General features: G+C 39.4%; 2 protein-coding genes and 2 long non-coding RNA genes across 5 annotated transcripts; 2 read left to right on the top strand and 2 right to left on the bottom strand.

Moving 5' to 3' along the window:
• Nucleotides 1-8,655: 8,655 nt before the first annotated feature.
• On the bottom strand, nucleotides 8,656-16,359 carry C13H9orf40 (chromosome 13 C9orf40 homolog). The gene is made up of 2 exons (XM_002819871.5): nucleotides 13,885-16,359; nucleotides 8,656-9,909 (listed from the first exon to the last, which is right to left on the bottom strand). The coding sequence occupies exons 1-2, from the start codon at nucleotides 14,308-14,310 to the stop codon at nucleotides 9,751-9,753; spliced, it is 585 nt and encodes a 194-aa protein (XP_002819917.1). The 5' UTR covers nucleotides 14,311-16,359; the 3' UTR covers nucleotides 8,656-9,750.
• LOC103891476 (uncharacterized) lies at nucleotides 14,699-75,880 on the top strand. Its single transcript, XR_008509728.2, has 4 exons — nucleotides 14,699-14,815; nucleotides 41,208-41,303; nucleotides 72,480-72,555; nucleotides 75,680-75,880. It is a non-coding gene; the product is annotated as an uncharacterized LOC103891476 (long non-coding RNA).
• CARNMT1 (carnosine N-methyltransferase 1) lies at nucleotides 46,649-94,050 on the bottom strand. 2 transcript variants are annotated; one of them, XM_054520052.2, is made up of 9 exons: nucleotides 93,069-93,467; nucleotides 92,586-92,684; nucleotides 82,879-83,074; nucleotides 81,894-82,057; nucleotides 65,536-65,676; nucleotides 64,406-64,584; nucleotides 62,254-62,367; nucleotides 50,529-50,632; nucleotides 46,649-49,485 (listed from the first exon to the last, which is right to left on the bottom strand). In XM_054520052.2, the coding sequence occupies exons 3-9, from the start codon at nucleotides 83,065-83,067 to the stop codon at nucleotides 49,384-49,386; spliced, it is 993 nt and encodes a 330-aa protein (XP_054376027.1). In that variant the 5' UTR covers nucleotides 83,068-83,074; nucleotides 92,586-92,684; nucleotides 93,069-93,467; the 3' UTR covers nucleotides 46,649-49,383. The 2 variants fall into 2 exon arrangements, with proteins under 2 accessions (XP_054376027.1, XP_002819918.1); XM_002819872.6 differs by lacking the exons at nucleotides 92,586-92,684; nucleotides 93,069-93,467 and adding an exon at nucleotides 93,544-94,050.
• Nucleotides 51,134-60,392, top strand: LOC134759780 (uncharacterized). The gene is made up of 2 exons (XR_010136523.1): nucleotides 51,134-56,941; nucleotides 57,278-60,392. It is a non-coding gene; the product is annotated as an uncharacterized LOC134759780 (long non-coding RNA).
• Nucleotides 94,051-120,480: the final 26,430 nt, after the last annotated feature.

Genomic DNA, 120,480 nt, shown 5'->3' on the forward strand with positions numbered 1-120,480 from the left:
CTACATAGCAAGACTCCCATTTCTAAAAGACTTTTTTAAAAAAAATTAGCTGGGTGTGGTGGTGTGCACCTATAGTCCTAGCTACTCAAGAGGCTGAGGTGGGAGGATCGCTTGAACCCAGGGGTTCCAAGCTGCAGTGAGCCATGACTGTACCTAACTCCATCCAGCCTGGGCAACAGAGTGAGAGTTTGTCACTAAACAAACAAACAAAAAAACAATAATAGCAGTGCTTCTTGTTAATGTCTAGTCTTTGAAGAGAACAGCAGAGGATGGGAAAGGCAGGTCTGAGTGGCATGGAGCCTGACACCAGGGAGAGAGTTTCTAGGCTAATGGCACAGGGTGTTACAAAATCACTAGTGAATTGTTAACCATTTTTTTGAAAAATGAAATAGAATAGAAAATAACAGAATACACTGCTCATGATAAAGGTAAATATTGGTTTGTGAAGCTTTTGTGGCAATTATTCGTGTGTAAGCATATATGTGTATATGTACTGTATATAATTATTTCTTATCATAGGTTGTAGTAAAAAAAACTTACAAGGTAAAGCATAATACTGGTAACGTGAAAATATAAAAAATAAAAATATTGTCTTCAATTTTTAATAAGCATTACAGAATTTTATATTAATGCTCTCTGTAATTCTGATAGTTATCATCTTTCATTTAAAGAGCAAGCCAACATATTTTAATCAGTTGATTAAAAATATGAACTACTAGATGGAATAAGCTATGAATTCAATTGTTAAAATAAACATAGGACTGTTCAGGTTATCATTTGTTTCTTTAATAAGTCTTGGCAGTTTCCACCTTTAAAAAAATTTGTCCACTTGATCTAAGTACTCAAATACTATTTTTAAAATTCTAAATGTTAAAAGCAATACTATTTTAAAAATTCTAAGTGTTCAGAAGACTCATTAAGCCTTAGAAATATTCTAATAAAATGTCCAGGAATAATAAAATTTTGGACTAAAAACCAAAATGAGCAGGCAAACAAAAAACAGAATTAGCTTATTATAAGGACAAAATAATAATGTTTATATGTATTACACTTATTCTAGTAGTCCAGAGAAGGATACATATATTTTTATATACTGTCCTTTTTATATATTGTTAGATTTGTCAATATTTTATAGAGGATTTGTGTGTTTATGTTCATGAGGGATATTGTATTGATCTGTAGTCTTCTTCTTCTTCTTCTCCTCCTTTTTTTGAGACAGAGTCTCACTCTGTCGCCCAAGCTGGAGTGCAATGGCACAATCTTGACTCAACCTCTGCCTCCCAGGTTCAAGCGAGTCTCCTGCCTCAGCCTCCTGAGTAGCTGGGATTACAGGCACACGCCACCACGCCCAGCTAATTTTTGTATTTTTAGTTAGAGACACGGTTTCACCATTTTGATTAGGCTGGTCTCAAACTTCTGACCTCATGATCTGCCCGCCTCGGCCTCCCAAAGTGCTGGGATTACAGGAGTGAGCCACCGCGCCCGGCCGCTTTCTTCTTCTTGTAATATGTTTGTCTGGATTTGGTATCAAAGTAATGCTGGTTTCCCAAAGTGAACTAGAAAGTAATTCCTACTATTTTTCTGAGAAATAGTACATTTCTTCCTCAAATGTTTGGTGGAATTTTCCAGTGAAATTATATGAGTCTGGAGTTTTATTGTTACAAGATTTTAAGCTACGAATTCAATTTTTAAAATAAACATAGGACTGTTCAAGTTCTCTATTTGTTTCTTTAATAAGTCTTGGCAGTTTACACCTTTAAAGAAGTTTGTCTACTCAAATTTATAGGAATAAAGTTGTTTGTAATATCTGGGACACCAATGACATGAATATTGTACATTTTGATATTGTCTTAAAGGTTGATGAGGGTCTGTTCATTTTTAAATCTTTTTTCTTCCTGTTTTTCAAATGGTTTTCAAATAATTTCTATTGGCCTATTTTCAAGTTCACCGATTTTTCCTGTCTTCCTAATTCTGCTGCTTAGCACATGTACTGCATGTACTGAATCTTTTACCTATTGTAATTTTTTCTTCTCAAATTTCCATTTGATTTTTCTTATAGTTGATTTTTCTGAAAAATCATATCTTTTCATTAGGTTTATTTTCTTTATGGATTATAAATAGCTTTAAAATCTTTGATAATTCTAACATTTGTGTCATCTTGGGTTTGGCATCTATTGTCTTTTCCCTTGAAAACTAGTCACATTCTCCTAATTCTTTGTGTGTCAAGTATTTTGGATTGTGTCCTGAACATTTTGAATATTATGTTGCGAGAATCTGGGTCTTTTTAAAATCCTCTGGAGAATATCGATTTTTAAATGAGTAATCAACCCAGTTAGGTTCAGGCTTTAAGTTCTGTCTGTTCTTCTGTGAACACAGTTCTAACGTCACTTAAGTTTTCAAAGCCTTGGCTATGCTGCCTTGGGACTGTCCTATGCATGTATCACACTCTGGCGTTAGTATGGAGCTTGGGCAGAAGTTTATATTGCAGTTTAGTTCTCAAAGGCTTCACTAGGTGGCTTTCAATCTGTCTCCTGTATCTGTACCTCAGGGATGAGGCTGGGACCATTGCCAGTTTATACACAGAATCATGGGACCTGTAATCCAGTCCTCTCTGCTCCAGAATTCCTCCTACTCTCTCTTGCTCAAAGTAGTTCCCCCTTTCTTGGTCTCCTGGCCAAAAAAGATAGGTTTTTATCAATTTCTGCTGTTCATACTGCCCACTGCAGTTCTGCTAGATATTCACTCTTGCTTCAGAGCTGGGAGAGACCGGAAGAAAATGAAACCAGAAAACTGAACTCTACATGAGTTTCTTTGCCCAGTTCGACTTCCATTCCCAATTCAATAATGCTTTCATTTACTTTTCAGAGACTACAGGTGTACTCTAGCCAGAGCTTTTACTTGTTGTTGTTGTTGTTGTTGTTTGTTTGTTTGTATTGAGACAGAGTCTTGCTCTGTTGCCCTGGCTAGAGTGCAGTGGTGCAGTCTTGGCTCACTGCAACCACTGCCTCCTGGGTTCAAGTGATTCTCGTGTCTCAGCCTCCCAAGTAGCTGGGATTACAAGCTGCGCTACCACACCCGGCTAATTTTTGTTAAGTTTAGTAGAGACAGAGTTTCACCATGTTAGCCAGGCTGGTCTTGAACTCCTGACCTCAAGTGATCTACCTACCCTGGCCTCCCAAAGTGCTGGGATTACAGGTTTGAGCCACTGTGCCCGGCCGCTTTTACTTGTAAGTGGAGAGACACATGGGGTATAGTAACTTACTTGATCAACACTGAAAGTCCTTTTTTCACACTTATTTTTAAGCATTTTTCTATACCATCAAAATTTTTAAAAATACCATCTTATCATTTCATTATATTTCACTATATGTATTTTAATTATGCATCCATTCTCTTAAACCATTTTTGTTGTTGTTGTTTGTTTGTTTTTGTTTTTTTGAGACACAGTCTCACACTGTCACCCAGGCTGGAGTGCTATGGCACAATCACAACTCACTGCATCCCTGACCTTCTAGGCCCAAGTGATCCTCCCACCTCAGCCTGCCCAGTAGCTGGGACCACAGGCATGTGCCACCATGCCCAGCTAATTTATTATTATTATTATTTTGTAGAGACGAGATTTCCCTATGTTGCTCAGGCTGGTTTCAAATTCCTGGGTTCAAGCAGTTGTCCCACCTCAGCCTTCCAAAGTGCTGGGATTACAGGAGGGAGCCACCATGCCCAGCCCAAAAGCTATTTTTGTTTACTTCTAATATATTACTATTACATATAACACTGTGACATAAATTTGCATCTTGTTTTCTGATTATTTAACATATATTTTTAGATACAGAATTACTAGTTCAAAGATCACAAAGATGGGCTGGGTTCAGTGGTTTATGCCTGTAATCTCAGTGTTTGGGGAGGCTGAGGCAGGAGGATTACCTGAGGTCAGGAGTTTGAGACCAACCTGGGCCTATCTACAGAAAAAAAAAAACATAGCCGGGCATGGTGGTGCATACCTGTGGTCCTATGGCTACTCAGGAGGCTTAGGTAGGAGGATGGCTTTAGCCCAGGAGTTCCAGACTGCAGTGAGTTATGATGGGACCACTGCACTCAAGCTTAGGTGGCAGAGTGAAATTCTTTTTGTTTTTGATTTCCCTTGAGTTGGCCAGACTCCGTCTCTTAAGGAAAAAAAAAGTCACAAAGCTGAAATTAAAGCACCAGCTAGTTTGTGTTCTTTTCTGGAGCCTCTTGAGAAGAATACACTTTCAAGTTCATTTAGTTTATTGGCTGAATCTAGATCTTTGAAATTGTAGGGCTGAAGTCCCTGTTTCTTTGCTGACTGGCCGCTAGGAATCTCTCAGCTCCTAGAAACCACTCTCAGGTTTTTGTCCCCTGGCTCCTTCCATCTTCAAAGCCAGCAGGGGAATTACTTCCACATCAAATCCCTTGCACATTGTGCCTCTCCCTGTCTTCTTGTCTCTGACCACTCCATCCTTATAGAAAAGGCTCATGTGATTAGATTAGATCCACCTGGATAATCTCCCTATCTGAAGGTTAACTGGTTTGGGACAGTAGTTAGTCCATTCTTGCACTGCTATAAAGAAATACCTGAGACTGGGTAATTTATAAGGAAAAGAGGTTTAATTGGCTCACAGTTCCACAGGATATATAGGAAGCATAGCAGCTTCTGCTACTGGGGAGGCCTCAGGAAACTTATAGTCATGGCGGAAGGCAAAGGGGGAGTGAGTCATTTCACATGACAGGAGCAGAAGGAAGTGGGGTGGGAGGTGACACACACTTTTAAACAACCAGATCTCATGAGAACTCACTATCATGACATCTCCAAGGGGGATGGTGTTAAACCATGAAACCACCCCCATGATTTAATTACCTCCCACCAGGCCCCACCTCCAGCACTGGAGATTATATTTCAACATGAGATTTGGGTGGGGACACAGATCCAAACAGTATCAGGGACTTTAATTACATCTGCAAAATTCTTCACAGTAATGCCTCAACTAGCATTTGATTAAATAAGCGGATGTTACACCAGGGAATGGGAATCATCCCTTAGGGACAATCTTAGGATTCTGCCACTACAGGGTCACATCAGAAAGACACAAGATACAACCATCAATACATATAAATTGCTAGAGTATTATTGTTTAGGTCTGTGGACTCAAGAGACTCCAATAGCTAAACTTCTTTAAAAGTGACCTTAATCAGAATGTTTGCCTCAGTTCACGTCAGGTATTGCCAGACATCACTAATAGTTATCTGTCAGTCATATATCTATCAGAGATATAGCACATACATACATTCCAAGTACTACAGAGAAGGAAGAGGGGCCTGAAATGTTATTTAGTGTCCACTGAGTTCCCTACAGCCATCATGTCATTGCATCCCCATTCTGCTTCTGAGATGGATATCAGTGTCCTCATTTTCTGAGAATTCCGAGGCTCAAATTGTTTAGTGAATGACAGTGTTGCACAGCCAATACTGATTTCCAGCCATGAAGCATGAAAACATTAAAGTCCACTGTCAACGTTAACCAGTATTCACACAATAAATAATAAAATATATTGAAAAGTGGGGCAAGAGGAACAAGAGTCAACTCAAAGGGCCTCCAATAGCTAAATCTGGGATCTGTGCCACAAAATGATAGCAATGGATAACTCAGAATAAATTATTGCCCATTAGTCTATATTGGTATCATAAATACCTGAATAAAGAAATGGGTGAAAGGAAAGCTCTTCCTTTATACCAGGGGTCCCCAACCCCTGGGCCGCAGGCCACTACAAGTCCATGGCCTGTTAGAACCCAGGTTGCACAGCAGGAGGTCAGTGGTGGGCAAGTGATCAAAGCTTCATCTGTATTTACAGCCGCTCTCCATCGCTTGCATTACTGCCTGAGCTCCGCTTCCTGTCAGATTAGCAGCAGCATTACATTCTCATAGGATTGCTAATCCTATTGTCAACTGTGCATGCAAGGGATCTAGGTTGCAGGCTCCTTATGAGAATCCAATGCCTGTTTATCTGTCACTCTCTCCCATCACCCCTAGATGGGACCATCTAGTTGCAGGAAAACAAGCTCAGGGCTTCCACTGATTCTACATTATAGTGAGTTGTATAATTTTTTCATTATATATTACAATGTAATAATAATAAAGTGCAAAATAAATATAATGCACTTGAATCATCCCAAAACCATCCCCCACCCCCAGGCCTGTGGAAAAATTGTCTTCCATGAAACTGGTCTCTGGTGCCAGAAAGGTTGTGGACCACTGCTTTACAGAATTCCAATTAATGTAGAAGTCATAAAATAAAAAATTTTCCCTGATTTCCTCCCTCCTCCCACCCTCCACCTTCCGATACATCTCTGTGCATCATTCCCCTCTGTGTCCATGTATTCTCATCATTTAGCTCCCACTTATAAGAACATGTGGTGTTTGGTTTTCTGTTCCTGCATTAGTTTGCTAAGGATAATAGCCTCCAGCTCCTGGATACTAGGCTTAATACCTGGGTGAAACGAAGTAATTCTGTACAACAAACCCCTATGACATGTGTTTACCTATGTAACAAACCTGCATATCCTGCACATGTACCCCTGAAATTAAAAGTTAAAAAAACAAATTTTTTTATCAGCATGCAAGAAGAATAGAGTATCTTTCTTTTCTCTCTTTTTTTTTTTTTTTTTGAGATGGACTGTCGCTCTGTTGCCCATGTTGAGGTGCAGTGGCACAATCTCAGCTCACTGCAACCTCCACCTCCCGGGTTCAAGCAATTCTCCTGCCTCAGCCTCCCAAGTAGCTGGGACTACAGGCACACACCACCACATCCGGCTGATTTTTGAGTTTTTAGTAGAAACGGGGTTTCACCATATTAGTCAGGCTGGTCTCAAACTCCTGACCTCAGGCGATCCACCCGCCTCAGCCTCCCAAAGTGCTGGGATTACAGGCATGAGCCACCACACCCGGCCAGAATAGAGTATCTTTCTATACTCCTATAGACGAGGATATTACAAAATTATCATCCTATGAAAAGATAATTAGAGAGTAATCAGCCAAAATAGGTAAGGAGAGAAAGCATTATAGAGATCTGTCAGGCAGTTAAATAATTTTTAAGTAAGCTATTTTTCTAAATTAAAAAAAAAATAGAAAATTACCATTTGACATATACCAGAGCAGTAAGGCAGTTAAGGCAAGACTCATCAATCCTAAAATTTGTGGACAGAGTATAAGAAATGGAGTATTTACTGTCTCAAAATATTTTCCCAGAAGGTAATAATTAATTACAAAAGGGAAAACAGTAACCTTACAAAAGAGAAACCTGGCAGACACCATCTTAACCAAGTTATCAATGTTATGATTACTGATCAGACAAGCTGAGATTCTTGTGCCTGTTGACATGATGCACTGATACATCAACATCACTTCCATGGAGTTCTTACCAAAAGGCATATTTTTAAGAAACATCAGACAAACCAAAATCGAGGGCTATCCTATGAAATACCTGAGCAGTGCTCTTCAAAAGGTACCTAGGTCATGAAAAGCAAAGAAATTCTGAGTTTTTTTAGATTAAAGACGACTAAGGAGATATTATAACTAAATATAACATGTGAACCTGAATTTGACACAGGGCTAGAAAAAGAATAGGACAATGGTGAAAGTCGAATAGTCTATAAATTTTATAATTGTTTTAGGTTTTTGACATATATCCTCTAAGAGTTGTCTGAAGTCATTCTTTCCATGTCCTCAAAATCGCACAAGAGAATTTTATCAATGTTAATTTCCTGATTTTCATAAGTGTACCGTGGTAATTTAAGATGTTACATCAGGGAATTGGGGTGAAGGGTTATAAAACTTTTAAAAACCCACATTTTACCTCAATTTATCCACAATGAAATTTTGCTGTTACCTCAAGTTTACTTAGTAAACAACTTTTTTAAAGGATGGAATTATTTTAACTCTTTCTGTTTTCTATATATAGACTGTCCCTGACTTGATGGTTTGACAGGATTTTTCAGCTTTACCACAGTGTGAAAATGATATAAATTCAGTGCATTTGACTAACCATGGGGTTATGTCCTGATAAACCCATCATAAGTTGAAAATATCATAAGCTGAAAGTTTCAATTCCAATTTCTATCCTGAAACTTCTAGAGGCAGTTAAAACTTTAACTATAGGCAGCATGTTTATTCTAATGATTTTTTTTAACCTACCTTAAGGTTATTATGAGAACTAAACAAGATGATGCAAGTAAAGTACTTATAACATTGCTTAACAATAAACAGTCTCTCTGAGGTAGATACTATTTATTATTTCTCATTTTACAGGTGAGAAATTTGAGGCTTGGAGATGAAAAATAACTGGCTTAAAGATACATAGGTATGAAGTGGCAGTACAAGACTTTGAACCATGTCTGACCACAATGCTATACAGTTTCTCTTCTGTTCTAAAGCATTCTTATTAATGTCAACCCATTCTTAAATCCTTCATTACACAAAATAATCAAGTTTTTCTCTTTCCCTCTCAATGGCATTTACCATTTGTCTTGAATTTTGGGTCTAATGTCATCAACAACAAAAAATGCAAGCAAGAACCAGTTATTCAATTACAAAACCAACATTCTGGATGCAGTACAAAAGTTAGTTAACTTAATCACTGATACTCACATCACAAATTGCTTACTTTATTTCTTTAACAATGGAATAGTAACAACACAATAATTCAGTTGTAACAAAGCCACCAACAGAGCAAAACAAAAACAAAGCTAAGTAAGAAGCATTGCTTCAGCTCAAATTAGTTATCTCCTTTAAACAGGAAAAACGACCATTAGTCTAGTGGTTCTCAACCCTGTCTGCACATGAGAGGAATGGAGGGAAATAGGACGGGTGTTTAAAAAAATAGTTATATCCAAGACCCACCTCAGAACTATTAAATGAGAATCTCTCAAGAGTGAGGCCCAGGCAAAGATTTTTAAAGTGCTGTCAGTGTTGAAAACTACAGGTCTAAAGTAATAAGGAATAAAACCATGCCTCGAAGCAATTCAAAACCAAGAAGCTGATCATATAATAAATTTTTTCCTCTAATCCTGGGAAAACAGGAGGAAGCAGGCACCGACTCAGTTTTCATTGTTCTTTATCCATCTTCAGTTGCCCATAGTAGAGCTTAACAAACATCAAATATTGGAAGTTATGCAAACACGCTACCCAAATTGAAATTCTCACTACTTTACATTTAGAAAGCTCTTTTAAAACAATAGCTTTTACAACAATCCCGCCCATCTTAAGTTTGCATAGATGTTCAAGTCAGCTATTTGTTCAACTAACAGAGTCAATAGAACGTATTAGAAAGTACTTTATTAACAACAGTTATTATAAAACAATATTCATTTTATGTACTACAAATAAACTTTTTGGTGCAGATAGGAGGAATATTTGAGTTTTTCCCACCTATTTCTAAAACTGCTAGAATTTCTTTTTATAAGATCAGTACCTTCAATTCTAGAATTTAAACAAAACTTTTTGCTCTAAGAATGCATACATAAAATACTTCCCCTACAACTGTACTCTATCCTTGACAAATCCTTATTAAGAGGTTCAGTAGTAACTGTAGGTATTTAATGTCAGAACAATCTTTCTTCATTTCTCAGGTTTGGAAATATAACTTCAAGTATGGAAAATAACTTTTCCCTTAAGAATACGAGAATTCACTTAGAGACATCTCCTCAAATCAGCCAATCCCACTGCTTCGGCTCCTTACATCAGGACTCCATGTCAACCTCTGCCCCTTCATTCCTGCCCTGAAGTGTTGCTTCTGTCAGGGTGTCTTCACTTAAATCTTCAATGTCTGCCAGATCAATAGGAGGCAAAGGATTCCTCCAGTACTGGAAGGTATTATACTGCCAAAATTCTTCATTGTGCTTTAGAGAAAAAAGAGAGATGAAAGTACATCAGTAGCTTAGAAAAAATTAAGTTTTTTTCAGAAAACAAATTTGTTTTAAAGGCAAACTCATATAAGATTTTGTAGTCTTCTATTTTGTATTTTTAACAAATATACATTTTAAATTTTGTCTCATCTAAGTACTTCATGTACTCAGTGAAATCTGTGCATTTTAATATTTAAAATTTGTGAAAGTATTTGTTAAATTTAAAGGAATTTCCTCCAAGAGCATCTCTTTCCACAGGTTTTCTCCCATTTTTCACCTAAAGAAAATTAAAAAATCTTAAAATTTTTTATCTTTCAATAAGGAAAATAAGAATTTATTTTAAAAATACAGACACACTCCTTATAACTTACTTTTGGTCTTGTTCTTAAGGTCTGGTATTTTAGGAGATTTACTTTACATAGGCCAAAATATTTTGAAATCTTCCAAAAAGTATTAGGTTATAAACATGATGAATAGCAAGAAAATGTTAAACTGATCATGTTATTAAAGATAAAAAAAAAATCAACGTTCAGTAGCCACATGACCTAGTGGCTACGGTGCTGGACAGCACAGGTCTGTAAGAAAGTCTCATTAGGAAGTTCACTGTCTTCTATGCTGAGCCTTAAAGAATTAAGTTTTGGGGGAATTTCTTAATATTGGGATAAACACACAATAAGTCAAAAGATATTAAGAAAAATTTCACTTTAATATTTTGGAAAATCTACTGTACAAATTATCTACTTATAAACATGGACCAAAAAAAGGTCTTTTAATTATGTTAGTAAAACACAGTGACTAAGGGCACACAAACTTTGCCACCAGACAGACCTGGGTTTGCAAGATAACTCTACCGCCCACTAACTCTGATCTTGACCTTATTGATAAAATGGAGGACTGTTGTAAAAATTCAGGCTTGGCATAGTAATTGCTCAATATTGCTAGGTATTATATCCCAATAAGCCTATGAATCATTAATCGCTGTCTCCTTAGAGCATCTCTGCTTACTTTCTGTTAAGAATATCTAACAGTTGGCTGGGCATGATTACAGCTGTAATCCCAGCACTTTGGGAGGCAGAAGGATCGCTTGAGCCCCAGAGTTTGAGACCACCCTGGCAACAAAGCAAGACTCCATCTCAATTTATTAAAAACAAATAAACAAAAAACTAACAGTTGAGTCAACACTAACAGAGCAGTGAATCTACATAGTGACACTAACATGAAAAAATACACGAATATTTAATGAATACCTGATTTTATTTCTCTAGTCAAAAAACATCTGAAACAGGAAATATCCTGAAGTTCCAGGACAGAAATGACATAACATTATCCTGCCTAGATTGCATTCTCAATGTAGAAAAAAGGTATTTGAGGTAGTATTTCCTAAATGAAGTCCCAAGGGTGAGGGCTGGGACTTAAGCCCTATTCTGAGCACAAAAGAAACCAGGCATTTACTGTATTGAACTGTTTACTTCTTTTTGTTATATTCAATTTTCCCTTGGTAATCAGGTATAAAATCCTTAAAACAAAAAGCCTGTGTCTTTGGAGGCAGGAAGGGAAAACAGAAGCTGGAGAGAGCATGTTTGTAAAAGAGAAGCGGCTCCAGAACAAATCTAACAAAAAGAAGGAATAGGAGTGTTACTGGGCTTTCCTCAAAAGAGGGCCTGACAGTGGCTCACGCCTGTAATCCCAGCAATTTGGTAGGCAGAGGCGGGAGGATTGCTTGAGCCCAGCCTGGGTAACATGGCAAAACCCCATCTCTACAAAAAAAAAAAAAAAAAAATTAGTCCAGCGTGGTGGTGTGCACCTGCAGTCCCAACGATTCAGGAAGCTAAGGTTGCAGTGAGCTGGGATGGTGCCACTGCACTCCAGCCTGGGCATGGGAGCGAGAACCCAAGGCCCTTTTTTTAAAAACAACACAGAGAACAAGGGGACTAGCTTTGGTGAAGAAAGAACCCCTGGAGCCAACCTTTTTCCCTGTCATGTGCTTGCAGAGACTATAGGAAGTAGAGAGCTGCCAGATCTAGTCACTGCTGTGGGGGAAAAGACAGTTGAGTCTACGACTCTAAGCAAGCATCATCGTTTCAGGCTACTAGAGAACTCTTACTCTTTGCCTACTGTCATTTCCATATTTCCCTCTTATCACTGTGTGGCATACTATAGACAGTGTATTCTGGTAGGAGACAAGCCTATGCATGAGTGGAGTATTAAAATGGTCTGAAGAGCTTTCAAAAAGTTTTCAAACTACACAGTCCCTAATCTCCATATCCATTATGGATGGATGGTTTAGAAGACTATCCATCTGTTTTCAGTTGATTTTGAATATCTGAGAGCAATCTGAAGAAAAAGTTTAAATAAAGCTCATGTTTCAACCATAGGCAAAAAAAAAAAAAAAAAAAGTCTTTCCCAACTATAAAACTCTCGTTATTTTATTGGATTTTTCACATGAACAAGTCATGCCTAAGAAATTTCATTTATTTTTTTGGAAAGGTATTTGAAAACCCTGACATAAGATACTTAAGAAAATAGAAAAACGTTGGGTGGATGCTATCAGACAGCTGAAGAGAATTTGGTGAATTCTGAGAAACCTGTACTTGGTTCTTCATCTCCCAAGTCCCCTGTCATTCAGGATTGTGAAAAAGTAGTATGAATTCCTAAGTCTAGACCAAAGCTGTCCAATAAATATATAATGCTCCAAAAACATAATTTAAAATTTTCTAGTAGCTGTATTTAAAAAGTAAAAGAAACTTCTGGTATTAATTTTAATATATTTTCTTCAATATAGCCAAGTTATTTCATGTGTAATCAATATAAAATTGAGCTATTTTATCTTCATTTCTTATTAAATCCACGAAATTTCGTGTATATTTTAAACTTAGAGCACATTTCCATTTGGACTAATCACGTTTCAAGTGTTCTTACCGGCTAGCGGCTGGGCAGCAGAGATCTAGGCAAACTGAGGCATGCCTAGATCTTCTCAGGATTCTTAGATGCAGAGATGAGGCAGGCTCATGTCTTGAATAGAAATCCCCCAGTGATTCTCATATACGCCTTAAGGCCCAAATTAATTTTCTTTTTTTCTTTTCTTTTTTTTTGAGACAGCGTCTCACTCTGTTGCCCAGGCTGGAGTGCAGTGGCCCAATCTCAGCTCACTGCAACCTCCATCTCCCAGGTTAAAGTGATTCTTGTGCCTCAGCCTCCCGAGTAGCTGCGAATACAGGCATGCACCACCACACCCAGCTAATTTTTGTATTTTAATAGAGACACAGTTTCACCCTATTGGCCAGGCTGGTCTCGAACTCCCGACCTCAGGTGATCCACCAGCCGTGGCCTCCCAAAGTCCTGGGATTACAGGCGTGAGACACCACGACCCGCCCCCAAATTAATTTTCAACGATACTTTTGCCTAGGATCAGATTTAACACTATGAGTTAAAACAAAGCTTTGCCCAAGGTACGTTGGTCCATCCTTTTCTCCAGAAGCTGTACCAGCCTGTAGGACGTTCAATTAATCGATGGCTACCACACTGGTCTCCCTCTAGAAAAAGAACTCTATCCCGAATTCTAGACTAATCATCGTTAAACCCAGGAAGGCCCTCTACATCTTTGTCTGTCGTTTGTCTTTGGGCTGAACCTATGCCCTCACGGTCCGCGTCCTCGCCATGCTCACAGCCCGCCACGACCCACGGTCCTGTTTCCCTTTTACGGAGCGCGGCGCTGACGCCGAAAGGCCACTTCTACCGCTCCCGACCACAGTCTGTTTCCCCCTCGCCCAGCCCAGTGCTTTCTGCCCATCGGACTCTCGGGGTGTGTCTTCTGGCTATCGGCGTCCTCTCCCGGAGCGGGAACCCCTTCTTTCACCCCCCTCAGGCGTCTTAACCTACACAAGCCATGAGTGGGAACCGTGGCGTTTTGTGTGTGGGGGAAAAGGCAAGCCCCTTCGCCCCTCAGCCCACCCGCCCCCAAGCCCCTACCTGGCGCGATGCGACCCCCCAGTCTCCCCGCGGGGGTCCTGCGCGCCCCGCCCCGTCGTCGCCACCGCCCCCCGGGGGCCGGGCGCCCGGGAGCTCCTCCCCCGACTCCGGCAGTACGGGCGGCGGCGGCAGCGGCGGATCGCCTGTCTCCAGGCCGTGGTCCTCACGCTCCTGGCCGCTCGGGGCGCTGTTGTCCCCGCTGTCACGGCGCTTGCTGGGCGAAGCCGAGGGCTCTGCCATGGTCCCTGCGTCGATTTTGCGCTTTCGGTGCTGCTCTGGGACGCCGAGGGGCTGCCCAGCATGCGCGACCCCGGGCGGCCGGATCCAGAGAGGCGGTGGCGGCGGCTGCTCAGCGAAGTCGCAGAGCAGGAGCCGCTTCCAAGGCACGTGGAACGTCACCGGCTCGGCCGCACGCCGCTTGGCCATGGGCCCAGAGGCTCGGGCGGAGCCCGCCAGGCGCGGGAGACCGAGTGCCGATAGCTGCGGGGGCGAAGAGCGAGGACTGAGCGCGTGAGAGAGGGACAGGCCGAAGTCGGGCGAGGAGGCGACAGGAAGCTGGAGGGGGTAGGGCGGGGCGGCTCGCGCAGGAGCTAGGGCTGGGGCTCCGGCTCGGAGGCAGCTCCAGCGCTCAGCCCTCGCCGCCGCCGAGATGCGGCCCGGACGTTGAGAAGCAACCGCGAAGCGGCGGAGATTCGAACCTGCGCACAACGTGCGCGCGCGCACTCTGTCTGGCCAGGCGGAGCCGCTGGTTGGTGGAGACTCGCGGGGCGCGCTCCCGAGCGCCCTCGCGACCGGAAGTGCGCGCTCGGGGGTAGGCGGAAAGGCGGCGGCGGGATTAATTAAAGACCCGATCAAGCAGCCCGCAGAGGGGCGTGACCTTGTTTCCTCAGGAGCGTAGCGGTCGTGTTACTACTATGTTCGGTATAGTGCGGTACGTTCTAGACCCTTCTATAGGAAATTTAAGGCCTTTAAAATGTATATTTCCTTCCTCCAGTCAGTGACCACAGGGGCGTCTCCATGAAATTAAGACAAAGATTATAATAGAGTTCCAGACTATCCTGGGCAACATAGCAAGACCTCGTCTCTACAAAAAATACAAAAATAGGCCAGGCTTGTTGGCCAGCCCCTGTGGTCCCAGCTACTCGGGAGGCTGAGGAGGAAGATTCACTTGAGCCCGGGAGGTGGAGGCTGTAGTGAGCCAGAGATCGCACCACTACACTGCAGCCTGGGCAACAGAGCGAGACTCCGTCTCACAAAAGAAAAAGGAAAAGGATAATACAAGGTTTAAATAAAACTGGTGTTTAAGAAGCTTCACAGTAGGTTGTTATTCAAAACAAATGACTGAAGGGGAGTCCGGGCTGAGGGAAGTAGCTAAAGCTAACAGAAAACACACAAATCGAAGTGTATGTTTTGCATGTTTTGCGCAGCTGCTGTGGAAGGTGAAGCAGGCACTACATTCGTGGAAGATCTCTTGATTAAAAACTTAGGAAGTTACAGACAGAATGTGCAGCTCATCCAAAATAGCTGAGTAGTTGGCAAGAACCAAGCCTGAAGCACAGCTGTCCTTTTCAACTGAAACCTAGAATTGTTGGGCTCTTAAATTAATGTTGGAAGGCTGAGTTCCCTGCTTACTATGGGCGGTGGTCAGATCAAGATTCTAAGGCCATTACAGCAAAATAGTGTTGTCAGGTGAAGTGAGGTGGAGACAATTGCAGTATATTTACTATTTTATTATTTTTATTTTTTATTTTGTTTGAGACAGGGTCTCTCTCGGCCGCCTAGGCGGGAGTGCAGTGGTGCCATCACGGCTCACTGCAGCCGGGCCCCACTGAGCTCAAGTGATCCTCCTGTCTGGGCCTCCCAAAGTGCTTGATTTATAGGTGTGAGCCACCGCATCTGGTCGTATTTACTATTTTAATAGTTTGATAAAGATAGTAACCAAGTAAGCAGAAATGGAAGGAAGAAAATAAGACTATTACCAGTGCTTTGAAGGGAAAAACTATCATCCTCTGTAGAAAAAGTGTGCAAGGAAGATAATATTTTAGTGCTAGGTACTATCTCAGTACTAATTACCCTGTACCCCTGCATCTCAAGGTGGTTGTGAGAGGACAAGTTAATTATTAGTTATTATAAGCACAGAAATGTACCAAGTTAGGGTAGTAAGCAATAGCTTTTCTGTTTGGTTTTTACTTTTCTTGTTTGAAATTGGTAATCGGCCGGGTGCGATGGCTCACTTCTTTAATCCCAGCACTTTTGGGAAGATGAGGTGCACAGATCACCTGAGCCCAGGAGTTCCATACCAGCCTGACCAACATGGTGAAACCCCATCTCTACAGAAAATACAAAAATTAGCCAGAGGTGGTGCCTTGCACCTGTAGTCCCAGGGAGGCTGAGGTGGGAGGATCGCTTGAACCCTGGAGTCAGAGGCCAAGATTGCACCACTGCACTTCCAGTCCGGGTGACAGTGTGAGACCCTGTCTCCAAAAAAAAAATAAATTGAAAACCCGTCTGTCTCAAACAGAGGAAGAGTTTTGCCGTTTTTAAATCAGCAGGAAAGATCTTAATCGTAGCCATCAGGTGCTGTTTGAAAGGTTTTGAGTGCCCCCAAAATAATGAGTATAGTTTAGCTAAAGGTTGGTTCTTTTGTATTCCTCTTTACAAACGCTCGTTTTTTCAAAATTGTGAAATTTATCATATATGCAAAAGGTTGTATAAAATACACATGTAGTTAAAATAATGATAGTAAGACATACAGCATTCTGTTTCAGAAATAGAATACTACCTGTACTAGAACATGACAAGCTCCCTATGTGCCCCTTCCCCACTGGCACATACCCTTCCCTTTCCCTCACTCCCAGTAATTACTGTTTAAATGTTGAGTTAATCATTCCTTTGCTTTTTAACTTCTCCATCTGTATGTCTGTATGTATATTGCTAAATAACTTTTTTTTTTTTTTTTTTTTTTTGAGACGGGGCTTGCTCTGTTGCCCCAGCCGGAGAGCAGTGATATGATTACAGCTCACTGCAGCCCTGACCTCTCAGGAGCAAGCAGTCCTCCCACCTCAGCCTCCTGAGTAGCTGAGACTACAGGTGTACATCACCACACCCAGCTAATTTTTAAAATTTTTTTGTAGAGCCAGGGTTTTGCCATGTTGCCCAGACTAGTCTCAAAGTCCTGAACTCAAGCAGTCTGCCTGCCCTGGCCTCCCAAAGTGTTGGGATTACAGGCATGAGCCACCACACCCAGCTTAATATATTTTTTGAGACCAGGTCTTGCTCTGTTGCCCAGGCTGGAACGTAGTGGCGTGATCACTGCTTGCTGCAGCTTCAACTTCCTGGCCTCAAGCAATCCTCCTGCCTCAGCCTTCCAAGTAGCTGGGCCCATGGCTTGTGCCACCATACCCAGCTAATTTTTTATTTTTAGTAGCGACAAGGTCTCACTATGTTGCCCAGGCTTGTTTTGCTGGGCTTTTTTTGTTTTTGTTTTTGTTTTTTTTTAAACAGCTTTACCTAGGTCTAAATGACATACAATAATGTGCATATAAAGTGTACAATTTGACATTCATATACCTGTGAAACCATAACCATAATCAAGATGATCAAAGTTTTGAGAGCAATCTTTGGCATCTTGTTCTTTAGGAGTGTGTCAACTATACTTGGCCCTTTGTTATTCCATAATAGCATCCTCTGTAACATTTAGTTACCCTTTTGGAATTTTGTTTATAATTGCATTGAGATTATAGATCAATTTGGGAAGAATTATTATCTTTACAATACCAGCTCATTTCCTGTTCAAGAATATAACTATTTAAGTTTTAAAAAATCTCTCAATAAAGTTTTATATTTCTCACCATAAAGAGCTTATATCTTTGTTAAGTTTATCCCTAGGCACTTTATAATTTTTGTAGACAATATTCTTTTTCTTTTTAAATAACATTTTCTGAGTTTTTGTTGCTGCTCTGGGTTCTTTTTTTTAAGGCCCCAGAAGTAGAATTTGAAATTAGTTTACCCTAAGTTGTAAATAGTACCAGAGCCACTTGTTCAAGGAATTTGTCCATTTCATTCATCAAATTTGTTGGAATATTTTCTTAGTTTCTCTTTTTCCCATTTCATTGGCTTCTACTAAATTTGGATTTACTTTGCTCTTCTTTCTGTAGCTTCTTCTAATAGAACCTAGGTCACTGATTTTAGTCTTTGTTAGTTTCTTTTTGGAGACAGAGTCGCTCTGGCTGGAGTGAAGTGGCACAGTCTTGGCTCACTGCAGCCTCTGCCTCCCAGGTTCAAGCGATTCTCCTGCCTCAGCCTCCCGAGTAGCTGGGACTACAGGTGCATGCCACCGCACCCGGCTAATTTTTGCATTTTTAGTAGAGACGGGGTTTCACCATGCTAGCCAGGTTGGTCTCAAACTCCTGACTTCAGGTGATCCACCCACCTCGGCCTCCCAAAGTGCTGGGATTACAGGCGTGAGCCACCGTGCCCAGCCGTCTTTGTTAGTTTCTAAAATAAACATTTAAAGCTGTAACTTTCCCTGTAGCACTGCTTTGGCTACATCCTACAAATTTTGGTATGTTGTATTTTTATTATCTTTCAGTTTGAAATACTTTCAAAATTTCCTTTCTTGTTACTCTGCCTCCTTCCTATCATTATGAATTTCATTTTAAGTTAACCTACTGGTATTTACTTAACTATACCTCTTTGAATTAATAATGTGGTTGCCGTAAGGACTGTTCATATACATCTTTATTTTTTCACAGTCTACTTCGAGCTAACATTGTACCACTTTATGTAAAACAAATACCTTGCACCCCTCCCCCTGCCCTATCCAAATGCATTTTTTATTGACCTAATAGGATCTTCTACCTATTCTACATATCCCATAATTTTGTGGATAATAACTCAGAAGTCATTAGTTACAACAAAACACAAAGAAGGGAAACTTTTTTTCTTCTTACTGAAAAATGAATACACACAAACTTATTCTGCTTATCTTTAAACTTGTGTGTTTCAGACTAACTGAAGCCTCACAGCAGTGTATGGTAGGGAAGTAGTTTAAAATTTTTTAATTGCCACACCTTTTACATATCTCATTTGATCCCAAAAACTTTGGGGCAGATTATTGCCAGTTTAACAGATAAACCTCTCCTCTGAGCATCAGATCCATGTGACTTCTCATGAGTCTACCTTAACCACCTTATTTAAAATTGCAACTCACTCTACATTTCTCCTGACTTTTGATTCCCCTCTTTTCCCCATAGCATGATTACTTTCTAATCTATTATATATTTCACTTACTTATTACTCTTATTGTCTCCCTTTCTAGAAAGTAAGCTTGTTGAAGGTAGGGTTCCAGTTTGTTTTTTGGGTTTTGTCCCCAGTCATATATTCAAAGTGACTAGCATGTTAGGTGCTCCGTAAATATTTGTTGCCTGAATGAGTGTCCATTATTTCCATTTGGGTGTTCTGTAGGCATCTCATATTCCATCCTCCAGTGTCATCAGTCATCTATACAGGTACCCATACCAGAAATATAATTGTATTCTTTCATAATCACATTCACTCAATTTATTCTTTCAATACATATTTTAAGCATCTGCTACTGACCAGGCACTGGGGTTACAACAGTAAAACAAAAATCCCTACCCCATGACTGTCCAAGGAATCTTGGGGGAGACAGACAATAAATAAGCACATCTATCAGTTGGTGCTGAGGAAAAATAAAAATAAAGCAGGGTAAGAGGTCAAGATGGGCATCTCTGACAAGACTTTTGGGCCAACACCTGAGGAAAGTGAGGGGGGGCAAATCATGTGATCCTAGTCAGATGTAATAGCAAGTATGAATGTCCAAAAGTGTAAAATAGCAAAAGCATGAGCAAAGGACAGCAAAAAAACAAAAACAAAACAAAAAAACCCAGTGCTGCCTTTTCCTCAATGTTTTGTTTAGGGTAGTGTCTGTTTCTTCAAGTTCACTAGTTCGTTCTCTTGTACCTTATCTGCTGTTAACTCCACACACTATTTTTTCATCCTACACGATGTACTTTTCATCTCTAGTTCCATTTGGGTCTTTTTTTCTATCTTCCAAATCTAGGTAACTTTTTGAACATATGGAATACAGTTATTCTGTTTTAATGCTCTCTGCTAATTCTAACATCTGTGTCGGGTCTGGTTTGGGTTCACCTGATCTTTCTCCTCTCTATGGGTCGTGTTATCCAGCATATGTGGTATCATGTTTGTCAGCATACCTGGTAGTTTCTGATCAGACACCAGATATTTTTTTACTTTGTTGGGTGCTAAGTATTTTTGTATTTCAATAAGTATTCTTGAGATTTATTCTAGGATGCTGTTAAGTACATAGACATAGTTTGACCCATTTGGATCTTGCTTACAAGATTTGTCAAGTGGGACCTGAGCTTTTTTAGTCTAGGGCTAATGATTCCACATTACCAAGGCAAGACTTCTCTGTACCACACCTAGTGCCCTACACATTTTGAAGTTTTATAGTCTGGGTGTGAGAACAAACACTCTTTATGGCCCTGTGTGGGCCCTGGCTACTGTTCTGATATTTCAGGTGCTTTTTTTCTCTGGCCATGGTTTTTTTTCTCACACATGCACTGATCAGTAGTACTCTGAAGATTACTCAAGGGGGACTATCCTCATATCTCCAGTGTTCTATGTGCAGCTACCAATGTTTGTATCATATTGGTTATTAAAATTTTAATAAGTGATTGTGTTGATAAGGATATGCAGAAACAGATGCTCTCTTTGTTTTAAAGTGTAAGTTAGTATAACCTTTTAAGAGAGCAATCTGGGCGGGGTGTGGTGGCTCACGCCTGTAATCCCAGCACTTTGGGAGGCCGAGCCGGGTGGATCACTTGAGGTCAGGAGTTTGAGACCAGTCTGACCAATGTGGTGAAACCCCATCTCTACTAAAAAATACAAAATTAGCCGGGCATGGGGGCATGCGCCTGTAATCCCAGCTACCTGGGAGACTGAGGCAGGAGAATTGCTTGGGAGGCGGAGGTTGCAGTAAGCCAAGATCGCACCATTGCCACTACAGCCTGGGCAGCAACAAGAGCGAAATTCTGTCTCAAACAAAAAAAAAAAAAAAAAAAAAAAAAGAGCAATCTGACAATATCTGTGAAAATTAAAAAATACACACACATATTCAGAAACTGTAACTCTAGGAACTTATACTCCAGATATACTACTGACAATAGACATAACTATGTACAGGATTATTACAAGAATGTTACTTATTAGTAAAGTATGGCCTATATTATGTATTATATTAATAATATTAGTATAATAAATATAATATGTATTTTATGTATAATGGAATCCTTTTTTTTTTTTGAGTCAGAGTCTTGCTCTGTCACCCAGGCTGGAGTGCAGTGGCGCGATCTTGGTTCACTGCAACCTCTGCCTCCTGGGTTCAAGCAATTCTCCTGCCTCAGCTTCCCAAATAGCTGGGATTACAGGCATGCACCTCCATGCCTGACTAATTTTTGTATTTTTAGTAGAGATGGATTTCAGCATGTTGGCCAGGCTGGTCTCGAACTCCTGACCTCAGGTGATCTGCCTGCCTCGGCCTCCTAAATTGTTGGGATTACAGGCGTGAGCCACCATGCCCTGCCTGTGCTTTTTAACTGAAGTAAAGTTGTATTTATGGATATAGAATAATTGTCAAAATATAACAAAAAAGGTGCACAGTAGACTCTATTGGTCACAAATATATAGGCATTTCTCAGAGATACTGCATGTTCAGTTCCAGACCAACACAATAAAGCAATTATTATAATAAAGTGAGTCTCACAAATTTTTTGGTTTCCCAGTGCAAATAAAAGTTATGCTGGCCGGGTACAGTAGCTTATGCCTGTAATCCCAGCATAAGGGAGGCTGAGTGGGTGGATCAGTTAAGCTCAGGAGTTTGAGACCAGCCTGGGCAACACGGTGAAATCCTGTCTCTACTAAAATACCAAAAAAAAAAAAAAAAAAAAAAAAAAAAAGCCGGGCATGGCAGCGTGAGCCTGTAATCCCAACTACTCAGGAGGCTGAGACAGGAGAATTCCTTGAACCCAGGAGGTGGAGGTTGCAGTGAGCCAAGATTGTGCCATTGCACTCCAGCCTAGGTAACAGAGCAAGACTCCATCTAAAAAAAAAAACAAAAAAACACACAAAAATTAGCTGGGTGTGGTGGTGCACACCTGTAATTTCAGCTACTCAGGAGGCTGAGGCAGGAGAATCGCTTTAACCCAGGAGGTAGAGACTGCAGTGAGCCGAGATGGTGCCACTGCACTCCAGCCTGGGTGCTAGAGCAAAATCCTGTTTCAAAAAATAAAAAGTGATGCTTACACTATACTATAGTCTATTAAGCATACAATAGCATATCAAAAAAAGTACATACTGTAACTTACAAGTAACTTATTGCTACAAGATGCTAACAGTTATCTGAACCTGCAGTGAGCCATAATCTTTTTGCTCATGGAAGATGTTGCCTCAATGTTAATAGCTGTTGACTGATCAGGGTGGTGGCTGCTGAAGGTTGGAGTGGCTGTGCAATTTCTTAAGACAACAATGAGATTTGCTCCATCATTTGATTCATCCTTTCACAGAAATATCTGATGCTGTTTGATAGCATTCTACCCATAGAAGAACTTTTTCAAAACAGGAGTCAGTCTTCAAACCCTACCACTGCTTTATTGACTACATTTAAATATTATTCTAAATTATTTGTTGTTATGTCAATAATGTTCACAGCATCTTTATCAGGAATAGATTCCATCAAGAATTTCTTTGCTTAACTATAAGAAGCAACTCTTCACCTTTCAAGTTTTACCATAAGATTGTAGCAGTCCAGTCATATCTTCACTCATAAGCTTTTTTCATGGCATTCCATTGGGTGCTCAAGAAGGGTGGGGGCATACATAGCAGGAGTCTGCTGCGATCCCCCCTGTAAAGCAAAGATATATAGTATAGCTGCCCCTGAGGTGGGGATAGGCACAAAAACCCACCTGTTTCCCTGGTTCATTTTCTGCCAAAAACGGAAGCCTTAAGCCACTGATGGAGGGTTAACAAACATTTTCTCAGGGCAGAAAATGCTTTTGTGGGAGGAACAGAGGCAAAACGTTTCTGCCTCAGAAGGAAGGACAAAGGCAAAGATCTTTCATTTAAGGAGAAAAAGTAGAAGCACAAATCTTAATTTAGAGGAGAGAGACAGAAAATAGTTTGGCGCCTAGCATCCTCCACTAATACTACTGGGAGAGGAGTAGGAAATTCCTGCTGAAGACCAGTCATAAATACAGGGATAGGAATGCTAAGAAGGACACAATTCTGAGGCCAGGTGTGCAAAGCCTGCCTAAGACTGAGGCTGAGCTAAGACAACAAAAATTCCTTATTGTCTCTACCATGAGCCTAGCACAGACTAACAGGAAAATGCAGTCTACCTCTGAGGGAGGGGCAAGAGCAATGGAGAGAGAATGTCTTGGGAGCAAAGGCATACAGAGACAGCTGGAAGGTGGAGAGGGAGCTGAAACATTGAGGAAAATACCCTCTGGCATCCTGTCCTTTAAGCGCACCGGAACAGCTCACTGCTAGAGGAATTTGAAATCTGTGATGTGCTGCAGATGACAGTAAGAAAACATAAACTCAGTTTCTTACAATACTGACTCAACCTCTCATACTAGCCTAACAGGCATGTATTTATAACCAGACATAAATACTGTTTACCTCAGTTTCTGTTTTTTTCTACACACGATAAATGAAATTCAATATTATAAGACTCAAGGGAAAAGTAAAGAAAAAAAAACACCTTGTCAAGAGATAAAGCAATTAATAGAACAAGACTTGGAGGTGACTCAGATAAAATTTGAATTATCAGTTAAGGACTAACATTAATATACTATATTGAAGGATATAGTGAAATAGGTGGACAACACATTGACGCAGGGTGTTTTAGCAGAGATGAAAACTATAAAAAATAAATGGAAATGCTAGAAATAAAAAGCATGATATCAGATGAAAATCCCTTCAACAGGTTCATTAGTGGAATGGAGATAGCTGAGGAAAGATTCAATGTATTGGAAGATACATTTAAAAAGTCATTCTGAAACACTGAGAAAAAAATTACAAAAAAAAAAAAAGGCCCAGTGTGGTGGCTCACACCTGTAATCCCAGCACTTTGCGGGAGCAAGACGGGCAGATCACTTGAGGTCAGGAGTTGGAGACCAGCCTGGCCAACATGGCAAAACCCCATCTCTACTAAAAATACAAAAATTAGCCGGGCATGGTGGCAGGTGCCGGGAATCCCAGCTACTCGGGAGGCTGAGGCAGGAGAATTGCTTGAACCCAGGAGGCGGAGGTTGCAGTGAGCTGAGATCCCGCCATTGCGCTCCAGCCTGGGTGACAAGAGTGAAACTCTGCTTCCAAAACAAACAAAAACAAACAATAAAAACAGTGTCCAGGAGCTATGGAATAATAACAAGCAGTCTAACATACATGTAATAAAAGTCTCAGAAGAAGAGAAAACAGGAAAGAATATTTTAGGAGATAATGGCAAGGAATTTTTCAGAAATAATAACAAAACATCAAACCACAGATCTAACCAGTTTAGAGAACCCCAAACAGGATAAATACCAAAACCAATTAAAGCAGCCAGAGGAAAAAAGAAACACACTCAGAAGGACAAAGATAAGAATTATAGGGGAGTACTCATCAAAACAACAGAGTGACATTTAAATAAATAAATCAACCCCCAATTTTGTATTCTGTGAATAAATCTTTGAAAAATAAAAGATGAAATAAAGACTATTTAGACAAAAGCTGAAAGAATTCAATGTCAGCAGACTATGATATAAAGTAAGTTCTCTAGGCAGAAGTGTGATGGCAGATAGAAACTTGGATGCATACAAAGAAACGACTAGTGCTTTATAACAAGTTATCCCCAAGCTTAAGTGACTTAAAACAACATTTTCTCAAGTCTATGGGTTAGAAATTCACCATCAGTTTGGCTGGGTGTTACAGTGTCGCTCATGTGGTTACAATTATGTGGTTGGCTGGGTGTGTGATTATAGGAAGGCTTGCCTGGGGTGGAGGATCCACTTCCAAGCTCATTCAATTCATATGACTCTTTAGAGGAGGCCTAACTTCTTCACCAAGTGGGATTCTCCATAGGGGTATTTCAGTATCTTCATGACATGTCATCTGGCTTCCCCCAGTGCCAGAGATCTGAGAGAAAATGGAAGGTGCAATGTCTTTTATGACCTAGCCTTGGAATCACACATTTCTATGACATTCTATTCATTTAGTAAATTACTACAGCCCACACTCAAGGGAATGGGAATTAGGCTGTTCCCAAGGTAGGACTATCGAAGAATTTGTGGACATATTTTTAAAGCAACCCACACCAGAAACTATTCAAAAATGACGATAAATATGAAAGATATTTTTTTGTTAAAGAATTTAGTCTAAAGCAAAAATATTACCACTGTATTCTGGGGTTTATTACACACATAAAATTAAAATGTATGACAATAGCATAAATGATGCAAGAGAAATTGGAAGTATATTGTTGTAAGGTTCTTCTAACTATACATGAAGTGGTACACCATTTGAAGTTTGTATAAATTGAACATGCATATTTTAAAACCTGGAGAAGCCACTGAAACCTTTTTTTAAATAAAGAGCTGTAACTAATAAGCCAATAATGGAGATAAAATCAAGAAAATACTCAATCCAAAAGAAAGTGAGAAAAAAGAAAATGGGACAAGTAGAAAATAGCAAAATGGCGAGATTACATTCAACCACATCCATAATTACTGTAAACTAATTTCCAATTAAAAGACATCAGATTGAATAAAAAAACAAGACCCATCGGTCTTCAAGATGGCTGACTAGAAGCATCTAGTACTCACCTTCTCCATAAAGAACCAAAATAGTGAATAGACAATCACAGTTCGAATAGATTATCTAGCAGAGAACACTAAAATTCAACAGAGAAGTGAACAGGAAACACCTAAAACAAGGAAGGAGAGGGAAGTGAGGCAGCCTGCTCAGCTGGGATTGGCTGGGAGCCTGTAGAGACTTCCCAATGAAGGGAAAGGGTAAGGGATAGACCCCCCAGCAGTCTACATTTTTATTGCAGACTCCTACAATCCTAACCACAGGAGAGCCCCCTCAATCCTTGTGGGCCCTGAGACTAACATAGGGAGCTGCTTGAAGACCATGTGATGGTATTGCTTCAGAAAGGGAGCTAAGGTTGGGTCTTGCACACTCTGAGTTCTAAGCAGCTACAGCAAGGTCCCATTTTGAGAGCCAGCACCTCCATGCACCACCAGGCAGCCTGGGGACAGGTTTGCCTAGACTGGCTCTGTACCCCCTAGTCCCTGAGCACACTGTCAGGGGCCCTGGGGATTGCCCAGCTCAGCCCACCGCCATTGATGCCTGAGCACTCCTCCCAGGATCCTAAGGTCAGGCCCACCCAACCTGCCACTACAATCACAGATGTCACCCACTTGTATATGCCACCCTGTGAGCCTAGGGACTGGCCCTCCCAGTCTGTCACAGCCACTGCCAATGCTAGCGTGGACCACTTGGGAACCAGAGAACTGTCCCACCAGTGCTACTGCCTTGGCTTATGCCATGCTGACTATCCAGGGGCCTGACAAACTGCCTACCTGCTCAGCCCACCACTGTCACTACCCAGCACCCAAGCAAGCCAACTGGAGGGCCAAGAATCTGCCCATCTGAACCTGCTAATATACCAGTGACAGCATACCCCACCCAGGGGCCCAAGGATAGGCATGCTCAGCCCACTCCTGCCATCACCAAGAACTGAGGACTGGCCCACCTATGTACCTGTCCGCAGCAAAACTTCACCACAGCCTCCATTAAATGGACCCTAAGCCACTGAGAAAATCACAGTCACCATTGACACTATTTATACCTAAAGAAAACATACAGAGACTACACTACTGCACACACTGAGAATCAAAGCCACAGTGCCCTACCTAACCAACACCACATATACATCTTCAAGAAAAAGTCCTCCACTATGAAAGCAAATCCAAAAAAATTGGAAGAAGTTACTGTTAGACCAGATGTGCCGAGAAAAATGTAAGGACACAACAAACATGAAAAAGCAGGGAAATGTAACACCTTCAAGGGCACACAATAATTCTCCAGCAACAGATTCCAATGAAAAAGAAATTTATGAAGTACCAGAAAAAGAATTCAAAATAATGATATTAAAGAAGCTCAGTGAGATAGAAGAGCACACAACAAATACAAAAAATAATGAGAAATTTACCAAAGACATAACAATCATGAAAAAAGAAAAACACCAAATTTTGGAACTGATGAATTCACTGAATGAAATACAATATATATTTAAAAGCTTCAAAAATAGATGAAGCAGAACAAAGAATTGCAGAACTTGCAGACAGGTCTTTTGAAATAACCCAGTCAGACAAAAATAAAGAAAAAAGAATGAACAAAGCCTACATGACATATGGGACACCATAAAATGACCAATATTCAAATTTTTGGTGTTCCAGAATGCAAAGAGAAAAGGGATAGAAAATCCATTTAATGAAACAGTAGCTGAAAACTTCCCAGGTCTAGTAAGAGATTTAAAGATCCAATACAGGATGTTTAGAGATCCCCAAACAGATGCAATTCAAAGAGGACTTCACGACACATGGTCGTCAAATTTCAAAGACAGAGAATTCCAAAAACAGCAAGAGAATAGTGTCTAGTCACTTATAAGGGATCCCCCAACTGACTAAGCAGAATTCTCAATGGAAACCCTACAGGTCAGGAAAGAATGGGATGGTATAGACAATGGGCTGAGAGAAAAAACTGCCAGCCAAGGACGCTACACCCAGCAAAATTATCCGTCATAAATGAAGGAGAAGTAGTCTTTCCCAGACAAGCAACAGTTGAGGGAATTCATCACACTAGGTGAGCCCTACAAGAAATGTTTAAGAGAGTCCTGGAAGGAAAACAATGATACACACCACCACAAAAACACAAAATTACAAACCCCACTGGTAGAGCAAAGACACAAATGAGAAAGGACTCAAACATTACCACTACAGAAAACCACCAAATCACAATAATAAATAAGAGAGAAAGGGAGGAACAAGGGATATATAAAACAAGTAGCTATCAAGTAATAAAATGACAGGAATTAGCTCTTACGTATCAATAATAACCTTGAATGTAAACAGATTAAACTTTCCACTTGAAAGTTACAGGCTGGTCAAATGGATTAAAAAAAAAACATGGCCCACCCATAAGCTGCCTAAAAGAAACTTGTCTCACTTGTAAGAACATATACAGACAAATTAAAGACATGGAAAAATAGATTCCAATCAAATGGTAATCAGAAGAAAGCAGGGGTAGCTATGCTAATGTTAGATAAAACAGACTTTAAGTCAAAAACTGTTAAAAGAAACAAAGAAGGTCACTATATAATGATAAGTGGATTAATAGAGCAAGAGGATATAATAATTATATATGTACCCAACATTAGAGCACCCAGATATATAAAGCAAATATTAGATCTAAAGTGAGAGATGGACTGTAACATAGAGTTTGGGACTTCAACATACCACTTTCAGAATTAGACCAACTAGATGGAAAATTAACAAACATTTACACTGCACTTTAGACCTAATGGACCTAAACAGAACATTTCATCCTACAGCTATAGAATACACTTTCTCCTCATCAGCACATGAAGCATTTTCCAGCACAGACCATACGTTAAGCCACAAAACAAGTCTCAACAAATTTTTTAAATAGAAATCATATCACTTATCTTCGCAGACCACAATGGGATAAAACAATAAATAAGTAGCATGGGCTGGGTGCGGTGGCTCATGCCTGTAATCTCAGCACTTTGGGAGGCCGAGGCAGGCGGATCACCTGAGGTCAGGAGTTTGAGACCAGCCTGGCCGGCATGGTGAAACCCCGTCTCTACTAAAAATACAAAAAATTAGCCGGGCATGGTGGCACGCACCTGTAATCCCAGCCACTCGGGAGGCTGAGGCAGGAGAATTGCTTGAGCCCAGGAGGCAGAGGTTGCAGTGAGCTGAGATGGTGCCACTGCACTCCAGCATGGGCGACAGAGTGAGACTCCGTCTCAGAAAAAAAAAAAAAAAAAAAAAGAAAGAAAAAAAAAAGAAGTAGCATGAGGAACTTTGGAAATACAAATACATAGATATTAAATAATATGTTCCTGAATGACCACTGGGTCAAGGAAGGAATTAATGAGGAAATTAAAAAGAAAACTTTTTTTGAGACAGGATCTCGCTCTGTTGCCTAGGCTGCAGAGCGGTAGTACGAACATAGCTCACCGCAGCCTCAACCTCCCAGGATCAAGTGGTCCTCCAGCATCAACCTCCTTAGTAGCTGGGACCACAGCTGTGTGTCACTATGCCCAGCTAATTTTTAATTTTTTGTAGAGATGGGGTGTTGCCATGTTGCTCAGCCTGGTCTCGACTCCTGGGCTCAAGTGATCCTCTTGCCTCAGCTTCCCAAAGTGCTAGGACTATAGGCGTGAGCCACCACACGTGGCCAAAAAATCTCTCGAAACAAATAAAAATTAAAACACAACATATTGGCTTGACACAGTGGCTCATGCCTGTAATCCCAGTTCTTTGGGAGGCTGAGGCAGAGGATCACTTGAGGTCAGTAGTTTAAGATCAGCCTATGCAATACAGCAAGACTACATCTCTACAAACAACGTTTTTTAAATTAGCTGGGCATGGTGGTGTGTACCTGTAGTTCTAGCTACTTGGGAGGCTGAGGCGGGAGTTCAAGGTTAAAGTGAGCTACAATCACACGACTGTACTCCAGCCAGAGTGATAGAGCAAGACCCTGTCTCTAAAACAGCAACATACAAAAACCTATGAGATACAGCAAAAACAGTGCTAAGAAGGGAGTTTATAGCAGTAAACACTTACATCAAAAAAGTAGAAAGATTTCAAACAATCTATTGATGTACTTCAAGGAACTAGGAAGGCAACAAACCAAACCCCAAATTAGTAGAAGTTAAGAAATAATAAAAATCAGAGGAGAACTAAACAAGCAGATAAAAGAGTAAGGCACAGTGGTGCAAGCCTGTATACCAGCTAATCTGGAGGCTGAGGAGGGAGGATTGTTTTCACCCAGGAGTTTGAGACCAGCCTGGGTAACGTAGCGAGACCCCATCTTAAAAAACAAAACAAAACAAACAAACCTGGCCAGAGTAATCAGACAAGAGAAAGAAGTAAAGGGCATTGAAATTGGAAAAGAGAAAGTCAAACCGTCGACATTCACTGATGATATGATTGTACACCTAGAAAACCCTAAAGACTCATCCAAAAAGCTCCTACATCTGATAAACAAACTCAGTAAAGTCTCAGGATACAAAATCAATGTACACCAATCCGTAGCACTGCTATATGCCAACCACGATCAAGCTGAGAATCAAATCAATAACTCAATCCCTTTTACAATAGCTGCAAAAAATAAAATAAAATAAAATACCTAGGAATATACTTAACCAAGGAGGTGAAAGATCTTTATAAGGAAGACTACAAAACACTGCTGAAAGAAATAATAGATGACACAAATGGAAACACATTCCATGATCATGGATGGGTAGAATAAATATTGTGAAAATGACTACACTGCCTAAAGCATTCTACAGATTCAATGCAATTCCCATCAAAATGTCATCATCATTCTTCACAGAATGAGAAAAAACTCCTAAAATTTATATGGAACCCGAAATGAGCCTGCGCAGCCAAAGCAATACTAAGCAAAAAGAACAAATCTGAAGGCATACATTACCCAACTTCGACTGTACTATAAGGCTATAGCTACCAAAACAGCATGGGACCAGTATAAAAACAGGCACGTAGACCAATGCAACAGAATAGAGAGCACAGAAATAAAACCAAATAGTTACACCTACCTGATCGTTGACGAAGCACACGAAAACATAAATTGCGGAAGGGATACCCTATTCAATAACTGGTACTGGAAAAATTGGCAAGCCACATGTAGAAGAATGAAACTGGATCCTCATCTCTCACCTTATACAAAAATCAACTTAAGATGGATCAAAGACTTAAATCTAAGACCTGAAATCATAAAAATTCTAGAACATCAGAAAAACTGTTCTGGACATTAGCTTAGGCAAACACTCATGACTAAAGCCCCAAAAGCAAATGCAACAAAAATAAAAATAAATAAATGGGACCTAATTAAACTAAAAAGCTTCTGCACAGCAAAAGAAATAACAGAGATAACACACCGTGGGAGAAAATATTTGCAAACTATGCATCTGAAAAAGGACTAATATCCAGAATCTACATTTGGATATTTGAACAAATTTGAACAAATCAGCAAGAAAAAAAAATAATCCCATCAAAAAGTGGGCAAAAGACACAAACAGACAATTTTCAAAAGAAGATACATGGCCAAGAAACATATGAAAAATGCTTAACATCATTAATTATCAGAGGAATGCAAATTAAAACCACAATGATACCACCTTACTCCTGCAAAAATAGTCGTAATTAAAAAGTCAAAAAACAATAGATATTGGTGTGGATTTGGTGAAAAGGGCATATTTTTACACTGCTGGTGGGAATGTAAACTAGTACAACCACTATGGAAAACAGTATGGAGATTCCTAAAGGTAGAATTACCATCTGATCCAGCAATCCCACTACTTGGTATCTACCCAAAGGAAAAGAAGTTATTATATGAAAAAAACACATGCACATACATGCATGTTTATAGTAGCACAGTTCACAATTGCAAAGATAATGGAACCAACCTAAGTAACCCACCAACCAACAAGTGGATAAAGAAAATGTGGTATATATACACCATGGAATACTACTCAGCCACAGAAAGGAAAAAAATAATGTCTTTTGCAGCAAGTTGAATGGAGCCAGAGGCCATTATTCTAAGTGAGGTAATCAGGAATGGAAAACCAAATATGGCATGTTCTCACTTATAAGTGAGAGCTAAGCTATCAGGATGCAAAGGCAGAAGAATGATATAATGCACTTTGGGGATTTGGAGGGGGTGGTGAGGGATAAAAGACTACATATTGGGATAAAAGCAGTGTACATTGCTTGGGTGATGGGTGTGCCAAAATCTCAGAAATCACCACTGAAGAACTTATCCATGTAACCATGGATACTTTTGGTTACTTTTCAGTGTAACCAAAAACCACCTGTACCCCAAAAACGATTGAAATAAAGAAAATTTGGCTTTTAAAAGAGGATAAACAAAATGGATACTGTTAGGTAGACTAACCAAGAAAAAAAGAGACAACCCAAATAGAATAAGAAATGAAAAAGGAGACATTACAACTGATACCACAGAAATATAAAAGATTATCAGATATTATTAACAAGTAAACACTAATAAACTGAAAAACCTAGTGGAAATGAATAAATTCCCGAACATATACAACCTACCAAGATTGAATAAAAAAGACATAGAAAACCTGAACAGACCAGTAACAAGTAATGAAGCTGAAACAGTAATTTTAAAAATTTTCCAACAAAGAAATGTGCAAGACTGGATGGCTTAATTGCCAAATTCTACCAAACTTTCTAAGAACTAACACCAATTCTCCTCAAACTATTCCAAAAAATTAAAGAGGGAATTCTCCATAACTCATTTTATAAGGCCAGCATTACCCTGATACTAAAACCAGACAGAGACTCAACAAAAAAGTACAGGCCAACATCCCTGAAGAACATGCACACAAAACTCCTCAATAAGGCTGGGAGGGTGGCTCACACCTGTAATCCCAGCACTTTGGGAGGCCGAGGCGAGTGGATCATGAAGTCAGGAGATCAAGACCATCTTGGCCAATATGATGAAACCATGTCTCTACTAAAAATACAAAAATTAGCACCTGTAGTCCCAGCTACTCAGGAGGCTGAGGCAGGAGAATCACTTGAAGCCGGGAGGTGGAGGTTGCAGTGAGCCAAGATTGCACCACTGCACTCCATCCTGGGTGAAAGAGAGAGACTCCATCTCAAAAAAAAAAAAAAAAAAAAAAAACCTCCTCAACAAATACTAGGAAACCCAATCCAACAGCATATCAAGAAGATAATACACCATGATCAACTAAGATTTATCCCAGGGATTCAAGGATGATTCAACATATGCAAATCAATAAATGTGCTACATCACATCAACAGAATGAAGGACAAATACTGTCCATTGAGAAGGACCATCTCAATAGATGCAGAAAAAGGATTTAATAAAATTCAACATCCCTTCATGATAAAAATTCTCAACAAACTAGACATAGAAGAAATGTGTGTCAACATAGTAAAGGTCATATATGACACACAGTTAACATCATACAGAATGAGGAACAGCTGAACGCTTTTCCACTAAGAATTGGAACAAGACAGGGATGACTACTTCAGCACTCCTAGTCAACACAGTACTGGAAATCCCAGCCACAGCAATCAGGCAAATGAAAGAAATAAAACGCATCCAGCCTTATTGGCAATTTATATGCCTTACTGGCTCCATTAAACTTTTTAAAAACTTTAAATAAATAAATAAAAGCAATCCACATTGAAAAAGGGGAGGTCAAATTGTACCTCTTTGCAGATGACATAATCTTGTATCTAGAAGAACAACCTAAAGACTCCACCAAAAAAATGATTAGATCCGATGAATAAATTTGGTAAAGTTGTAAGATACAAAATCAGCATACAAAAATCAGTAGTGTTTTGGTTTTTTAAACTAGAGATAGGGTCTCGCTATGTTGCCTAGGCTGGTCTTGGACTTCTGGGCTCAAGTGATCCCCCCATCTTGGCCTCCCAAAGTGCTGGGATTACAGGCATGAGCCACAGTGCCCAGCCTCAAAAATCAGTAGTGTTTCTACACACCAATAATAAACTAGCTGAGAAAGAAATCAAGAAGGCAATCCCACTTAAAATAGTTACCAAAAAATTTAAATACCTAGGAATAAATTTAACTAAGGAAGTGAAAGACCTCTACAAGGAAAACTGCCAAACATTGATAAAAGAGACTGAAAAGGACACAAACAAATGGAAAGACATCCCAAGCATGTGGAGCAGAAGAATTAATATTATTAAAATGACCACACTGCCCAAAGCATTCCACAGACTGAATACAATTTGTATCAAAATACCAATGCAATTTTTCACATAAATAGGAAAAAACAATCCTAAAGTTCGTATGGAACCAAAAAGAACCCAAATAGCCAAAGGAATCCAGAACAAAAAGAAAAGAGCTTGAGGCATCATACTACTTGACTTCAGAATATATTACAAGCCTATGGTAACCAAGACAGCATGGTATTAGTTTAAAAACAGAAACACAGACCAGTGGAGCGAAACAAAAAACACAGAAAGAAATCCATGTATTTACAGCTGACTGATTTTCGACAAAGGTGTGAAGAACATACATTGGGTAAAGAACACCCTCTTCAATAAATTGTGCTAGGGAAACTGGATATACATATGCAGAAGAAAGAAAGAAGACCCCCTACCTCTCACCACAACCAAAAACCAGTTCAAGATGGAGTAAATACTTAACATAAGTCCTGAAACTATAGAACTACTAGAAGAAAACATATGAGAAACACCAGGACATTGATCTAGGCAAAGATATGGCTAGGACCTCAAAAGCACAGGCAACAAAAATAAAATTAGATGAGTGGGACCATACTAAATTAAAAAGCTTCTGCACAGCAAAGGAAACAATAAACAGACTGAAGAGATAGCCTGTTGAATGGGAGAAAATATCTGCAAACTATTTCTCTGATAAGGGACTAATAACCAGAATATACAGGAAGTCCAAGAACAGTAAAACAACAACAAATAATCTCATTAAAAAGTGGGCAAAGAACATGAATAGACATTTCTTTTTTTTTGTTTCTGATTTTATTTAAAATACAAACATAGTAGATAGGACACATACTACATAATGATAATTGTTTAATAACATAGAAGGTAAATTAATATAGCCAAGGCACTGAGTTGGGAAGAAAGTGTGTGCAGTTACTGGCCTCTTTATTTTCTATGTGACCCCCTTTCCTTTTTCTGTGTCTTCATATGTATGTAAATTTTTAAATTATTATTATTATTGTACTTTAAGTTCTAGGGTAAATGTGCACAACATGCAGGTTTGATATGTAGGTATACATGTGCCATGTTGGTTTGCTGCACCGATCAACTCATCATTTACATCAGGTATTTCTCCTAATGCTATGCCTCTCCCAGCCCCCCAACCCCCGATAGGACCTGGTGTGTGATGTTCCCCACCCTGTGTCCAAGTGATCTCATTGTTCAATTCCCACCTATGAGTGAGAACATGTGGTGTTTGGTTTTCTGTCCTTGTGATAGTTTGCTGAGAATGATGGTTTCCAGCTTCATCCATGTCCCTGCAAAGGACATGAACTCATCCTTTTTTATGGCTGCATAGTATTCCATGGTGTATATGTGCCACATTTTCTTAATCCAGTCTATCATTGATGGACATTTGGGTTGGTTCCAAGTCTTTGCTATTGGGAATAGTGCTACAATAAACATACATGTGCATGTGCCTTTATAGTAGTATGATTTATAATCCTTTGGGTATATACCCAGTAATGGGATTGCTGGGTCAAATGGTAATTCTAGTTCTAGATCCTTAGGGAATTGCCACACTGTCTTCCACAATGGTTGAACTAATTTACACTCCCACCAACAGTGTAAAAGCTTTCCTATTTCTCCACATCCTCTCCAGCATCTATCATTTCCTGACTTTTTAATGATTGCCATTCTAACTGGTGTGAGATGGCATCTCATTGTGGTTTTGATTTGCATTTCTCTGATGACCAGTGATGATGAGCATTTTTTCATGTGCCTGTTGGCTGCATAGATGTCTTATTTTGAGAAGTGTCTGTTCATATCCTTTGCCCACTTTTTGATGGGGCTGTTTGTTTTTTTCTTGTAGATTTGTTTGAGTTCATTGTAGATTCTGGATATTAGCCCTTTGTCAGATGGGTAGATTGCAAAAATTTTCTCCCATTCTGTAGGTTGCCTGTTCACTCTGATGGTAGTTTCTTTTGCTGTGCAGAAGCTCTTTAGTTTAATTAGATCCCATTTGTCTATTTTGGCTTTTGTTGCTATTGCTTTTGGTGTTTTAGTCATGAAGTCCTTGCCCATGCCTGTGTCCTGAATGGTATTGCCTAGGTTTTCTTCTAGGGTTTTTATGGTTTTAGGTCTAACATTTAAATCTTTAATCCATCTTGAATTAATTTTTGTATAAGGTGTAAGGAAGGGATCCAGTTTCAGGTTTCTACATATGGCTAGCCAGTTTTCCCAGCACCATTTATTAAATAGGGAATCCTTCCCCCATTTCTTGTTCAGGTTTATCAAAGATCAGATGGTTGTAGATTTGTGGCATTATTTCTGAGGCCTCTGTTCTTTTCCATTGTCTATATATCTGTTTTGGTACCAGTACCATGCTGTTTTGGTTACTGTAGGCTTGTAGTATAGTTTGAAGTCAGGTAGTGTGATGCCTCCAGCTTTGTTCTTTTTGCTTAGGATTGTCTTGGCAATGCAGGCTTTTTTTTGGTTCCATGTGAACTTTAGTTTTTTCCAATTCTGTGAAGAAAGTCATTGGTAGCTTGATGGGGATGGAATTGAATCTGCAAATTATCTTGGGCAGTGTGGCCATTTTCATGATATTGATTCTTCCTATCCATGAGCATAGAATATTCTTCCATTTGTTTGTGTCTTTTATTTCGTTGAGCAGTGGTCTGTAGTTCTCCTTGAAGAGGTCCCTCATGTCCCTTTAAGTTGGATTCCTAGGTATTTTATTCTCTTTGTAGCAATTGTGAATAGGAGTTCACTCATGATTTGGCTGTTAATGGTGTATAGGAATGCTTGTGATTTTTGCACATTGATTTTGTATCCTGAGACATTGCTGAAGTTGCTTATCAGCTTAAGGAGATTTTGGGCTGAGACAATGGGGTTTTCTAAATATACAGTCATCTGCAAACAGGGACAATTTGAATTCCTCATTTCCTAATTAAATACCCTTTATTTCTTTCTCTTGCCTGACTGCCCTGGCCAGTACTTCCAACACTATGTTGAAAAGCAGTAGTGACAGAGGGCATCCTTGTCTTGTGCCAATTTTCAAAGGGAATGCTTCCAGTTTTTGCCCATTCAGTATGATATTGGCTGTGGGTTTGTCATAAATAGCCCTTATTATGTTGAGATATGTTCCATCAATACCTTTCGAGAGTTTTTAGCATGAAGGGCTGAATTTTGCCAAAGGCCTTTTCTGCATCTATTGAGATAATCATGTGGTTTTTGTCATTGGTTCTGTTATGTGATGGATTACGTTTATTGATTTGTGTATGTTGAACAAGGCTTGCATCCCAGGGATGAAGCCGACTTGATCGTGGTGGATAAGCTTTTTGATGTGCTGCTGGATTCAGTTTGCCAGTATTTTATTGAGGATTTTTGCATGGATGTTCATCAGGGATATTGATCTAAAATTCCACTTTTTTGTTGTGTCTCTGCCAGGCCTTGGTATCAGGATGAAGTTTGCCTCATAAAATGAGTTACAGAGGATTCCCTCTTTTTCTATTGATTGGAATAGTTTCAGAAGGAATGGTACCAGCTCCTCTTTGTGCCACTGGTAGAATTCGGCTGTGAATCCGTCTGTTCCTGGACTTTTCTTGGTTGGTAGGCTATTAATTATTGCCTGAATTTCAGAGCCTGTTATTGTTCTATTCAGAGATTCAACTTCTTCCTGGTTTAGTCTTGGGAGGGTGTATGTGTCCAGGAATTTATCCATTTCTTCTAGATTTTCTAGTTTATTTGCATAGAAGTGTTTATAGTATTCTCTGATGGTAGTTTGTATTTCTGTGGGATTGGTGGTGATATCCCGTTTATCATTTTTTATTGCATCTATTTGATTCTTCTCATCTTTATTAGTCTTGCTAGCGGTCTATCAATTTTGTTGATCTTTTCAAAAAACCAGCTCCGAGATTCATTGATTTTTTTGTAGGGTTTTTTGTGTCTCTTTCAGTTCTGCTCTTAGTTATTTCTTGCCTTCTGCTAGCTTTTGATTGTGTTTGCTCTTGCTTCTCTAGTTCTTTTAATTGTGATGTTAGGGTGTCAATTTTAGATCTTTCCTGCTTTCTCTTGTGGGCATTTAGTGCTATAAATTTCCTTCTACACACTGCTTTAAATGTGTCCCAGAGATTTGGTACGTTGCGTCTTTGTTCTCATTGGTTTCAAAGAACATCTTTATTTCTGCCTTCATTTTGTTATTTACCCAGTACTCATTCAGGAGCAAGTTGTTCAGTTTCCATGTAGTTGTGCAGTTTTGAGTGAGTTTCTTAATCCTGAGTTCTAATTTGATTGCACTGTGGTCTGAGAGACAGTTTGTTGTGATTTCTGTTCTTTTACATTTGCTGAGCAGTGCTTTACTTCCAATTATGTGGTCAATTTTAGAATAAGTGCAATGAGGTGCTGAGAAGAATGTATATTCTGTTCATTTGGGGTGGAGAGTTCTGTAGATGTCTATGAATAGACATTTCTTAAAAGAAGACAAACAATCAACAGGAAATGTTCAACATCACTAATCAGAGAAAAATCAAAATCATAATGAGGGGCTGGGCACGGTGGCTCACGCCTGTAATCCCAGCACTTTGGGAGGCCAAGGCAGGCGGATCACCAGGTCAGGAGTTTGAGACCAGCCTGACCAACACGGTGAACCCCCATCTCTACTAAAATTACACAAATAATTAGCTGGGCGTGGTGGCGTGGTGCCTGTAATCCCAGCTACTCAGGAGGCTGAGGCAGGAGAATCGCTTGAACCCCGGGAGGTGGAGGTTGCAGTGGGCTGAGGTCACACCACTGCACTCCAGCCTGGGCAACAGAGTGAGACTCTGTCTCAAAAAATATATATTTTTAATATAATATGCAATATATTTTATATAAGCTATGTAATACAATCTATATTATATATAATCTGTAATAGTTATAATCTATATTATATATGTTATAATCTATAATTATAATCTATTATATAATCTATAATAGTTATAATCTAGATTATGAATAATCTAGATTATATATTATAATATATAATGTACTATCTAGATTACATTATTTATAATATAGATTATATAATATACTATATATAATATATAGAGAGAGTGTGTGTGGTGTGTGGGAGTGGGGAGCAGGCTTGTCTTGCTGTCTGTCAGAAATTCTAAGTAAGGGCTGTGTCTTTGTGGATTACCTTCTTTTGTTCTTCCTGCCAGAGATCATGCTAGGAGGATGCTGGGGGTAGGATTAGCTTCAATTTTTTTTTTTCATTACACTCTTCTCCTGTCTGCTCCCTGCTTTGCCCTGTTTTCTCATTCCTCTGGAGTTCTCTTAGAGCAGCCCCTGTTGTTAGCTGGCTGGTCTTCAAAACTCTCATGTGTAGGGCTGACAATGCTGGGGGTAGGGGATCCAGCTTATTCTTTTATTTTCAAGTCCATTCTTGGGGCTGGTGGGGAGGCAGAATGCCCCTCCCTAAGCCCTTAGTGTGTGCCAAGCTTGCTTTTTGATGTTGGCAGGGGAGGGGGAACCTCCCCTCCAGTCTCCAGGGTGGTGACTGAGTTTCCTATATCAAACCCTTCAATGGGCACAAAATGGGAGTGCTTGATTTCAGGTTTTATTGTTTTTATGAACGTCCAAATCTGTGTTTCTCCCTGCACTCCCAGACTGTGTGGCCAGTTGAAAGTGTCTGGTTTGTGTTCGTCTCTCCCTCATTTCCGGAGCAAGGCCTGAGACCCTGCCACATCTCCTATGCTCTGCATCCATGCCTCCTTTGGACATTAAAGGTTGACTGATGCAATAATAATAAATCATAATGAGGTCTCACTTTACATTAGAATAAGTATTATTAAAAAGCAAAAAAAAATTACAGATGCTGGTGACGAGGTACAGAAAACGGAACTCAAACTGTTGGTGGAAATGTAAATTAGTTCAGTCACTATGGAAAACAATAGAGAAAAAAACTAAAAATAGAACTACCATACCACCTAGCAATTCTTCTACTGGGCATTTATCCAAAGGAAATCAGTATACCAGAAGGATACATGCACTCCCATGTTTCTGACAGCTCTACTGACAGCAAAGATATGGAATCAACCTAAGTGTCCATCAACAGATGAACAGACAAAGGAAATGTGGTCTACATACACAATGGAGTACTATTCAGTCATAAAAGAGGGTGAAATCATGTCATTTATGGCAACATGGATGGATCTGGAGGACATTAAGTTAAATAAGCCAGGCAGAGAAAGACAAATACTGCATGTTCTCACTCATATGTGGGAGCTAAGAAAGTTGATCTCATGGAGGTAGTGAGTAGAATGACAGCTATCAGAGGATGGGAAGGGCATATGGGTGGGAGTGGCTATGAAGAGAGGTTGGTTAATGGGTACAAACATACAGTTAGATAGAGTAAGTTCTAATGTTTGATACAAAGTTGGGTGACTATAGTTAATAGTTAACAACAACGTATATTTCAAAATAACTAGAAAAGAGTACTTGGAATGTTCCTAATATATAGAAATAAATATTCAAGGTGATGGATACCCCAAATACCCTAAATTGATTATCACACATTCTACGCATGTAACAATATCACATGTGCCCTATATAAATATGTACAAATACTATGCATTAATTAAAATTTAAAAAGCAAGACCAAGGTATGTGCTGTTAATGAGAAACCCATTTTAAATACTAAGGTAGGTTAAAAGTGAAAACATAAGGGAAAAAAACAACAGTGCATGCAAATACTGGCAAACTCCAAACAAGGTCTATCAGTAGTTTAGTAATAGTATTGTACCAATGTCAACTTCAAGGTTTTAATAATATGGTTACTTAAAATGCTATCTTTGGGGGAAGCTGGGTGAGAGTACACAGAACTCTCTGTATTATTTGTGTAATTTCTCATGTCTTTACCAGCATCTAGGAAACTGTAACAGACTAACTTATTAGATTGTAAATAGGGTAAACTCAAATAGCAGACTTAGCACTTTTGTTGAGAAAGGAAGGATGCTGTTAGACATGGATTTCTGGATTAGGAAGGACAAGGCTCTGCAGGCCAGTTCAAGAAAATAAGACTCCCAAGATCCAGTAATGAATGCTATTGCCCAATTGGCAGGAGACCCTACTTCTTCCTATTTATATGCTGAGCTGCTAGAAGCAGGACTGAAATAAGTCACCCAAATAATAACTTCATTGTTGCTCACTGTCTTCCAGGCAGAAAGAAGAAGAAATGACAACAGAGCAGCAAGTCCCATGGTCCTAGCTAAAAGGCGGTACGGCTGTGACTGCTGAGGTGGAGAGTCCTCAAAGGTAAATTAATGTGTCAGCAATGAAGGCTTCACTATTTAATATAGAGCTTTGAGTGACCTGAAGACAGAAGTTAATTTGGTTGAATTGAGCATGGGTGGCCACTTAAAAGTGAGTGAAGGAAACGCCTTGCCTAATAGTATAAAGCCAAAACACCTGGTTCCTGTCAACAGTCCAACCTGGCTTATAATGAGGACAGGGCTCTGGATGCCAGGGCGGCCAAGGCTGGAAGACTGCAGGGCAGAACACAGTGGCGTGAGCATGAACAGAAAGGAAGTTTGGATCATAATCCTGAAAAACAATTCTGAATGCCATAATCTCAAATATTGAAATACTGAAAGATCAAAATCCCTGAAGTCTAAACATCCAGAAAATTGCAATCCCAAAATTTCAAAATCTTGAAAATATAATGTAGGGAAAAAAATCTTAAAAATTATTTAAAAAGCATTTATTTATATTTTAAAAAGGGGATTTGAGAAACATAAAAACACTAGAGAACACTGTGTAGACCACTTCACACAATGAAATAGGCAATAACATATTTTTTGCAAGCATAAACACTCAGGCATACTAATGACAATTGCGTGGATGTAACAATTATGAGCAGATAAACTGTATTCATAAACAAATGGGTGAAAAAGCTAAATATATAAAAGCATATACCTAGCTTTATAACTGCAGTCATCTGAAATACAGTGATAGACAACATAAGTCTTCCGACGAGATCAATCAAAAACTTCAATGGGGGGCCGGGCATGGTGGCTCATGCCTGTAATCCCAGCACTTTGGGAGGCCGAGGCGGGCAGATCACTTCAGGTCAGGAGTTCGAGACCAGCCTGACCAACATAGTGAAACCCTGTCTCTACCAAAAATACAAAAATTAGTCGGGTGTGATGGTAGGCACCTATGATCCCAGCTACTCAGGAGGCTGAGGCAGGAGAATTGCTTGAATCCAGTAGGTGATTACAGTGAGCCGAGATCACACCACTGTACTCAAGCTGGGGCAACAGAGCAAGACTCCATCTCAAAAGGAAACAACAACAAAAAAACAAAAAACAAAACTTTGCTGGGCATGGTGGCTCACGTCTGCAATTCCAGCACTTTGGGAGGCCAACATGGGCAGATCACCTGAGGTCAGAAGTTCAAGACCGGCCTGGCCAATATGGTGAAACCCTGTCTCTACAAAAATACAAAAATTAGCCAGGCGCGGTGGTGGGTACCTGTAGTCCCAGCTACTTCAGAGGCTGAGGCAGGAGAATTGCTTGAACCCAGGAGGCGGAGGTTGCAGTGAGCTGAGATGGTGCCACTGCACTCCAGCCTGGGTGACAGAGCAAGACTCTGTCTTGAAAAAAACAAAAACAAAACAAAAACCTTCAGTGGGTCACCACCACATACACATTAGCCCAAAGAGCCAAGATTTTCAGAAATTTTATCTTTGACAAATGCAGACGTACAAAGAGGACATCTCTTCCTTTACTGAGGAAGTTTCTACATTTTTACATACATGCATAATGCTTACACATGGTTAATGCTGTGATAACGTAGTTTGTGGTGTCAAATTTCTGATGTCCGAGGCAGCAGCAGAAAATTTGTCCCAGCTCCGAGAGGGACTAATTTGCCTTCTCTGTTCTCTATAGGCCCCTGGCTGATTGGATGGCTCCTGCCAACACTGAGGACAGATCTTTCCCACTTAGTCCACTGAGACTCACATACACGTCTTCCCTAGAAAGACTCTCACAGATACACTGAAAATAATGCCTTACTAGGTTTCTAGGTATTCCTTAATCCAGACAAGGTGACACCTAAAACTATGTCCATAAGTCCACTTCTTGTTAATTTGGCACCCATATGAATCTCCTTAAACTGTAATTTCCTAGTAAAGACAATAACAAGGTAATAGTTCTGCCTGTCGTGATGCAAGTACACTGCATACAACCGAAAACACATTAATCCCTTCCCCAGAATTTGTCTCACGGGATTTCAAAGATTTTAATCCATTGAAATTTTAGATGTTAGGGACTTTAGACCTTAAGGATTTTGATATTTCAGGACTTCAACATTCGGGATTATGTATTTTGAGATTATGATCAGCACCAAAGTAAGGGGTCTTGGAAGCTGGACACTCATTGGGTGCTGGAGATAGATGGAGGAAGAAGCAGCAGCAGTGCTCAGGTACTGAACCTGGAGACAGTGGTCAATGGAAAAAAATGCTGAGAATCAAATTTCTTTCCCACCACCACTGAGAAACATAAAAACACAAGAGAACACTTTGCAGGCCACTTCACACAATGAAATAGGCAATAACATTTTTTTGCAAGCATAAACACTCAGGCATACTAATGACAATTGCGTGGATGTAACAATTATGAGCAGATGAACTGTATTCCCCACCACCATTGCTCCTACTGTCACTGTAGACTAGCTTCCTCTGCCACCTGGAACTCCCAACTTGGGGATAACCTGATCTTTTGGGATCTGTGCTGTAGCACCTGATGCACATGTTAAACTTCTTGGTCTGTGTTCCTACAGGAAAAAAGGCACTTTAATTCAACTGACAGGGTTTGGACAGGGCTTGGAGTGGGGAAGGAAAACTGAAATTGTTAGGGGCCAGGGAGAGCTGAGCAGGCAGGTTGAACAGTCAAAGCTTTAATCACTTACTGAAATAGCAAGAGGTTAAAGTAGAGAAAGCGCCAACTCTCTTCTGTCCTATCCCAGCCCCCAAGTTTTTGATGAGGAGCTGGACCCCTCAAAAATAATGTCACCAGGGCTCTTTGGACATATTCAATATATGTATAATAGAATTCATGGATTTTATGCCTGCACTTCTTGGTCTATATCTTATTCCATCTCACTCTCAAGTAATACTGCACAGACTGACCTCCCTCCCCGGGTGGTCCAGTATAAGTAATGTAGGCCTCCAAGAGGAGAAGTTTCAAAGACTTAATGGCTGCCTGAGTACTCAGAGAGGCAACAGCTCAATACTAACAATTGCGACAGCTGCCTGACCCAGCCACCACGTACATCTTTATATATTAACAAAAGAAGGCAGCTATTAATCGGCTAAGCTTTTGTTGAAACTTAATGTGACTTAACGCAGATCTTCTGACTCTTTGGCTTGACAGCCCCATTTTGGGATGGGTCAACTTGGACTTGATGACTAACAAGGTGAAAAGAATCTAACAAGCCTCGCTAGTCAAAGAGAAATAGCATAGCTGGCCTGGCCCTAAGCAGCTTTTTGGTCCTACATGAAAAAATGGCAGCTATCCTTTTGGAGGTAAACTGTACGGCCAACTCCACTGCATAAAGCAATCCCATTGGTCCAATGGGGCCCTTGACTTAGTTTCCCCTAAGTTTCTGGGCCTACTTCAAGAATTGTTTGGCTACAATGAAACATAATGGAGTCCAATGAGCTGCTGCTGCTGTTCAGCTTCAGTGCCAGCTATGTAAAACCAAAAGCAGATGTGGTTGCTCCTCTCAATTACTAGAACTCAAGGCAGTCCTCATGGCTCTGGCCAATACTCTCCCTGATGAACCTCACTATGTTTTAATTAGGTTTGGAGCTGTTGCCAATGGCCTATCAGGTCTGCCACATGAAATCATATAGACTGGCAGATTAAAAACACTTCCTTTTGGCCATTAAACTCAGAGAAATTGCTTAACTTTCCCAATAATTAAGTAAATGAATATTCAAATTAGATACTTCTTATATAGGCATACCTTGGAGATACTGCAGACTCAGTTCCAGACCATCATGATAATGTGAGTCACACACATTTTGAGGTTTCCCAGTGCATATAAAAGTATGTTTATACTATACTGTAGCGTATTAAATGTGCAATAGCATTTTGTCTAAAAGAACAATGTACATACTTAATTTTTTTTTTTTTTGAGTTGGAGTCTCACTCTGTCGCCCAGGCGGGAGTGCAGTGGCGCAATCTCGGCTCACTGCAAGCTCCGCCTCCCGGGTTCACGCCATTCTCCTGCCTCAGCCTCCCCAGTAGCTGGGACTACATGCGCCCGCCACTGCGCCTGGCTAATTTTTTGTACTTTTAGTAGAGACGGGGTTTCACCATGTTAGCCAGGATGATCTCGATCTCCCGACCTCGTGATCTGCCCGCCTCGGCCTCCCAAAGTGCTGGGATTACAGGCGTGAGCCACCGCGCCCGGCCACATACTTAATTTAAAAATACGTGATTGCAAAAAAATGCTGACACAGAGACACGACATGAGCACATGCTGTTGGAAAATGACACCAATATAGACTTGTTCGATGCAGGGTTGCCAAAAACCTTCAATTTGTAAAAAAAAAAAAAAAAAAAACAGTATCTGCAAGGTGCAATAAAGCAAAGTAGAATAAAATGAGGTATGTTTGTACTGACAAAAATGAAAAGCTCAGCAATATCCAGTACTGGCCAGAGAATGGATATAAGTTACTTTTAAACACTGTTCCTGGCATGCAAATTGGTGCAGTCCTTCTGAAAGGCAACTTTTAACTGAAAATGCACATACACACTGACTGAAAGATCCCACATCTAAACAGGTATCAAAGAGAAAGAATCAAACATATATAAGAGGGATGTGCTAGCAGGTTAATAAAAGTGGGAGTAACATGCCATTGAATTTTACTTATGCCCTCACCCATTACCTACTATTATACTTCATTATAATTCCCAACAAACTTTTGGAATCTGTATCTGTACCTACCATTTTTTTACTGTTTTCCCCAGGATTCCATGGAAACCTTTTTCAAGGGGTCACTGTAAGATAATTAAAACTAATGTCCTGTTAACAATCCTCATTTTTTCCATCACTATATAGCAGTCAACACAGACTGAAATTACATTTATGGTAATTGTCTATCATGTGCTTTCATACACACAAAAATATATATAAAAGCTCATATGACCTAATAAACCATCTGAAATAGATGGTATTAATCCTCTCTTACAGATGAGGAAACAAGCCAAGAGTGGCTTGCCTGAGATCACAATCATTCAGGAAAATGAACCCAGAAGATCTAAGTTCTCATCCCACTGATGGCTGGTCCTAGAACTGTCTTCTACTAGTTCCTTTTATAGTTCTTTTTCTATTATTTAACAAAACTGAAAATCGAGATTATTCGTTTTCCTCAATGGATTCTAACTTTATTACAGTGAACTTGAATGAAACAAAGTGAAAATAATTAGTGTAAGGCCTGGCATATTATAAGGCGAAGTATTCATGTTACTGACTTCTTAGAAGCATATAAAAATAGGCTAATCCAAGAGTTCAAAAGTATATATGCTCAACTCATTAAAATCCTCACATCTATAGTTATATTAACTTAGATGAAAACCAAGCAACTATCGTTTCGTAGCAATTGGCAGACTTTAATATTCAAGAAAAATTAATTTCATCATACACATTAAAAATATAGGAAATTTCATGCAGACATGAAGCTTCCAATTCAGCTTTTGTGGCAACTTTTAGAATGAGAGTTACATATAAATACAGTACATTTTACAGTTACCAAACTTCATAATTTTATACTGTGATTTTTACAGCTTCTCCTTATATTGTACATATTCCACCTTGCTCACTTGATTAGCATACCCTATATCTGCACTGCTTCAGAATATGGAAATTAAAGAAAAAAACATAAGCACAATGGACTATCTCCTCCCATTTCATAAAGTGAATGAAAATGTTTGTGTATACAGCTAATTTAAGAAAAACATTTAAACTTTAAGGCTTACATACTTTAGTAGCTAGGACTAAAATTAAGAAATACAAAGTTAAATAAATCCTCCAGTGATACTTCTATTATTGATTGATACCACATTTTCAAGTTTAGAATATATTAACTGCAAAAGCTGTAAGAAAAAAAGTGATGCAAATTTGTATAGAACATTTATAAAACAATATTCATGATATGAGGGATAAATTAACAAATGAAGTAACTGATTTCAGAATTAACTAAAACATATGCTATAATTTAGAAATTTAACATTATTAAAGAAAACCTAATAGAAAAAAATTAATTAATAAAGCCAACCCACCAGTGTCAACCTGTTTTTGCCTGTGACAAAAACAAAGATCATTTGTTTTAATACAAGTTGTAAAAAAGTGAATACTAGTCAGTGAATAAAAAGCATGTCTAAGCCATTCAAAAACAGCATGCATTCCTTTCTGTTCAATTGATTTTTTAAAAATACTTATGTACTTTGCAAGTTTTCTTCTTTTAAAACAATAATTGGAGTTTTTTTTTCTTCCTTGCCACTAAATTCAAACTCATTCATGTAAGTAATAAGAATTTCCACCAAATGAACATCTGCTAAGTATTGAGGGACACAAAAAAGAGAAATCTTTAAAAAAAAAAAGGTTACAGTCTTCCCAGTTTTGACATGTCAAATTAACTGCATGAAACCCTCTATTGCATAGTGAGAGTAAAGGTCACAAAAGTCCCATCACTGTACATGGAAAAGGTCCCCCCAACTAGTAAGATGCCAAATAGGGTAGTGACTCCCCAGCCTAAGTGACAACAAAGGTCTAAAGATTTACAAGTAACTTTTCCTATTAAAACATGACATTTATGCGACCAGCACATTACTGAGATTAAATCCATCTAATTTAAATTGCCACAGAGGTCATTTAAAGCAATCACAATCATCTGTGAAAATATTCAAGAAGAGTTCTTCCTTTTCTCCAAGAAAAGGCTAAAACATTAGTCATCTCTACTTTCCAAGCTACTGGAAACAGAATATCATACATTAAAAAATATAAAGGAAAACTCCCTCCAATAAAGATCTGCTAGAGGTAGAAATTTAAAGCAGCATATACTATTTAAGCTCCATCTATCAGGGAACAAAATTGGTATTAATCTGAAATTACATGATGGCTGCTGCTTACAATATTGAAGACACAGACCATGGGCAGTAATTTATCCCTGAATTTCATAATCAAAATTCCCCACATTAATACTATTATGACAGTTTTTCCTAGTATATAATTGTTTTAATGAAAAAAGTGCTTGCTTTCATAATCCAGATAATCTAAAGAAAAGACATTATTGTAAACATCACACTGTCAAACTCTGTATTCATTTAGAGTCTGAAAATCATATATTTCAAATGGGTAAATTTTATTCTTTTTTTCTGTTTCCTAGCACTACTTTTAATAAAGGCTTTTTATTCTCACTTTGAATGTTGAGATCTCGTATATTTCAAAGTGATCCATGATGAGTATGCTTTCATAAAGTGTTCAGTTTATTGTGGCCAAAAGACTGATAATTTCTCAGTTACTTGAATATATTTTACCGGCCTGTGATGCTATTAAATTTAACATTTCATAAAAAAGAAATGTTTGATGCTTCTTTAAGTTCATCTGAGCTAGAAAATACAAAATTAAATTAATCTGAATGATAAAAGAATAGACACAGGCCAGGCGCGGTGGTACATGCCTATAGTCCTAGCTACTCAGGAGGCTAAGGCAGGAAGATCGCTTGAGTCCAGGAGTTTGAGGTTACAGTGAGCTATGATCGCGCCACTGCACTCCGGCCTGGGAGACAGAGCGGGATCCTGTCTCTGAAGAAAAAAAAAAAAAAGACACATTTTACGCATAGTTTTCTTAGATTGAAAGTGAACAAAGTCCCAACTCCAGATGTTGAATATGACTGAGGATCCTTAGACTCTTCTAAAAGTTACATGTGCAATGCATACAAAACAACAAAAAAAGGAAGATTATTATGGACTTCAATACTATTAGTCATTAATTCGGCAGACTTGCAATGGACAGCATCATGAAGACACTGGAGATTAGGTTTTTTTTCCTACGGAAACACAATTCTGGGCTTCAAGGAAAAAGTATACTTCAAGACATTTCCTCCATTTTTACTTGTGTAGTACAAATCTGCATGGCATAGTATATTTCTGAAAAAGCAATAGACATATTAAGAAAATAGACACTATTTCTAAATTTCGTTAGGAATAAGAAGGCACCACTGATTTGAGGTTGTGTCCTGTCATCACTGATAGTTGATTTTGAGTCGTTGATTTCAGCATTTGTTCTTACTAAACTTTTTTCCAGGTGGTATCACTTGAGACCATTATTGTGGCTTACGGACCACAAACAAGACACATTCATAGTAGTATTTCATCATAGAGAGATCATTCACAGTATATGTTGACAATACAGATTCTTTTTCCACCTGCAATGCAAACAATAATCATAATACTGACTATGACAGTCATGATGACCACACCACTAACAAATTCTGAGCACGTATGTATCAGTGGCAGGCACTATTTTAAGCATATTCATTTATTACATACAACTACCCCCATAAGAGAGGTACTATTAATATTAGTAGTCTCACTTTACAAAGAACAGTCACACTAATAAGTAGTGGAACTGAGATTCAAACTCAGGCAGTCTTGAGCTCTGAACTACTACAATATGTTGCTTCTCGTCATTCTTAAAAACAAACCTACTGTTTCTAAAATGGAATGCTTCTAAATAAATGAACTGAAACACAATAGCCAAAATATCACAAAACTTTATAGTAATGCACATAATTAAAAAAAGATGAAGCAGTACACAAGGACATATTGTGGATATCCCTCTTATACCTGCCCTCCCACCCCTTTTGTTTTCCCCAGAGCCTACTCTACTTTCTATCAGTGAGAGTCTGTAAGACCAGTATTATAATGATCAGCTACCATTTATTGAAAGGCTATTTCACCAGAAAGTATAGTTTTCCCTTTATGTACACATTATCCCAAATCCTTATAATTCTGAAAGCTAAGTAACACAGGTCAAGCATCCCTAATCTGAAAATCTGAAACGCTCCAAAATCCAAAATGTTTTGAGCGCCTACATAATGCCACAAGTGACAAATTCCACATCTGACTTCATGTGGCAGGTGGTCAAAATTTTAAAATATTGTATCAAATTACCTTCGGGCTATGCTTATAAGGCATATATAAAACATAAATGAATTTCACATTTAGACTTCAGTCCCCTCCCAAGATATGTCATGTACATGCATATATTGCAAAATTGGAAAAAAATCCAAAATCCAAAACATTTCTGGTCCCAAGCATTTTGAATAAGGGATACTCAATCTGTATTATCTTCCCTTTATAGATAAGAAAACAGAGAATTCAAATAGTCACTAACAGCCATGATATCAACACTTCTGTTGAGGTGCTTTGGGAGTTAAACTTTGGCAATATTTTATTCCATTCTTACCTCTACCTTGAATCCATACTGCAGAACAACGTTTTTTATATCCTCATAGCTCAATTCTATGGAAAGTTCATTTGCCAGATTTTCAAAGTGGTACAGCAGAGGACCTATGGTTTAAAGATACTATGAATTACTTGAATATAAACATACACTCATAGCTGTGTTACACTGAATTCCAAGTTGAGTAAGTTAGGTACTGGATGAGACAAACATAAAAAGTCTGGGCATTTGCTGAAAATGCCCAGACCTCTGAAAATTTGGTCTAGTATCTGACACCCTCAAGAGTTGGGCCTACACTCATGAGGAGTGATTCCCTCTGGCATACCTGCCTTGCACTGTGATTCACACCATGGGCCTTCACCTTTAACTTGCAAGTTACTGAAGAAGTAGATGAATCAGAGAATGCTAAGTCCTCAAATTCCAAATGTATTCTGCAATTATAATTCCATAAGCAAATGCAAAACTGCAGTTACCAACTGTGTATCATATGAAAACAAAGAAGGAGCCTCAAGTTAACTTAGGTAGTAAAAGGTGGACAGAAGTTATATGGAAGGTTTCCGGAAAGGAAGAAGTAACATTAGAGCTGGCTTTTTTTTTTTTTTAAGTGCACTGTTGATATCCCAGCTCTAACATCTAATAATTGTGTGTCTGTGGGCAATTCACTAACTCCACTTCATCTATAATATGACTTTTTTTTTTTTTTTTTTTTGAGACAGAATCTCACTCTGTTGCCCAGGATGGGTGGGGTGCAGTGGGCTTACTGCAACCTCCACCTCCCAGGTTCAAGCGATTTTCCTGCCTCAGCCTCCTGAATAGCTGAGATTACAGGAACCTGTCACCACACCAGGCTAATTTTTATATTTTTAGTAGAGACAGGGTTTCACCATGTTGGCCAGGCTGGTCTTGAACTCCTGACCTCAAGTGATCCACCAGCTTTGGCCTCCCAAACTGTTTTGATTACAGGCGTGAGCCACCATGAGTGCCCTGTAATATGACTTTAATGTGAGATAATATGTATTACACCTGTCATAAACAAGGCACTAAGTAAATGACAGGTATTACACTGTTTCTATGACATCCTCCCTTTACTATTTGCTCATTCTATACATTCAAGAAACGCACATATGATTTAAAGCATGGTTTTCAAATCTTTCAATCTATCATTTTGCCCAATCCATCAACCTCATCCAGGAACCATTATCACTTAACACAGTTATATATACCTCAGGCTAATCTAGACAATCTTCTCTTTACCTTTCATTGGGTTAATTATAAATCCTGCAACCAGCTCTCTACTCCTACTCCCCATACAATATGCTAATAATGGAAGATAAAAGTATTTAATAACAAGACAAAGGTTCTGCTACCAAGAGGCTTAGCATTCTGTGGATCACAGGGTAAAAAAGTTTTTCTTTCTCTCTCCCTTCTGTATCCTACATAAACGACTAGAAAAAATGACCATGAATATAATGTATATGTTAGTGCTACTTACAAAAGATAACAATGGTTCCTTATTAAACTACTCTTATAAGCTGAAATTTGTTATATTAATACTAGTAAAAATGATTGTTTTCTACCATTTCCTGAGCACTGCTGTTTCCTAGACTACCCAAAGCTTTTATAAGAATGCAGAGCCTCATAGCAGAGCCTTTCCAGCTTTTAAAGATTATGCTGTTCCTGTTCCATTATTTTAAGAGCCTCCAATAACATAGTTTTATTATCTCTACATACATACATATATTCCAATGATTTTTACATACTTAGACCATTTTTACCTCTAGTCATGGTGTGTTCCACCTAGAAAACTCCAACCCTCCAACTCAAGCTTTAGCCATGCTTCAAAACCTTGCTGAAATCCATCCTAGTCTTCATCCCTACTGCTCATTGTTCTTAATGTGGCATATTCTAACACTCATTTAATGCAGTGTTGCATTGCTCAGTGAAAATTTTTCAGGTAATTAGCACAGTTTTCTCACTAGATTACAAGTTATGTAAGTCAAGGAACACATCTTAAGTTGCTTTTGAACCCACCACAATGCCTAGCTTAGTGCTGAATTTATAAATTTTACCAAAGACAACAGCTGGAGTGTATATTTTTAGTCTTCTAATACAATGGTACTTTGACAAATATCCTTGTGCATATTTTAGATTATCCCTTACAAAGATGTTTCTCGAAGGCCAGAGAATAAACATTTTTACTGACCTGATTTAGACTGCCAAAAATGCTTTCCCAAAGAGTTGTAAGTTTTCACTCACAATTGCAATAAGTACTTATTTCAACATCTTATATTAAGTGGTGGGAATGCAATAGTACAGTCACTTTGGAAAACACCTTGCCAGTTTCTAAGTTATAGATACACTCACCATATGTGACCCAGCAATTCTGTTAGGTACGTATTTATGCAGAATAAATGGAAATTTGCAGCCACACAAAGATTTATACTCATATTTAATGCAACTTTATTCTTAATCATAATAATTTGGGAATAACCCAAACGTCCACCAACCAGTGAATGGATAAACAAAATGTAATATATCAAATGGAAAACTACTCAACAATAAAAAAAGACCACCACAATAGTACATGCAACAAAATGATGAATCTCAAAAGTGTTATGCTAAGAAAGCCAGAGACAAAAAGCAGCATACTGTATGATTCTATTTATATGACATTCTAGAAAAGGGAAAACTACAGTAATAGAATCCAAAGTAGTGACGGCATGGTATTAGGAATAAGAGGAGAGAAAGGAGTACAAGGGGACATTTTGGGGTGATGGAAAGGGGAAGATTCCCTGTCTTGATAGTGGCCATGGTTGCATAATTATCCAGTTTTCAAAATGCATCAAACTGTACATTTGTAAAAAGGGTGAATTTTATTATATGTCAATTATACCTCCAAAAAATCCAACTTAAAAAAAAAACACAAGAATTTTTATTAAACAAAATATTTGCTAATTTGATATGGGGAAAATTAGATATAATTTGAATTTGCATCTCTTTGAGGCTGAGCAGTTTTTCATATTTACGACCTAGTTGCCCATTCTTTAAACAAATGTTTACCAAGCACCTAGCTAATGTCTGGCACTGGATATATATGAAGATGAATAACAGAGACACATTCCTCAAAGGGTTCTTTATTTTCTCAACTCTCATGTCTCTTCGTTCTTTTTTCTTTTTTAATTTTTAATTATTTAATTTTTTTTTAGAGACAGTGTCTCGTTATATTACCCAAGCTGGATTAGAATTCCTGGGCTCAAGCAATCCTCTTGCCTCAGTCTCCCAAACAGCTGGGACTACAGGCATGCAACACCACAGGCAGCTTTCTTCATATTCTTTTAGTGGCCATAACAGAAGGAGCAAAGATATGTTTTTTTCCTTGATTATAAGATGAAAACTAGGAAGCTGAGATAACATGAAAAAGCATCAAAAAATTAAAAAATCACCTATAAGTCTAACATTCAGAGTAAGCACTTGAATATTTATCTCCTTGCAGTCTTTCCTCGATGTACAGTATATTCCATATACAGTTTTACATCTTATACTTCATTAGGAACATTTCTCTATTTCATTATTTCTAGAAAATAGTTTTACTGTATGAATGTCTTATGACTGTCCACTTCATTACTGTTAGAAATGTAAGTTCACTCTAAGTTCTTGCTGAGTATGTCTGTCCATTTCATCAGTCTTTAGTCTGCCCATATCTGATTATTTTCCTCTGACAGACTTCTAGAAGTATAATTAATCTAATAAATATAGTATAATTAATCTAATAATAAATTAATTATGTAACAGGACAGATGGCAAATATTTGAGGCTTTATGTCCCACTTACAGTGTCTAGCATATATTCTTATTTGTGTTTTTCCCCATTACCCTTTAAGAATGTAAGAAATACTTGTAGTGGTAGGGCCATACAAAAATAGGCTGCAGGCCAAATTTGGCCTATGGGCTGTAGTTTGCCAACCCCTGACTAAATGTATGAATATTTAAGGTTTTCCCACACATTATTTTATAACATGTTACTGTTTTTCTAGAAGAAAGTCATATCATTTTACATCCCCACTAACAGAAGAGCATATCCCATCTCACTGTACTTACCTAAGCTTTAAGTAAGCAAATTAAAAAACTTAGTGAATATGATAGGTGAAAAATGGTAGCACATTTATGTTTATTTACTTGATTAACAGTGAGAATGAACATTTTTTTCTGTATATAGGTTGCTTACATTTATTCTTTTTTTCATTTTTTTACTGAGTGTTGGAGTCTTGCTCTGTCACCCAGGTTGAAGTACAATGGCATAAGCATAGTTCACTGCAGCCTTGAATTTCTGGGCTCCAGTGATCCTCCCACCTCAGCTCCCAAGTAGCTGGCACTACAGGCACAGGCCACCACACCTGGCTAATTTTTAAACTTTTTTTTTTTAAGAGATGAAGGGTCTTGCTGTGTTGCCCAGGCTGGTTTAGAAATCCTGGCCTCAAGTGATCTGCCTGGCTTGACCTCAGTTGTCAGGATTACAGGCATGAGCTATGTCATCCAGTTTTTTTATTATTAAAATAACTTGCATATTTATGTTGTACAGCCTATTTCATTGCTGGGTAGTTTTCTCTTTTTTCCCCCTTTAAAGAATTTTTTTAATCTAAAAATATAGTTTACTGCTGATATGGTTTGGCTTTGTGCCTCCACCCAAATCTCATCTCAAATTATAATCCCACGTGGAGGGAGGGACCTGGTGGGAGGTGACTGGATCATAGGGGCGGTTACCCCCATGCTGTTCTCAGGATACTGAGTTCTCGAAAGATTTGATGCTTTAAAAGTGGCAAATGCAAATTCCTTTGGGGCAAAACACTTCAACCCAGGCCTTAAGAAATCCAAAGTGCGATTTCTCATTAACAATCCCCAAGAAACACTCAAAGTCAACAGCACAGAGAAACAAGGAATCATGAACAAGAACCAAGAAAAGCAAGAGAAAGCAGAAAATGACCTGCAAAGACTTGAGATGTCAGAATTATCAGAAATAATATGCTCAGTATTTTCAAATAAAAGACTATCGGTCAGAAGAAACTATCCAGAGTGCAGCATGGCGAGAAAGATAGCAAGAGAAGTGGTTGAGATATATGAACGCTACCATGAGAAGTTCTAAAATATATTTGATTGCATTTCCAGAAGAAACAGAGAAAAAGAATGAGGCAGAGGCAGTATGTGAAGAAATAATGGCTATTGTTACATATTTTAATGCTAAACCTATGATTGATAAGAGGGGATCTCCCTGCAAAGCTGAGAATTTTTCACAACTGATAAGGTCAATTCATAGACTTAAGAAGCCTAACAAACTGTGCACAGTATTAAAAAGAGAACTCCACACCTAGATGTAATATTAGACCTGATAAAAACTGCAAGGTAAAAAATCTTAAAAAAACAGAATACCTTCAGAGGAGCAACATTTTAAAAAGCTGAATTCTCAACAGCAAAGACAGAAGCTAGAGGCCACTGGGTGTGATATATTCTAAATGTTGAAAGCTACCTGCCACCTTAGTATTTTATACTGAGTGTTGCATTGGAACTAAAGTTATCAGTATGAACTTAGGATTTTGTCTGTATGTTTGTGTGTATGTATGTATGTGTGTGTTTAGTTTTTCTTAAGGCCCTCCTTTGATGATTTTTACAGACACGCATATACATATGATTTTTACAGACGGACATATACATATATTTCCTACCCTGTTTGCCAAAAAGGCCTAGACAAAATACCACTTCGGTGGTAGAAACTAGATTTTCCATTTCTACAAACCATTCCCCATTAAAAGGAACCAGGAATCCTTGGAAATAATGGCTGGTCAGAGAAAGTACAAGATGGGCTTGGAATATCTGGTTGTTTCACAAAGGAGGTACCAAACAGTGACAGGGACATGTCGAAAGAACGGGAACTAGCTTAAAGGAGGTTGCCAAACCACTTGCCAAATCTGTGACAAGTGGATTTAAACCATTTACACCTGTAAGTCTCTAAAAATTCCGGTTAAGAGATAAAGATTGTTTGACTGGATAGTAAAAATGTACTGTATGCTGTTTGTAAGAGACACACCTAAAACATAAAGATTGCCACAAAAAGGCTGAAAAATCTAAAAAGTTAGACATAAAGATTTAAGAGACAGAAAAAGATACAAGAAACAATTATTAATTTTAAAATAAGCTCATATAGCGATACTGACATGCCCACTCCAAGAAATATGACTTGCATCTGTGCAAAACATCTGGCATTCAAACCTCGGTAAGTTGTTTTTTGTTTGTTTGTTTTTCAGAGGGAGTCTCACTCTGTCGCCAGGCTGGAGTGAAGTGGCACAATCTCAGATCACTGCAACCTCTGCCTCCCAAGTTCAAGCAATTCTCCTGCCTCAGCCTCCCGAGTAGCTGTGACTACAGGTGTGTGCCACCACACTCAGCTAATTTTTGTATTTTTAGTAGAGACGGGGTTTCACCATGTTGGCCAGGATGGTCTCAATCTCTTGACCTCGTGATCCACCTGCCTCACCTCCCAAAGTGCTGGGATTACAGGCGTGAGCCACCACGCGGGGCCAAACCTTGGTACGTTTTATAGGCAGCGTAGGGGTTGGAGATGGCCTGGGCTGATGGTCACTGCTTGAGCATTTTCCAAAGTTTTTAATTAATCCCCTTCTTTTCTGCCCTACATTTTGCCCCCATTCTATATGAGGTCATGCTTTCCTAAATCCTGCTCCTTTCCTATTTACTTTTTCTAAGGAATTAAACTTATGGTCTCTCACCTGAGCATGGAGTGGAAATGGGCATATAAGGTAGGCATCTTGATTACAGAGGAGTCAACTGTTCAATATATACAGATTTTCAAGTTAGGTTTTTCCATACAGCACCTCATTTTCCAGAGTTATTCGGGTAAGGTGGCTCTCACATGTGTTTTTCTTCACAAAACTTACCTATCTACCCCAACTTCTAAAAACTGGTACATTATTTTGTCCCCCAATAACATGCCTGCCATTCTTTGTCCATGTGTTTTATATCTTTTTATATTTTTACTACTACTATAATGAAGAAAGGCTGTTATGTGTTCAGTCATCTACCTTTTAAAGGGAATCTCGTTTTAAAAAATTCTAGGCCGGGCACAGTGGCTCACGCTTGTAATCGCAGCACTTTGGGAGGCTGAGGCAGGTGGACCACCTGAGGTCGGGAGTTCAAGACCAGCCTGGCCAACATGGTGAAACCCCATCTCCACTTAAAATACAAAAAACAGCCAGGTGTGGTGGTGCACGCCTGTAACCCCAGCTATTTAAGAGGCTGAGGCATGAGAATTGCTTGAACCCAGGAGACAGAGGTTACAGTGAGCCGAGATGGTACCACTGCACTCCAGCCTGGGCGACAGAGTAAGACTCTGTCTAAAAAAAAAAAAAAAAAAAAAATTCTGTAGCTTCATAATGCTCTAAAATCTGATAAGACCTATCTTTCAATACACTTCACAAAGATCTCCTTTGGTACTTTTACCAGATGTAGTTACATTTTAATTCTTCAGATGTAGTTAGATTCATTTTATTAATTCTTCCAGATGTAGCTAAATGCCTGCCGTCCACTACCTGACTCCCAAATTTATCAGTGCATACATACACACACACTTTATTTTGAGAAGAAATTACAAATAAGTATGTTTAAGGAGTGCTCGTCAGGATGAAAAACTGAAAAAGGGAATTCACAGGCATTCTTTTGTTCTTTGCCAAAATCATAGCCTTACCCAAAGGACATATGCATAATAGTTCCCTTAAAAGGCTTACTAGCTTTCCTTAAACTGGGTAGTGTTTAAGAGTCCATCAAATCCTCCTTAATTAAAGCATGTTGTAAATTAATGATCCCCACCAAATCTGATTTCATGCAGTTTGGGCAACATTTTCATTTATAATTTTACCTCCAATGTCATTTGTTCCAGAATGGCTGGCCATTACATTTCCCATTATATATGAATATATTGATGTTCTAGTCTACATAAACATGGTTAGGGTAAAATCATCCCCAAGAGGTTGATCTCTCAGTTTACAGAGTAAATTAAGCCTTCAGGTCTATATAATTAAAGCCAAAACCATAAGAATGTTATGAACTCACCAATATAGATGGCACTTCATCATGTCTTCGAGACATCTTAGTAGGTTCCCTTTTTCAAATTTTGAAACAATACATTCATACATACATGTAACAGTCATTAATACTCACTGTTTGCCAGGCTTTGTACCAGGTGACTAGGAAGCATTAGATCTTTGCTCTTACGCAGCTTAGAGACTAGCAGTGGAAACAAAAGCATATGGGTGCTAACACCAAACTGAAGTATATGTTACAGCAGTCTCTTAGAACATAAGAAATACAGAATACTTAACCCAACCCGAAAGGATCACCTGAGCTAAGTGTTTAAGAACACATAGGGACTAACCAAGGGAAAACAGAAGAGAAAGAAAGGGCTAAGTCAAAGGACTGGCACTTGAGGTCAGAGAAGGGGTGGTAAAAAAACAATCTTGAAGGTAAAAAGCATAATCCTGATGAGTTTAGGTTTTCCAGAAAGCTAGAATTTCATGCAGGGAGTCTTACAGGAACAGATCTGCATGTTAGGAGGGTCACTGATGATTATGTGGAGAAATGAAAAGGGCTGAAAACAACTTGAAGGGAGGGGGGTCCTTAAGGAAACTACTACAGTAATCCTAATGCTAATCCAGGCAAGAAACCATGAAATTGGAGCAATGGTTCTCAACTGGGGATGACTTTGCCAACACCCTCCACCCCCAGAGGGCAACATTTTTCAATATCTAAAGACACTTTGGTTGTCAAAACTGGGAGGTACTACTGGAATCTTAGAGGCCAGGAAGGCTGTTAACCATCCTACACTATACAGGCCAGACCCCCACTTCCCTTACCACTCCCACTGAAGAATGATCCAGCCCAAATGTCAATACCACAATCGAGAAACCCTGGAATAGAAGGATATTCAAGAGCGATTAAGTAGTTTTAGGAGATACAACTTTTAGACTGACTAGAGACAAACAGTGAGGAAAAAGAGAGGTCCTATTGACTGTTCGTGTCCCCCTGCCTCCAAATTCACATGTTGATGCCCTAATCCCCAGTGTGGCTGTATTTGAAGGTAGGAGTTCTAAGGAAGTAATTAAGGTAAATGAGGTCGTAAGGGTGGGGTCCTCATCCAATAGGATTAGTGTCCTTATAAGAAGAGACACCAAAGAGCTCACTCATGCTCTCATTCACTCCTTCTCCCTCTATGCACAACCAAAGAAAGGCTATGTGAATACACAGCAAGAGGGTAAACCCTGCAAATCAAAGGAAGAGCCCTCACTAGACACCAACCTGGTGAGCACCTGGAATTCCAGTCATCAGAACTGTGAGAAAATAAACTTGTTATTTAAGCCACCCAATCTGTGGTATTGTTATGGTAGCCTGAGTGACCCAATAAAAGGGGTAACGAAAGGCTCCCAGTATTTTTCTTTGGGGGAACCTGAGTAGATGATGAATAGAAAAGATATTGGGAGGCATGGGATCGTTTTCTGTTTTGTTTTGGCTTTTTTTGAGATGGGGTCTCGGGGCATGTTGCCCAGGCTGGTCTTGAGACACAAAGATTTTGAAGTATCTGTGGTACACCCAAGTTGGACATACTGGCTTGGAGCACAAGAGAGATGTTTAGACCAGAGATACAGATTGGGAATCGAAAGAGTAGGAAAAGCCATGAGATTAGGTAAGAGGAATATGGAATCAAAAATGAGTACATGGCATAAAAAATGAAAAACACAGATTAGATGCCCAGAACACACTAACATTTAAAAGAAAACTGATTCTGAGACTTTTTTTTACATTCTTTAACTTATACATGCAAAAGATATATAAGTTAATACTTTATAAAGTACTAACCTTCCAAATAACTATTTTTAAGGACTGTGTTTCTCTATTATTACAACTTTCAAAATTGTTTTGAGACTCCATAATGGAATTAGCTCTCCTAATTGACTTCCTGTTAACCAACATGCTCCATTACTTCTGATGCCCATGACAGATCATAAGTCACACTATAGTACATCTACTCTTATCAAACAGTATACTTATCAGGAGCCAACTTTATGTGCTTCAGGTAGTTACAATTATTGTATTATATAACTTAATAAAATATTCATAAACCAATAAAACAAATGTTAAAAAAAAAAAAGCTGTTTCTATGAAAGTCACATGCTCTGGAAATACATAAAACCTTACCATAACTCAGTAATGGGGGTCAAAAAATTTAATTATGTAAACACAGGGTCATGTTAATGCTAACTTACAAATTAACTGAGGGTAATCAAGAAATTGGCTCTGGGCTTCAAGCCTGTCTTTGCCACATGTAAGCTACAGGACTGTTCTGCTAGTTATTTAACCCAAGACTCTAAGTCTCTTCAACTATAACATAGTGCCATTTCAATATAGGGCTGCTTTGAGATTCCACAAGGTATTTATAAGGGACCAACACAGTATCTAACCCACAGTAAGCAAATACCCAGTAGGTAATATCTTTCCATTTTTCCTTGGGAAAAATTTCCCAAGGTAACCACTTTTAAAGAAGACTTACAGTTTGGGATATTTATTTTATCATGATTGCACTGTACAGCTGCTTTCATCTGGTCCTAAGGAATTCTTAAGAGAAGTTTACAAAAGACTTACTACTACCTCCAGGGCTTACTCCCAAATGGCAAAATTTCTGGTAAATTAAAATCATTAAAAAGAGAGTAGGTGTCAGAAATCAGTCACAAAACTAGACCCACCCAGAAGGCCAAGGGCTCAAAACCATGTACGTTATGTCCTTTTATGCAGTATGATAATCCTTATCTTGAAAACCTTTATGTTCTAGTCGTCATGTCTTTCTGAACACAGATTATATATCTCATGAAAGAACACAAAATTAGACCCACCCAGAAGGCCAAGGGCTCAAAACCACGTACGTTATGTCCTTTTATGCAGTATGATAATCCTTATCTTGAAAACATTTATGTTCTAGTCATCATGTCTTTCTGAACACAGATTATATATCTCACGAAAGAACACATGTATACCTACCTGAATATTATCATTATACCCCCTTTATTTTAAAAAGGAGTAAAGTGGCTATTTTCTTTAGATTCTGGACTGGAGGGACCATGTTATACTCAACATTTAATTTCTAACATCGAGTAGTAAGTAGAATGCAGTAAAAAAAAATTTTTGCATAAAAAAAAATTGTGTTTCTATTCTTTCTTAAACTCAAGGTAATCACAGAAGTTATCACACCTACACTCTTCCCAGTATATGGATGTACTAGGGAGGAAGATTCCATGGGAGAGGTAAAATCTGCCCCCTATGCTTCATTATACAAAGAAAAAGAGAACACTCTCTTCCTAACAGAACGGACCACTGTCTCAGCATGTGGGATGGTGATAATGAGGGAATGATTACCTACCATCAGATCAACAATTAGTATACACTGAAATTACAATGACTGTGAGACTGACCTAAGTGTGAATATACAACTTCTGAGCTTCCACTGCCTTTGGAGGGATCACCACCAGGATGCAGTCTAAAGGAAACTGTAGCGGTTTTAAAACATTTACAACATAATTCTAATGTTCATGAACATTTGAGACTGCGAAGTTAAATGTAATACAGCTGTAAGTACTCAGATTAATATACAAAATTTTAGTAAATACTAAAAAACTTACCTAGATTTATCCAAATTCCACCTGGCTTGAGTATTTTCCATATTGTATCAATATAATCAATTACATTGTGAGCTGTGTCTATGAAGAAACAGGTAGCAATACAGTCCCAGGTATCTAATGAAGAAAAATCAAATTACTGCATCTGTTATGTTATTTTGCTTTTTTCTTTTAATTAATTATTTAAAACTGCCAGTTACCTTTTACAGAGTATTAATATTTGACAGAGATACAGAAGCTAAACTTCTGATCAACATTATAATCATGGTAACCAAACAGTCATTTATGGGAAATACTGATATCAATAATCTGATTAAGTAATCAATTTGGAAATCATCCCCAATAACACTGATATTATAATCTAATCTCTACATATTATTACCAAATGATATTTGTTAGAGTTTTGTTTATCCTCTATTCAACTTCTAGCCTTCATTTAAAATCACTTAAAACAAAATAATGGTCATTCAAATTTAAACTAGTGTTAACCACCAATTCTGGCAGGTTTCAGAAAGACTGCAGGCACCAGTTGCCAACTGAGAAATGAATGACATCCAAATACCTCGACATCTACCACAACTTCGAATAATTACCAGAGAAAAAGGGGAGCCAGGGGCAGGCAGAAGCAGTGGGTGGGAACCCAGTAGAGAACACTGTTTACCTCTAGGAGGTATGGTGTCTATACAAATGCTGGTGCAATAAACGCACTCGATCCCATGGAGGACTGCCTTCATCATCTGTTCTCTCAAACCTTGCTCCAGAAAAAGGGGACTTTTACTTGCCTAAGTGATGTTTTCTGTTACTTCATTCCTTATCTACAACACCTAACATCTTCCATCTCTCCCTTTCTTCCTTCAGAGTACAGGTTGTCCCAATCTCAGAGTTCAGAGAAAAATAAACAAAAACTTTCTATGTTGTAAAATAAATAAATAAATAAAAACAATCTATGTTGCTGCTATCCCTGCTTTAAGCCCTCCAATGGCTTCCTGTTTCTCTGAGTACAATTCCAAGTCCTTGCTATGGCCTGCCAACAAGTTTGCCTCATCAAACCCTCTTGAAGCTGACCTCTCACCACTGTACCCATTGCTTACTACAGCCTAGCTCCTCCTTGAGCAGAGCAAGCACTCGCTCTACTCCCTGATCCTCTTCCCTTGCTATTCCCCATCTGCAACATTTTGCCTTCAAATATCTCAGTGGTTTGCCTCTGTACTCTTTCAAGGTTCTCTGCTAGACATTTTTTTTTTTTTTAGTTTCTACTCTTAGAAAGGCTTTCCCTGACAACTCTATATAAAGCAGCAGCCTCTCCCCAGTCACTCTGTAACCCCTCTTCCCTGCCTTATTTTTTCTTCCTTACAATATTATATTTGTTATTGCCTCACTTTCTCTATTGGAAGTTCTCTGTGGACAGGGATTTTGTTTTGTTCACTGTTCTCTTTTGACACCTAGAACATACCTAGTACTTAGTAGGTGCTCAACAAATACCTATTGACTCAATGATCTTGCTGAACCCTCAGTATTCTATTTTGCTTTCCTTTTAGTGCCAATCTCCCTCTCCTCTTTCCCAATTACCATCTCCCTTTCTCTCCTGCCTAGCTCAGATTTCTTCAACAGTTTGCCAGGCTGAAGTCAACTGTGCAGCCTGACTATAAAAGTCTTCCATGATCTGGAACAAATTTACTTTTCTAGCAATAGCTCCCTTTAAATCTCATTAAATCTCCCATTAAATCTTTTCTTTCCCTGCCAGTACAGCTGTGCTGCCATCCCCAATCACCTTATTCATATCTTTGTACTTCTGTCTGCCTCAAATGCTATTCTCTCAACCTTCAAGTCATAGCCTCACTATGAACAGCTTCCTTCTTACACTAATAACCTTTCATTTTTTTGGTATTCATTACTCATTTAAACTTTGTTTACATGGTATCTCTTAGTATTAATGGGCCCAACAGATTCTAAATTTCTTGACTGTAGATATCTTACACTTCTTATCTCTTATCACTGCCTTGTACATGACCTTGAAAACATTCTGAATTGACACTGACATATGCCTTATGTTCTATCATCAAAATGAATAATCTAAACCTTGGCTTAGGATAAAACTAGCTCATTAAATTTAGAATAAAGGACAAGACTTTTTAAACGCTTGATTTGGACTTACTGCATTCTGAATAAATCTCTTGAAAATCTCCTGCTGTCATAGAAAAGTTAGAACCAGGAGGAAGACTGTGGGGGTCAACATCAGGGAAAAAGATGGGTCGAATCTGATCAGCTGATCTCCGGTTATTGCTAAACTGATGGATCCAAGGATAAAGTTTATATTTATTAATTTCAGAACATCTGCAAAATATGAGTATAAAATCAGGTGTTAACTAAATATTTTACCAAGAAAATCCACTTTAAATACTAAAAATATACTGTTTAATTGAAGATTTGCATATATAATTAATATTTAAAGAGTCACTATTACAGCTTCCCTAATTATCTGAAAATGTACGTATACATGTAGATGAGCAACCAATCATGGATTAAAGACAGAAAAAAAAAGTAAATTCAAAGATATAAATGTGCTGTTCATTCAAATTTTTAAAAATGTATTTCTCAACTTCAAAACCAAGTAAAACAGTCCAACGAGGTTTTTTTAAATGGTACTGGTTTCAACTAAAACAGTTTGCTATCTATTTTTTGTATAACCCTCTTCTTTTTCCCTTTTCCACCAACTCCCTAAAACTCATACTGCCATCCGAGACAACGTATTATTTAAACAAGGCAGCTACTCAATGTACATCTTCTGGCTTTAAAAATAACAATTGTTTTCCACTGCCTTCCAAAACAGGCCACAGAAGTTCTGAGAGATCTTTCCAACTCAGTCATGAGAGCATACTTGGCCATTTTATAAGAACTTGATTAAGGAGAAAAAGTTATAATTGCTAAACTAAACTCTTATTTAACTAAAGAAACAAGGAAGTAAAGAAGCTTAAGAATAAATTTAGAAATACTCCTTCCTGGTTCATACTTAGTCCTGAAGATTTTGTACAGAAATCATTTCATGGAATGCCCAGTCACTTTCTATAAAGTCACTTACCCATCTTGTTTCAACATTCTAATAACTAGGCAATTGGTTCAAGTGATAATTTGTATAAGTACTTTGATTTTAACATAAGAAACATTTGTGATATATAATAATCAAATGCTATGTACTTATCTTCAAATTCAAAATTGTTCAAGAAAATAGGTAAGTCAATCTGATTCTGCGAAATTACTATTTCCAGCAAAAAATAAATTAAATACCTGTTGAGTACAAAGTTGGAAGAAAAGAGCATAAAAAAACTCCATTCATTTCCTTGACAAGCATAACCTAGCATAGCTATTTCCCAGGCCAGTCTTCCTAGTCCAGCACCAGGTACCAGAATATTTACTTTAGAAGGATCCCTGAAATGAAATAAGGCAATTATGTCCAACCCCTCAAAGAAAAAAAGAAAAAGACAAAATCCACATTAACAACTAAAAACTTACTCATTTACTCATTAAGAATAAGCTAAGACTCTGGACTTCTCACAATCAAGAAATACTTCTAAATATCAAAAATAAAAGGTATAAGGAATTATTATGTATGTTCCACTATCAGTTGAGGGTTTTAGCCCTCAAAAATTATTTTTCAGAAAAAAGGAGTCCCCTTACATCTGAAGACTTATAGAGTCACTCATATTCCTAACAGCTGTCACCCTGAACAACTATCTTAGAAAGACAAATTATTCCAAAGGGATCCCAATTAAATATGAAGAGTTTGAACAAAAGTACTTCATCATATGGGACAATAAATACAACATAACTTTATTTCTAAATTTTATACGTAACCCAATTGTTTATGTTAGATTAAACAGATGTAGAGTTTAATGTGTCAGGTATATCTCTAAACCCCTATATATTTTAGTTGACAGAAGAATTTGGGGGAGGGGATATTTTCATGGGGAAAATGGGAAACGGCCCTCTAATTAAACATACATGATAACAAATATATTACACCAAACCAGAGGTTCACAACCAAACTGATCTCTACCTACTAGCACCACACTGCCATTACATATTTCCTTCACGTAAGATCCATCATTCCACTTTCAAACCACTAAAAGCTTTACCAAAACAAGGCTTTTTCTCAGGAATTTTGGCAAATCAATATAATCCCGAGGAAGCTAAAATTGTAGTCTTATAAGAAGCCAAAGGAAAATATACAATCAGCTAATATCATGTCAAGAAGTAAAAAGAAACTTCACTACTGTATTTCCTAAATTTGGTTCACAAATCAAATCCAATTTCCAAATCTACTCCTACTAGTTATTTTTTTATCTTTAACTACGTGGCCTTTAAGTTTGGCATGCTCCAAGCAGCAACAGGGCACTTTACTAGTAGCCCATATAACCTTTGCATGTCCCACTTCAAAATAAGAAAGAACACTATGGGGCTTTTGAAACCTCATAGCTCTAGGACTCTGTGCTATTCCTTATATAAAGGACCTGCCATGATGGCATCCTACTCAGACCTAACGCTCTCTCATTTCTCACTCCCTACCAGACCCACTGAAACTCCTACTCTGCAGAATTACCTTTCTTTTCTCAGTTCCCATCTGTCCAATCATAACATACATTTATACCCCTACCCCAGCAAGTGGCTGTTCTCAGCTTAGAATTTTTTTTTAAATTATCTGATCAAACTCATGCAACAAAAAACAAAAGGATTTGGAAGTAAATTCATATAGTAGTTAAATCTTTATATAAAAATAACCAGCAATCAATTTCCAAATGGCTGATGACCCCAGTAAAATATTACCATGCAGGAGTTAGAAATTATGCTACCCTGAAGGGAAAGCTGTGACAATAATGTTAACAACAATTATTCTGCTAACTTACAGAAAGTTAACTTAATGACTGCTTTTATCAAATTCTCCTTAACTAAACAGAACCATAGAACTCTCTACCTCAACCTAATGGCAGAAAATATATTAACAGTACCTTGTATTAAAACTGCTATTGAAAGGCTACCCATAAAGTCACAGAATGAAGAATATATCAAAGTCCTATCTTAAGAGTTAACACACTAATATAGATCTAAATTACTGGCATTATGACAAAGAGGAAGTGGACATGTAAGAAATGCATTAAAACAAACCCTCTAGAACTGAAAAAATGATCAGGAACTATGCAATGAATGGGTAAGATGGAGAAAATTTTTCCCTAAATCTTTGTTCTTAGCTAGATTTTCTTCATTTGTTCTTTACACAAGGGATATTAACAGCATAATGAAAAGTTCCTCTAACTGTGATGTGTATGAAACTAACGCACTCTAAGTGGGAATTTCTGCTATGAATCCGTATAAAGTCTAGGGCATTTCTATGAGGTCATTTCTGTGGAGAACAAGAAACATAAATCTAATACAGACCTTAATGGTGAGAAAACCTTAAACCAGGCTGAATTTTTTTTTTTTTTAAAGCAGGAATAGAAAGGCATACAATATGTGGCTCAGTAATCAAACGGTGCCTACTTGAGATTCTTAGCGAAAATAAGCAAGCCAACAAGTTTACCTAGTTAATAAGGCCCAAATATGGAGAAGCAGTACATTTACTACAATGTGACCTCCCTAATAACAGGCGGAAAAGCTTCAACAGTTTATTCAAGACAAACAGGAACGGAGAAGGGATATATCTGTAAGGACATAGAGCCCATGTGTCTAAAGAGGCCATAGATCACATTTCCATCACCCTTTCTGCTCCAGCTTTTTCACCAGCAGTAAACATTACTCTTGACAGAGGTTTCCTTTGTTGCATACAGAACGATCTTTGCACTGCAGTTGTAAATTTTAAAACTCCAACTCAAAATGCTGTCTTGTTGGGTCATTATGACACTTGGCTGACCCCTAGTGGTAGAAGTAAATACAACTTTTAAGTACCTACAGTGGCTCTCTTTTCACAGTACAGTAGAGTAAAAGCCACTAACTACATGTGGCTACTGAACACTTAAAATGTGGCTATTGCAAATTGAGACGTGCTGTAAGTGTAAAATGAACACCAAATTTAAAGACAGTATAAAAAGGAATGAAAAACATCTCATTAATAATCTTTTATTACATCGAAATTTTCAAAATAAAAATAAAATTGCTTCTTTTAAAAAATATGGCTGTCCTGAGCACACTGCCTGTGGCGTAGCCCTGCTCTGCACAGGCAGTCAAAAAAAATTTTTTTTAATACAAGAAAAAGATCTCAAGCAAATATGGCAAAATGTCAAGGTTTAACAGAGCTAGTATTGAATTTCTTTTTTTTAAATTTGAGACAGTCTTGCTCTGTTGCCCAGGCTGGAGTGCAATAGTGCCATCTCAGGTCAGACCCTGCAACCTCTGCCTCTCAGGCTCAGATGATCCTCCTGCCTCAGCCTCCCAAGTGGCTGGGACTACAGATGTGTGCCACTATGCTCAGCTAATTTTTATATTTTTAGAGATGGGGTTTCGCCGTGCTGCCCAGGCTGGTCTTGAACTCCTGGGCTCAAGTAACCTACCCACCTTGGCCTCCCAAAGTGCTGGGATTACAGGCATGAGCCACCACACCCAGCCAAAAATTTTTTTATTCATCATAGAAAATTGACTATAAATCAGGAGTGTTTAGCATCTCCTAACTTACCTCCTCATCAACTCCCAACAAAGAACTCTTTATTTCAGCCAGACTTCTCACTGATTCCAGAAAAGACTTTCTTTAGAGCTCTTACCCACAGAAACTCAAATTATTACCTTATTATTATAAATTATCACTTCATCTATATTTCCTAAATATCCCAGGCAAAGTTCCCTGAACTCTCTTCTCTATGCTTTCAATAATTCATTCATAGTTCTATTATAGTTTACATACCAAGGTTCTTCACTTTGCGTCATTCACTTAACACAGGTACAGCAACTATGGCTTGCAGGCCAGTCACCTGTCATTGTAAATGAAGTTTTACTGAAACACAGTCATACTCACTCATCTAAGAATTGTTTATGGCTGCATTCCTGCAACAAGGCGCTAAGCAGTCTCAACAGAGACGACATTGCTGGCAAAGCCTAAAACATTTACTGTTTGGCACTTCAAGAAAACATTTGCCAACCCCTGATCTAATATAATACCCCTGAATCTCCTTCACAGCAGTACACAGAGCTTCCTTAACTCACTGCATGACCGTAACATAATTTATCAAAATCTCCTAATTAAGGACATTTTATATTGTTTCCAATCTTTCACTATCGTAATGTTAAAACGAATACCCTTAGCATGAATAACTTTTTATTTTGAAAAATTTTACTTCCCACACTACACTAACGTAGTGGCATAAAATAACTTTCACATGCAGAAACTAACATATATGCAGAAACATATATGTTTCTGCATATATGTAGAACAGCTTCCCTTAAATTGAACTTCAAGAATCAAGATATGCATTTGTTTTTTGTTTTGTTTTGTTTTGCTACGAGAAGGAGTCTCGCTCTGTCACCCAGGCTAGAGTGCAGTGGCACGATCTTGACTCACTGCAACCTCTGCCTCCAGGGTTAAAGCAATTCTCCTGCCTCAGCCTCCCAAATAGCTGGGACTACAGGCCCGTGCCACCACACCCAGCTAATTTTTGTATTTTTAGTAGAGACAGGTTTCATCATGTTAGCAAGGCTGGTCTTGAACTCCTGACCTCAGGTGATCCACCTACTTCAGCCTCCCAAAGTGCTGGGATTACAGTCGTGAGCCACGGCGCCTGGCCAAGATATGCATTTGAATTTTGACAAATAAGCCACATTGTTCTACATAATTTTTTGCTAATTTATTCTTCTACCAGCAACATATTTATGTTTCCTCACACCTTCACTAATAGTTATCTTTTAAATCTTTGCAATAAAATAAGTAAAAAAATGGCATCTTAACATGGTTTTTACATTTGCATTTCCTTATGAGATTGAGTGTCCTGTATTTCTTTTTCTGTGATCTATTTACAGCATTTGTCTACTGGGTTATGAATGCTGAGTGGTTTTTCTACTGTGTTATTCTTCTAGATCTGTAAGCACTTGAAATCTTGACTTGAAAGAAATATGAAACACATACCTGTCTTTGGTCTAGGAGAGCTTTCAGGATGAGGGAGAAATCTATCTTTAGTCTCTGAACTACCACCTGCACTATTTGGCAGTCTACATTTTCTCCAATTTCCTCCATTTTCTTTTTAAAAATGAGTTCTCCTAGCTAAAAGAATCTTTTCATGAACTATAATTTACATTATTTATTTTATCTTAAGTGGAAAAAAAAATGCTTCTTCAAAGCTCAGAGTATTTTTTTTTCCCAATGCCCAACTATATAAAAGAAAAAACGAATTCAACCAGTCAGTAGTGCATCAGTATCTTTTTGGAGTGTTTGTGTATATATATTAAAATGCAAAGACATAACAGATTTTCCCCCACAAATCACTTCAAAGTCTTCTAAAATTGAATGGGCTAATGAAATTTAAGATCTAAAAAATATAGTCCAGCAACTTTTAGACTCAAAAAATGTGATTTTACATGTTAGCCTTCCTTCCAGATAGGATGCAAACTTAAGAATCTATGTTTCCTTACGTACTATAAGCTTTACAGCACTGAATTCTTATATTTGAATGATTAGACATTCATTTGGAAAAATTTTTTTTTAAATCTCAATACATACTGGTCTGACCATCAATTAAGAAGAGTTATTACATTATGTTTATGTTCATACGTGAGAAAAAGGTTTAAACCCTAAGCTCATTCTTTAAATTAAAAACATATATATCGTAAATTTCAATGAGCAACTGCTCACTAGAGTAGTATTCAAATCCTGTTTAAAACAAAAGCAAACCAGAGGATACGAAAACAGCATTTCCTTAATTAACAAACAGACTCTATACAAAAGCAAGTCAATCTGTGGTTTCAAAGCTGCTTGTGCTTGCAAACTCAGGCATATTAAAAACTCTAAACATAGAGTGGAGAAACTGATATATGTGTTTCCTTAGGAAAAATATTTTAATGACCACAAATATAGTTCATTCTACACATATTTCATTAAGTATATGATCTTCTTTTTTTTTTTTTTTGAGACGGAGTCTTGCTCTGTCACCCAGGCTGGAGTGTAGTGGCGCAATCTCGGCTCACTGCAAGCTCTGCCTCCAGGGTTCACACCATTCTCCTGCCTCAGCCTCCCGAGTAGCTGGGACTACAGGCACCTGCCACCACGCCTGGCTAATTTTTTGTATTTTTAGTAGAGACGGGGTTTCACCATGTTGGCCAGGATGATCTCGATCTCCTGACCTCGTGATCCACCCACCTCGGCCTCCCAAAGTGCTGGGATTACAGGTGTGAGCCACCATGCCCGGCAAGTATATGATCTTCTATAGGCAGTTCAATTAGAAAAGGCCTTCAGTGAAATTAAAACACACACACACACACACACACACAATAAAAGGCTAGCTGACATAAATTTGTGTTAACTCCAGCCTGAGTATAAAGACATTAAATTCCCCATGTACTTACTGTGGCATAAACAGAGTCCTAGAAATTTATCTGAAAGACACAAAGTTGACCAGAATTTATCTAGAATCAACCTGGATTCTGAAGGGCTACAATTAATGACCCTTTTCTTCCTTTTCTTTTTTTTTTTTTTTTTTTTGGTGACGGAGTCTCGCTCTGTCGCTCAGGCTGGAGTGCAGTGGCTCGATCTCGGCTCACTGCAACCTCCACCTCCCGGGTTCAAGCGATTCTCCTGCCTTGGCCTCCCAGGTAGCTGGGATTACAAGTGCACACCACCACGCCCAGCAAATTTTTGTATTTTTAGTAGAGACGGGGGTCTCACCGTGTTGGCCAGGGTGGTCTTGAACTCCTGACTCCAAGTGATCCGCCCACCTCGGCCTCCCAAAGTGCTGGGATTACAGGCATGAGCCACCACACCTGGCCTAATGCCCCTTTTCCAGGCTCTAGGGTTTAATTTATTCTGACAAAGCTATGATTTTAATATTGATGCAGCCTTCACTGTGTTTTATTAGGTTTCCTGTTTAGGTTTTTTTGATAGCTCACTTTATCTACTATAAGGAAATCAATCTAAATCAAGTAAGTAAAACAAATAACATACGAAGAAATGTAACAAAAAAAAGTGTGATAGATATTACATTTCAGCATACTTCATTTAAAGTTCATATATACCTATCCACCTTTATAACAATTACTTTCAGGAAAGGAAACTGGGTAACTGAGGAACAGTTATGAAGAACGGTTATGGAAAGGAGACTATATATCCCTTGAAACCTTGTAAGTTTTAAATCCTGCAAAATGTTTTAGTTATTCAGAACGGTTTTAAATTATTTTTATTTAAAAAATAACCTATTAGTACCATTTAGTTAACTCATCCTTTCCTCACCAGTTTACATTTTGTCAAGTAATAATAACAATGGAAAAGGAACAGTGTGTGCTAGTTCACTAATTATCTTATAACTATCAAATAATGCCATGCCTTTTTAGTATTGCTGACACTGTTATACTAATTAATGGTATCATACATGATTCTATAATCATTGAGTATAAACAAAGTCATGTTTTAAGTGCCAGAAATGATGTTGATATAAACATTTCACATTCAGCCTCCAACATTCATTCAAACTTTGGTACATTTCTATTAAAAGCCTTATCAATTAAAACCTACAGATATTTCAGCAACAGATATTTTGAATTTTGAGGTATACCTGGACTTTATAGATAGTATTAAACTAGTATCTATTACTTTATAAAGCAGGGCACTGAATATATCGAGAGAGAATACCAGCTAGAAACTTTAAGAATATAACATCTTTTTGGTAACAACAATGTTTATTTAAACAATTATTTACCATGACCAAGTGGTATTTATCCCAGGAATGCAAGGGTAGTTCAACACAAGAAAATCAACTGATGAAACACATCACATTAATGGAAGAAAAAACATATACATCATCTCAACTGATGCAAAAAAGATATTTGACAAAATTCAGCACTCTATCAGAAAAACCTTTAGAAAACTTTAAGAAAATTTGGCTGGGCGTGGTGGCTCACACCTGTAATCCCAGCACTTTGGGAGGCCAAGGTGGGCGGATCACTTGAGGTCAAGAGTTTGAGATCAGCCTGAACAACACGGTGAAACCCCGTCTCTATTGAAAATACAAAAATTAGCCGGGTGTGGTGGTGGGCGCCTGTAATCCCAGCTACTCAGGAGGCTGAGGCAGGAGAATCACTTGAACCTAGGAGGCAGAGGTTGTGCTGAGCCAAGATCGTGCCACTGCACTCCAGCCTGGGTGACAGAGCGAGACCCTGTCTCAAAAAAAAAAAAAAATACTAAGAAAATTCTTCAACATGATAAAGGGTATTTACGAAAGTCCCACAGCTACTCAATGGTGAAAGACTGAAAGCTTTCTCCCTAAGAACAGAAACAAGGAAACAAAAGGCATTCAAATTGGAAAAGAAAAGGTAAAAACTCTCTTTTTGCATAATGTGATCCACAAAGTATCCCTAAGAAAGCTAACAGAGCTAATAAAGCAAGATTGCAGGGTACAAGATCAAGACACAAAAATCAGTTGTGCTTCTACTTCATTAGCAACAAAAATTCTGAAAAGTAAATTAAGAAAGCAATTCTATTTATAATAGCATCTAACACAGGGATGTCGAATCTTTTGGCCTCCCTGGGCCACACTGGAAGAACTGTCTTGGGCCACACATAAAATAACACTAAAAACAGCTGATGAGCTTAAAAAAAAAAAAAAAAAAAAACCCTCATAATGTTTTAAGAAAGTTTACGAATTTGTGCTGGGCCACATTCAAAGCTGTCCTGGGCCGCATGCAGCCCACTGGCCACGGGTTGGACAAGTTTGATTTAAAAGAATTAAATACATACAAATACATCTATAATTTTTTTTTTCTTGAGACGGAGTCTCACTCTATTGCCCAGGCTGGAGTGCAATGGCACAATATCAGCTTACTGCAACCTCCGCCTCCTGAGTTCAAGCAATTCTCCTGCCTCAGCCTTCCAAGTAGCTGGAATTACAGGCGCATGCCACCATGCCCAGTACAAATAAAACACATTTGTATTTTAGTAGAGACAGGGTTTCACCATGTTGGCCAGGCTGGTCTTGAACTCCTGACCTCGTGATCCGCCTGCCTCAGCCTCCCAAAGTGCTGGGATTACAGGCATGAGCCACAACACCTGGCCACATATGAATAAATCTAACCAAAGTCAAAGACCTATACACTGAAAACTACAAAACACTGCTGAGAGAAATTAAAGCTCTAAATAGATGGAAAGACATACTGTGATAATGTGTAAGATTTAACATTGTCAAGACCTCAGTACTACCCAAAGCAATCTACATATTCAGCACAATCCTTAATCAAAATTCCAACAAACTTTTTTGCAGAAATGAAAAAACCTGAAATTCACAAGAATTACAAGAGGCCCCCAAAATAATCTTGAAAAACAACAAAGGGGGACTCACACTTCCTGACTTTGAAATTTATAAAACTATGGCAATTAAAATAGTATGTTATGGCATAAGGACAAACACACAGACCAATGAAACAGAATATAGAGTCCAGAAAAAACCCACATATATGGTCCACTAATTTTCAATGAGTCTACCAAGACCATTCAATCAGGAAAGGACAGTCTTTTTTTTTTTTTTTTTCCAACAAATGTACTGGGAAAACTGGACATCCATATGCAAAAGAATAAAAAGTTGGATTATTACCTTAACCACATATAAAAATTAACTCAAAATGGATCAAAGACCTAAACTTAGGAATTAAAACTATAAAAACTTCATTTTTAAAATTTTTTTCTTTTTAACTTTAGAGAGAAGCCTTTGCAATGTTGCCCAGGCTGGGGTGTAGTGGCTATTATTAGAGGTGCAATCACAGCACACAGCACACTACACCCCTGAACTCCTGGGCTCAAGCAATCCTCCTGACTCAGGGACTACTGGTGTTTGCCACCATGCCCAACCCAAGTATTTTTTTTTTTTCGGTGTAAGTAACCCATACCAAGTATTTCTTAATGTTGCAAAGATATTCCTACTACTCTGACGCAGGAAAAATATTAAAATCATCAAACATGAAATAAAAGGTGAGATACATATGAAACTTCAGAAAGCAGTAATATTCCTACACTGCCATATTTCTAGATGCAAGGCTTATGGACAAATAAGTGATTAGTAGAAGCAGCTAACATGCAAATATATTAGAAATTAAAATCACTTAATGATTCAGTCAGCACCACCCCTCTCCCCACCCCCCAGCCCACTAGTGGCCTAATAAGACTAAGGAGAAATGGTTTTTTTCTGATCATTAATATTACTTTATTGTCTACTACTCCTTTACATGCAATGCCTGGCATTCAATAAAAAAACTTAAGAAACATGCAAAGAAGCAAGAAAATGTGGAACTCATTGTTATAAGGAAGCCTTCAAGAAAACAGTCGCACAAACAGAATGTAAGAATCATCAGGTAGGGATTTTAAAATAACCATGAAAAGTACGTTAAAGCATGTAGTGCAAAAGGTAGATCATGTATACAAAGAGATAGGGAATTTGGGTACAGAGAGAGTATATGTGTAGGGGTGTGCATGTATATGTAAGTGCTAGAAATTTTTTAAAAAATCAAAAAATGAGTATAAGAGATAAAAAAAACTCTTATAAAAAAAGAAATTCTTCTTCTTATTATTATTATTTTATTTTATTTTTTTTGAGACAGAGTTTCGCTCTTGCTGCCCAGGCTAGAATGGCATGATCTCAGCTCACTGCAACCTCTGCCTCTTGAGTTCAAGGGATTCTCCTGCCTCAGCCTCCCAAGTAGCTGGGATTATAGGCGCCCGCCACCACACCCAGCTAATTTTTTGTATTTTTAGTAAAGACAGGGTTTCACCATGTTGGCCAGGCTGGTCTCGAACTCCTGACCTCAAGTGATCCACTCATCTCAGCCTCCCAAAGTGCTGGGTTTATAGGTGTGAGCTATCACCCCAGGCCAAGAACTCTTTCAAAGGACTTATCAGCAGATTATCATAGTAAATAATCAGTGAAGTTGAAGTTAGGTTAACAGAAATTATCCAAACTATACTATAAAGGGCTGGGAGGAGAAGGAGCGTGTGGAAAGAGTCATGTGAAACCTAAGAGATGCCATGAAATGGTTTAATACTTAATATACATGTAACTGGAGTACCAGAAGAGAAAGAAGTAGAGGAAATGATAGAGAAATAATGTGAAGAGACATAGCAAAGAATTTCTGAGTTGATGATCTAGATCTACCTAAACCCCAAGACATTAGCAAACCCTAACCAAGATAAATACAAAGGAAACCACATTTAAGACACCTCACAGTCAAACTGCTAAATAATAAAGGTGGAGGCAGGGTGGGGAGAATGGTGGGGAGAATGGGGAGTAACTGCTTAATGGGTATGAGGTTTTATTCCGGGTTGATGAAATGTTTTGGATCTACACAGTGGTGGTAGATGTACAATACTGTGGAAGTACTGTCCCTGAATTATTTAAAATGATTACTTTTGTTATATGCAATTCACCTCAATAAAAAACTGAGGGAAAAAGACATAAATATATAATTCTCAAAAATAACATGTAACATGACCCTTTAACATATGAAGATGTTCAGTTTCACTCATCATAAGAGAAATGCAAATTAACACTATGCCAACATACAATTTCCCACCCATCAGGTTGGCAAAAGGTCAAAAGCTTAAAACTACAGTATTTGTCAGGGCTGTGCATAAACAGGCACTTTCATACACTGCCAGTAGACAGACAAAACAGTGCAACCCTTATAGAAGAATATAGTAATGACTGTGGCAGACAGACCCTGTAGTGGTGCTCCCACGCTTCCTACCTCCTGGTCCCCATGTCTTGCTTCTAACCAACAGAATATGGCAAAGGTGATGAGATGTCCCTCCTGTGATTGTCATTATTATTATTATTGAGACCGGGTCGTGCTCTGTTGCCCAGGCTGGAATGCAGTAATGTTATCACTGCAACTTTGAACTCCTGGGCTCAAATGAGCCCCTTGCCTGGCATCCACCTCCAGAGTAGCCAGGACTATACAAGTGCATGCCACCTCACCTGGCTAATTTTCAAATTTTTAGTAGAGATGAGGTCTCACTACGTTGCCCAAGTTGGTCTTGAATTCCTGGCCTCAAGTGATTCTCCCATCTTGGTCTCTCAAAGTACTGGGATTATAGACATGAGCCTTGACACCCAGCTCTATGACTGTTCAACACTGTAAGACGGTTGACAGCTTGCTTGATCTAGACACCCTCCTTGCTGGCTTGATGAAGTGTTCCTTTTGGGAAAGACAAGGAACTGTGGGTTGCCTCTAGGAGATGAGGCAGGCTTCCAACTGACAAACAGAGAGCAGCTAAGACCCTCAGTCCAACAGCCACAATGAAAACAATTCTGCCTCAGTACTACAACTGCAATTAAACAAAATGAAATATGAGTGACAGATTCTTCCCCAGTCAAGTCTCCAGGTGAAAACACAGCCCAGCAGACACGTGGATTGCTGCCTTGTAAGCTCTTACACAGAAGAACCAGTTAAGCCAAGCCCAGACTCCTGACCCATAGAAACTGAAATCAATGTGTTATGCAGCAATCCCACTTCTAAGAATTTAAATTAAACAGACACTCTCCTGCACACATACCCGATGAAAGGAACTGAGATTTTTCTGCTAGCAAATGTGAGCTTCAAGGTCTTGATGCCAAACACTATACATCCTTGACCATTTGAGATGTGACTGAATATCACTTATATCTGAGCTCTGAATGTACATTAATATGTTGGGTCAGTTAAGAGCCCACGTACTGAGGGTCTTCAAGTTTTGGGGTTTTTTTGTTGTTGTTTTTTCTTTGAGATAGCCTTGCTCTATTGGCCAGGCTGGAGTTCAGTGGCAGGATCTTGGCTCACTGCAACCTCTGCCTCCCGGGTTCAAACAATTCTCCTGCCTCAGACTCCCGAGTAGCTAGAATTACAGGTGTGCACCACCATGCCCAGCTAATTTTTGTATTTTTAGTAGAGACAGGGTTTCCATGTTAGCCAGGCTGATCTCGAACTCTTGACCTCAAGTGATCCATCCGGCTCAGCCTAAGTGCTGGGATTACAGGCGTGAGCCACCACGCCTGGACAGGTCTTCAAGGTTTAAGAATTTTTTAAAAATTAGAGCTCCATTTTTCTTCAGAATGATCCATGCCCAAATACAGAACCATGTTGACAGTGGGTTACAGAGTTTGCATGGCAAAGTTCAAGTTGTTACACTGTGTTTTTAAAAAATCTTATGTATATGTACTGTTAAATCAGAGACCATGAGATCTACTTATCAGAACCAGGAAGAGAAATTCTTCAGAGCTAGTTCAACTGATACTTCTTTTCCTCAAAACTTGGTGGACTGTCGGGGAAAGGGCCCCACAATTTTTTGTCTTTGTTATTAGCTCCAATTCTCATAAGTATATACAGGCCCTATAATTGCAGCAGAAAAAAATGTATGATGGAAAATTTCCATAACCCACGCACTGAGACCTGAAAAATCATCCTTACTGGGTATCATTTACTATGGTGCAATTAAGTGCCAACCGATATTTCTCACCATGGACTGGCAGGAACTGCTGCAAAGAAAAATAAACAGATCCTTCTGCATTATTTATATTCTAAAATTTGGTAAGGGGAAATCAGGAGAAATTACTTCTGAAATTATATTATGGATTTTTTAAAAGATTATCAAATAAAGTTATTTTTAAATAACATTATACCTCCAATAATATAAAAATACGTATGCATAAAGTTATTAATTTTAGCATTATGTATAATTGCTAGATACTGCCAACTACCTAAATAGCCTAATGTAGGAGAAAGTTGGTTGAATAAACTATGATACATCCAAATAACAGAGTAATCTTCAGCTGGGAAAAAAAAATGACTGAAGATCTCTGTGAACTGATAGCATAGCTATTTCCAGGATACACTAAGTGAAAAAAGCAAGGTACAGAATACATGTATGGTATATTATCTTTTGTGGATGACCAAAGGGTAATTATAAAGAAAAAGAAAAGGGCCAGGCACAGTGGTTTATGCCTGTAATCCCAACATTTTGGGAGGCAGAGGCAGGAGGATCACTTGAGGCCGGGAGTTCAAGACCAGCCTGTTCAACATAGCAAGACCCCTGTCTCTACAAAAAATATTAAAAAATTAGCTGGGAGGCTGAGGTGGGGGGAGTACTTGAGCCCAGGAGTTTAAGGCTACAGTGAGCTACGATAACACCACTGCACTACAGCCTGGATGACAGAGCAACACTTTGTGTCAAAAAAAAAAAAGAGAGAGAGAGAGAGAAAAAAAGAAACACATCTACTTACTTAAAAAAAAAAAAAAAACCCCGAAGAATAAAAGGATGAATAAACAAGATGCCAATGATATTGATTATCCAAATGGGGTATAGAATAAAGGGAGGGAATAAAACACTAGGAGGCTGAGGATTAAAGGGAGAGCTAATTTGGGTAAACTGCAAAGAATAAATTCACTATACAACCTTAGTCTAAGGGAAAAATAACTATTAGCAAATCCCGAACTCCTTTTAGTAGGTTTCTTTTTCACAGAGGTATGGATGAAGCAATTCTGAAACCATTCTGTGTGCACTGTAGACAACTGGGCGAATAAGTAAATGTACTGATGTTGTTGGAAGCGAGATAAACAGATACAGAAAAGAGGGAAAACCAAGGACAACTCTGTAGAGTTGGGACTGGAATTAAGAGTTATCAGTATGAACCACAGTAAATTATGAAACTTGAATATAGACTGTAAATTACCTAACAGTATTCAGGGTTAAATTTCCTCAATGGTTTCAGACACACACATACATAATGCAAGGGAAAGAGGGAGGGAGGGAAGAAGGAAGAGGAAACAATAAAAGCAAATGTGGCAAAATGTTAAAAACTGGTGAATTCAGGTACAAAGTATAAGTGAATTCAGGAGGTCTCCATATAATTCATGCAATTTATCTGTAATTTTAAAGTTATTTCAAAATAGTTAAAACAGCCGGGCACAGTGGTAGGTGTCTGTAATCCCAGCTACTCGGGAGGCTGAGGAACGAGAATCACTTGAGCCCAGGAGGCAGAGGTTGCAGTAAGCAGTGCCACTGCACCCCAGCCTGGGCAATAGAGTGAAAAATAAAAATAATAAATAAATAAATAAATAAATAATAATCAATAAAATAAAATGTCCCAACAAAAAATAGAGAGAAGAGACACATACGTATTGAAATTTCTGAAAGCATATACTCAAACGTAAAGTTGTCAATCAATAAGGAGGCGAAGGAGAGGAGGAAAAGGAGCCTCTCTAAAAGATCTTTAAATAAGACTGAATTCCATCTAATAGCTTTCGTTAAATATATACCCCTAAATCAGGGGTTCCTAACCTGGGACAGAGGTTAGGTGGATTAAATTCTATCCATCAAGAGGTCTGTGGATAGAATTCACTGAGTCTCTGAAGGGAATGGGAAAAAATTACATTTTAATTTCAGAAACTGATTTTTTTTCTTCAATTACGGATGCAGGCAACAAACAACAATAGTTTTAGCAATACCTATGACTTTATCACGAAGAGAAATCACACATATTTTCACTTCACATTAGGTGAAGTTCTCAAAACAGTGTATATCCCATTCAGCATTTTCATAATACAGTAATTACACTTGTAGCTAAATTGTATTTAAAGTCATATATGATTTAAAAAAACATGCATCACAAATTTACTGTTTAAATATTTTGATAACTGTATTTCAAAATCACTGTTTTCTTTGTAATCATATGCACTTAATAAATTTATTCACTTAAAATTGTTATTCTGGGCCAGGTGAGGTAGCTCACACCTGTAATCCCAGCACTTTGGGAGGAAGACACAGGCGGATCACTTGAGGTCAGGAGTTCGAGACCAGCCTGGCCAACATGGTGAGCCCATGTCTCTACCAATAACATAAAAATTAGCCAGGTGTGGTGGTGTAAGCCTGCAGTCCCAGCTACTTCGGAGTCTGAGGCATGAGAATCACTTGAACCCAGGAGGCAGAGGTCGCAGTGAACCAAGACCACACCACTGCACTCCAGCCTGGGCAAGAGAGTGAGACTGTCTCAAAAAAAAAAAAAAAAAATTATTCTGAAAAGCAGACCATGGGCTTCAGACTGACCAATGGTTCCAAGGCACAAAAAAGTTAAGAATCTCTGCTTGCTCAGAGGTACAGATCCCTCACTTGTTTACAACTATGTCATAATGAGGGGAATTAAAAGTTTACTTTTTTTGCTTTGCCATAAAGCAAATTATAAAAAGATACACATCATTGATAATTTTCGATCTAACCTTATTATTTAATTTCTAAGTAATTTCCCCTAAGCACCAGCACAAAAAATATTCAAAATAATAACTGTAATCTCACACAGAGCATCCAATAACAAATGTAACACTTACACATGTAAAACATACAGACACACAGCAACTATAACAATGAAGCAAGACTGTGAAACATTTTATCAAGAAACTCAAGTGTTCATACACTTTAAAAACTTGGTTAAAAACAAGGTACTATTTACCATCTCTCTTTTGGAAAATTTTTTAAAATTTCTTTAATGATTGGCTGGTAACAGGCATCCCTTTCTGCTTTCCCAGTTTCACTCCAGTCTCTCACAAACTGTTTCAACGTGGATTTTAACTTATCCATGTCAAATGTAGATGCTGGCATAATCTTTCCATTCCCCTGTTTAAAAAACAGACATCAATTAGCTTCTGAGAGAGTAATCCACTTATATTATGCTTAAATAGACATGCTACTAAGGGGCTATATAGGTGGTTTAGTGGATAAATCACTAGCCTCTCACCTCAACTGGGGTTCAAGTGCAGCTTGAGATCCTAAATGAAAAGAGTTTGGTGGTCTCACTGCTACCCTCAAAAGATTAAGGTCCATTAATCATAAAACCACCATATAATTAAGCAGTCTTTACTCAGGAGAGGACCAAACTGAGCTGCTATGGAGACCGAACATCCTCTCTAAGAGAGGGAAGAAAGTCCCTCCAGGTCATTGATGGGGCAGCACGGAGAGGCTCACACTGGAGTGGCCCAACTGTATCCATCCTGTGGATACAAAAAGAGGACTTCAGTGTCTATGTACTGCCAGTCCCTTGAGATTTATAAGTGAAAACAATTTCTTACAATAAAAGATGAACAGCAATAGATACAAGACACTGAAAAAATACGAGTTAAGCAAGGGAAATTAATTTCCAGCTAGTAAAGTTGCTTTTAAAAATTTAAGTCACTAACCCTGTATCCCAAAACAGAACATTATGTTAAAATGCATCAAAATCCCAACAGTTATATTAGTACTTAAAAAAGGAAAACCAGTGAACAGATCCAGTCTCTGGCTATTAAGCCTAATCAAATGACTGAACATTTAAGTTAAAACTTTCTGAGTAGAGCAAATAGCCTGTGCCAGATTATAAAAATGAAATCCAGAAAATAAAAGCCCTCAAAATACAGAGGTTGACCCTAAAATAAACACAAATAGAACAAACTTTCACATACATCTTCTCCATATTCTTTATTTTCAAACATATGTATGCAATCATTCACAATGGTCAGTAGTATTTCTTGATTATGATCAATGCATTTCCGGATCTTGTCCAAGTGAAGAAGAAACTGAGGAAGTAGTTTCTGTTGGTTAGCTGGAAGTGATCGAAACTGTCTTTCTGTTCGGTTCACTCGCTCATGCATACTGGTGCTAAAACATAAAAGGTGTTTTTTAAATTCACAAAAGAATTCTCACCAGAGGCCAATCTTACTTTAAGGTTGTCTTTCTGTACAATTATTTCCTTATTATGCTGGATACTGTCCTATCATTTACAATCTGTTGCCTTTAAAAAGGCATTAACTTAGAAAGTTGTAAATGTTTTTACTTTATTACAAATCCTTCTCTAAGCAACCAAAACACAAATGGTTTATCACTAGTAAAAGTAAACATATGCACCAATTAGAAGAGGAGAAAGAAGATTAATATACAATTAATTTATTTTTGTGTTTTAAACTTAAAATTTTCAGCAAAACCAGCTTTAGATTTTTCCATCTTTAAGTAGCAAAATAAATACTGCTATGAAATTATAATACACACAAAATATGTCCTGAAATTAACTAAAAGCTAACCAGGTTGAATTTTTTAAAATATCATAGAAGATCTTATATACTACAAATTACTAAGCAAATAAAAAATTAAAATTCTGTAGTGTTTTACTTAACAATACCCACAATTTGCATTCCAAAAACGAACCCAAAGGTCACTTGGGGGACTACTTATTAATAAAACCAGAAAATAGAACATCATTTTTACTTATATTTACTTATTATTATTATTTTTAAGAGGGATTTTCGTTCTTGTCGCCCAGGCTGGAATGCAGTGGCACAGTCTCGGCTCACTGCAACCTCTGTCTCCCAGGCTCAAGCCATCCTCCCACCTCAGCCTCCCAAGTAACTGGGACTACAGTCATGTGCCACCACACTTGGCTAATATTTTTGTATTTTTTTGTAAAGATGGGTTTCATCATGTTGCCCAGGCTGGTCTCAAACTCCTGGGCTCAAGCAATCTGCCTGCCCGGGTCGCCCAAAGTACTGGGATTACAGACATGAGCCACCATGCCTGGCCATAAGAACATCATTTTTAAAAGTTAAATATATACTCACAGTATATCATTTTTACGTTGACAAGATGGCCAAAATTTAAAATCCTGACTATATCAAATTTTGGTGATTGGTGAAAATATGGTGTAATTAGGACATTTACACACTAATGGTAAGTGCATACATCAGTGCAACCACTTTGGAAAATTAAATTTAGAGCATTACCTAGTACAACTTAGCATGGTACTTGCCTTATGACCTAGCAATTATATCCTAGAAACTCTTGCAAATGGGCCCCACGAAACATGAACAATCTTTGTCATAGCACTGTTAGAGATAAGAAACAGGCAGGCGCAGTGGCTCATCCCTGTAATCCCTTGGCACTTTGGGAGGCCAATATGGGCAGATCACTTGAGGTCAGAAGTTCAAGACCAGCCTGGCCAACACAGTGAAACTCCATCTCTACTAAAATATAAAAATTAGCTGGGCATGGTGGCGCCCACCAGTAATCCCAGCTACTTGGAAGGCTGAGGCAGGAGAATCGCTTGAACGCGGGAGGCAGAAGCTGCAGTGAGCCGAGATTGCACCACTGCGTTCCAGCCTGGGCGACAGAGTGAGACTCCATCTCATAAAAAAAAAAAAAAAAAAAAAAAAGGAACAAAATATCTGGAAACAACCCAAAGGTCTATTATCAGAAATTATCATATAGTTACTGTAGAATGAACAAATTACAGTATAGTTATACAGTGGAATGCAGCGAAATGAGTAAATTACAGCTCATACAATGAGGACTAAACGCTGATCTTTTTTATTTTTTCTCTCTTCTCCAAGTTCCTAAGAGGCCTGGGGCGTCATGCCTTACAAATTATAAAATCTCGTTGGACAGGTTTTTATTAACCCTATATAATATGGCTTACTTTCCAACCTAACTCTGGTATGGCATCTTATGACAAATAGCAGATTCAGAAGGAAATCAGAATATTTTACCCCAAAATATATTTGACATTTTGAAATGGCTGCCACATGGCCAATGGATTTCAATGGCCCCACAAAGCCATGTTTCCTAGGAGAAATATGCATCTGTCAAGAATCTCCATTAATGCAACCAGGCCTTCCCTTTCTAGGCCTTACCTGGATCCAGGAGAGATTCACTGAGAGCCTGACAACATTAAAGTCTAAAAAGTAACATTTAGTATCTCTTCCCTCTTAGGACTGCTACCTAGGAGGCTTCATTTAACTTAACAAGAACCTTGGCCTTCACAAGCCCCTTATCTTAACTCAAGCATTCCTTTCTACTTACCATAGCTTACCTCTATCAACCAACTACCAACTGAAGAATCCTTAAAACCCACCTATGACTTGGAACCCCCTCTTTAAGATGTCCTACCTTTTGGGTGAGATCAATGTATACCTTCCATGTAATTCCTGTATCTCTAAAACATATAAAACCAAGCTGTAACCTGACTACCTGGGGCGCACTTTGTCAGGGTCGTCTGAGATCGTGTAACCACAGGCTGCGGTCACTATCATATTGGCCCAGAACAAACCTCTAAATATATTTTGGCAGAAATTGGCTACTCCCATCACCATCTGGATAACCTCAAGAACATATACATTTGTTGAAAACAACTGCTGGAAAATACATAATGTACAATTGCATTTCATAGAAAACTAAATATTATTTAGGGACTGAGCATATGTGGAAAAACTACAAAGAAAGCAAAGAAGTAAAAATTCAGGTTAATGATTCTGAGGGTGAAAGAGACAGGATAATGTTTTTTTAAAAACTAGGTGATTGATAAGTGTTCACTGTATCATTCCTTACATTTTATATCTATATATGTATGTGTGTATGTTTAAATGTTCTTTGGTATTAATTCAATATTAAATGAAAATGGAAGTATTTTTCATTTTCTATTTCATTTTCTTTTTCTTTTCTTTTTTTTTTTTTTTTTTGAGATGGAGTCTTGCTCTGTTGCCCAGGCTGGAGTGCAGTAGCGCGATCTCGGCTCACTGCAACCTCCCCCTCCCAGGTTCAAGCAACTCTCCTGCCTCAGCCTCCCCAGTAGCTGGGACTACAGGCACGTGCCACCATGCCCAGCTAATTTTTGTATTTTTAGCAGAGACGGGGTTTCACCATACTGTCCAGGATGGTCTCCATCTCTTGACCTCATGATCCGCCTGCCTCCGCCTTCCAAAGTGCTGGGATTATAGGCGTGAGCCACCGCGCCCAGCCTTCATTTTCAATTTCACTTTCATTTTCAATATCTTTGTCATTTGGTTTCTTAAATCTTTATTCATCCAAACAATTTTCTTATTTTTACCCTCTGCCAAATTATTCCAACTGCCGAACAGTAATGAACTTCAGAAGAAGCTCCTGACAAGCAAAAACCTGGCTGGTCGCGTTTTTACAAGCTTGTGTTTGGTGGCTTGGTGTGGGGGGCCCTTAGGGATAAGGTGAAGAGATCCACTGACAACCCCCTCTGGAGAGAGTATAATAATGAGCTTTGAAGTCAGAAAGATCTGGGATGAAATCCAGGTTATGACACCTATTTGCCACATGACACCAGGCAAATTACCTCCTTCCTTTGTCCAACTCTCATATACAGAAGCAAGATAAGAATGAACAATGATGATGATCATGGAAGCTACCATTTATTGAGGTTTAATAAATACCAGGGACTAAACCAAGTCAGTTAATACTGATTATTCCGAAAGATCTTCATAATTAGGTAGGTAGCATTACGTTCTTCTGCCTAGCAGACAGGGTTTCATTGGAAATAACGTACTCAAAAGATTTAGCCCAATAGCTGAAAACACAGCAAGCACTCGAAATATATATACTATATATATACCTACTGTTTAATATACTTTATAGAGTATATATAGAATATACTGTATAGTAGTATATATATACTACTATATACATACCATATACATTATATACATAGTATATATCTACTATATACAGTATATATACTATATACGTAGTATATATAGTATAAATAGTATATATAAATAGTATATATAGTATAAATATATATACTATATATAATCTACTGTTCAAAAAGGAGTAGGTATATCTCATTTATATCACTAAAATGTTCAAAGTATGAAAAATGTAGAAATTAAAAGTACTCAGGGAAAGAAGGCCTAATAATTCCTCTTCTAGAGGGAACCACTTCTAACCTTTTGGCACATTTCCGTTTTGCTTAATACAAAGTTGCAGTGGCTCATGCCAGTAATCCCAGTATTTTGGGAGGCCAAGGTGGGAAGCCTGTTTGAGGCCAGGTGTTCAAAACCAGCCTGGACAATATAGCAAGACCTTCCTCTCTACAAAAAAATAAAAAAAACAAAATTAGCCAGGCGTGGTGGTGCATGCCTGTAGTCTCACCTACTTGGGAGGCTGAGGTAGGAGAATTGCTTTAGCCCAGGAAGTCAAGGGTGCAGCAAGCCATGATTGTGTCACTGCACAATCATGCAGTGACAGAGCAAAAACCCTGTCTCCAAAAAAGAGAAGAAAAAAAAAAGTCATCTAGCATCTTACTTTTTTTAAGCTGAATATTGGCAAATTATAATTGTCTATATTTGTGGGGTACAAAGTGGATGCTCATCATTCCATCTTAGGTAACCAACAGTTACTTAGCTATTTCCCAACTACTGGGCATTTAGATACTCACTTGTTTTTATGATGAACATTTTGTGTTCAAAATCTGTCTATAATTTAGGAAAAAAATTAGCATAAATTCTCAAAACCAGAATTACCAGGTGAGAAGGAATACTTTTTTTTTTTTTTTTTGGAGATGGAGTCTCACTCTGTCACCTAGGCTGGAGTACAGTGGCATGATCTCAGCTCACTGCCAGCTCTGCCTCCCAGCTTCAAGCGATTCTTCTGGTTCAGTCTCCCAAGTAGCTGGGACTACAGGTGCACACCACCATGCCCGGCTAATTTTTATATTTTTAGTAGAGATGGGGTTTCAACATGTTGGTCAGGCTGATCTTGAACTCCTGACCTGAAGTGATCTGCCAACCTTGGTCTCCCAAAGTATTGGGATTATAGGCGTGAGCCCCTACACCTGGCCATGAGTTAGTATTTTTAAGGCTCTTGATATAAAATGATGTGCAAAAAGACTCCATAAATTTACATTCCTAACAGCAGAGTATGACATTAAAGGAACTAAAATGGCCACATCAAGTTAGGCAAACAGCAGAGCTTCAACAGTTTACAATTCACTGTCAACAGACTGAATAGCCTCACAGAGCTTTCTTCCTCGTGTTTACTCCCGGGCTCTGGATGCCCCACAACTTCCCTCTCACCACACCTCAAAACTCATATCCAAAGTGAACTTAGCACATGCCCCACAAAAACCTGCCCTCCTTCCTTCATGGCTAAGATTAACAAACGCGCCCAAGTTAGAAATTAAAGGAGTCATCAGCCGGCCATGGTGGCTCACGCCTGTAATTGCAGCACTTTGAGAGGCCGAGGTGGGCAGATCACTTCAGGTCAGGAGTTCGAGATCGAGACCATCCTGGCTAACACGGTGAAACCCTGTCTATACTAAAAATACAAAAAATTAGCCGGGCATGGTGGCATGCGCCTGTAATCCCAGCTACTTGGGAGGCTGAGGCAGGAGAATCGCTTGAACCTGGGAGGCAGAGGTTGCAGTGAGTTGAGATTGTGCCACTACACTCCAGCCTGGGTGACAGAGCGAGACTCAAAAAAAAAAAAAGAAATTAAGGAGTCATCCTAAATGCCTCTTCTCCTAGTCCCACAATCAATAAGCCCAGGATACTTTTCAATTCTACTTCCTAACTCCTCCCCTGCCCTTCCTGCCCCACCTCTAATCAGAAGAATTATTCTAAAACACAAGTGTCATCTTGGTCATTTTTCAATATCTCTGTATTTCAGCATATGTAAAAAGCAATAAATGTTCAGTTACATTCCAACGGGTGCCACTTTTGGTTTTCCATGGAGACTACTTATCACCAAGTAATATCAAGGTTGCAAGGGTGAGTTGAGATGAGTTATAGATTGGTTACAAGAGCTGTGAATTTTGGATACAGAAGTAACTACACAGAGCAGGATGAGATCCTTAAACCCCTGGTTACTTAATGGTGTGCAAAGCTGCCATAACATACATCCACCAGTGACTCTTAAAATAGGTGGGATCTTACTAAAGTTGAGAATATAGTCCAATCCTTATTATACCCTTATAACTGGGGCTAACTTCACTATCCTGCACATGCTTACCCTATCAGAATTGCTTTAAGGCAGGGGCCCATTTGCTACTTGGTTTTTGTACAGTCTTATTGGTACACAGCCACACTATTTGATTACACAAAGCCTAAGGCTCCTTCCATTCAAGGGCAGGGTTGATGAATTGTAACAAGAGACCACTTGGCCTTCAGAGCTTAAAATATTTACTGCCTGGCCCTTTTAAGAAACTCTGCCAAACCTGCTTTGAAGGAGTATTTTACAAAAATCAGACTCTCCTTGGTTCTGAACTAAGTCAGCATCAGGAGGTGACATCCTCTTGCTGGTAAGAGGAGAAAGTAAACTTAGTGGCCATTTTTCCCCAATGGCGGTATCTCTACCTCCAACTCTCTCTAGAAACCTGGTGTCAGCAGTGACCTCAACTCTGATTTAGTCACCTGTCATCAGGGTGAGCCCATACCAGGTCTGATCTAAAGGCCATGGTCACAGGCCCATTCCTCTGCACCTAGTTGAACTACTCTAGGAAATCCAAATAGAAAAAAAACATAACTTATCAGAAATAAAGCCTGGCCTGTCTTGATTCATTTTAAATCTTTATTAAATACCTAACATTAAATTTGTCTTACTAGTATAACTCCTCATTAATGCACAGTAAAATTTTAGGTAATGATTTTGGATTTTAGGTCAGATTCTACCACAACTGGATTGTGTAACCCTGAGCAAGTTGCTAACCGCTTTGTGTCTATCCACATCCTCACCTGTAAAAATTAGCTCTAAATCTCAATATTAAAAAATCTCACCCCGTTGTTTCTAAAAGTAAGAAGTTTCTGAAAAGACTTTCAGCTTTTCAACTCTAGTGTTTTCTATGTGCTGAGGTGCTTCATTCATAACAAGACTGGGTTATAAAACTAACATTTTTGCTATTCAATACAAATGAGCTATATCCATTTTTACCTTAATGAGAATGTCATCTAAGCAAAATCTGTAGGAATCACAAAACTGAGACCCATTAGAAAGAGAAAATATTAATCAAAAGGCATTCCTTGCTTTATGACCTTTTATCTAAATCTCCTACATATTAACTAAAAGACATTTTGCAGTAAAATTGAACCCTGCAAAATCTGGACATACAGCTGACCCTTGAACAATACTTGGGTCAGGCGCACCAACATCCTGTGCAGTTGAAAACCCACACCTAACTTTGATTCACCAAAAATTTAACTACTAATAGCCTACTACTGACCGAAAGCCTTACCAATAACATAAACAACTGACAGACATGTTGTATGTTAATATATTACGTACTATATTCTTACAATAAAGCTAAAGAAAATATTAAGAAAGTCGTAGGAAAGGGAAAATACATTTACACTACTGCACTGCATTTATCAATACTGTAAGTTTACATTATTTGATTACAAGATGAATCCTCTGTCTGAAATGGGGTTGGGTGGCAACCTCCAGCTGCAGACCTCTAGCTACAGTACATATCAAACAAATCAACTTTTTCTTGTAATGTCTTGACTTTTCTCTGCTTCTTGGGAGCACTTGCAGCATCACCAGTGTCACATCAGGTGGGACCCATGGTGTTATTTAAGGTTTATGGTATTGCATTAAATTTGATGAAATCTGTTTACTGCTATACACAATTTACTTGACAGACAAAAGCAGAGTGATTATTTTAAGCAGATACTGGCAACATTTGAGCTTACTGCAAAAGCAACAGGAAGTGGCTACAAAATTATTACAGTAGTACTGTATCTACTACAGATAATTTTATGCAACTAAGATTTAATGCTACATCTTTGCTTGTTTACATTTATCTCAACTGCAAATAGCTCCATGTAAGATCTGTGTTTGTGTAAGTTTTGATAAATTTTAACTTTGTATAATAGATTTGTGTATATTTTATGGTAGTAAATGATAAACTAGTATCTACACATATGCATTCATGCCATAATTTTTTCTTAATTTTTTCACTATTTCTAGGCTATGCAAGTTTGCTAAGTTTTTCAAATTGTTGCAAATCTCAAAACAATTTTCCAATATGTTTATTTTAAAAAATTTGTGTATAAGTGGACCCGTGCAGTTCAGATCCATATTGTTTAAGGGTCAACTGTACTTGCTAAATGTGTAGAACAGGACTGTCCATCACAACCTACTTCGATAATGGAAAAGCTTTTATTTGCACTGTCCAATACAGCAGACTCTAGCCACACGTAGCTATTGAGCACCTGAAATATGGGTAGTGAAACTGAGCAACTAAATTTTAAAGCTTATTAAATACTAATTAATTTTAGCTTAAATTTATCCAGATATGATTAGTGGCTACAGTTTAAGTCCAGAAGATCACAAAATATTAGAATGTAACAATCCACTGTTCTCTGCTACATAAGCTTTCTGTACCCCTAGGCTTTAAGTGACATTTTAAAAAGCTTATTTTTGATGTTATACTATTTTCAGTCCAAGTATTTGAAGTGTTTCAAGAGAGTACATACAAATAAAAACGATTTTTTAAAAAAAATGAAATGTCCTGAATCCAACATTACACTGGTAAAGAAGAGAGTATAGGAAATAGTATCACAACCACTAGAATATTCACACAAGATCTCTTCTCTATATTGCCACACTTCAGTTCCTGATCAACCCCTACCCCAACAAAGTCCCATCCCATACTTACCCATAAATATCAATTTTAAATTGGTCCTATTAAAAGGAAGTACAACTACACACTTAACTAAATGGTCCACCATATTCCCAAGACATTTCCCAATATTCTTTCTAGATTTTTCAAAAGCAAAATGTACCAGACTTTTCTGTATCTCCCACTCTTAGCTGTCTGATGTTAGCTGCCTTTCCTAACTTTATGGTTCTTTCAGTCACAATTCCTGCATCAAATTCAATTCTCTGATGGTCTGCCTTGCTCCCTCTGTTACTACTAAATCCGGAGAAATAAAATATCCAAACTACTCTTTTGGGCTCCGTAAAGTAATGCTGTCCCTTGTCCCTATTTCTGGGTTTAATCAGTAAATTATTTCATCAAGATCTTCGAAGTTCAAAAGTTCCTATCACATATACAATCAGATTCCAAATAACTTTAAGCTTTCACTAAGCAAGCTTCTAAATTCAGACCAGTAAACTAATTTAACTATCAGTCAAAAACTTGACAGACTATTTGGGAATAAGAAATGTATTTCTTTGCTACTATTTGTTTTGTTAAAAACAGAGCTTAAACAACATATGCCAAACACTAGTGACATAAAAATAAATAAGACTCAGCCCCTGCCCTTGAGGAGGTCACAGCAAAGCAAGAGATTTATAAAAACAACTATAATACATAAGATGAACAATATAAAAAAACTTTGCATAAAGCACAGCAGGAACCCACCTATGGGAACAGGTTTACCTGCGTAGGAGGTCATGTCTGTCTGATTCCAATTGCAGCCTCAGAACATAGTCACCGGTGGACTCGTATCTCTTACGTGAATAAAAGTGTTATCTTCACCTGAAAATCCAGTTGATTTAAGTCCCTTTCAGCTCTTGGAATTATAATTTTGTGATTAAGCTACTTTAACATCTATCTAGAAGAAATGTGGAAGTTAGGGAGCTGTTTTTATGAATGAGGAGCATACTTAATGGTCCTACCTAGCACACCAGGGAGAATTAGATACAGATTTGCAGAAAAAAAGAACGTAAAGGCAGCTCTTATTGTGACTTCTCTCATTTCTCTCCTAATAATTAGCAAATTTTAGAATATCCGGACCACTTCCGCCCTTAATCACCCACCAGTTAAAGACACTGAGCAGCATCATTCAATCGCTCACACAAAAGTGCAAGTGCGTTCACAGCGCCAAAGAGGGGGTGGGTGGAAATCTTAAACTGCTCTTACAAGCACTGGTAACAGTTTGGGAAAATACGTCCTACAGCATCCCACGCGTAGGTGAACTTGGGCTCTCCGTGTGTTCAGTTTGGAGGACATCGACCACACACACCAATCAGCCCAGCAGTGGACGATTCTACCACCATCGTCTTCTATCTGAAATTGTTACAGCGCTTCTCCGGTCACCCCCATCGGCCTCAAAGCCAAACCTTTACGAGGACGGAGGCAGGAAAGCTAATCTGATCCTGAGGTCAGAAGACACGAGGCTGTGCAGCAGACGGCGCGGCGGACACGCGGGTGTGCAGCGCCGGGAGGGGCTGGGGTGGTGCGAGGTGACTCGGGGCCCGGAGGTCAGCTGCAGCAGCCGGGTCCCGACGCCTCGGAGGCGTGGTGGCGGGACGGCGAGCGCCCCCGTTCCGGCGGGTCCGCCGCCACCAGTGGGCGCCCCGACGGTCTGGGCCGGGGTCCGCCACGGGCTCCTTACCCGTAGTAGCGGAAGGCATTAATGATCTTCCAGAAGTGCTCACGCTCAAGCCTCTCCTCCTCCTCCTCGGTGCTGCGCGTGGCCGCCGCCGCTGCCGCCGAAACCGCCGCGGCCGAGCCCCAACGCCCAGCGGAAAACTGCACTTCCACCTCCTCGCTGCCACCGCCTCCTCCCCCGCAGCCCTCGGGCAGCCGGGAGGTGGGCGGCGGAGGGCGACGCCGTCGCTGCATCGCCGCCGCGGCCCTCGGCCTGGCTCGCTTGCGTCTCTCCGCGACCGACAGCGTGGTGGCGGCTTCTTGGCCTTCCTCTAGACGGCGCCCGCCGCGGACATGCCCCCAGCTCGCGGCGCGCTCCGCCCCCGCCACCCTCAGGCCTCCATCCGCGCTGGGCTCCGCCAGGTCTTCAGGGCTCCCAGAACCAACGCGCATGCGTGTGCCTTGGTACGCGGAGGGCCCGTGCGGTCTGCGCTCATTTGCTGCCGGGGTTTGGAGACAGCGCGCTGACGTCACAACGACGCTTCCAAGGGCGGGGCCGAGGCCCAGTGGTGGGGGGCAGAGGAGGAGCTCGTAGGTGGGGTGGGGTTGGCACTGTGGTTACCTGTGCGCGGCCGCGTGGGTGGGACTTAAGAGCTTGCGAGTGCCGGATTGTTGAGCTGGAGGGGCTGAACGCAGTCCCGGGCACTAGCAAGGACGGGAAAGGCAAAAGGGAAAAGTTCGGCTTTGATGATTTTATTCGGAATTTTTATTTCAGAAAGCCTAGAAGGAACGTCTTGTATCCACCCGAATTTAAGTTTTAATTCACTTCCTAAATGAATTCCTGTTTTTAATTACTTAAGGGGGTCGGAAGTGGGCGCCATCATCTTTTCACTTTTTTTTTTTTTTTTTTTCCCACTCTGTCGCTTAGGCTGGAGTGCAGTGGTGCGATCTCGGCTCACTGCAACCTCTGCTTCCTGGGTTCAAGCGATTCTTCTGCCTCAGCCTCCCGAGTGGCTGGGATTACAGGCGCGCGCCACCACGCCCGGCTTATTTTAGTATTTTTAGTAGAGATGGGGTTTCACCATGTTGGCCAGGCTGGCCTGGAATTCCTGGCCTCAGGTGATCCACCCTCCTCGGCCTCCCAAATTGCTGGGATTACAGGCGTGAGCCATCGCGCCCGTCCCATCGTTCCAGTCTTCAGGGGCTTGCGGCAGTCCTAATTCCTCCTTTACTGAGGATGGCAGCAGATGAGGAAAATGCAAGGACCTTCTATCCAGCACCTGGTCTTGGGAAGACCATGACACCTACCAGCATCTAAGGGTGGCTCTTGGGAAATAACTTATTCTGGGGCCGGGCGCGGCGGATCACGCTTGTAATCCCAGCACTTTGGGAGGCCTAGGTGGGCGGATGACGAGGTCAGGAGATCGAGACCATCCTGGCTTACATGGTGAAACCCCGTCTCTACTAAAAACACAAAAAATTAGCCGGGCTTGGTGGCGGGCGCCTGTAGTCACAGCTACTCCGGAGGCTGAGACAGGAGAACGGCGTGAACCCGGGAGGCGGAGTTTGCAGTGAGCCGAGATCGTGCCACTGCACTACAGCCTGGGCGACAGAGCGAGACTCCGTCTCAAAAGAAAAAGAAATAACTTATTCTGTTCAATTTAATCCACCACCCAGCAAATGAGTCTTACAAAGTAATGATAAAAGGGAAAGATTGCTATATTTGAGGGGTTAAATATGCCCAGTGACCACAAAGTCTGTTAAAAAGTTACAATCATATTGAAAGTGAAGTGGCTTCATATTTTCATAATTTAAATTAATAGTTGAAATAAAGGTAATGCTTAAAATGACTTAACATTTTTATATAAAAGTTTTCTAAAATGTGAGTCTATTAATAGTAATGCAGTAATACATGTTTCAAAATTCAAAAAGAAAGTGCAAAGGATTACAAATATGAATTGGAGACAGTCTCGCTCTGCTGCCCAGGCTGGAGTGCAGTGGCACGATCTCAGCTCACTGCAACCTCCCCGCCTTCCAGGCTCAAGCGATTCTCCTGCCTTAGCATCCCGAGTAGCTGGGATTACAGACATGCGCCATCACACCTGGCTAATTTTTTGTATTTGAAAATACTAAAGTAGAGACGGGATTTCACCATGTTGCCCAGGCAAGTCTCCCTGAACTCAGGCAATCCACCTGCCTGGGCCTCCCAAAGTGCTGGGATTACAGGCGTGAGCCACCACGCTCGGCCAAGTGTGAATAATTGCTTTCTCTGTCTCTGGCCAGCTATGTTCCTCTCCAGACACAATATACCAATTCCTTGCCCATTCTTCCAGATTTTTCTATCTAATGTCTGTTTTTCCAAACACTAATTGTTCGGAAGTTATGTATAAACTCTCATAGTAGTAGCTGTTTCTAATACTGTTCTCATGTAAACATGCACACAAGTTTTACATGTTGTAATTCGTTACATGTATTGATATAGCTCTGAATGACCTAATTGATAAAGGCCAGAATGTCATGGATAAAGATAATCAGCTCCATACTTTGCAATATCCTCGGAGGTAGAACAAACATTTTCAAATTAAAGTTATGTGCAGAGGCTTGCTTGACTCTGTCTCCTAACTTGGTGAGTCTTAGAGTCTGTGTCATGAAGGTGCTCAACTTTAAACTCAATTGTGATCTTACAGGTGAGGAAACCAGGGAATCAGAGATATTAAGTGATCTTCATACACCCACCCACCTCTCATACCTATATTTTATCAGTATTTGTTTATGACTGTGACTGTACTTTTTAAATATTATGCTAGCTAACATTTGTTTAATTAATATTTTTCAAATTGTTTTCCCAGTTTATCACCTTATTTGTCCCTTAGCTCTGTGAACTAGATGTCATTATCTTGCTATAAGAAATGAAGAAATAGACTCAAAGAAATTAATTTTCCTGCCCAGGGACACATAAATAGCAGAGCTGAAGTTAACTCACTCACTCATTCATTTATTATTTTTTTTTTCAACAAACATGTTGATTGCCTTCTATGTTTCTTTGTCCTGAGCTGAAGGCAGCAGAAGCTACAAGTATGGGCCTCTCATTCTCACTTCGCCACCTAGTAATTCCATGACCTGTATGAAACATTATGTAAAGCTTCAATTGCAATATTTCTTATATTTCTTTTTCTTTTCTCGCTTTCTTTTTTTAGGGTGGGGTGGGGTGCAGAGTCTGGCTCTGTCACCCAGGCTGGAGGGCAGTGATGTGATCATGGCTTACTGAAGCCTTAACCTCCTGGCCTTATGTGATCCTCCCACCTCAGCCTCCTGAGTAGCTGGGACAACAGGCATGCGCCACCACTCCTGGCTAAAGTTTTTTTAAATTTTTAATAGAGATGAGGTCTCATTATTTTGCCCAGGCTGATCTTGAACTCCTGAGCTCAAGCAATGTTTCTGCCTTGGCCTCCAAAGTACTAGGATTACAGGCATGGGCCACCAAGCTCGGCAATTGTAATATTTATAAAATAGACATATTACCCTTTTTACAGGGTCACTGGGAGGAATAAATGAGATAAAGACTGAAAAATGCCTGGTATATAGGCTCAATAAATGTTAGTTACCTTCCCTACTCTCAGTTGTCTTTAGAATAAAGTTTTAGCCTTGTTTTAAAACACTTTTCTTAGGACTTCCTTGACCTAACTTCTTTGCAGTGAGTTTCTTCCACTGATATCTTCTCAAGCCACAGAGTGATTTGAGCTGAAAGATTTGGAATGTTTTCATCAGAAGGAGACCAATTAATCTCCAGGAATTAATATGTGAAAAGCACCATCGTGCTTTTGTTAGTTATTCTGAAGAACTGTTGGTTAAGCACTTAAACTGCTTACATACATTTGCACACTGCTGCTGGAAATGTAACATGGTGCAGCCACTCTGGAAAACAGTGCAAAGCAGGTTTGCTGTGCACTGGTTACCAACTGAGTCTGATGAGACAGAACACCCATGTGTACAAGTTACGTGAAGTGAAGTTATTATTTACAGCTAGGCAACAAGGGACAACCGAAGCATAGGATTCATTGTGAGCCAATCTCCCGAGACTCAGGAAAGTTGCCCCGGGAGGATGGAGTCTCATTTGTGTGTACCCCATTTGTACCACAGCTGAGTGACCCTGGAAAGCAGACCATCTTGGGTTTTATATTCTGGAGGCAACATGACATGTTGGGCTAAAATGATGAAGGACATGCTGTTTCTAGGAGGGACTGGAAGAGAGCCTGGGCTGTTTCAGCCAGTCCCTCCTTATCTCAGGATATTGCATTCCTAGCACATTCTACAGTTATTCTTGAGAACTATTAATACAAGTGAGAAACTGGGGAGAATTTGGTCAGTCCAAGGCCACTGGGAACTGTCATGCAAAGAGTATAGTGATTTTTTTTTACAAAACTGAACGTGCACTTACCATACAACCCAGCAATTGCACTCTTAGACATTTATCTCAGATAAATGAAAACATGTACACACAAAAACCTGTACATAAAAGTTCATAGCAGCTTTATTTGTAAAAGCCAGAAATTAAAAACAACCCAAATGTCCTTCAGCAGATGAATGGTTAAACAAACTGTAGCTACTGAGCAATACAAAGTAATGAACTCTTGATAGATGTAATAATTTGGAAGAATCTCAAAGGGATTATGCTGAATGGAAAAACAAGGCAATCTTAAAGGGTTACATACTGTATGATTGCATTTATTTTACTTTATTTTTATTTTTTTTAGTGACAGGGTCTCACTGTTTCACCCAGGCTGAAATGCAGTGGTGTGACAGTGGCCCAGTGCAGTCTTGAGCTCCTGGCTCAAGCGATGTTCCTGCCTCAGCCTCTGTGAGTAGCTGGGACTGCAGATGTGCACCACCACACCTGGCTGATTTTTTTTTTTCTTTTGTGAGACGGGGCCTTGCTTGGTTGCCCAGGCTTGTTTTGAACTCCTGGCTTCAAGTAATACGATTACATTTATGTAGCATTTTCAAAATGACAAAATTATAGGGATGGAGAACAGATGATTAGTCGCTCGGGGTTGGGGGTGGTGGGGAGTAAGGGCGGTGTCTGTGTTTATGAAAGGGTAGCTCAAGGGAAACTTGTAGTAGAACTGTCCTGTATCTTGACTATAGCAGTGGTCACACGAATCTACACACGAGATACAATTGCATAAAAATTAGGGCGTTTCTCTCAGCCTACTATGGCTCAGGAGACCGCCCCACAAAATATAAAATAAAATTTAAAAATATAAAAAAAATTTAAAAATTAATATACACACCAACCCACACGCAAATGAATACCACTCACAAATTCATCCATCTGGTGAATTTCAAATAAGGTCCATTAATTATATCAATGTTAACTCACTAAACTCCATGCTCTATTGTCTGAAACAGGAAGACTCAACTTGTTTTCCCAGTCATACCAACGAAGTTACTCCCTCATTATTTTCAAGGATGTTTCATAATCAATAAATGTTTGTAAATAAGGGCTTTGAAATGTGCAAGTCTTCTCATATATTAATCCTAAGTATATATACATATTTTTAAACATTAACGTTTAGCAGCTACTAAATATATTTTTATTAGCCTCACATTTCCCAGTTAAATGCCTCATTGAAAGTTTGTAATATATATTATGTTGGTTTTAACTGACCTTTTAACTGCCTTGCGTAGTAGACTGTATGTCTGAGGGCAGGAGGCATATCTGTTTTCTTCATGCCTGTATCCCCAGCATCTAACAAAGTGAGATTTTTCTATAACCACTTTTTGAAATGAATAAATGAATTTACAAGTGCCAGACACTGCACTAAACCCTGTAATATATCATTACATATAACTTAATACAATAGTATCATCTTTTTTGTTTTTTGTTTGTTTGTTTTTAAACAAGGACTTGCTGTGTCGCCCAGGTTGGAATAGCTGGGACCCCCCCGCCGACACACACTTTTTAAAAAACCAATGAGCACACTATAATTAAGTACCTTGCTCAAAGTCATACAGCTGTTAATAAGTAAAGCCTCAATTTGAAAGCAAGCCCAGGAAATGATTAACCACTGGATCTACTGCTTCTGCTGAAGTTGTTCTTGTCTATCTTTAAATAAGTTTCATGAAGTTGTTTTACTTTTGGAAATCTTATTAATTTGTAAATAATTGTTTGCAGTGATTTAGCATTTTAGTTGGGTAAGAAAATATATATTTTGCTGACCAAAACTGAAAGACTAGATTACCCACAGAGTACGTTTATAGAGAAAATAAACAATTTCTTATGCTTTATGTTAAAAATCTAGTTTATATATCAACAATGACTCAAACTGCTGTTGAGCTAAAACCTCAAGGAAAAAGGCAAAGGCAAGTAGGGGCTTTTTTCACTTAATACAAGGGCTCCCTTATAATTCTCATCGTCATTCTAGGATTTGTTATTTTTACTCTTGGGATTCCTCTATTAATTCTGTTCTTTATGCAAAACTGTCTTTGACTTAGAACTAGCTAGTTTTGTCTTTGTATTCTTTGTTCTAGTCCCTGGATCCACACGAAGGATATTATAATTTGCTCTTAAAATAATAAGAATGCTCTCCGCTATGGAGCTAGGGATATGATTCCTATAAATGGTCACTTCATGCCTTTAGTGAGTTTTTTTATTTAAATGTTTTGTACAATAATTAAATTGTTTTTTGTCTTATTACTCCTGGTAACTCACAGAACACCTTTAGTGAATTTTTATATTCTTTCTTAATCACAGGAACCAGAACCCAGTTGCAGTTTTTGTATGCATGTAGTTTTAATGCTCTCAATGGTTATTCTCAAACTTGGAATGAAAATTCTATTATTGTTGTTAATTTTTGAGGGGGTGGTTAAAAAGTGAAGTGAAATGGATTTTGTGTAACTGATTAGTGCTAAGTTAGTTTACAAAGAAACATCACAGGGTATGTACTGCTAGGAATAAGTCTCTCTTTCTAGGGTTCCTATAATGGTCCCTACAAAGATATCTTCCCATCCCATAACCTTTAAATCTTTTTGTTGTTGTTGGGGAACATTTCAAGTTAAAAGAATACTCTGAACTGACGTTATTCAATGCTTTCTCATGCATGCTTAGGGTATTAGCCAAACAACTGCACCCAAATAAAACATTTTGGGAAGATATGTATGTATGTATATATGTATATATGTATGTATGTATGTATTTGAGACCAGGTCTTGCTCTGTTGCCCAGCCTGGAGTGCAGTGGCATGAATATAGCTCATTGCAGCCTTTACCTCCTGGGTTCAAGCCATCCTCCAGCCTCAGCCTCCCAAGTAGCTGGGACCACAGGCATGCAACATGATGCCCTGCTAATTGTATTTATTTTTTGTAGAGGCAAGGTCTCACTATGTTGCCCAGTCTGGTCTCCAATTCCTGGACTCAAGTGATCCTCCTATCTTAGCCTCCCAAAATGCTGAGATTAAAGGTGTGAGCCACTGTGCTCAGCTGAATTATGTATTTATTACTTCCCCAATAAGCATCAAAATAGTAATCATGGGGGGAAATATCAGAATTTGATTGGACTTCCTTATATTTATCTTACAGATTATTTTTGTTGTTTTAAGTATCTTTTAGTGGCAAAGATGGGAGTACCACAGGATGTTCAGAGCAAAAGATTTGTGTTTTGTCTGAGGCCCTCACACAAGTAAGAAAGATACTTTCTACTTCCATCTTCACTGCAAGGCCAGTCTCCAAGATCTTGGCCTGGTTTTATCATCTGGCCCTGATGTTTTCTGAAATTATTAATAAAGGGTAAGATTGGGCTATCATATTTGAATTAGCAGAATCACTCTAACGCCCTATCGTGACTCCTGTCTCTCCATTTAAAATCCTTTCAGTCTCTGGAAGGTTCCCCTCTACCCAACGCTTAATGGGTGATACCTGCAGTCCACACTTGCTACTCAAAAGTATGGACCAGCTCATTTATATCTCCTGGGATACTGTTAGGAATGCAGTATCTCAGACCTCACCTACTGAATCTGAATCTGCATTTAAACAAGATCCCCAGGTGATTCACAGGCATGTTAAAGTTTTGAAAAGCACTTCTCCAGAAACAAAACAGAACATATACATCTCAATCCTTTTACTGATAGATTAAACCCTCATATGGGCCAGGCACAGTGGCTCACGCCTGTAATCCCAGCACTTTGGGAGGCAGAGGTGGGCGGATCACGAGGTCAGATCGAGACCATCCTGGCTAACACAGTGAAACACTGTCTCTACTAAGAATAGAAAAAAAAAATTAGCCAGGCATGGTGGCAGGTAACCATAGTCCCAGCTACTCAGGAGGCTAAGGCAGAAGAATGGCGTGAACCCGGGAGGCGGAGCTTGCAGCAAGCCGAGATCGCGCCACTGCACTCCAGCCTGGGTGACAGACTGAGACTCCATCTCAAAAAAAAAAAAAAAAAAAAGGTGGGCTGGGCACAGTGTATCATACCTGTAATCCTAGCACTTTGGACGTCTGAGGTGGGAAGATTGCTCGGGGTCAGCAGTTTGAGACCAGCCTGGGCAACATGCAAGAAATTAAAAAATTAGCCCTAACTACTCTGGAGGCTTGAGGCAGGAGGATTACCTGAGCCCAAGAGTTCAAGGGTGCAGTGAGCTATGATTGTACTGCTGCACTCCAACCTAGGCAACAGAGAGAGACCCTGTCTTTAATAAAAAATTAAAAAATGAAAGAAGAAAGTCGAACAGTGGGGTAGAGATGGGAGAGTTTGCTTCTAAGAAGACAAGTGAAAATAACTTTATCTTCATGTTTAAACAGAAAAAAACCCAACTAAATCTTCTTCAAGGAATGCATTCTCTCTGATTTAACATATACCCACACTATAAGCATAACTAACTAAATACGTGTATTTAATTAATGTTTGGCTTCAGTTTACTTTATTGTGTTCTATGCTGTATGCCAAACGAAATGCTAGTGTGTGCTTTACTTGCTAACCAATACGCTTACATAAAAATTATTTGGGGCAGGGCTTGGCATAGTCCAGTCATTGGGCCAACACTTTTTAACTAATCTGCCAGCCTCCAGACTTTCCTCCAGTGCCACTAGATATAGAGTGACTTCAGATTATTCTTTTTTCAAGAAATAACTTTTTTTGTCCAATGTGAATTGATTATGTTACTCTTCTGATTCAAATCCCTCAATGGTGGTCCACTATTTATTGGACAGAGTCTTAAGTTCTCTCACATAACATATAATGTCTTTCCCATGTGGGCCACGGGCCATCTTTCCAGTCAATCCCATGACTTCCCTCTCAACCCCTTACCTTATCATCCCCCAAAGAGTCACTCCTTCCTCAGTTGCTAAGTTTCTCACACTGCTAAAATATCTGGTTTCCCAGTAGAATGTGAACTCATTTAAGGCATAGGTTGTCCCTGTTCATAGCACTGTCCCTTGCACAGTAAGGGCAATCTGTACACATACAATGAACATGTATAGAGCAGGCATTGACAAACTTCTATAGCAGGGATCCCCAACCCCCAGGCCATGGACCAATATCATTCAGTGGCCTGTTAGGAAATAGGCCACACAGGAGGTAAGTGGCGGGCAAGCAAGTGAAGCTTCATCTGAATTTACAGCCACTTCTCATCGTTCACATTGCCTCCTGAGCTCCACCTCCTCTCAGCTCAGCTTTGGCATTACATTCTCATAGGAGCATGGACCCTATTGTGTACTGCGCATGTGAGGGATCTAGGTTGTGTGCTCCTTATGAGAATCTAATGCCTGATGATCTGCCACTGTCTGCCATCACCCCCAGATGGGACTGTCCAGTTGCAGGAAAAGAAGCTCAGGGCTCCCACTGATTCTACATTATGGTGAGCTGTATAATTATTTCATTATATATTACAATGTAATAATAATAGAAATGAAGTGCACAATAAATGTAATGCACTTGAATCATCTCAAAACCATCCCTCTGCAATCCGGGGTGTGTGGAAAAATTGTCTTTCACGAAACAAGTCCCTGATGCCAAAAACTTGGTGACCACTGTTCTGCAGAGAATCAGTGCATAAACATTTTCAGCTTTGCAGGCCATGAGACCTCTTACAACTACTCAACTCTGCTGTTATAGCATGCAAACAATCACAGAGAACACAAAAAGGAGTGATGTGACTGCGTTTCAACAAAAGTTTTTTTTTTTTTTTTTTAGATAGGGTCTCACTGTGTTACCCAGGCTGGAGTACAATGGCGTGATAGTGGCTTACTGAAGCCTCAACCTCCCAGGCCCAGAAAATCCTCCTACTCAGCCTCCTGAGTAGCAGGGACCACAGGCAGGCACCACCATGCCCAGCTAATTTTGCATATTTTTTATAAAGATGGGGTTTTGCCAGGTTGCCAAGGCTGGTCTTGAACTCCTAGACTCAAGTGATCTGCTTGCCTCTGCCTCCCAAAGTGCTGGAATTACAGGCATGAGCCATAGTGCCTGGCCAATGAAACTTAAAAAACCAAACAGAACAGGTGACTGGTTGGATTTGGCCAATAGGACATAATTTGCTGACCCTAACATAGATGAATAAATGTTGACAGTAAACATGAATGCTACTGTAAATGACTTTCTCCTGTTTTCCCATACCACCTTGAGGCCTTTCTAGGCCTCAAACGTCATGTCTAGGTCATTGATTACTAACATATCTGCCAGATGATAGTTCCCCAGTGTCTGGGCCTATTGGCCCTTCCCCTCGCTCTTTCAAAAAAAGTCTAAGTAGGAGAGTATGCAACCAAGACCCATAGCAGGATATTTCCCACATACCGGAGAGTCTGAAAGTTCACCCTAAATTTTATAGTGTAGAAACCCACCTATGGACCCCTATGTGGGTTGAATCATTTCTCTTCTTCTGAACGTCAATTAATTAAAACTCTGGATTTAAAATGTAAAACCTTGAAGCTGCAACCACAACTAGGAATGTGTCAGAATTTTATCTTCCTAAAATCTCTAGAAAAGTCAGTGTTTCTTGGTGTTGGTGGAGCGGGGCAGGCAGTGATATTTCTTTTTCACGTTTGAGGTTTCCACAGAAAGGGAGTTCAGTCAAGCAACAGTCCTTGGCTTCCTCTATTCTTTACTCATCCTGTTTGGGAAAGGTAGAGCAAGTTGTCTGATTGGTACATCTGGAAAGAATAAACTGAGCTTGCTTGGCTCAGCCCCTGACCTTATTTTTTCCTCCTAGGATTACATTTGCTTACATCAAGCACAATTTCTTCTCTGTTACTCATTCCATAAAATCCTTCCTAGTTGTCCTCATTTAGTACTGCCTATCATGATGTGAGTAAGTCTGACTATTTCTGGATAGAGTTAGGAGGCTCATTTTACTCTCACATTAACATATTTCTTCCAGTGTAGCTTTATTGCCTGTGATTGAGCAGACATTTTGGCCACCATCAGTTTCTTCTTCGTCTTATTGTTTAATCTCTTCTGAGCCCAGTGGGAAAGAGGGTAGTGTATAAAGATATCTTCCTATATTCGGTATTCTTGATTCCCTGGCATCTGCAGCCTCACTGGCCAGGGAGAGATTGACTCTCCCCAGACTAGCTAGTTCCTAGAGATAGTCAACAACTCCTCTGTGCCTTTCATTTGCAAATTGAACAGTCTAGAACTCATATCCCCCAACCACCTCCTTTATCGAACTCTTATACACAAGCCAACTTTCCCCTGCCCTAATCAACCTAGGGTCACGTACCACACAACTCAGGACAGTCCCTACACCCCAGAGACAGCTGAAATTATTAAAACTAAGCAATCCTACATCTTCCTTGCCTTGCCTTTTTTCTTGCCTTGCTCCTTCCTTGCCTTGCCCCTCCCCTACCCTTCCCTCCCTTCCCTTCCCTTTCCCTCCTCTTCCTTCCCTTCCCTTTCCCTCCTCTTCCTTCCCTTCCCTTCCTCTTCCTTCTCTTCCCCTTCCCTTCCCTCTCCTCCCTTGCCTTCCCCTCCCCTTCTCTTTCCTGTAGAAACGATGATAAAGGCTCATGCCCATGGTTTCCTCTTGCTTCTTCTGCCTCCTGACAGACACTGGTGCTTCCCCGTGTGGCCCTGTGTGGCGTGTTGTGCCCCCTCTCTCTTGGGAACTGTGAGTCACAAGCTATCTCTTCATTGGCAGTCATCTCATCATCTGCTGGCCTCACCGTACCTAAATAATAACATTTACATTTTAAAACAAGCAGTTGTTACTGGGCCCCTCCAAAGGCCCAACAAATATCATTTTTCCCTTCGTTCCTGATGTGTTTCTTTTGAAATCAGGAAGATGGAACAGAATTACCTAAATATCTAGGTCCTGATTAGCAATAATTTGCCCAGTTTTCATTTGCTTTTGAGATTCTTACTAGTGATTTCTTAAAGAAAAGTAACTTATCTTAAGAATTTATCAATCTGCATCTTAAGTATGAAACATTCTTAAGCTTAGAGAACTAAGAGAAATGTAATTCATGGTCCAAGCCCTCAGTAAACTTATGGCCCATTGGGAAAGCAAAACTAGAAAATGTTAGACAGTTGAGACAGTTTAGTGTTAAAACAGTATGGATTAAGGAGGGTGTAATGGGAATTAAAGAAAGGAAAGAACAGTTTGAAAGGGGCATGACAGCTAGATCTCGAAGAGTGAATTTAACTCAAAGAAGCAAAGAGGTAGGAGTACTCCTTGCAAGCCAATTCAAGTAGGTTTAAGCCAAAAAGCAAAAGGATTTATTGTTTGTAACTAAAAAGATCAGGCATGGATAGATCCAGAGGCTGAAATTATATCATCATCAGGAACTTCTCCCTTGCTATTTCTTGGCTTTCCCAAACACTATTCTTTTCTAAAAATTCTAACAGAAGCGCTAGGCAGGGCTGAATTGGACCAAGTTGCATCTTGTGCCCTTCACTGACTCAAGTGCTGTCACCAAGGAACTGAGGTGCTCTGATTGGCCAGGTTTGGGTCACGTGCTACCCTAGAGCTGGCTGTGGAGTCAGCCATATCCAAATTTATGGACTCTAAGTAAGGGTCTGATGGTTCCCCAAAAAATTCTGAGAAATATTACCAAAAGGTAACACTGATTCTGGACAGCAAAATACAACCATCTTTGGTGTAGTGGAAGAACAATAACATGAGCAAGGAGGAAAGGAAAGTAAAGACCTGTCTGATTATAAACCATGTTAAGAAGCAGGATAAACCACATTCAATAATTCAGGTGGTATAAAACTATTAGGAACTTTACAAGTCAGACCAAAAGTTTGGATAAATCACTAAGCAATGGAGATTGTTTTTTAGATTCTAAAGCACTGGAGTCATATGATGAAAGTAGTAGTATAGAATGATTCATTAGACAAGAGCCAGGGGATTAACTGTCATCAAGAAGACCAGATTAGGAAAATTGTTTAAAGAATCCTGAAATGGCATGATAAAGGTTTAGGCTACACAATAATAGCAAAGGGAAGAGATTAAAGCAAAAATCCAGATAAAATTTTCAAAGAAAAGACAGAGTTGAATATAGGGGATGAATAAGGGGAAAAATCAAAAGAAATGCCAGAGGCTATAGCTAGAGTTACAAAGGCATCACTATTAGAAATTTATAAGGGAAGTAGGTTTCCCCTTCTTCTGATGCCTCCTGCCCCACAGGCCTGCTCTCTTATCCTCTGATTTCTATCAAATCTAGCAGACTGAATTAAGACTGCCAGGGGTTCTAATGACTGAAAGATTATGACCTCCCACCTCCATCACTGTATGTGATTCCAAATAAAAATACTAATTGTCAGGCCCGGCGTGGTGCCTCATGGCTATATTCCCAAACCTTTGGGAGTCTGAGGTGAGAGGATCACTTGAACTGAGGAGTTCAAGACCAGCCTGAACAACATAGCAAGATCTCATCTCTACAAAAAGTTTAAAAAATTAGCCAGGCACTGTGACATGCATCTGTAATCCCAGCTACTTGGGAGACTGAGGTGGCAGCATCCCTTAAGCCCAGGAGTTTGAGGTTGCAGTGAGTTCTGATGGCATGCCTGTACTCCAGCCTGGGTGACAGAGTGAGATTCTGCCTCTAAAAACAACAACAACAACAACAACAACTAAATGGTCAAGGAAGTCCAACAGGCATGATTTCTCACATGATGCTACCACGATGCTTTGCTTACAGTTGCATATATGATATTTTATAATTTTTTTCTAACTAGAAATTGACTTGCTGCTGATACCCTAATTTAGGTAATCCATCACCACTTTTTTTTTTTTTTTGAGACAGAGTTTCGCTCTTGTTGCCCAGGCTGAGTGCAATGGCACGATCTTGGTTCCCCATAACCTCCGCCTCCTGGGTTCAAGCGATTCTCCTGCTTCGGCCTCCCGAGTAGCTGGGATTACAGGCATGCGCCACCATGCCTGGCTAATTTTGTATTTTTAGTAGAGATGGGGTTTCTCCACGTTGGTCAGACTGGTCTTGAACTCTCCATCCCAGGTGATCCGCCCGCCTCAGCCTCCCAAAGTGCTGGGATTACAGGCGTGAGCCACCATGCTTGGCCATTACTTTTTTCTTTTTTTGAAACACAGTCTCACTCTGTTGCCTAGGCTGGAGTGCAGTGGTATGATCTCGGCTCAGTGCAACCTCCACCTCCCAGATTCAAGTGATTCTCCTGCCTCAGCCTCCCAAGTAGCTGGGACTACAGGTGGGTGCCACCATACCTGGCTAATTTTTGTATTTTTAGTAGAGACAGGTTTTCACAATGTTGGCCAGGCTGGTCTCAAACTTCTGACCTCAGGCGATCCACCTGCCTTGGCCTCCCAAAGTGATGAAATTACAGCCGTGAGCCACCGTGCCACGCCTCATCACTACTTTTATTGTCATAATTTTTCACTCACAGGTTGGAAACATGTTTTTGGACTATAGATGTTCTGTGTGTGTGTGTGTGTGTTTTAAGGCAACTTTTAAAATGGTGCTTGACTATTACAGAATTTTTTTTTTTTTTGAGACAGGGTCTCACTCCCATCACCCAGGCTTGAGTGCAGTGGTGCAATCATGGCTCACTCCAGCCTCGACTTCCCAAGTTCAGGTGATCCTCCCACCTCAGCCTCCCAAGTAGCCTCCCAGTGTACTACAGGCACACACCACCACACCTGGCTAATTTTTTATGTTTTTAGTCTTGAACTCCTGGGCTCAAGCCGTCCACCTGCCTTGGCCTCCCAAACTGCTGGGATTACAGGCGTGAGCCACCACATCCAGCCCATGGCTGAAATTATTTACAACTTCTGGCTGTTAAAACAGTGTATCTAGGCTGGGCACGGTGGCTAACACCTGTAATCCCAGCACTTTGGGAGGCTGAGGCAGGCAGATCACGAGGTCAAGAGATTGAGACCAACCTGGCCAACAGGGTGAAACCCCATCTCTACTAAAAATACAAAAATTAGCTGGGTGTGGTGGCACGCACCTGTAGTCCCAGCTACTCAGGAGGCTGAGGCAAGAGAATCGCTTGAATCTGGGAGGCAGAGGTTGCAGTGCGCTGAGATTGTGCTACTGCACTCCAGCCTGGCAACAAACAGAGCAAGACTCTGTCTCCAAAAAAAAAAAAAAAAAAAAAAAAAAAGGTGTATCTATCTAGGTCGAGTGCAGTGGCTCACGCCCGTAATCCCTGCACTTTGGGAGGCTGAGGCGAGTAGATCACTCGAGGTCAGGAGTTCGAGATCAGCTTGGCCAACTTGGTGAAACCCCATCTCTACTAAAAATACAAAAATTAGCCAGGCATGGCGGTGCTCGTCTGTAATCCCAGCTACTAGGGAGGCTGAGGCAGGAGAATCGCTTGAACCTGGAAGGCGGATGTTGCAGGGAGCCAAGATCACACCACTGTACTCCAGCCTGGATGACAGAGTGACAGCCTGCCCGCCCCCCACACGCATATATCTACCTAATTTTAGTAATTAAACTATTTGATAGGGATATCAATTATATAGAGGCAGAAGGAAGAAAAGAGAGAGAAAATGAAAGATGAAAAGTGCATCAGGTAAAGATGTCTTCAGACTGGGAGAGGGCTGGCATTGGCATTCGGGCAAATATATTCATCTTTCCTTCCTAGTTTCCCTTCTCTGGGCACTAGATCAGAAGGATAGATTCTTCATTTTAGGAAACTAGAGTGATTAGATGATTTGGTGGATAGAATGTAGAGAATGTAAGAGTGAGCAGAGAAGTAAAGTCTACAATGAAAAAGGAAAGCTGAGTGCCAGCTCACAATTTCAAAACTATTGATTACTGGATTACTGGAACACACATTAGCGCAATATCCAAAGAACTATAAGCCAACAGCTGTACTTGAATGTCTTACCCTTAGCCTTCCACTGCTACAAATTTTAGACTTTTGTTTACATCTTTAAATAATAATAACTAATATGTAAAGGCCATGTGTCCTGTGCCAGATTACTGTGATAAATGTAAAGCGTAGGTTAAAAAATTTAATCTTCAAAGCAACTTTATAATGCAAGTTTGTCATTATCTCTGTTTTACAGACAAGGTGACTAAGTCTCAAGACTTAGCTTCTTGAAATCACACAGCCAGATTTGATTCTGTTCTAAATGATGGACACCAAAGTTCTGCATTTTATTATTACATTATACTCTTTTCCAAATACACAGAGAAATACTGAAATTTCTTTTCTCAGGGTGACAATGTTCTAATCTGAAAACCAGGATTTTTATTGCTAAAGAAGAAGGGGCAGATGGAAATTGGGAGGGCTTCTCTGCCACATCCAATAAATTAGCACAATCATTTTTTCCTGTAGTGCTGGAACAGACCACTGTTTCTTCAGTTGAGTGCCAGATAAAGTAACTGACTTGCAATTAGGCATCATATTCTCTCAAGAGTCAAACCACATTTAGCACAGTGGGATGTTCATACTATATGTGCATTTGGGGGAGCTGATGGTTTGTCTTGTAAATTCACATCTCATCTCATGTACCTGCTAGGCATGCGTTCATATTCTCTCCAACGCTCCCCACTCCTCTATCTGTCTCTGTTTCTCACTCTGTCTCTCTCTCTATCTCTCTCTTTCCTCCAAGCCTATATAGTTGATTAGAATTTGATGCAATGGGATACGCTTTTTTTTTCCTGCTTTCTTTTCCATCACCTTGTGAAATAATTTCGGACTTTAGGATTTTCTAAGAGCAGTACAGAGGGTCTTCATATCATTTTCACCCAGCTTCCTTTGTCAACATTTTGCTTGATGATATACAATGACCAAAACTAAAACATTGGTACCATAGCACTCCTACAGAATTTATTTGCAATTCACCAGTTTTCTCACTAAGGTTCATTTACTGTTCCAGAATCCAATCCAGGATCTGGCATTGCCTTTAGTTGTTGTGCCTACTTAGTCTTCTCCGGTCTGTGACAGTTCTTCAGTCTTTTTCTTTCATGACCTTGACACTTTGGAAGAGTACTGGTCATTTGTTTCATAGAATATTTCTTAATTTGGGTTTATGTGCTGTTTTCTCATGATTAGATCAAGGGTACACATTTTCAGCAACAATACTATACAAGTAGCGTACCCTTCCCAGTGTACACATTAGGGGGTACATGACAGAAATGGCATATTTTTAGTCAAATGAGTGGCATGATACAATTCACAATTTATAATAAAAAGACAACTCAGGCAGCTATGTGCAGGGTAGACTGGAAAGAGGAAGATTACTGTCAAAGCCACCAGTTAAGAGGCTGTTTTAATAAACTAGACAGGGAACGAGCAAATGTTCTCTGAACAAAGGCTGTAGTTGCAGAGACAAATGAAAGTCTGAATATGAGATTTCTGAAGTAAAAATAATAGGATCTGGGGGCTGTTTCCATGAGTGGAGTGAAGAGAGAGAGGAAGTGAGGGTAATTACTGGGATATTAGGTAGATGGTTGACTCCATTGTCAATTGGTGGCCAAGATCTTTGTAATTTAGATTCCTTAGTAAGATTTTAAAATAATTTGCTAATGTGTGACTGCCTCCATGTTTGTGATAAAGAGAGGGGATGGGGAAGAGATGCTGAGCAATTTATTGATTCTGTTTTCAAGTTCCAGGTTTGGAAATTAAGTATCTTTGATTTATATCTGTGAGTGAGGACCAGGCAGAAGTACCAGCATCTCATCATTGCCCTCATTTTCTCTGGGTAAAAGATAACTTTACATGTACTTTAAAAATATTTGTTGAGCGCCTGTAGTCCCAGCTACTCGGGAGGCTGAGGCAGGAGAATGGCGTGAACCCAGGAGGCGGAGATTGCAGTGAGCCGAGATCATGCCACTGTACTCCAGCCTGGGCGACAGAGCGAGACTCCATCTCAAAAAAAAAAAAAAATATATATATATATATATATAGATAGATAGATAGGTAGATAGATAGATAGATTAGTTGAATGTTGTATGAAAGAATTAGTACATCTGAGTCAGGGCCTGGCAACAGAATGTCATGGGAGCAGTTGTAAATTGTTCCACAGCCAAGGAGTCTTTCACATAAATTACCTCTGGTCTTCCCCTGGAACACTGAAGCCAAGATGGATATTCAAGAGTAAAGTAATGAAAATTAATTTTTTTTGCTCATTTCTCTATTAGAAATAGAGGGGAGATAAAACTCTTAAATTTCCCTAATTTTGGAGAAGCCTACCTGAGCTCCCATTGACCTAAAAACTGGACCTAACGCTAACAATGTATCATGAAAGGAAGAAGGAAATTTACCATTTGAAAGCAGTGGGTTATCATTACATGTTAAATATCTACATCCCCAAATAAAACAGGTTTTTAACATGGGGCTGCATATCAGAATCATCTGCAGAGCTTTTAAACCATACAGGTGCCCAGGACCCATCCCAAGCAATTCTGATACAGTAGGTGTGTTATTCAGAATTTCTTTGGTTGGGAGTGGCAGAGAGCAATTCAAATCAGCCTCAGCCAACAATTGGAAGGGAGTTGTGTATTAGTTATCTAATGCTGCATGACAAGTTACCCAAAGCTTAGCAGCTTATAACACAGTCACCTTGTACTGTTTCTTTGGTCAGGAGTTTGGGAGTGACTTAGCTGGTGATTCTACCTCTGAGTCTCTCACAAAGTTGAAATCAAGGTGTCAGCTGAGCTTCAGTCATCTGAAGGCTTGACTGGAGTTGGAGGACCTACTTCTGAGATGGTGCCTGTCACATGGCTGGCAAGCTGGTGCTGGCTCTTGGCAGGTGGTCCTGCTGTTTTGCCATATGGGTTTTTGCACAGAATAGCTTGAGTATTCTCACAATGGGTTGGCTGGTTTTTCCCAGAGCAAGCAATCCAAGAGAACAAGGCAAAGCAGCTCAATACAATTTTACAGCTGGGATTCAGGGGTCCTCGCGTAGGAGAAGGTGGGTGGTATGCATAGGTTGGATGATCTAATGCTGCAAAGGCTGAGGGCCACTCTTATATGGAGTTTTAGATACTAAGAGAAAATATACCACATGTTCCACTGTACCCATTTGTTTTTTAATAAGGTGAAAATAATTAAATAATTAAAATGAATATCAAGGGAAGCCTTGAAGAGGAAAGAATAATACTTTTTAAAACTCCAAGGTTATGGATGACTGCCTTTAGCCACGGTGATAAGCTTAGCTCTGTCTTTTAACCTTTAACATCTTTAATATTTGCAGAACCCTTTAGAGTTTCTCAGGTGATTTCATAACTTGTTATTTGAATTTAGGAACAAATCTTAGGTTTGTAGGATGGAATGGGGAGAGTTGGGATTGAAAGATGGAGCTAATAATAGTGAACACCCACCAGGTGCCAGGCACTTGGCTGGATGCTCTATATTCATGAACCCTTTAAATAAAATATCATGAAGTAGAAATGAATAATTTTAATTTTGAGGGAAGCTCAGCTTCCTTAGGCTTGGGGAGGTTAAATGACATGCTCATGGCCAAGCATCAGAGTTGGGCTGAGAACCCAGCTTTCCCAGTCCCATGTGCTTTCAACTCAGCTGCTTCATTTTTCAGCATGACCAGCCATTGCTGTCACTTCCCTTATGCTCCATTCCTGACTTCCTCTTCCTCTTCTGGCAGCAAAGGACTCCCCAAAAGACAGAGGACCCTACAAATGTAGACTGTTCCATGGTGGGCACGTCTATGCAAGTTGGCCGCCAAAGTCCAAGGAAGTTGGGAGGCCAAAGGAGTAGGCTGACGAATTCCGTTTCTTAGGAAAAAAACATCTAGGCTGGGCACGGTGGCTCATGCCTGTAATCCCCACACTTCGGGAGGCTGAGGCAGGTGGATCACCTGAGGTCAGAAGTTCAAGACCAGCCTGGGCAACATGGTGAAACCTCCTTTCAACTAAAAATACAGAAAAATAGCTGGGTGTGATGGCGGGAGCCTGTAATCCCAGCTACTCAGGAGGCTGAAGCAGTAGAATCGCTTGAACCCGGAGGCAGAGGTTGCAGTGAGCCGAGATCGCGCCGTTTTACTCCAGCCTGGGCAACAAGAGCAAAATTCCGTCTCAAAAAAAAAAAAAGAAAAAAAATATTTATTAAGGACTTAGGAACAGAAGGCATGTCTGTGTCTTGGGCAGAGGCAAAACAAGATGGTGGATCCCTGTGCAATTACCCGCCAGACCCAGAGCTCATATTCCCTAGGGAAAGAGTGGTTCAGAAGGGATGTGTAGGACAATCGAAGTATGATAACACCAAGATTGTTTGATCTAAGGGCAGGATCTATGGTATGTACCTGCTCTTACATAGGGACAGTAGATAAACTGAAAATCTTAGAGGGCTTCTTGGACCTGGGATTAATCAGAAGCCAACATGGTGGATTAGACATTGAAGATGGAATTGCTTTGGCCTCCACACAGGTCCAGACTTATTATGCCCTAAAAAATTTTTTTCCTTTCGTTTTGGTAACTGCTTTACTGCAAGCCTATTGGAAAGAAAAAAAAAGAGAGAGAGAGAGAAGGAAGTATATTGTATCGGAAAGGATAAGTAGTTCACAATTTATACTGAAAGAAACCAAACAAGTCTGGCTCTAACATTGACTACTTGAGTGGCCTCAAATAACATCTTGGTGCCTCATTTTCCTTTGTTGTCAAGTGTAGTAACACTTCTAAGGGTTGCCCTACCTTTCATGGATATAGTAGAATAGGTGGCATGAATGGTGGGGAGCACTTTGTGTTCCTATAGGTATTTGGGTGAAATAAATCATTTTCAGGCAGTTTATATTATCTCTATTACTAATGTCTCAAGCTTTATAATCACTCTTTTACCTTACAAATATGCTTAAATGTGATTTGAGCCAAAGTTTCCAACTGCAAGAAGTAAACATTACTTCTTCACATGGTTTGTGGCTTACTAAAAGCAATAATAGTAATAGCTGGGCATGGTGGCTAACACCTGTAATGCCAGCATTTTGGGAGGTCAGGGTGGGTGAACCACTTGAGGTTAGGAGTTTGAGACCAGCCTGGCCAACATGGTGAAACCCTATTCTTACTAAAAATACAAAATTAGCTGGGGATGGCAGCGGGTACCTGTAGTCCCAGCTACTCGGGAGGCTGAGGCACAAGAATCTCTTGAGCCTGGGAGGTGGAGGTTGCAGTGAGCTGAGATTGCACCACTGCATTCCAGCCTGGGCAACAGAGTGAAACTCCAACTCAAAAAGAAAAAAAAAGTAATAATAATAATAATACCTGAGATTATCCAATATAGATGTCAACTTTCAACTTTCCCACCAAATGAATCTGCTATTTCTAGCAGCTGTAGACCAGCTGAGCAACACGTCCTAAATCCAGTATTATCAGGGTGATCATAGGCGAGAACAAGGGACCTTCTTTTCTGAGCCTTGCGACACCTCTGCAGGACAGTAAGGACCCCATAAAAATAAAGGTCTTGAGGAGCTCTCATCTTACATGCTCCACCTATCTAGGACTCCCAAACACTCAGCCAGTCATATCCTCAGTGAAGTCTGTGGAGCCCTAATTAGGGAAAAGGAGTCAAGCTAGTGGGAGCAGAGGAAAGCAAAAAGAAAAAGCAGATAAGCTCTAAGTCTGCCTTTCTTCACAGTCCAGGACACATAACCCTCCTGCGCAAATAACTCACAGTCTTCCTGTGCCCAGACCCTTGGCTGATGGAAAAATGCAAGTTAGCTCACTGCAGCCTTGGCATTATCGGTACTGCACGTAACTCTCTCCAGCACAAGTACTATCCTATAAAATCCCCAGCAAGCCTTTGTCTCCTTGCAGTCAGCTCCTCTCTTGCTGACTTTCCCATTACTTCCTTGCAACATATTTTCATACTTTCTCTAATAAATCTACCTTTCTTTATCTATAACTGTCTTGGTAAATTCTTCTTACCACCCACACCACCAACCCCATAGTTGGCTTTTACTCACAACAAAATCTTATTCTTCTGACACTATCATTTTACGCCTGCCAATCTGATAGACAATCACTTCCGCCATTAGAGTCCAGTGGTTAAGAGCATGGACTCTGAAGTCAAATTTGAATTTGGCTCTGCCAATACTTATGTGGCCTTGGTCAAGTTACTTAACATCTTTGTGCCTCATTTTCCTCATCTGAAAAGCAAAAATATCTCCTAATAGAGGTTTTTTTTGTTGGTTTGTTTTGTTTTTGTTTGTTTGTTTTTTGTTTTGTTTTGCTTTGTTTTTTGTTGTTTTTGAGATGGAGTCTCACTCTGTCACCCAGGCTGGAGGGCAGTGGCACGATCCTAATAGAATTTTATGAGTATTAAATGAGATCTATGTAGGGAGCTTAGAATGGTGGCTGGTATGTGATAAGCACTCTACAGGTAATAGCTATTTGAGGTATAACTTGAGATATAGCTACTTGAAGTATAATCTGAGTTACCTCCTCAGAACTTCAAGAGTCAGGTAAATGGCTGTTTAAGTAGAAAGTCTAATAAGCGTTCACAGGCCAGGTGTGGTGGCTTACGCCTGTAATCCCAGAACTTTGGGACGCCAAGGCGAGTAGATCACTCGAGGCCAGGAGTTCGAGACCAGCCTGGCCAACATGGCGAAACCCCATCTCTACTAAAAATACAAAAGTTAGCCGGGTGTGGTGGCATAGACCTGTAGTCCCAGCTACTTGGGAGGCTGAGGGACAAGCATCGCTTGAACCCAGGAGGCAGAGGTTGCAGTGAGCTGAGACTGGGCCGTTGTACTCCAGCCTGGGCAACAGAGCGACACTGTCTCAAAAAAAAAAAAAAAAAAAAAAAAAAGCAGCATAGATGGAGAAGACATGAAGATCAGCATAGACCTAAATGAAATAGCATTAAGTACTGATATCATCAATCTTTGTCGCCTTTGTGCTTTATTCTACTATATCCATCCACCATTTGTAAAATAGGAAGAGGGACAAAAATGTGAGTATCAGGATGAGCGAATCTCTGCAGAGTTCCTGCTGGGTCTCTCTTTTGCCTGGAGAAAGCAGCAACTTGCACAAGTTCAAGGAGTGTCTTGAATTGAGTAGCTACAGATTCCAGGTACTCCTCAATCAGCCTCCTATGATAATACAATTAAGTGAGCACAGCATGTTCCAAAGTTAAAGGGCTTCTTTGATTGGTTCTTGGATTCTGAACTGTGAAGCCTCTTCATAGAATGTAGTGTGGGTAGCCAAGATAACAGAGGTGTAATTGCAAGCTACGTGCATGATAGTGGCAAGCTAGGTCATAGAGTTTTGGGGCTAGCTTCATAATACAGTATAGCATGGTGGTTAAGAACTTACTATTTGGGCCATGCAAACTTGGGTTCCAAATCTGGCTCTAAAACTTGTAAGCCATGAGATTTTGGGTAGTTACTTTACCACTCAAAGCCTCATGTTTATATGGTTGTTATAATGATTAAATAATGTATGTAAAGTATTGTCAAAATATACTTTCCAAAAGTTGAAAATATGACTCTCATACCAATATAAAGAGAACATGACTCAAAGATTCATTCACTTAGCCTGGCAAGATGGTAAATCTTGTTCAAAGAGAATTGGAGGCAGCAAAGTATTCGTGGTGGCTGAAAGAAGAGTGAATAAGATCATCAATTTGATATAAAACTGGTTAATGTATAGAGCACTATAACAGTAACTTTTAGAATGATCTTTTCTACCAAAAAAATCATTTGCATCTCTGCTGGACAAATTTAATTTGTATCACAATCAACAATTCTCAAGTGGGGATAATTTTGCCCTCCAGGGGACAGTTGGCAATGTTTGAAGGTATTTTTGGTTGTCACAACTCTGTTGGAGGTAGGGGAGGCGAGTGCTACTAGCATCTAGTGGGTAGAGAACAAGGATGATACTGAACATCTTTTGATGCACAGGACAGCCTCCCATGAAAGAACTATCCAGCCCCAAATGCCAACAGTGCTGAGGTTGAGAAACCCAGGCTGTCAGCTTCTGCAAGTTAATATCTACCTTTATGAGATTTAAAATATGCTAATTAAGAGAAAACACCAAGTGAAAGGTACACACTCATGAAGAATTTGATAACCATTGGGCAAGTTGGTTAGACAATGCTCAGATAACCCTGAAAGGATCTCTTTTGCTTATTTCCAAGTTTTAGAAAATTTTCTTTTTCTTTTTTTTTGAGATAGAGTCTTGGCCGAAGTACAGTGGCACCATCTCAGCTCACTGCAACCTCTGCCTCGTAGGTTCAGGAGATTCTGCTGCCTCAGCCTTCTGAGTACCTGAGATTATAGGCACCTGCTACCACACCCAGCTAATTTTTTCTGTATTTTTAGTAGAGATGGGGTTTCTCCTGTTGGCAGGCTGGCATTGAACTCCTCACCTCAAGTGATCTGCCTGTCTTGGCCTCCCAAAGTGCTGGGATTACAGGCGTGAGCCACCACGCCAGACCCCAAGTTTTAGAAAATGTTCTTAACAGCACTTGACACAGTACCCAGTCCATGATAGGTGCTTAGTTATTACTGTAAATTTACGGGCCACTAGGTAGAAGGCCAAATTTCCATTCAATAAAATAAGCACATTATTAGACTGGAGTCTGTGAAGAGCACTAGAGTGGCCATAGCACTGTCAGAAATTATTTTTGTTAGATTATTCCACCATAGTTACTTTGAGGTTTTAACAAAGTCCTTCAGTATAACCTTCAGACTAACAGATGGTAGATCATGTCTAAAAAGCAAGCCATATTTTAAAATTATCTTGAAATCCTGGACTCAAAAAAACCAAGCCCCTCTTTCTGCCTGAGAAACCGTACCCTCAAATTGAGGGTATCCAACGTATCCTTAGGAAACCCGTTGACTGTCTGATGTAGAACAAGTATGGTAAGGTAAAATTTCAAGACTGCAGTATGTGGCACTTGTGATTGGCCAAAATGTTTTTATTCTATGGGCAAATGGTATGTGCATTGAATCTGAGAAGTAAGAGGTGGCAAAAGTTTTTTTTTTTTTTAAGGGAAAGGACAGCCACACAGTTGCCCAAGTCCATCTTCTATAAATCGGTTGGATAGTACACCCAGTAGTTGTCTTAGTCTGGGTCCAATCAGGAGAGAAAAGTCACTCAATAATAACGTGAACAGGAAGTTTAATATAAAGAATTATATAGGCCGGGCAAGGTGGCTCACAGCTGTAATTCTAGCACTTTGGGAGGCCAAGGTGGGTGGATCACTTGAGGTCAGGAGTCTGAGACCAGCCTGGCCAACATGGCAAAACCCTGTCTCTACTCAAAATACAAAAATTAGCCATGTGTGGTGGCGCACACCTGTAATCCCAGCTACCCTGGAGGCTGAGACATGAGAATCACTTGAGCCCGAGAGGCAGAGGTTGCAGTGAGCTGAGATTGTGCCACTACACTCCAGCCTGAGAGACAAGAGGGAGACTCTGTGTCAAAAAACCAAACAACAACAATAAAAATAATGATATAAATTCTTTCTATAAAATAAATTTAATTATTTTTTAAAATCTAATAAATGTGTTTATATAAATTTAATAATAAACATAATAAATTATATGTAAATGTGTAAAATATATTTTAAGTAGATTTATTTAACTCTACTTAAATAGGTAAAATACAAAGCATTCATGCTTTAAAAAGAGCTGTAGAAAAATATAAAACATAAAAATACAATATATAGATACACATAAACAATTTAATAAATATAATTAGATATTATATAAAATATAAACAAAGGATTGGCTAGTAAGAAGTAAAGAGGGAACTCTAAGAAGAGATAAAAGAACAGCTGGTTGGGTGCAGTGGCTCACGCCTGTAATCCTAGCACTTTGGGAGATCGAGGCGGGGGTGGATTACCTGAGGTCAGGAGTTCAAGACCAGCCTGGCCAACATGGTGAAACCTCATCTCTACTAAAAATACCAAAATTAGCCTGGTGTGGTGGCGCATGCCTGTAATCCCAGCTACTTGGGAGGCTGAGGCAGGAGAATCGCTTGAACCTGGGAGGCGGAGATTGCAGTGAGCCAAGATTGCACTATTGCACTCCAGCTGGGGTGACAGAGTGACAACTCAGTCTCCAAAAAAAACGTAACAGCCACCGAAGGAAAAGCCTTGGTAGGAAGGAGAGCCAGACCTTGTTGGAGAGGGCACTAAAGAAAGTAGCTCTGGTGCCATGTTGGCATAATTTGCTGGAAATCTATTCTCTGGGATTTTGAGGAAATCTGCCCTCTGGGGCGCCATGGAAAAGCTGCTCATGGGGAGGTGTTTCTCTATAGGTGCTCCACTGCAGCGGCTGGCCCTGGGGTGCTGCTCTCTGCCCTGCACTGCAGGAACTGAAAGCTGGGGAAGTCATGCTTGCTGCAGTCACCTGGCAAGCAAACACACAGGAAACAAAAGGCAAAACCTTTTCCTCCTGCAGTGTCTCTCCAGAGCCTTCTGCTGACAATGCTCAACATTATGCCACTTGGCAAAAGAAAAAATATTTAAAGGGCCCAGATTCATTTTCACAGATGAGGCAAAAAGGGAAAATTTGGAACTAAATGTCAGTAAAATCAATAACTGGTATAAGAGCGATTCTGCAATATTTTAGGGGCTGA

This window comes from Pongo abelii, chromosome 13 (genome assembly GCF_028885655.2).
Source record: "Pongo abelii isolate AG06213 chromosome 13, NHGRI_mPonAbe1-v2.0_pri, whole genome shotgun sequence".
NCBI lineage: Eukaryota > Metazoa > Chordata > Mammalia > Primates > Hominidae > Pongo > Pongo abelii.

Coding starts and splice junctions, on each gene's coding strand:
- CARNMT1 (XM_002819872.6), bottom strand. CDS start 93,971: ATGCGCGTTGGTTCTGGGAGCCCTGAAGACCTGGCGGAGCCCAGCGCG. Junction 83,075..93,543: donor AATGCCTTCCGCTACTACGG/GTAAGGAGCCCG, acceptor TTTATGTTTTAG/CACCAGTATGCATGAGCGAG. Junction 65,677..81,893: donor AATTTTCCAAAAGAGAGATG/GTAAATAGTACC, acceptor ATTTCATTTCAG/GGATCCTTCTAAAGTAAATA.
- C13H9orf40 (XM_002819871.5), bottom strand. CDS start 14,310: ATGGCCAAGCGGCGTGCGGCCGAGCCGGTGACGTTCCACGTGCCTTGG. Junction 9,910..13,884: donor GGGGGGTCGCATCGCGCCAG/GTAGGGGCTTGG, acceptor TTTTCTCTAAAG/CACAATGAAGAATTTTGGCA.